We start from the raw sequence: 128,001 nt of genomic DNA, 5'->3' as shown, positions 1-128,001 counted from the left end.
CAGGAGCTCCACTGGTAAACCGTGGTGATGGTCACGAGCCCAGGGGGTGTGGAGGTGACTGACAGGTGTGATTGGATGATCAGTCGATGTGACGGCGTGTGTGGGGATGGGAAGGGTCTCTGATTCTGTGTGGCCGTGACACAGCCATGCAGAGCGCAGGTGTGACGGTGTGGCAGGAGCTCTCAGCTGCTTCCCCTCTTGTAGGGACAGGTGGCGTCTTGAGAGCACGGGCTCGTCCTGGCCTGACAGCGGGCCTCCTGCTCAAGCTGCTCGGGCGGCTGCTGCTCTCGCTGGCCTGAGCTGCTCAGCACGTGAAGGAGGGGGAGAAGAGGACACAGGCAGCCTCTACGACAGGCATGGCGGAGGGTCTCGACACGACGGCGTGTCTGCACCTGGTGCAAAAGCCTTACGCAGTGGACTCCCTGCGGACCGCCCTGTGGATGAAAATCAGCGTACCTGCTACAAAGACATGCTGACTTGTTTCAGTTGTGCGCGATGCATCTTTTGATGCTCAGTATCACGAAATCAGGAATGTTAGCGTAAAGGAGGAAGCGTAAGTGTGAATCTTGTACGATTTTAATTTTCTATTGTAGATGGAGAAGAAGCACTGAGGATATCAACACTGGACACTGAAATGCGAGACATGGCTAATGGCCACTTTCTCAGTGTGTCAGAATGCCTACAGGAGGGAACACCTGTATTGATCCTGACTTTGAAGGATCATCACAGATGGGAGAACCATCATGAAAATGTGGTCATCGTATTTTGTGCTTTAAAGTATATTTTAAAGCTGTACAAACGTGTTCAAAACAAAGGTTACCTATCGCGGAAAAGCAGAGAAGAATGAAGCAGAATGGGATTGGATAGATATCGGCAGACTGCAGCAGTTTAAAGATATCCTGCTTGAAGCCCAGAACAGGTTCATACGTAGAGGAAGTGAATCATAGGACATAGGGGGTAATGGCACACATTACAAAATAAGTTCAGACCAATATAAGAAAACAGCACTAAACCGTTTCAAAAAGAACAGCATCCAGTCAATGAAATAAAGCACAGCAAATTGTGAACTCAGACAAAAAATGTATTAGAACAAGCCCTTATAAATGAATATTTGTACAGGAATACCACAGCGAAAGAGCCACATTAAGGGATGAAGCTTCTCAGAGATGATAATGGCAAACCTTTAGATGATGACAGGTGAGGATAAAGGTATCTTCTCTATATATTGGAGTGGGAGAGATTCATGCCAGCATTGCACATTGTCTCTTCATGGTGAGGTACTGACTAGGTGCAGGTCAGGATTTGGAAACAGAGACAGAAACAGATTGTACAGAGTGGGATTGTCTCAGGCTTCACATGGGTTTGAGAACAGCATGCAATAAAAACAAAGAATAAATTCCAATCACAAATAACTCAGACTTCCATTATTCACAGTAAACAAAAGAAAACTAAATGAAGTGCTGGTAATGACTTATTTATCTGTCTTGGTCTCTGTGGAAGAGTTCATGATATAATACAGTGTTTTGTTTTTCTCTAAAAAAGGCATTTGTAATGCTTTCCTAATCAACAACTTTCAAATTACAATCAAACACAATCTAATATTCATATACATCTGTAACAAGACCTCCTTTTCCTCCTGTCCGTAGGTAATTTAAGGTGACTACATTCTGACTTCTTTCCATTCCTTGGAGAGGCTAATGAGGTTAAAAACAGTTATTTAAGCAGCTGTAATGAGCTACATCAGCATGTACCCCACAGGCCTGTAAGTGTTACTGACACAGAGTTACTGTACATACTAATGAAAATTGCCAGTGTAGCCACATTGAAATGCTTTTTCTTCACGTTCTGTAATTACATGTCCATTATATTATTTTGGTATGTTTTTTCTTTTCACATTTTCCATCAGTCTTGTTCCTAGATAATCAATGGTTAATACTTTGTAATGTATGTCTTATTCAAGTTTGAAACGAGTGACTTGCTTATTCCAGTTTCCAATGTATGTCTTACTTGTTCCAGTTTGTATTGTGTGGCTTACTTAATCCAGTTCAACAAATTGGTGATCCTGGCGTATGCAGTTGTTCTCGCTTGTCCTCCGCTATTGCCTAGAAATAGACTTGGAGGAAATAGGAAAGTTCTCCAGATTCCTATGATGTCTAATATGCAAATAACACCCACATGTGCACAGCATATTTCCACAGTTACATTTTTGGTTGGTTCCAAATAACGGTAGCTTAAAAAAGGACAATTTTAGGAACACCTTGCACAGGCTTTGGAGCTTCTGACAGGGTACTGAAGGAACAACGACTCCCGGCACATATTTTGAAGAGGCAACATCTGGCACAGTTCTGTATTGGTGTACAGTAAGTTCAAAGGTAGTTTTATTCAGGGCTTCTTTCCCGGTGGTAAAAGAGAAACAGAAGTGTCCAAATGAAAAAACGACATGGGGAAGAGAAGAAAAGGAAAGGTATTAAATTTTAAATACATTAAAAAAAGGACGTAATGAAGCCAAGGGAAGTGGTGAATGAAAACGGCTGCAAATATCAAAATTGCTTTCGTCTCCATCGTAGCTTAAAGCATGTGTGAGCCTTGTAGTTTTTTTTCCTTTGTCCCTTTTGAAATGCAGACACGCAACAATAATCAGATCCTGCAGAGTTACAGTGGCTTTTGAACCTTTTGAGAAAGATGTGAAAAGGAAAGCAACATTTTTTATGTAGAAATTTACCAGAACACAGCGAAGTCTACCGGACCACATTGCAGTGCACATCGGAGCTGAAAGACTCAAAGGTTTTCTCAGTACAATTTATCTTTTGCAGTGAAACAGGAAGAGACTTCTCTTGTCGTGTAGTCTGTAATTATCTTGACAGAAATCGTTCAACAGAAATCTGAGTTTTTCTCTTTAAAAAGATTGTACTGTAGCTTTTATACAGCTCACGGCAATGCATTTAGATCCATCATCTTATACCTTTGTACCATCTCAACACCTTTATAGAACAATTTCAGAAAAGAAAACCTCACTCCTGCCTCACCTTTGGGGATATCAGGGAGTTTAGTATTTAGGCATATTTTCAATGAGAACACAAAAATCCAGCAAAAGCAGAAAGAAACAGAACAGGATATTTAGCAATGACACCCTGAATTTTAATATTCCATTTTAGGACGGTCATTTGCATTTTTAGACTAATCACTGAGAATGATTTGTTCCATGCGGGTTGTCCTTTAAAATCAGACTATTGTTCAAGAGAACAGCAAGGATTACAGATGTATGCCTCTATTCACACCACTCCACAGAGCACAATGATTTAATGTTGCCTGTAACTAAGCAGATGGGGGGAAATTATAAGCAATTTAAACCATTCAGCAAAGGCTCATGGAGAGTGGAGGTTGGCCTGCGTAACTAGCTCTTCCCACCCTGCATTGGTCTGAGTGCTTTTGAAATTTCAACAAAGAATCGCACATAATGTGTCCAGTAGAAAATGCATTAATTGTTTGTTTTTTGCAGAAGTTGAAAATGCAATCTAAGTATGTGAGAGTGGAAATTCAAGCTCACTGTTTTCCCAGTGAAAGAAAATCCTTCTTCATTGTCCTTTTAAGGCAGCATAACAGAAAAGAGCACGCCACTATCAGTTCTTATTAGACCAATTAAGACTATCCCACAGGAATTATTCCACTTACATTATGGATGGAACATTTCAGCTTCTTTTGTCCTATAAATATAGGTATGTGCTATAATTCTATCCTTTCAAAATCTGAAATCAAGCTGCTTTGTGTTAAAAAATATTTAAGTCTACTGGAACTGAAGATTTTCTTTGTTTTGTTGCTGAGGATCTGCACCTGTTCGAATCCCGCGGCCAGCAGAGGAATCCTACTCCGTTGGGCCCCTGAGCAAGGCCCTTCACCCCAGTTGCTCTAGGGGCGCCGTATAAATGGCTGACCCTGCGCTCTGACCCCAGGCTCTCTCCCTGTCTGTGTGTCTCATGGAGAGCAAGCTGGGGAATGTGAAAAGACAAGGTGTTGAGAAGGCTGAAGAAGGCTCCAAAGCCGAAATGTTGTGTTTCTTTTCTTCTCTTTTCAGCAGGAAGTAAACCTTTACTTGTTCCTATCTCATAGGATGCAGTTTTCATGTAGTTGTTCTAAGTTGGGTATTTCACCCACATTCATATGTAATAGTTTAAGGCTGGTTTCTCTATAACTCAGAGGCTCCACTCAATTGCCTTTTTCAAGAATGCATATTGCATATTGCATTTGTGATTTAACCTAAGAGCCATGTGAAAAATGCTAGTCAGTGGTTAGTGAAAAGCATTCCACATGCCTTTGAAGACAAGTGGCTAAGTACAATCTGGTCTAGGAGATGTGTTTGCTTGTTACATCCTATGATTTACAGAAATCATTCAGATCTGAGTAATTTGTCTTTTAAGCTCTAGCATGTTAGTAAATTTGTCCTTGATGAGTACCTGTGTAGAAAAACCACTGGTTTCCATTCCTACTTGTTCTGTATAACAGGTTCATTTATTTCCCTTAAACTCAATTTCCTACTTTTATTTGACAATTTTAATATGGGGAAAGGCATGAGTTAGGCATTAGTTTTCTGTTTACATCACATTAGACCCTACACAGTTTTCTCTTTTTCCTGCTTTAAAGCTTGAAGTCATGGCAGTTTGAAGTAGGAGTTAATGTTTGTAATACACACATCCTATTCTTGCGTCTTGACCATTCAGAGTGCTCTGCATGCGCTGCCTCGTCTTGGTGCCTGTTTAAGTGGGATTTCCCAGACAGAGAGGCAGGTGTGTTATTCATTGCACATAAATGGCAAAAGAAAAATCTCAATGATGTTGTAAGTGGGTTCCCAGTCCTGTGAGGCTGCAGGGTTTCTAGGTCTTTTTAAAGCAACAGCACCAAAAGAGCTGTTAAACTGCTCCAATGAATTGCCCATGATAAGCCGATTCAGGAATGTGACTGGGGATACATGATCTAGAGCACATTTTAAACAAGGTAGAGAAACATGTGATATATATCATTAGGAATCACAAGTCCCACATCATCCAAGGGTAGGACACTTCCATGCTTATACACAATGGAGCAATAAGATTTGTTACACAGACATATGTACAACAACAGTACACACTGGAGTGGATTAGCATTGTGAGTATGTGCTACAGGTCAAGCAGTGTGTTCCTAGGGCATAGAATGACCGGAGCACCTGTTAACTTAGCGCCCCCTGGTGTGCACTGCCAGGGAACATGGAGCTCATTGCATTTGTACCTGTGCCTAACGTCACTGTGGTAGCATGCTGTTTTCACACAGTATGAGAGTTTGGATAGTTCATCTGATTTTAACTAGCATATATATGTGCTGTATTTATTCCTGCAGCAAGCTACTTTAAAGACACATTATTTTTATATGATGTACTACCTACATGCAAATAACTATCTTCATTATCATCTCTGTATCTCTATAATAATAATATTTATACAGCGCCTTTCATGACACATCATCTCCAAGAACTTAACAAAAAAACAAGGCAAAGACAAAACCGATAGATGTATAACGATGAGCAGAGACGGAGATCATCATACTGGCAAGAAAAAAAAACAACATAGTGATGAATGAGGTCAGCCTCCTTAATAAGAAGCAATAAAAGACATTTAAGTGTGGAGCAGCTTCATGGGTAGCTTGTTCCATTCTCCCACAGCCCTTTGTGTAAAGAAGTGCTGTCCCTGCAGGAAGGAAGCAATTAAAATGGGCCATCTCTGGATCATATCCAGTGGCAAAAGAAATGACAAAGAGAGAAACTAAAATGGGGAGATTAAATCAAGAATGTTTTAGAAGAAACAGAAGTCCAGTTGGAAGTATTTAGGGAAGTTCTACATCAATTACAACTCTGATCTCAATTATGCAATCAAAGTCAATTATTGCAATAAGAATTAAAATCACATGCTGTATTTGGTTTTATACAGTTGCTAATTGAAAACTGCCTGTGAAAGTCACAGGACCTCAGCCAGCCCTCCAGAACTGGAAATCCCCAGCTCTGATTTATAGTGTTCAGCACTGCATCTCTTTTGTCACCAATAGAGGACGCTTCTTAGTTGCTGTTTAGATGTTCCCTACTGTTCATGCTCGCTATAAGGTTAAGGTGGAGTAAAATGACAGGACAAGACGTAATAAATTGTGAATGCCCGGCCTTTGTAAGCATTATTTGGACATACCTGCCTGGTTCATTGTCCACTAACAACATTTTTCTGTTAAATTGGGCTTGTGAAATATGGAATACCATCTAGTGCACTGATCAGAATTTAGTTTTTTTCCCTCTTATTGTGAAAGAATATTGTTAAACATGAAATTTTATGGAACAGCATCTAAAAACAGACAGAATGAGTATGAAATATTGATTTATCTTCCAAACAGGAAATGAGGGATTATGCTGGCATTTACTGCAACCATGTCTACTGAAGGTCTGCACACACTCAAAGCATCCTGATAGACAAATCTAGTAGTCTATCCCTGCTCTTTCCGGATTTCTTTATTATTATAGATTATATTTATGCTGGGCGCCTTTTTCTTTTTCATTCTCTTATTGAATTTCATCCTGTAACATTTCAACAGAGTGGGGTTCAGGCACCTGGAGAGACCAGTGTGTCCAGTAAACCTGTTGTCTTTTTGATACGAGGGTCATTTAGCAAATATAATAATAATTCTTACATTTATATAGTGCTTTTCTGGACACTCCACTCAAAGCGCTTTACAGGTAATGGGGATCCCCTCCACCCCCACCAGTGTGCAGCCCCTCCTGGTTGATGCGCCAGTCTGCTCCCCACACACCAGCTCTCAGTGGGGAGGAGAGCAGAGTGATGAAGCCAGTTCAGAGAGGGGGATTATTAGGAGGCCATGATTTGGTAAGAGCATTAGAGAATATTTTTAGTATATTGGAAAACAGTGAGAAGTATTTTAATTCCACAATTTTGATTCCTGAACCTTGTTCAGGAACCTTGGTCGAACCTTGTTGTAAACATTGTACATTTTACACAAATATAGCTGGATTCCAGATCTGTGAAAGAGAAACACTGCACACAACTGCTCCTTTGTGCATATACACATATACACAAAATCTGTACATTTATTGAAAATAGTAAAAGTTTAGATTATTTTTATTCAAGAATGAAACTCGCATTACATATATATCCAATATGGCCCTCAATTCACTAAGGCTGAGAACGTTAAAATTGGACACCGGGGTGTTCCAAGTACTTCTCGTGCCAGGGATTGTAGAAATGAACTTTTACTGCACATCCTTTCATAATGCAAGAGCTAGGGTGACATCTTATTTCAGGTAGGGTAGGGAAAACAACATTCAAGCCATGTTCCGAGCAAGACTGCAGGTGACTGTCAAGGAGTGGCAAATTAAGACACCTAATAGAAGCTGAATGATTTTCAGTCATCACCAGCGCAGATTGGCAACAAAGAGCCACTGTACCTTTTGCAAAGGAAGAACATTTTCCCTCAACAATTCCCACTGTGTGCTACTTAGAATAAGGACATTAACCTGCAATTGTGCCCTAATCCGAATCTGAATAAGGGATTTGGTCATGAATCTGATTTGATGAAGGCGCGTTTCAATTTGGAGAGTATCTGAGTCTGGAAAAAGTGATGTGATACTGAATCTAAATCAGAATTTGGATGTGAAATGAAATCCAAATCTATAGTAGGAAGAGCACTCAGAAACTCACAAGTAGGTAAAGTCTTGGTTTCAACGCCTATGTCTCCCACAAAAGACAAGAAAATACTTTAGTTTGAAATTACTGTTGTGCACTTTTCTTTTTTTACCTGCCAGATAATGTAATTCAGATTACTGACTGATAGATTCATTCATAGACTTCGTTCATGACCTCGAATGATTTACACTGGACGAGAATGTTGTTTATATGTTGACAGCCTCTTCATAACAGAAACAAGGCGTACAATGTATCTACTACAGGAAGAGCAGCACATCCTGATTGATATAGCAGTTATCCAATGACGTAGCACCACATACCAAGCATATTTCCCACGCTGCTGAAAACTCAGTGCCAAGATATAGACAGCCTCTTTTAGCATCTTATTAAAATGTTTAAAAATGGTGGGATTAGTAATGTTAACAGTTTACAAATGGAATGAATGATATACAGTACTTGCATGTTGTTTGTGTCAAAAGCTGTAGTAAATGAAAACAACTTTGCCTTTCTCCAGACCTAGCCTAGAGCAGTTTTTCTAAAATGTCCAAGTCCAAGTTCAAGAAAAGATTTCTTTCCTATGCAATAAACAAATTCACAGTCATTTTACTTCCTGCTGGCATTGGTTCTCTGTGTTGTGGAAAATGTTGCGGGACAGAGAAGTTTGTTTCCTTATCGCTGGGATTTCAAATGCATTACATTTTTTTTGTTATATTCTACACCTCAACTTCCAACTGAGACAAATATTCAAGAATCTTTTAGAAAATTAGTTAAAAACAAAAATGGAACTAGCTTGTTTGGATAAGTGTCCACCTCTCTTGCTCCAGTATTCCAGTCGTCATCAGAATCACACACCCAGGCGACTGGCCTTAGCCTGTGTCCAGTCGTAGTGTTCCCAATGATTTCAGGATGAATCCAGCTGTTCCTGCAGGCTCCCTCTGGTGGATAGTGCATTTCACAGCAAGGACCCAACCATGAGCACCAGGCAGATTTCAGAAGAGCTGTGGGACGAAGTTATAGGAAGGCACAGATCAGGGGATGGAGATAAAAAATACTGAAGAACTTGAATACCCCCTGGAGCAATAATCAAGATGATTATTTTATATTTGTTTTTTTACTACCATCTGATATTTTCCATAATCACCTTATGAAAGGAGGACACTGTTGTGTCTATCTTTGCGTACGTATCTTGTGTTTTATAATGTCACTGTTCGTCGGTCAAGAGGATTCTAAAGTGGAAGTGAGAATGTCTCAGTCTCGGCACTGAGACTCTGCCCAGATCACACTGGATGACCAAGCCAGGTGGAGGCTGATGGAGCCTCTCGGATGATAGCAGCTTTCAGAGAGCTACAGGCGTTCATAGCCAAGGCTGGTCAAAGTGTGCGTGTACCAAGCAGGAGGGCAAGGAGGAGGGCTGCACTGGGGAAAACAGCAGCAAAGCACTAAAAGGATTCTGCAATCATGAGGCAAAAGGTTCTGAGGTCTCACAAAATTCAAATTGAACTTTTTTGCCAGGGATTTTGTTCGATCCAAACCCAGCACTGCACATCTCCGAAAGGACAGATCCTGCGAAGCATTGTCGGCAGGGACTGGGGCCCTTGTCAGGGCGGGAGGAAAAATAGACGGAGCCCAGTACAGAAAAGTCCTCGAGGAAAACCTGCTGCCCTCTGCAAGAAAGAGGAAACCGGGATGGAGGTTCGCCTTTCAGCGTGACAGCGCCCCCCCCAGCGGCCAGCCGAAGCAACAGTGGAGCTGCTAGAGAACAAAAAGATGAACGTCCTCCTCTGAGCGGCCCAGTCAGAGCCCTGATCTCAATCAGGGGGGGGTTCTGTGGAGTGACTTGAAGATCCCCGTCCACCAACACTGCTCAAGGACCCCGACGAGAGCTTCAACGGTTCTGTAATGCCGGCGTCACGCTACACGATTTTCCCCAGGATTTTGTCAGGAAACAGTTCTTTCCTGTCCCTATGCAGACGACACGATCCGAAAGGTGAAGAAACAATAGGGAAAAATATCAAGCAGGAGTCGATCAGGAGACAGAGGGGCGTGTCCGAGGTGAGCAGGTGTCCAGGGGAAGTGAGTCCGGGGCAAACAATCCAAGCATAAATCCAAAAAGGGAAATCCAAAACGGGAAGCGAAATCCAAGACCAGGGTATCCATCCAAAATAACTAAAAACCAGAACCGGGTCGAGACCGGTGGGACAGGAAATCAGGAACAGGAAACTAAAACCATAACGGAGCCAGACGCAACACGAAACGGGATTCAATGAGAAACCTCTAGCAATCGCCTGCGTCTGGCTTTAAAGGTGGAACTAAAGAGGGGCTGGAATAAGGAACAGGTGTGGGGAATGGGACAGAACGAGGAAGGGCTGGAGCGCCCTTAAGAGGAGGAGTAACCATCGTGACAGATTTTCAGTCCTAGCCTTCATTTACATAACCGTAAGAAAATGACAGCGAGTCGCAGCGCGCCGTTACCGTCAGTCGTGTAGTGTGACACCCCAGCGACTCAGTCGTAGCGCTCTTTGGGCAGTGAGCCGGATGTGTACTTGTGTGATAATGTGCCCATTATATTACACCTTATAACACTAATTTGTTTGCAAAATTTGTTCTGAAGGTGTTTTATATTTTTAACTGTTTTATTTTGTATTTTTTCTACATTTATAAAGAAGAATGATATTTTTGAAGATGTTTATTTGTGGAAAAGGGAATGCCCGTGTTAAATTTCTCAAGACGTTTACCTGCTCGTTCGTGCGGCGCTCCTCCTCTTATTCTGGTGTGCTCCACGGTGATTGGTTGCCAAAACCTTTCGCGGCGCAGTACGAGATTCTGAACCGCCATGTAAAGTCGTGAGGGAATCGTGTAATAATTTGACGCCCTCTAGGACAGAAAAGGGCAGCGAGATTCAGCAACTGCAGTCGTTCAATTTGACATGCTCTCCGACTAGAAGTCGTGTCGAGTCCTGTAGTGTGACAAAGGCTTAAAGAAGGGTGGCGAAATATCGCCAATATCTTGGTGTGCAGAGCTGGTAGAGACTTGTTCCAGCAAGCTCGCAGCTCAATCCCTATAAATACATATTTCCCTTTAAATATGTGGAGTATGGTGTCTAGCTAAAGGGAGAAAAAAAAAACAAAAGCATCCTCATTTAAATGCACGAGGCTCTGAGGCACTGACACAACACAAAGTGAAAAGGGTGTAAGGTACAGACTTGCTGTAGGCACAGTATGTACAGTATAGCAGCCATATCACCCTGCAGCTCACTGCTGGCAGCCCACTGGAGCTCAGCAGGTGTGAGCCTGGTCAGTACCTGGAGGGGAGACTCCTGGGGAAAACTAAGGCTGCTGCTGGAAGAGGTGTTAGTGGGGCCAGCGGGGGGCGCTCACCCTGTGGTCCATGTGGGTCCTAATGCCCCAGTGACGGGGAAACTATACTGTAAACAGGCTCCGTCCTTCGTTTGAGATGTACAACCGAGTTCTGTGGTCATTAAAAATCCCATGGTGTTTCTTGAAAAGAGTAGGGGTGTAACCCGGTGTCCTGGCCAAATTTCCCATTGGCCCTTACCAATCATGGCCTCCTAATAATCCCCATCTATGAACTGGCTTCATCACTCTGCTCTCCTCCCCACTGAGAGCTGGTGTGTGCAGAGCGTACTGGCGCATCATCCAGGTGGGGCTGCACACTGGTGGTGGTGGAGGGAAATCCATTACCTGTAAAGTGCTTTGAGTGGAGTGTCCAGAAAAGCACTATATAACTTATATTATAAGTATAAGCAATTATTATTGTTATCATAGTATGAAGTAACTAGCCCGTTTCAGGTTCAAAAACACTGACCAGGCTGCTACTGTCCCTTTACGGTCGCTATACATTTCCTGTGCTTGTAGGTCCAAACTGACTCTCAAACAAATGAGAGCTCTTTGGTGTTATAATAAGCTCTTTTTTCATGGAGTCCAGTGTCAATCTCAGCCGTCGAAGGAATCCCTGTCTAACACGTCAGGTACAGAAGGCGGGAACGACGTTTGTGTTTTGTTCTAAAGATTCAGCTCGAGAGCACATTGCCTCCAGGTGAACGCTTTACAATAAACTGGGGATTCCTGTCGACCTCCGAAACAACCCTGCCCTCTTCTGGTGTGAAAAAACAACAGCGGTGTATAGGCCAAATATACCAGTGCACACCGCAGATAACCTATATTTTAAATGATTTTTTTTTTAACTAAAGGAAACCATATAGGTTTTACAGAGCCCCTTTTTTTATTTAAGGAAGTCAATAACGATAAACTACCACTCATACCCCGATTGAGTTAATATTCTGAAATATACGATACTCGAACCGTGACGATACCTAAATTGCCGTGAGGATCTAGGCTCATTGTACTGGAACAGGGAGGGACTCGGTGTGCAGTTTGTACCGACAGTTACTCTGACCCTGTTGTAAAGTAGGCTGTCAGTACGTTGTGTTCAGTGGATAGTGATTGCAGGGCAGGTCTGTGACGCCGCGCTGGAGAGAAGTGTTGGTACAGGGACACGGCTGGGACTCAATGCCATCCCGTATCTCTCCCCCTCCACACGCACGCCCGTCGTGTGTCAGACACCCTAACGTCTAAATCAACGCTGCTGTGCGGCTCGTCCTGAACGATTTCAGCGCGTTCTGTACAGGCGAGGAGTGAGACAGACGAACAGGAAGCACGCAAGTTAATATCGTTCACTACACAATTATAAATCCCAAACTGATCACTTTACATCCACCGCGCACGAACGATGCTGAACGCCACAACAGTGAATCCTGTGCTTCACACTGTTCGGATTGTGGTCTGTGAATTTTTTAAATCAGTTTGTAACAATTCTGCTTCTATTTCGGACACTAATACCACGCCTACGTGTATGGCCAAGAACACATCCGGACTGCCAGCGGCTATAGAAATCGCTGGGATCGTGCAATAGTGGCAGAGTAACTTCTTAACCTCCTTTGGAATTACCGTGATGAGAAAAGAGATTGGGGCTGAATTGCTGTGAGATATCCAGAATCCCAATCCTACTGGGAGAGGGGGGAGGGAACTCAGCTGAACTGGCAGCCCAGTATGTGATCACAGCCTGAGGAACAGTGAGCCTATAATGCTCCATATGTTTACAGTATATGTAAATATTTTATGATATGTTGTAAATGTCTGTAATATGTCTGTAGATTTTTTTTTGTTTTGTTTCATGTTAATTTTATTCTTATTTGCTCTGGCAACACTGATTGTACCCATCGGTCATGCCAGTAAAGCATCTTAAATTGAACTGATGTCCAAACGCAACCCACACAAGGGGAAAAAAAACCACCACACAACGCAACGCAAAATCCAGTGGAGTCGGGCTCCCCCTGTCGCTCTTGACCTGGAAATGCAACTTAAATGGGCCACAACTCCGAGACACATCCCACCAGGATCAAGGTGGTAGGGGGGGGTGTTTCTGGGTTCAGTTTTTAAGACTACCAAGGATTAAAATGAGGCCGCTGGCTAACATCTGGTACAGACCGATCTCTACGAACCTGTCAAAACCTAAAGTTGATCGACCCCTAAGCTGTCTTGCGGGTGGGAATCGATAACGGGGGGGGGGGCTGAGACTCCGCATACCCCCCTCCCCCTGCCCGCGGGGAGGCGGTGAGCTCGCCCGGTGCCCGCAGGTTCGCCGGCCGGGTCTGACTGCGACCCACAGATCGCTCAGCTGCCGCAGCGCGCAGGTCGGGGACGCAGACGGATCCCGGGGCTGCGCTCTCTTTCGGGATTCATTCCGCCGACATTCCCGGCACGACGCTCGCAGCCAGACTCCCCCCCTCCCACCCCCTGCGTCCGGAAAGATGTGAGTCTTTCTCCCGCTCCGGGTTTCACGCGAAAATAAGACGCCGGCTCCGCGCAGAGGGCAGCAGTGGTGGCGCGGCTCCGGTGTTTGCAGGCGGGGTGAGACCCGGCCACCGAGTCGCCGAAATCTGATAACGACGTTGATGGCGGGGGAAAATAGCATTTCTGTTTGTAACGCCGTCCCGAATGATCAGAAATGTGATCAACGCTAGACATCCCCCCCAAAAAAAAGAAATAAACGAGGATGGGAATGTCAGAGTTCAGCCGTGGTCGCGTCTTGGCGCTGGCAGTAATCTGACCTGCTGGCTATGGTGTCGCGGTTGTGTTTACATCGGCGGACCGGACCGGCCCCCCGCCGGGTCTGATCCCTTTCCCCCCGCTGCGCTCCGATCCCAACGCCTCGCACCTCTCAACTCGGGGCTGGAGAGGAGGGAGGCTGGTTTTTTTCTTTAAAAAGAGCTAGAGAGAGAGAGAGAGAGCAGGTAACCGATGCGTCGCTACGCTTTTACATGCGGGGGGGATTTCGCGTTGCCGTCGGCTGGCCGGGCTGTTTTTCTTTTTGAAGTGTGCCTTTCCAAGGTGCAGTAAAAAATAAATAAAAACAGAGGCGGCCTCTTCAGAGACCGGGCTGGGCTACAGTGCCCGAAACACGTCTCTGGAGAGCCGCGGAGGCGAGAGCTGCTCACGGCAACAGTGTAACACTTCATCTGGAGGGGCTGCCGGAGAGACGGCAGCAGCTGCCTCGCCTGCAGCCCCCGGAAAAAAGCCATCGACCTCCGCAGGACGGGCTTGAAATTTACCCCGCTGTCGTGCTGCTGGTATGGGCTTATGTTGCACTTTTTGTTTCTGCGTAAAAGTCGCGATGTTTCCCTGGGTTTTTGAAGATTGGGTTTTATTTTGATAGTTCTTGGGAGTAACTTTCCGTTTTTTTTTTGAGGGGGGTGCTCTCGTTTTTCAGCGTCTTGTTTCACGAGTTTCTTCGTGAGGGGAGGCTTTCCTTTGAACAGTTGATTGGCCCTTGTTGATCCAAACAACAGATTAAAAGCCAGGACCCATTCAATGACAGTAACACCTTCTCAGTATAATAAAAGGATTTTCAGCAGCAGCAGCCGTGAGAGAGACGCATTGTTATACAGGCTGCCGCCCTGTAAGCCACTAGCCGCCGAGCTCCCTCGCCACACCTCGGACCGTGCTGAGGAGGGGAGACCCGCAGCTCTGGAAGTCATGGTACTGGTCCTCTTTGAAAGGTGCAAACCCTTCATAATCAGAGTAGACCGCGCCGAAACCTGCGTGTTTAAAAAAAAAAGACGCGCGATTGATAATTGGTAGCGTGTGTTGCGTTGCGGACGATGATGCTGTTAGTCGCAATAGCATTTTTTGAAGGCAGCGCTTTGGGGACAGAAAGATCTTCCAAGTCCTGTCATCTGATCTTCATTTTGGGGAAAAAAAAACTTTTAGTATTTAGCGTTTTTGTCATGCTCAAACTTTCCTTACCTGAAGTATTGTTTTATAGGTGCCGTAAAGGCAAAATTGTGTTTGGAAAAAGTTGCGTTTATTTTACATAATGTGTTTTCAGTAATGTGAATATATTTTACCTTCCGTTACTTTTGTCTTCTGTACATGATGATTTTCACCATTTCAGAGGACTTAAAAAAATGTGAAGTGAGGTTTGGTTTTTTTACCACAAATGGAGTGCTCAGTCAGTGCCTTAGTGCCTTAAAGACTTTCTTTTTCCTTCTTGCTTTATTGAAATCAGTCGTGTTTAACAGAGGTGATGGAAAGAGACTCCTCAGACTGGAAAAGATGTCTGCAAAAACTTTTACACTCCACAGGTTCTGTGGATAGAAAACATCAGAACTTAGAACAGAGTAGTCCTCCTTTGTCTTTTTTGTATAATCATTGTCCATTAATTCATTATCCCAGAGACAACATGGTTTTATTTAAAAGTGATTCTGTTTATGACAGGTATACCTATATCTCGGTTTTGCAAATGTCAGTGTAAATTGTTAGCTGAAACCCCTGGGGTGTGAGACCTCTATCAAGGCCCTGCCTCTGATGACTACAGCCATATGTAAGCCCTGTTTTAGAGGGGATGTGTCACAGGAAATAAAGTTAACGTTTGTCATCTGAGTGTATCTTTTGCTTCGGATGTTTTGTGCAAATTTAAATGTTTTTAAGCAAGAACTTTAAAAACTCTCAGTCATCTACTGTACTCTGTCTCCTGCCTTATCATTGCGTATGAGTGTTGAAACAGTTTCACATTAGATGAAGAGCCAGATTAAATCAAAGATTTAATAGTGCAATAGCTGGTTTAAATTGGGCTCTGCTAAAAACATGGGTGAATTTGTGAAAGGCAGTCTAGGGTGTTTTTCATTCTGAAACCAAGATATGTCAATTGAGACAGTATGAGAGTGACCACAAGAATAATCTAGCAATGCATTCGCTCATTTATTATGTAATCTCTGTTTATATCTTAAACAGGCAGTGTTATGATGTTTCTGAAATGCATTTATCTTAATAATGACATACTGTGAACAATTTCATGAGACACACAAAAAACAATTTGGTCATGTAAATAATGTGTAATAAGACAGTGTTGCAGACACTGTTTATTAAAAGAATGAATTAATTTCCCTTGGGGGGAGGGAGGAATTTTAGAATTATATCTAACCCAAAGCTGCATAAATTATTCCGAAAATACAGGACAGCCAGTGAGAATTCCTTTAGGAAATCGTATGAACGGCACACTGTAAATATTGGAAAATGCCATGATGATGAATTTGGTAGTAGCACTGGGTATAGTTAGTGTCATCCCTTGCTCTTAGGTGGTGAATGAATGTATCGCTCAGTAAATGTGATGTGAGATTGCAGAGCTCTGCAGAGGGCACGTGGATCTGACTCATCTGAACTGGTGAAGCTCACTCAAAGTTCTTTAGTACCATCATTCTTCAGTGTTTACTGATCAGAGGCACAAGCGACGCGGTTATTAATCCATTGTGATTCTGATGGGTGGCACAGTAGCACAGTGGTAAGCATTGGTGCCTCACCGCTCCGGGGCCCTAGGTTCAATAACAGATCACGGCTTCTGTCTGTGTGGAGTTTGTATGTTCTCCCCGTGTTTGCGTGAGTTTCCCCCGGAAAGCTCTGGTTTCTTTCCACTAGAAGAGTGACATACTGGTAGGTTAATTAGATTTTGGGGAAATCAGCCCTGGTGTGTCTGTGTGCCCTGCGATGGACTGGTGTCCTGTCCAGGGTGTACCCTGCCCTTTGCCTGTTGCTTGCTGGGATGGGCTGTGCTGTATTGAATAAAAAAGTGGATGGATTTTAAGACCTGTGTGCTTAATGTATTAAGTCATATTAGTTAATACTAGTAATTATGACAAAAACTGTTTATATTAGTTTGGTATCCCAAAGCACTGCATGAACAGGAGGAGATATATCTTCCTCCAGTGAAGTGCAGCACCTGCATAATGTGCTGCAGCTCTTATGCGCCAGCAGCCTGTAGGTTAGATGGCAACATTATTCATTTATGCGACACTTTTTATCCCAAAGGATACTAAAGTGCTTCACCTGCAGGAGGGGACACACATCGCCCGATCTGAGCGACTCACTTTAGCCATTATGCGCCAGTTTTCAGCATGAATGAACCGAAATTAGTTTTGGGAGATTCTGTTCTTGAAATGTTTGCAAGAGGGTTAGCATGAATAAAACTGTCTGTTAGATAGCAGTCCTTTATATGCTGCTACCACAGGCTAACCCATACCAGTGTCTCCCTGTCCACCGTGTTCTACTTTTCTTCTGTTCTCTGATCTGATCGGAATTTAAAATGCGACATCGGAAAGAAATGTACTTGATGTTTTTTCTTCATGAACATCCAGGTTTGGTAAGGAGCAGGTTACGGGTTTATTCCAGGCTGAAAAGAGAAGAAAGGAAACATGACGTTTTGGCCGTGGAGCCTTCTTCAGGTGTGAAGTGTGAGCCCAAGGAAGGCTCCAGAGCCGAAACGCTGTTTCCTTTCTTCTCTTTTCAGCCTGGAATAAACCCGTAACCTGCTCCTTTGCAGCCTATGCATGCTGACGCAGCTCCCCGCTGGAACTAATCCAAGCAGGATTTCCAGTGGCACATACACCTGGATTCGTGTTCTGCTGTGGATTCCTGGCTCACTCTGATCAAATAAGATGCACTGTCCCACGTGGGGACTGTGGAAGTCCCTGAAACAAAAGCACGGACAGTATAAAAAGTGTTTTTTTTACACCGGCGTGCTGTCTCGGGGTTGTCTCTGTAAAGGAGAGCTGACTTCCTCCCATCCCTTTTCGAATTGTTTTATCCTATTCAGGGTCACGGGGGTCCGGAGCCTGTCCCCCTGTCCCAGGGCAAGCACCAGATGGGGGCGCACACAAACGCGAGCACAGACACGCACACACTCGTACCCGGGCCAGTAAACCCACCAGCCTGTCTTTGGACTGTGGAGAACACACAAATCCCACTCAGATAGCACCCCAGGACCCCAGCATCACTGTGCCACACTGCTGCCTGAGAGTTTGACTGATCCCGTTAAATAAAATGGATGATTATATATACACACTGTATTTCAGCAATGGTGATGATTTAGATTTCAGAATTCGGTTTTAGAAATTTTTCTTTTTGTCAAAATCGCTTTATGTGATTTTAAGATTTTTCCGGTCTGAATAGTGAAAAAGGGTACCAGGGTAAGGAGAGAAAGTAGATTGGGAAAAGAGAGGGAAGCAGTTCTAGAATCATATGTTAATAATGACATTGTTTGTGAAGACTATATCTGAAAAGCTCTGAACACCCAGACGTTAGTGATGGTCTTTGAACAGGAATGAGGTGAGTTTACCTGTGTTGAATGAGTGTGCTCTCATCCGGCACATCTGAACTGAGCAAGTTGCGAGTCAAAATCCTGCTTTGTTTCTTATTAATATGAATTTCAGTCCGCTGTCTCAGAGCACCGGTTTGAAATGCCCGTATTGCAGAGCTCCGTATTTCGCTATCTGACAGTATTTCAGAATCCAGCAGCACGTAACAGGCTGATGCGCCTTTTAATATCTGTTTTATTGCTGTGGTTTGATTTGCAACCTGGAGGGGCAGGACTGAAGTTCTGTCACTGTCAGTCATTGGAAGTCACCTGTGAATCTATCTGTGGCAGAGCTGCGAGCTCTCGCCTGCTACTTAAAAGAGAAGAAGGCAAGTCCAAACTTTTAATTGGCCATGGCGAAACCAGAGAGCACGTGCCTGTGTTACAGGGTGCAGGTGATGGATTGCTGTGTGAAAGGAAGAAGGCAGGTTTAGTAATGTGAGAGCATATTAGACATCTGCTGCTGTGAATTGGGGTTAGATACTGTGTGCCCTGTATTGAAGGTAAAGGCGTTGCAACAGACTTTCTTCTCTGGATGAGTGATCTGTTGTTTCTCCATGAGCTCTTAGGGGAGTTAGCCTGAAGACACTGGGTGGGCAGCAGATGGGGCAGATGCCTCTCTCTTTTTAAAAAAAAATACTGCTGATGCATAAAGACTGTCTACAGACTAGAAGAGGGAGTATTCATTATTAAAAATAGCCACTTCTTGGTTGTTCCCTGATTTCACACTATTGCTTTATTACAATACAGTTGTTGAAACAACAATTTCATTTAAAAAGAGGATTGTTTGCTGACACCATGTGGTTAATGAACTCATAAAACCAGTTAATTCAATTAATAAGGGCAACTCAAATGTCCTTATCTTGCTTACCATAAAACTTCTTGGTATTTTTTTTTCTTTTTGGTGCATATTCCCCCATGACATGTACTAAACCTTCATCACAATGGATTGATTGTTGGAACTCTGAGCTCTGGGTCTCCCTGCTGCGTGTCCACCAGGTTACAGAGCAGCACCAAGCACGTTTGAAGTTGCCTCTTTTTTCTCTGAGCGCTGTGGGTGGGTGCTAGCAGGCTGTGTTGCCCACATGGCGTCAGATCAAGCCCAGGAGCAGCCTCCTTGCCAGTGGCCGTGCAGGAGCCGGGCCGGGCCGGGCCGGGCCGGCGGGGCGCGGGGAGAGAGGGAGCGTGGGCTGTGTCAGAGAGGTGGGGGGTAAACAGCCAATACTGAAGGTTTTATTTTTAGGATGCACCTCAACCAGTTGTTCCTGTCGAGATTGTTATCTCCACGGTGTGTCGCTTGCCGTTTTGCAGGGTTGTTTCCCCTGAGGTAGGAGGACGCTGTTTTTGGCAGCATTCCTGTGCTTTTCACCCCACACCCGCTGCCCTCCCCACCTTTATCTGGGATCCCTGTGGGACACAGACACGGCGGAGCCAATATGGCTGCCCTCCGCCTCCAGCCAAGTTTGAAGCTACTGACTCAGAAACTTGGCTTTGGGGGCAGTTGTATCTGACCTCCCTGGCTCCTTGAATCCAGCTCAGGCATCGGCCATGTCCGGATCCCCATGACCTGTAAAGCTCTTTGAGTGGAGTGTCCAGAAGAGCGCTATATAAGTGTACCGGATTATTATTATTTCCACTCCTGGATGTTTGACTGGTGTGCAAACAGGAAACATTTCCAGAACCGACAGTTTCTCAGTTTGGACACGTCAGGAATGGACAAAATAGCTGTAATTCGAAATGACCCAGCTTTTCTGGGCAGCATCATACAGCTGTGAGAAAGGTTTCCCTTGGAGGCTGTGTTGGTATGTTTTTACTGCTCCCCTTTGAGGTGCTTACCTGCATTTACCGAGAATTTGATCTAGAAATTCAATCATTGTGTCAGACGTCTTATAGTCTTTAGTTGCTGTTCATACCAGTACCGTGCTTTTTCTTGCTTTTATGTTTTGTTAAATTTAACAGAGTAACAATTCAACGCACAATCTAGCTATTCCTTCAGGCTGCCCTTGAATCATCAGTTTAGGTCTTGGACAGGTGAGTGTTGATCAGTTTGACGAGGTCATTGGTTCAGTCAGCAGTGGCCAGTCAGGGTCCTTGAGAGCTACAGGGTGCTGGTATTCTCAAACTGCTGTCTCTAAAACACTTAGTAGATCAGCTCGCCTGCTCACGTGTGGAGAGCGAGATTGGTGTCGAAAGGTGCCCCATGAATCCTCCGGCACCGTGGCAGCAGTGCAGGACTGGGGCTGGCCTTCCCTGCGGTACAGCTCTGCGGGGCTTTCTTAACGCTCCATACAGACAGGACTGTCAAGCTTTTAATCTTAGAGCGGTTCCATTGGTATCAAACCAAAATAATAAGGGTTTTAAAGTGTCTCAAACTGTTTTATTTTCCTACTTATTTTAGATCACCTTTTGTAAAATCATATTCTTTGAAAAGATTGCATCTTTCTTTCTTTATGCAGCAGGAAGTCTAGTGTTTTTTGAATTCCCTTTAGCTTTTTGTGAGTGGTCAGTTCTGACGAAATGACAGTAGGTTGGGTTCTGCCTCAGTAAAGTTGGTTATAAATTCAGTGTCCGAGACTGAAGCAATGTGCAGAAGAGCCTGAGTGTTCCATTGGAGGAATGTGATTACTGCCAGCCATCTTTTCATTTCACAAGTAGTGAACGTTGCAGGTTATGTTGGACATGCCTTGCTGGTGTAACATCTGCTCTAGTCTCCACATGCTGCAGCATTTTTAATTTCTTTTTTACCTAGTCCTTAAAATATCATTTACAGACGTACTGAAGTACAGATAGACCCCATGCAAAACTCCACCTACGACAGACACCTTGTTTTTGCTGGAACCTACATCGAGTTGGGTTAATATCGGCGCCTTATGGATGTCGATGTACCTTGTTTACTGTGTTTGAATTACAATCCAAGTTCATTAAGGGTGACAAAGGGCACTGCTGGTGGAGTTATGCTGGGCCATGCACACTTGTTTACTCTTTCTTCATTTTTTCACACTCGGTCATGCCGGCCTGTTCTCTGTATGGTCAGGAGTTAAGTTCAGTGTTTCTGGGTGGAGTTACCCTTATCTAGAGCTTGTAAACGGAGAAGGAATCCTAGTCAGAGTTCTAATGTTGAGGGGAGATTAACCTTTGTTTGCTGTTTAGAGTCGGGGGTGTAAGCAGTTGATCTGGTCTCTAGTAAATTATAAGCTAAAAGGCTGGAGAAGTGTTTTTCTTGCTGGTTTAGCATGTTGCAAAATGGGTAAGACCATGTGTGCATCTGCTCTGTTTCCTTCCTGCAGCGCAATCATTCGGCTTGCATCAGCAGGTAAAGTGGAATATACATCTGGCGTCTTGTAAAGCTGGTCAGTCCTAACGGAGTGCTGAAAGGAGGAAATCAGGTCATGTTAAAGATGTTTAATTACATGAAAAGGAGAAGTCTGTTAAAGGTTTAGGGCGACACAGACCAGTTCTCATCCTGCTTTTTCCACTTGTAGGCTTGATGGCTTACATTGACTGTGAACTGTGGACAGGGAACGTTTGTTGATATCATTTTTAAAGAAAATCCTTTATTTGTCCCACCTGTCTGATGGGTTCGCTGTATTTCTTCTTGCCGGTGGGAGTGCCTTGCTGTGCTCAGGGGGTTCAGATACCAGTGTCTATTCTCGGTGCGGAGGGAGTGTTCCTGTGTCTGCAGCTCCAGTGGTGGTCTCTGCGTTGCGGGCAGTGTGTCTTTCAGGCAGGAGGGAGTAAAGCGTGCTGCACTGACCATCTGTCTTTGGGGGGCTTATTTCCTGTGAGGCAACCTTTGTTTCAGGGGGAACAATTGGGAGTTAATCTGGACAGATAAGAGCAGGGCTGGTAACAGTGCTCAGAATTAGTCAGGACAGCCTTGAGGGAGCCCTCTTTCAAGACCAGCTTGACTTTTATCTCCCCTCTTCTTTATTTGCCTCTTTTGTTGTTTAGGCCCGTGTGCCCTCTTCATGAAACTGGGTCCTCCTTGATTTATTTTGTTGTCTTCTTTGCTTTCGGCCACGGGCTGTGTGAGTTTCCGGGGTCTATGAGAGCCGCGGGCTTGTCACCCGGTCCGGGGGGCTCTCCCCTTGTGGGGCGTCGGGGACAGTTTGTGAGGGTCGCCAGTCGTTGGCAGAACCCAGAGCTTTAAGCAGTGTCGTTGGCAGATGTCGCGGCGCTCGGTCGAGCTTCCACTCTGCACTGGGCTAGAACGGGGCCAAGCAGGAAGAGGGTGGAACATTTATGTATCCCTGCTGGTGTTAATAACGACACTTTCCGTAGGTGCTGACCTTCCGGCCAGGCTGGCTCCTTCCTTTGATTGGATTCGTGTCCGAGCTTCTTGTCCGGAGCCCCCAGCAGCACTGTCGGGCCACATGTCGTTGTCACATGGGTCTCATTTTTTTGGGACATTGCGTTTCGTGCCGTTGCTGGAGACGTGCATGATGACCCAGCGGCGCTTTAAAAGTGCGATTCTCTTCCAGAGGCGGTCCTTCCCCGCAGGTGTTTCGGAAGGACGGTGTACAGTACGCCAGACTCTTGGGACTCTCCTGTGTCGGACCCCCACTGCGCAGCTTGTGCGGCAGCGGTATCCCCCACAGCCCGGGGTACTTCTCGCCCAGCCCGGAGTGGCCCCAGTCCTCCCCCGTGCAGTGGTCGGCTGTGGCCCGCGGGCGCCTGGGAAGTCGACACAGTAGAGGGCCATCCTGTTTGTTGTGAATGGGCAGAATTAAAGCTGCCTTGTTCCAGAGCCGCCATTCAGGCTTTGTTTTCGAGGGCTGAAGACCTGCTGGGAGGTACAAAGAGGAGCTGAAAGCCGCCTGCATTTCGACTTGAAACTGCTGAATTTGAAACAGTGCCACTATTGTGAGTTCTTTCTTATTTTAGTCGGTTGCCAGGGAAACCGTTTGATGATAAATGCTTATTCTGCTGGAGCTGCCTATTTTTTTTTTACTGTATTTAATTTTGAACAAATTGGGATTGCTGGCATTTTAAACACTCAGCAGTAGGGCCGATTTTCACAGACCACCCTGTTGATACTGCGGGGCTGATTTTGTCATGCAAAGACATCAGGTCAGCTTTGATTGGGAAAAACTGGAATATGGTCTGAACAGGCAAGCCACGGAACTCGTCTCACTGATGAGTTTTGCATGCATGCAGTTGCTTAAAAATAGTAGGTGAAACGAACATAAACCCACACATGGTCAAAAGAAAGACATTTATTAGAGAAAAGTAGATGGAATCGGCATATTATAATCCATGCATGGCATACCAACCTAGGGAACTGACGGCCCAGAATGTCACTTCCTGAGCAGGCGGTGTGTTTTGTGGTCTGGAGCAGTACATTGTTTTCTCCCAGGGGCTCCGCTGCCTCATGGCAGGGGAACTACAGCTGCACTGCTGGTCGGATTCGCAAGAGGAGTGTTGCCATAGTGCCGCAGGGTGACAGAATACACTCCCCTGGCACACGACACCTGGGGAAAACTCAGGGGCAAAAGGAGCAGAGCATTTTCGAGACAGGACAGACGTTTTCAGAAATCAGATTGCAGATGTTGCGTAATATCGAGACAAACTCTTGCTCAAAACATAAGACTTTAGCTTAACGTATGGAGAAGAAATACAAATGCAATGAAGAGACAGCCAGCGTCTGCCTTTTAAGGTGAAGGAAAACTATCGGCACTGTTGTGTTGGCAATAAAACTTTTTAGTTAATGAGAACAGAGAGCAAAGCCCACATTTTAAGGTCAGGTTTTTGTTTTGCCATCTGTACATGCAATTAAATTGAGTGTTCCTTTCCGAAAGCATTGGGATAATTTGTAATCATCTGGTTCAAGAAGAACACTCTTAATTAACTTACATTATGATCCCTACGTGACTGGCTGTATTAAAAAGTCATTTAGGTGGGGGAACATCATTTTGATGAATCAAGATTTTAGACTAATTTTCACAAATGTCTTCCTGAAAGAGACATGGTAGTAGTAGCTCAAAGCTTTCTGTGGCTTAATGTTTGCAGAATTATGTTAAAGCTTTTTTGCATGAAGCCCCAACCTGCTCGACATTATCTCAGTATCTCATCTCTTTAAATGTGCCCTGTGAACATTATTTCTGCTCCTCCACCAATGTGAGCATCTATTAAAAATGTGCATTTGAAAGCAAAAGCTTGCAAATTTACAGCTGGATTTGTTGTTATTGTTGTTAGGGGACCACGTAGCTTAATTTAAAGGTCCAGCTGGAGCAGGTTCAAAGGAAATAGTTTATTAGTAAGTTGGCCACCATCTTACTTCTAGTCTCGCTGCTGTTTGGGGAGATGTCTGAATCATGCCCACTTGTTCACTGTGTGGGTTCTCCCCCAGAGCAGTGCACAGGCCTCAGAGCACACTGGTGACAGATGGCACTGATAACATCCGGGTGAAGAGGGCCAGACTCAGGCCCTCTTAGTCATGGCTGACACATTGGCGCCCTGCGGTGATGCCACACCAAAGTGTTCATGAAGCGGCGGCACACGGCCAGGTTGCGATCTGTCTAGATATTTCCCGTTTGATGTTGAAAACACGAAAGATATACGCAATACCTCGTTACACGAATCTCTGAATGAATCTATGAAGATGGGCTGGTCATCGCCGGGCCAAATTCAGCCCTTTTCATTTGAAAAGAGCGCATTTCCATGCCCCCTGTTTTTGTTGTGTTTAAATTGTTCTTGGGTGTCTTTGTGTTGAAGGGGGTTGCTGGGGAGTCTGAGGAAGTGTTCTGAAATGAAAGAAGCGGAAGTCTTCATCCATGTAAAAACACTGCTTTTATGATGTGCTTTTCTTGAGTCCATATCTGGCTCATCATTGTTGAACCCGCTCCCTCCCTCCCCCGCCCATGTACAAGCTGTGCGAAAGAGCGTGTCTCCCCCGTCCCCTCTGCCTCTCGTCACTCTCCCTGCCTCCCGCCTCCCTGCTGCGCTCTGGCCTGCGCTGGCGCTTATGGCTGGGTCACTGCAGCAGGCCTCTGCTTTCAGCAGGGTGAGTGATGAGGGCAGGGAGGCGCGCGGCTCAGAGTGAAGGTCAGGTTCACGGCGTGTGCGTGGGCCTGCGCGCGTGGTGGGTGTGTGCGTGGGCGGGCGCGGGCGGTGGGTGTGCTCGCTCGCTCTGGGAGGCCCCAGGGCCCTGCCCTGCTGGCCAGAGCTCGGGGCGGTCAGACTCTGTGAGCATGGGGCCATTCTCCATTCTCCATTCTCCGCGTGCAGGGCTCAGAGCATTTCACCATTTTAACCCGGCACCCGGGGCTCACAATGTACCTTGAGCCTTTGTGCTTCCTCTGATTGAGCGGGCTGTGGGGTGTCCGGACCTGTGCGGGGTGCTCCAGGTGCGCCCGCCTGCTGGCGTCCCGTGGGAGCAGGTGAAGCACTTCTGTGCCTCCCCTACAAGGAGGGTTGGTACCGCTCTCCTGACCGTGGGATTTAAAGACTTTTTTCCTGACGGACCTTTAACGAAGACTGTAAAACAAAATATTGACTAGTCTGCACATGCTCAAATCTTAATTCTCTGAAAAATGCTTAATCCAGGAGGATTAGAGTTCTTTTAAAATTTACGGTTTCAGTTTTTCAAAATGTTGCTCCATTAGGCTCAATATATCAGCATTGGACTGAGAGTAAATTTAGTTCTTGGTGGCCGAGTGCGATCTTCATGACAGTGTTGAGGAAGGCTGTTTTCCCTCTCAAGCTGCTGTGGCTCCAAATGGTCTCTTCTTCCCAGAGATGCTGATGGACGACAGAATCACAGCTTAGCTTGTGCATCTGCTGGGCCTGTTTATCTTCCGCATGACTACTTGTAAACTTTTAACCTGTCTCTTTTTTATTGCGGGACAGGAATGTGTGGAATTTGTGTGCTTTCTTTGTGCTGACTAAAGAGCCAGCAATACTCTTCTATTTTTAAACTGACATAGATTTCCTGCTGGTATCAAAAGGCATTAGATGACCAGGATGAATGTCATTTATGTGCAGTTTCTGACTAAATCCTTAATAGGCTATCTTTGCCATTTTATTTTTAAATCAGAGGGCATTTTCATTACATTTCCCTTTTCCTAGTCAAACATTAAAAAAGGTTGGATTCATTTTTGTAAGGCTTGATGCATTTAATATTGCCCAGTTTAGGGCCTTTCCAACATAACACTAAAAAAATTAACGCTGTGACTAAAGCACACTTTTCTGTTGCTAAGGTTCTTGCTGAAAAATATTGAAACTCTTGATAGAACATAGACTTACATTGCCTTGCAAAAGTATTCAGACCCCGGAAAAATTTGTTGCTGGATTTCAAATGATACTTGCACACCTTTTTCCAATCAGTATTTTTATTGCAAACTCACATACTGAAACAAAATGTTTTTAAGTCAAAATTAGTTATTCTTCAGCAGATAACTTAAAGAAAGTCAGAAACTCTAAAATATGCTGTCTGTATAAGTATTCAAACCCTACACTTTAATGTTTGGTTGAGCCACGTTTTGCCACAAAAACAGCTTTAAGTCTTTTGGAGTTGGTGTGATGCCCATTCTAGTCCCAGTTCATCTTGTCAGATTTTTCTCGTGAGCTGCGATTTTCAAAAAAATTGTTCCACAGGTTCTCGATGGGGTTGAGGTCAGGACTTTGACTGGACCACTCAAGGACATTCACCTTTTTGTTCTTGAACCACTCCAATATCGCTTTGGCCCGGTGCTTGGGATCGTTGTCCTGCTGTCCTGTGTTTACTGAAGTCCTGTGACAGTCTTCCCTTCCCTGAGCTACCAGGAACAGTGGCAAAGGCCAAACAGCACTGCTAGATTTCATCGCAGCAGGAAGGCCAGGCGCTTAGGCCACACAATCAGATGATTTTCTCAAGCAGCTGCTGTTATTGGCTTGAGAAAGGAGTGCTGAGAGAGGGCGGTTGTGTTTATGGCCAAGAGATGCCCTTATACTGTAGGGTCAATTTGTGGATGTCTCAGGAAAAGCACTTTAAGGGGTGGTCACACAATTAATTCTCTAAACAACTTTCATGGCATATCTCTCCCTTTTCCCTGTCCAGACGTTATCATTCTGTGACCTCTTGATTTAGTGTGCGTTGATCTGGTGCCATTTGCTTAAAAGCACCAGATTTTCCTCGTTTGCCTTTTAAAAACATTGCCATTAAGCGGTACAGTAAACCCTTGAACACTGTGAGTTTACCACATGAGAATTTTGAGTTTATCTACTGCAGCCCATTATACTTAAGTAATTCAAACGAACGTGTCTTTAGACATGTTCTCCTTACCTCTCTGAAGCGTATGTTTTCTTTAAGTGCTGCGCATGTTGTATAGTTTACTGCATTATCAGCATATTGTACCACCACGCAGGGATAGTGATTTAAAATATATTATTTCTCAAAATGTATGCACAATGGTTAAAAAAGCAATTCTGAAAGTTCCTAAGCATATGAGAAAGGGTGAAGAATCTGGTGTGGCTAAGTGTGCTGAAGATGAATGCCATCTCTACAGGATCAAATCAAAAGTGCTGTTGCTACATTTGATGTTAATGATTTCTATAATAAAGAAAAACGAGGCTACTATCAGAGTGGAAGTTGCCTGTAATATACCGTTGTCACTTAAAGTTTTATAGTGTGGGACCTGAACATTGGAAAAATGTCTCGAAGTTCACATATATATGTGTCCAGTAAAGATAAGAGCATTTGCAAGCGTCTTGTGGAAGAAGCGCTGCAGCCTGCATGATGTGAAGTTAGCAGGGGAGGCGGCATCCATGTTTCCTGAAGAGCCGAAGGAGCTGACTGATGAAAAGGCTAATTACCTGATCAGGTCTTCAGCACCGATGAGACAGGGCTCTGTTGGAAGAGAATGCCTGGTCGATAAGAATATGGAAAAAGCTCATTTTCAAGCCTCCCTCCATCCGTTTCCTAACCACTTCTGCCAGTTAAGCGTCACAGGGGAGCTGCAGCCTATCCTGGAAGCAACGGGCTCAAGGCAGGCCACACCCTGGGTGAGACGCCAGTCCAGCGCAGGGCACACGCACACACTCGCACCAGGAACCAGTTTTCCCAGAAGCCACTTAACCTGCCAGTACAGTTTTGGATTGTGGGAGGAAACTTGGAGACCTGGCTGTAGATTTGATCCTTTTAACTGCTGGGGAAAGAATACAGCCCGTTGTGGGAAACCAGACGTGACCCTCTCGCGTGTGGGTTTTGAGTTCGGGTCTCCAGACTCAACACGGCCAGGAAGGAGCTTTAGCCAGAGTGAAGCTGGAGCCTGCACTAGGGTTAAGCTGTGCAGCAGCTCTTCCCGATGGCCCAGCGAGCTGTGGGACTGAAACTGGCTAGAGCCCCCGAGGAAGAAGATGGTGTCGCGAGGTTGAAGCGCTTCAGGACAAAGAGCCGCGGAAATGTCCTTTCCTGTGCAGCGCGCAGCTGTAGGCTTCGTGACCAGGCGAGGGGAAAGGGCCGTGCCTGCGGAGCGCTTGGGCCCCTCCAGGTGCTTGAGCAGCGCGGTGGAGCTGGGCTGTCCTGACCCGCAGGCCCGACCTTGACTCTGAGGGCACCGACCCGGTGCAGACCTGGGGCACCGCTGACCCCAGCTGACCTGAACTGGGCTAACATCCAGGCGGTCTCGTCGCCTCTTCCTGGGTACTGATGGTTGTTACCTCATCTGGATTCCGACAGTGTGGCTTTTCCTTGCTTAGGGATTTTTTGTTCACTAGTTTAGGTGCTGTGGCTTTCTTTATACCTTAAATTATTTTTGTAGGGGCGTCCTTCACGTGTTTAAAATGAACTTTCCTCTTGCACAGAGCACGGGGGTGTTTCCAGATCTCAGAATAATCAAGTGGTCAACCCGACAGCGGGAGGGTCAGGGCCGAGCTGCCACGAGTTTGAGGTCTGAACCGCAGACGTTTGGGATTTTCTCCCGGAAGCCAGACCCTGTCCAGCAGCGTGGGGGACAGGGCGGGAGCTGAGCGGCGGCTCCCGCTGGAGCGCTGGATGGCTCTGCCGCCGCGGGTGGCGGTTCATGGCCACTTCCAGGCTCAGGAGACGGCCCAGTGGCTCACTTCAAACAGCACGGCCCTTCCCCTGACGCGGGCTGGCTGAGGACTACAAAGGCTGACCGTGACGTTGGGTTCGGCAGTAATGGCTTTCCACTTACGTGTGAATTTGTGAATGTACTCCCAGCCTGCGGTTTATGACGGCAGGCAGCTAGGTGACCCTTTTGCTCCAGTCTTGAGCTGAGCTGTGACTTACGAAGGCAGCCTGGTTTTCTGATCTGGACAAGGCGGCTGTTCCTAGCGGTTTGCAATGAGTTTGAAATGCCAAACTCAAAAATCTTCTTACTCCAGGCTTTGGGAAGAAAACACAGAAAGGATTTTTTGCATTAGTCAGTTTAACTAAATCCTTGACTTTTGTTTGAAGTCTTCTTTAGCACTGTACGTTTGGTGCAGTTAGCTGTACATCCTGTTATTTCAAAGATTATCTTTAACACTGAGGCTTAAAGGCAGAGAGGCCTTTTTATCTTCAGTTTGAGAATCCACTCATTTTCCACAAAAGAACCCAAATAACTTTCTATAAAGTGATAAAAGTACGTAACCAACAGCCTGTGGCCATCTTACACAATTCACTGTTAAACTTTCAGAGCAAACACTGAAGTTGCAAATTGCTTACAGAAAGATGTTTTAAAGAAAAAAACCATGATCAAGTCAGGGACATCGGTTAGTTTGCAGAATCATTGTCTTTGCCTAGATGCCGAGGCGAAACAGATGTGGTTACAGCCCACAGCTTAGCTGCTAACTTTTGTTTCTTAGTGACAAATGACTCTTGCATAAAAATAACTAACAACAAAAGAAATATAGAGCCTAGAGTCTAGAAAAATGATCTGCTGGCTCTCCATGTCTGGCCAAATATGTTTTAAAAAAAACAATCACACAACCAAAACCTGTATCTCTGTGTCGTGGATAAGTAGTGGGTGATAAGTTCATGACCCAGTAATAATGGCAACAGAGAGCTCATCACAGTTGAGATGTTTTAAGAATGAACTGTAGCAGATTGCTGTAGGTGTCTGTACCTTAAGCCTAATTCAACCTGCTTAACAGTGTTTCTGAATGTTTTGTGTGTTAAGAATGCATGCATTTTAGGGCAGCAATTATAACGAGCTTCTGTCTGCTACAGATCCAAAATAGAAGCATGCACAGTGTGTATCATAGTAAATGTTTACAGGCCATATGAAGTACAATAAACATTTTTGTTGTCAAAAACACATAAAAGACATTATTGTATTGGCTTGTATATATGCCCTATCTTGTGGGGAAAACACAGCAATTCAGTTAGCCAGATACTTAATGGGAAAATTGGTCAGAAGTATTCAGATTAATTTCTATAATGTAGAAGTATTTAAAATAAAGAAGCGTTTGTGATTTTTAACACAAAAAGGTTTCTGATGAACTGTGACATTTTCAGATCAAAATGGACAACTGTGAGATTCAAAGGCTACCCCAAACTAAATCGGATTCGTTTTTAGACGTTCTGGTTTTACTGAGCTGTAAGTCTGTTTTGCACGGTTTCAACAGTTGGATGAAACATTGTGGCCTCATAGCATGAAAGGGCTAGAAATGGGAAGGATGCCATTAGTGTATCCTCCCTGTGCTGAATTTTTTATAAGAATATGTGAAGAATCTTCTCGAAATGACAACAGCACTGACAAGCAGGTTGGTTGCAGTTTCGATCCTCCTAGGTAATTTATTCTTGTTTGAACTAGTGGTGCTTGATGCATGCAGTGTTTCTTTGGATGCCTTTCCCCATTTAGGCTTTGGTCAAGAGTGTCTGACCTTTTGTAAATAACTTACGGAATCTTGAGGAAATAATTAATCTAAGGCAGTCTTGCCTTGTGAATGAGTGCAGTTACACATAGGTTCTCTTTGAAGAAGATGGAAGTACTTTGTGGTTCTGGAAGAAAGACTGAACTGCAAGTTAAAGTGATGTTTGTGTAACTGTCAAGTTTACGAACCATGAACAACTATATCTTCTGAGCTTCAGAAAAATAATTCAGTGTTTAAAACAATGCGTTGAACAGACTGTTCTGTTATTTACTGTACTTGTGCTTATCAAAGTACAAAGACAAATTTCATGCTGTGAACTATACAGAAGATTTTCCACTCATGCCCCACTAAAGACAGAACAAGAATTGTAAACATCTTTATACAACCGAGTTGCTTCCATAGAATCCTAAGCCTAGCCCTCTTCACTCTGCATTGCTGTTTCCTGACTGGGTGAGAGAAGTTTCATCGCCAGCTACACTCCCGCGCTGTGAGGGAGGAGTTCGTAAGCAGGCTTTGGCCTTGCTAGTGTTGCATTATAAATTTAGGGGCAATAAATTGTGACTTTACAAATTTGGTCCTAGTTTAGTTTTGTAAACAAGATGATTACTTTAACGTTTAATGAGACTAGGGTAAGTCCTACAGAGTTCAAAAACTGAACATTTGAAAATTTACAAATCAAGGTAAATGTTGTGCCAAGGTAACAGAACTATAGCAGTTACTGAGAAGAACACATGAAATTCCTATAGACACAGGTGGACAAGGTTTCTAGAAAGACATAAAAAGTCCAAGTCAAGAACATACAGACATAAATGTGCAGGTTTTGGGCCAGCAGTCCAAAAATATAATGGGGAAAAAAAAGCAAGATGATTTTATTAGTGAAACATTATTTCTAAAGCAAAAGAAAATTCGTTTGAAGGCCCAAATGAGGAGCCGACAGTAAAAAGGGTAAAAAGGATACTGTAAAACATGATGGCAAGTCCTCACTGCATTTTTAAGAACGATTCCTGTGCGGCGGTAACGTACTAGAAACAGCTGAGCGCTAGAGGTCAACTCTTACAAAGCGGACTCCCCCTCTCTCTCGCAGCACACAGCTGAACCAGGCCAAGGTCAGCGTGCCATCTCCGCCGGGGCCTGGGACAGGCTGTGTCTGCGGCGCGCGCCCCAGGCCGGTACAGGCTGTGCGAGGGCGAGGTGACCACTACCGGCCTCCGCGCCGGCACACCGGGTTCACGCAGGCCTGCCAGCAAGCTGCCTGCCCTGGCTGTGTGAGGAGCTGGAGGAAGATGCCAAGGGGAAGTTTTTGCAAGACCTCAAAATGGGTTCAGAGCATGTCTCACAACTGAGTCTCCTTAGGGCTGTCAAAGATAAAAGCTTCATCTTGGCGTCCACCCTTACTGTACTTCACCCAAATAGTTCGTCTAGAAAGACAAAGGGGGTGCTATGCTAGTAGGTACTTTTTGCCCTTTTCCATTATTCTAGGTTTAAAAAATGACAGTCATTGTGTTTATAATGGTATTGTTATAATATTTATAACAGGGAAGAGAGGTTAAGTTGACAGCTGGGTAACCTTATTTGCCAGTAATTCTACATTTTTAGATGTATGTGAATTTTTAAGGTTAAAAGCACTGCGCAGTTTCCTTAATGCGGCTTTTTGTTTTAACTGAGTCACAAATGCTCAGACTTTTCCTGCCAAAACACTGGTCCGCAGATATTCCTCCCCCTGTGAACATTTGACATTCATATTCTTTTCATGGAGCATCGGCAACGACCGTGGATGTAATGGGATTCTCAGCTGCAGAGTTTTAGGAAGGCCTTTTTCATCAGTTACACTTTTAAGCAAGCGAACAGTCTTGGGATTTCTGTGCTGGAGTGAGTCCTGGAAACCCCACCGTGGGCAGGAAGACTCCAGAGTCGTTGGGAAAGTCGTGGCCAGTGTGGACGATCGACAGCCTGCCTTTGATGTGGGTAGCGCCCTGCTGTAGAAGATTTGCAGGGTCTGTGTGTTTAGTCTGTGCTCTCCACACTGCAGGAGAGAACCCAGACTCCGAGCAGCCTCTTTTGATAAGAAATAAAGCAAATATTTACCTGTGAAATGCAGGGAGGGAGGGCTACAGTGCTCAAGGTCTGCATACTGACCAATAGGCTAAGCTTTCGGTATCAGCCTGCTGCCTCAGATAGAAGGGCTTTGTGTGGCGGCTTTATGAAGCCTGAGCTCTAGTAGGCTGCTCTTCCTGCTGCTGGTATTTTGTCTCTTGTGTCTTAGTCAGTCCACCTTTTGCACATGCACATGCACAATAAACTGTAGAAAAGCTTATTTAAAAATAAGTAGGATTTTCACTTTTTTATAATGTGAACCTTGCTTTTTCAAATTCTGCAAAGCCACACTGACCCAGTGAGGAAAAAGTTAGCAGTGCCTTTGACTTGAAATGAAAGGGGTCTGTGAAGAGCCCGTCGAATAAAAGCGTGTTTCCACATGTGAGCATGCTGGACGAGACCCGCGACACATTAAACACTCCATCACAGATCCCATATTTAAGTGGGGGAAAAAATGTTTGGATTTCCGTGTTGGAGTTAATCCTGAAAACCCCAGTGTGCAGTACCATTCCAAGGCCATTAAAAAAATAAGCTTTTTTAAATGAAAAAAGACAATGGGCACAAGGGGGTACACTCTGGACGGGACGCCACTCACTCACACCGGAGCCAGTCTGACCCGTCAGCGTGTCTTCGGACTGAGGGAGCAAACTGGGGCACCCGGAGTCTTAAAAAATATCTTTTTAACTGCTGGGGAAAAAGCAGAGCAACCCGTGGGAAACCAAATGTGTCCCTCCCATGTGTCTGACTTTCTGTCCCCACTGTTGTGAAAGGTGAGCGCTTTGAAATGCACTGGCGGGCAATGATTGTGTTTTTGTGTTGTGCGCCTCGCACTGTTTGTGCTTAGAGGTTCACCGGCTCCGAGCGCTCGATCTGCTTCTGTGTTGAACTTGGCAGTGAACAGAGAAACACGAAGCAGAGGGCACAGGTGCAGGCTAAACGGATGCACATTTAAAAGCTGAGAGCAAGAGCTGCTTTTTTACCAAGAAGGTTGTGAGAATATGGACCCAACTACCCCGCTGATCTCCTGGCTCTGTTTGAGAAACTGTTGGATGAGATCCTTGGACCAGTCAGCCACTGGTCTAGATGGGCTGAAAGTCCTGCTCTTGTTGGTAACCTTCCATGTGTTCTTGTGGGGCTCTGAAATAATAGGGTTGGATTTTTGGTGTATTTTTTAAGTTTGTGTTTAGTGCTTTGAATTGTTAATATGGTGGCAGGCAAAGCATTTTTCATGTTTGTTGGTGCTTTCAGAATTGGCTGGCTTGTGTCTGGGCATCTGCAGAGTTGCATTTGTATCCTGGTCTTACAAGATGACTTTTTCACCCTTTTTTTTTTTACGATGAGGTGTGGAATTCCCTGCATGTGCACTGCAGATGCCTGCACGAACAGATTCAGTTTATTGTTCCCATCGAAATCTGGGCCTTGAAAATGAGTTGAGCTGATTTATGATTAACCCCCTTCTCTTGAAAGAAGGCCTACTGTCTTTGTGTACTGCCTTTTGTGCCGAACCTTCCCCGGGGCAGAGATGGTCAATTGCGGAGGTCTGAATGGTTTGAGAGCCAGGCGCGGGGGGGCTCTTATCCATCAGCGAGGACAGCCCCCGCTGCCAGCGTCTTGTCACTGGCTTGTGCTGATGTGGCGGCTGGGGGAGGAAGGGTCAGGAAGAGGGGATGATGGATAAAGACAGCCTCCTGTCTTCGCAGGAAGTGAGAAAGGGATTCTTTTCCTCTGGTCATGAAGGAACGTCTTTGTCAAGGTGTCACTTCATCTGTTAAACTCCATTCAAGTTGGCTTTGTTCCCTTTGGGGAGAGAGCAGAGGGGATCCTCTTAGGCACTGCATGCATAGTTCACATTGAGGGTATTGTCTCAGTGGGAGTTATAATAGAGATGGGAGGACTTGCCAATAAAAAAGAGCAAGCGCGCATGCCTCAGTAAGATACCTACAGTGGAGACCTGCCTCCAGTTTAGAAAATATTTATCACAGAAATTGATTCTATGATTGATTCTATGTAGTTATTAGCCTCTGTTTTGCTGGTCTTTACTGAAGAATAGATGGCTGTTTTCTGAGGAAGATGAGAGTGTGGTCTTCGTTTTCAGTGCTTGCTTTTATTTCATTTCTCCTTAAAACGAATGTACGTCATTCAGTTCCGTTTCCTTCAGTGTTTAACTCTTGTATTATGGCAGTGTATCCTGATGAATAATTAGCATGGCCCCAGTGATCTGCAAACTTGAAAAATTTGTGGTGGTTTCTTTCAAATTAACTGCGGATCCATTAACGGTAATGTGAAGGACAGTGAAGCAAATGTTTTACGTGTCAGTCATTCTCTCGATGTAGGTCGATCAACAATAGATGTTATTCTTTGAAAAACCTCCCTGTAGCGTCTGTTAAGGTCCTAATGTGACTCTCAGGACTGGGCACTTAACATTTAACCTTTCCCTTCCTTCAATCCTCAATTTTAAGATCTGATGATGACCGCTAACAAAAGCCTCCTGTAAACCATACAGCTGATCTTGACCCTGAATTGCACCGGCCATCTGATAAGCATAATGTTGTGATGAGATGCGCGTCGGATGAAACATTGCTTTTGAACTCCCCTTTTACAAACCATGACAAATACGCCTGCCTGAACTGTGCTGCAGTGAGCTCTCCCTCTCTCTCCCCGCTCTGGGGAAGAGTAAATAGAAGGTTTAACTGGCAAACAAAAGGCAGTGTCATCTAATAGAGAGTTTGGGGGGCTCTTAACTCATGTCCTTATGGTCTTCCTGCTTTTGTGTCCAGAGAGATTCTGAGAAGGTAGAACTGCTGAGCAATGTGTTCATTGGTTTCATTTTAGTTCTACCAGTTGTTAATCTCTATTCCAGAGACCTGCCTTGGGTTTGAATGGCTTTGCTGGGCATTTGTTTGTGTTCTACGTAGGAGAGATGATTCTCCCCCTCTGTAACTGCAGAATCTTCCATATCTCAGCCACTGATATTCCCACAGTATTCATTCTGGAAATATTTATTCAGTACCACTGTACATGCAGAAGGGCTCTCGCAGCTCAGTGTCGTTATTTTATCTTCTCCTCGCAGGACGCTGTTAAAGCGTGCTGCAGGTTTAGCTGATTGCAGACAGCAGCTGAGCGTTCAGAACACGACCGCAGTTGACACAGATGGACTTCTGATTCAGCAGATGCGGGATGAGAAGGACGCTTAACGGTTTTCTGCAACAAACCCAAAGCGTCAGCATTTATTATTGAATCCATTTGTCCGAAAAAGAAAGACATTGCTGTAAATAAATTGCAGGCACATGCACGTATTATGACTGAGCTCCGTTACTGTTTTCTTCTCAGGGTTTAGCAAGTCAGTGGTGGGTTTGCCTCTGTCAAGGTTTCACTGACAGACATCCCCTCTGTTTGATGAAGTCAGTGCGAGGAGCTCGTCAGGGCTGACAGCTCCTCGGCGCTGTGACCGGGACTGTGAGTCCTCTCTCGAGAGGCCCATCTCACTGTGCATTCTGCTGATTTTTATGGTGATAATTTGCATGTGCTCTGCTCAGTCTGAGTGTGTCGTCCTCTCACACTTGGGTGTAAGAAATCAGGAACAGGGGTTAAGTGTAGAAGATTGTTAACCCAAATTGGTTGCCTTTGTTTTTTTAGATGAATATTCTCCAGATTGACACTTTGTGTCGAAGTATATTCTTAGACGTTAGGCCTATGTGAATAACAGAAGCCCATTGGTTTTTTGTTGTTGTTCTCAGTAGACGTTTTTGTAAACGGTCTTTGAGATATTCATGATTAACTGTTTATTTTAAATGCTATTAAATATCTGAACAATAAGTGATATGTGAACTCTTTGACTCTTTGGTCTTTTCTGTGGAAACATCAATCATAGAATGACTTTTGGGTTTGCCATGAACATTGTTAAGCCCTTTTAAATGTGTGAATCAGTTGAGAACAAACTCACTGAGAGAGTGACACAGAGGAGACCATTTCATACGGCACTGGCTGGGATCCGAAGCCGTGATTCTCTGGTCTGGGGTTGGGAGTTCTCAACACTTCTCCGGCCGTTGGAGTATAGAAGCGCCACAGAGCAAAGTCAACCACCGCAGAGAAAGTGTCCGATGGGAGACTGCTGAGGCACCGGGACTATTCTTGATTCGGCTGCAGAAGAGCTGGCTTTGGCCCTGGCAATTTACACCCTTCTCCTAGGGCTCCCGGGATGGGCTTGTAACAGGGCTCTGAGTACATACTGCTGGAATGCTGGTGAAGGCAAGGTCGCGCTGACCTCTCTGTTCCTGGTGGCGTGTTCCTGTTGATCAGCCTGTCCGAAAGGTTAAGCTAACACTGGGAGGAGGCACGTATGATAGTAATCAGTCCCGGTAGTGATGGAAAAAGAGCAGAAGTGGTTGCCTTCCCCGTAGCTCAGAGGGGCTGTTTCTATAAGAACACAAGAAAGGCCACGAGAGGAGGGAGGCCTCTTGGCCCGTGTAACTCGCTTGATTGCAAGTTGCTAATTGATCCAAGACCCTCATCCCAGTCATTTCTTGAAAGAAGCCAAGTTGTCTGCCTCAACAATATGGCAGGGTAGCTTGTTCCAGATTCCCATAAAAAAGAGCCGCCTGGACACAGTTTTAAACGTACTTCCCCATAATTCCCTCTTGCGTCCTCTGGTTTCTGTTCCAGTGTTGAGTCTGGAGTCCACTGGGTTCACTATATCTGTGCCCGAGGATTGGTGTAATTGAGTCAGGTGCCCTCACAGTCTTGTCTGCTTAAGGCTAACAAGATTAAGTTCTTCTTGAATGTAGGATCTTCTTTTTAACTGGCAAGCTTATCTGGTTGCTGTTCTCTGTATTGATTCCAGAGCAGCTGTATCTTTTGTAATAATGGTAACCAAAATTGTTTCAATATTCTACATGAGAGTCTCAGTAGCACATTATAAAGAAGTAGAATAAACTAAGTGCACTGTAAATAGTACATTAGCATAACATTCCTTGATTTAAAATCTACATTAGTCACATACCCTGACGATTTTATTGACCGGGTGTAAATGGTTTGTCAGCATAATTCTTCTCCAAGTAATGTTTTCAGGTGCCATGTTTCCTGTTTTATGTTATGAAGAATGCTCATTTGTATAAATGAGTACAAAGGTAATGTGTAATGTCACTTCATCCACCAAATTAATAAGAAATATTTAATGCCCCGGATCCTTGTGGTACTCCACTAACTGCATCGCCCTGATCTGAGTATTGACCCGTTATATTTCCTGTGCTTTCTGTCCATTAACCAGTTCTTAAGCCGGAGGCAAGACAAGCATTTACCCTGAGTGCTTAATACTTGTAATTTGAGAATTTCTCTTCAGAAAACCTAAATCTGCTGTCCCGTGTGTTAGTTCGCTTGCGTCCTTTACAACTCTTGCTTATCCAAAGAACTCTTAAGTTCAGCAATTTCTGTTTTTCCTAAATCCATGTCTCCAGGTTCTCTGGCTCTGTAAGCATAGGATAGATTAAATTATAAAAAGAACTGTATGCATATTTCCAGAGTGCTTTTCATCCCAGAGGATCCTGGAGCACGTTTCCCTGTAGGAGGGGCTCCGTGTCTTCCAGTGCCGTGTTCAGGCATGAGGAAGCAGTGTTGGGAGCTCGTCCTGGAGTTAACGAGACCCGGCGTCCTACCGAGCAGACCTCTGCGGTCTCGTGAGCACCTTCAAGGCCCGTGTGCCCAGGACTTTCAATTCAATTAGAAAAAATAACTTGGTGAATTCCTCCGTAAAATGTACCTTTTACTTGGGGAGAAAGCTCTTGTCCCCGAGCAGCAGTTCTGTCATTTGCGATGTTGTTTATCGAAGTAACGAACCCAGCTGTGTTTCTCCCCACACGACGTGCAGTTCATGTGCTGCTGTGCAACGTGATGGTTTTAAAAGGCAGTGGCAAATCGGACTTATTATGACAGAGGGCAGAAAAGATTTTACAGCATATATTCACATTGGAAACGCATGTAATGGGGGCTATTTAAGAAGCTTTGTTAATAGGTTGTTCTGACCTTTGTTTGAAATCGGGCTTTAGTTTAAGGTTAAATGCCTTGCCCTTAAACCCATCCTGATTACTCCAGAGTGTACTGCGAGGTCACTGTTTAAACCTGCTATGCTGGGGGACAAAGGCTTATGGAGACTTAATGAATTGGCTGCAATACAAGTGTGATATACAGCCCACTATCAGCAACCATTGTCCTGCAAAATTTGATTTTGAAATGAGTTTTATAACTGGACAGTAAACTTCCAGTGGCTTAATGATGATGACTTCTTCATCTGTCCAAATCCCCCTTTTGTCTTCCACAACCCCCCCTTACTCCCCCTCTGCCTCCTTAAACCCTCTGTTACCCCTTTAGAGTCCCACAGCTATTCTCTCTACGCCTATTCACCACCCTGGCGTCTCTGGCGCTGACTCCAGCAATGGCTTTCAGCTGGAATGCTGCCTTTTGTTTTGCTAGCTCGGCAGAAGCCTCTGTAGCTTCAGCGGTCATCTGGTATCCTCACTAGTGTGATCTCCACTTCAGTGCTCAGCAGGTAGTCTCGGGCTTTTATAAGGAAATTAGACCATGGACTGCCACCCTGCTAGCAAATGACCGTGGCTCTTTTCATCCGCCAGTGACTGAGACCCTTAGGGAATGTTAGTTGTTCTCGACACTTGAATTATTGTTTTTTTGGTTGAGTGCGTGATGGTGGCAGGAGAGCACTTTACAGTACATTATACTAAGCTGTGCATTTTTGCACTCTGCTGTCGCAAACCTCCTCCACAGCTGTGCCGGTGTTCGATTAAGCTTAGTAAAAACAAGAGAAAAGTCTTAAATTTCAATTGTATTCATTACCTAGGTTCCGAGGACTGGACTACATGTAAGAATAGTTCATTGTTAGATCAAATCATGAATCCTGAATGATTGCTAGAATTTCTTCATTTTAAAATGTGTTTATCTATTAAGAACATTTAGACTTTAACAAAGCAACTTATTACCCCTTGTAAATATGTCTGTGTCTGTACGACAGTGCTGAAAATGTGTTCCAGCATCATTTAATGAGGCTGAGAAGGAAAGGCTTTGCTGACATTCCTGCAAGTTATTTGGAGGAAATTCCTCCCTGCCTCAGAGGCTCAGGCAGTGCGTGGCTGCTGGGCTTGCAGCGTTTATTTGTGCTTTCTTATCTGTGCGAGAGAGGGAGGGTTTTAATTGCTTTTACATTCTGTCCCTCTGATTTTCAGCATTGAAAAAGAAGTTGACCTTTAGAGTTGTTTTCAAGCTCTTTAAAAAGAAGCTCCGTTTCAGAGTCTAGCTGCGTGCCCCCCGACTTCTCCGGTCTGTTATCCGGTTCTCTCTGGGGCTTGAGTTGTCCTCGGGATTTAGGGTCACCCTTCGTATTTGCAGTCCTCCCGGACTCTGGGATTCCAGGGAACTCAAGGGTAGCTCCCATGGCAGAGCTGAGCTCAGGAAAAGCCCTATCCACCCTATGGTACCTTTCTCCCTCTCTAGCTTTCCTTAACTTCTGGTTGTTGTACTCCTTATTACATGCGCAGTCCATTCTCTCCTCCAGCTGCTGCCCATGACCTGTCTTTCATTTTATTCCCCCAGCTTGTCCTCAGATTTCCCTTTTCATGTCTGTAATCAAATGCAAAAGTGCCTGCTTGACGTACCCCTCAATAAATTCTTAGCATTTTTCTCTGATTTATTGACTGTCCAGTTGTTACACGTAGAGAGAGCACTTTGAGATCTCAGGACATCCATCTGATTTTTTTTTAAAGAGACTCAGACTGCCTGGGTAAGATTTTTATCCTCCGATCAGGATTTTATACCAATTTCAGATTTAACTGATGAACAAGTTCTCCCCTTGCTTGTCGCCTGCCTATTGGAGATAAGGTCTGAGCAGGCACAGTGTTTGGTTCCTGCTCCTATCTGGAGCAGTCATGTGGGGTTCCAGTTTCTTTATCTGTTAGCGTGGAACTGCTTTGATCTTCCTCTAGAACATTCTCAGCTGGGAGGCCAAAGAGTCACTCCGCAGTCTTGTACAGTTGATAAAACAGGCTGTGGACAATGTATGCAAAGTCAGCAATGTGTACTGCCAACATTGTATAAGTTAAACATTTCCGTCAAATGTTAATCTCTTGCTTTGTTGATTGCACTGAAAGCACCAGTGTTGGTTATTGTAACTTTTATCTGCTTTGTGTCCCTAAAAGAGGAAAGAGAAAATGGGTTCAAAACTAAGTTCTTCACTCAAAGCCTTGGACTCGGTTCACAACACCAGGCTTCGATGTGCACGTGGATGATAAGAGCACCATTCATTTAAAAAACCTAATAAGGCTTTGACTGAGCATTTTAAATGACCTCCCATTGTTCAGAGAGAACTGAATGTGCTTTATTGAGTTCTTAAAGACAACTCAGTGGCAACTCAGTCCATGATCTTTCCAGGAGAACAAATTAACAATATGATGACACTTTACTGTGTGTTTTCTTCTGAATCACACGACACTGATCGCAAAGAAAAAAAGCATGCATGAGGCAGTTTTGGCTAGAGATGTCCGTGCCTGTTACATCTATCTAGAGCTTTAAAACTGGTCACAGTATAAAAGATAAATCCTTTTGTTTCTGAATGCAAAAGGCCTGGCTTGTTATTGTGGTGAATGACTAGGAGGTGGAGTCTTACATTCAAGCCAGTTCTATTGTGTTGCAGGGAGCTGGTGGTATTTCCCAATTCTTTCCGAGGAAAGAGTTTTATGTTGCAGTGTCAATGTCATGGGTTTTGTGCCCTTCAAAAATAAATTAAGCTGTCTGAGTGTGGTAATATTGCAAATGTTTTATCTTCTTGAAATGCTTGTTGTTTACATGTTTCCATTTTCTTTGATTAGGCCTTTGTTTCTCTTTTGATAACGTAGCCAAAGATTTAAAAGATGACTCTAGTCTATTGTTACTTGAAAACAGTTGCAGTGAACTAGTCAGAATATTTAATCTTAACTGTGTGGCTGATTAATTCATAGTATTAAGTGGAAACGCTTCTTAAGACAAATCTGAGAAAGGAATTGATATTTTTAGTCATAAAGATTTCAGAGTTTCAGTTGTTATATCTACTATACATTTCTTGTGATATTCTTTTATTTTAGCTAATGTTAACCAAACACTTTATTCTTTACTGATTAAAGTGGTAATTTCTTTAAAGACCCAACCCAAAAAAGCACACTATTCATTTTGTAACGAAACAGATTTTTATTGAAGTATAATAAATAGCCTGTAGCTGCCATTTCTAAGTAAACCTTATATAAGTCTTATATAACACTTATATTTTTAAAACTTTTTTACTCTTCAAGAATCATTTATTCATTTTAGTCTCTCTTGAGATATTGAGAGAAGAATTTGCCATTTGCCATGGCAGTCCCTTCTCAACAGACCCCAAGAGCAGTTAACAGGCTTGTGAGAGTGTATGTCCTAGTATCTGAGATGGGTGAGTGACATTATGTGCCGAGTGTGAATGCTGCTCTGGCTTATGTTGTCTCTGATTTTCCGCTGTTTGCAAGGGAGATTCTTGGAGGAATTATCCCACCAGGTGTGTGGTAGCACCACTGGATTTCATTTGAATAATCTCAAACAGAACGTGCAAATCAGCCCCTGTCAAGCATTCTGCTGAAGAGTCCTTGCACTTGAAGAGCATGGGAAAGAGAAGAGGCCAGTTAGCGTGTTGGGCAGTTCATGGCTAGTTGACCAGAGGACCCCTCCCGCTGCTTCTTGAAAAGAGCCAGGTTATCAGATTATCAGCTTCAACATCATGGCTGGGCCGCTTGTTCCACACTCTCGCCACCCTTTGTGTAAAGAAACACCTCCTGTTCACGACTGTCTGCTGCCTGGCAAGGTGTTTTTGCGTGGTGAAGTCAGACGTCCCCGAGTAATTTCCAGCTTCGGCATTTTCAGTTCAAGCTCCTTGGGGAGAAAGTGGAGCTCGAAGTGGAATGCCTGCCCCGTTCACTCATTTCTTTTTTGAAACGCCGGGAGGGGATGTTGCAGTCTGGACCCTCGTCAGTCTGGACTTGGAGACACCCGAAGAAGGCTCAGCAGCTGAAACTGTCTTTCTTGCTCTTTTCCTTTCACCCCTCTGGGAGTTATTACCTTCTGAAAACCACATTATTAGCACTGAAATAGTGTTCGGGTTGTCAGTGGAGAAGCCATTGGCATTGTCCCTCTTGCCTTTTTTCTCCACGGAAAACCTCGGACGCCCTTGAAGAAAAGGTTCAGGCCAGATAGCTTGTCTCGCTGTCTGTCTTTCTGCGGGGGCTTCTCTGATACGTCCCAACAGTGCGACCCTCACAAGTTCCTGGACCAGATGGGCCATTGAGAAACTTCTCAGAGCGCAGGCAGCATTTGTTTGTGGAATGGTGCAAGTCCATGAGACAAGGTGCAAGTTTTGACTCTGCATTCCTCTGATAGCACTCATAATATCGCCTGGGATGCCGGCTTAAATTGGCCCCATAAAAAGAAATGAGGATATGGGGGAGGTTGGGGATGAAGATTTATGGTCCCGCAATCTGTCAGGAGCCGTGTTCTTTCTGCTGATGTTGTGGGGTCGCCTTCTGTGTTTGTGCCTGTTGCTCGCTGGGGTGGCTGAAGGAGATGTGCTCCTTTGTTCACTCAGCAGGATGGTCCTCTAAGAGCATCTGTCACTGCGGGGGGCGGAGCCTGGCAAGATGGATGAGTCCCAAGTGAACTCCTCTTTGGAGCAAATGGTGGAAATGAGGAAGGACAAGAGGGAGGGGGGATGTGTGTGTCGTGAGAGAGGGACAGAGAGCAGGCGGTGTGGTGGATTGATGAGTGGAGGTTTCCTCCTGCTTGCATCACGGACGAGAACTCTCCATCACAAACTGAGGAGGATCCCGAGCCGGGCTGGGTGAGAGCAGGCCAGAAGAGCTCTTGTAACAAGAACCGCAGTTTGTTTTTTATTTGGTGCTTGCCACAATGGATGTGAGCGCTTGAGAGTGGCACTTGGGATTTTCTCTTTCTCTTGTTGGAGGGCTTGTTTCTCTGGCTGGCGAGAGCTGACAGGAAGAGTCTGGACTGTTGCATGGCATGGAAGGTACAGTAGAGGTGCTGAGTGCTGAGGCTTTCAAGCTCCTGTTTTTATAAGGAGGTGCTAATGGCTCTGAGACCTGAGTGAGACCTGTTTTTGGCATGCAACACCAGAGATTTCAGGTTTTGGAGGGCATGCTGGTTTTCGCCCTCCCCGAGCTTGTCACCACTGATGTAAAACAAAGTAACAGTGTGAGGATTTTACCTGGATTCGTATCTTTCAAGTCCTGCAATCCGAGGTTTCACAGTAGAGATTTGTTGCAGGTGATAGAATGGCTCAGTCATCCTTTACTTTGCAGGGTGGCTTTTCAAGATTTTTTCTCCTGTGTGCTCCGTGTGTGTCGTATGTGATGTGTAATAGTGTCAGAGCATGATATTAAAAGTAAAGTAAAATGAATCCGGAGAGAAATTCTCCCTGGAAAGGTATGAAATTTCATTTTTGTCTTTTCTGGACCCAAGCAATTATTCAAATGGAGGGGCAAACAAAAGAAGGAGAAGCCAGGATAGAAGGAGGGAGAATGTGTGGTTTCTTCTGCCTGGAGCCGTAGTCGTTTGCCTGCAGAGTAATGACACTAAAAGACACCCAAAATGTCATTATTAGTAGGCAGCGCGTGAGTGTGAGGCAAGCAGATACTTGAGGCTGGGGCAGAGGAGCCATTGAGATTGGGTTACCGCGTCTTTATCAAGGCCTCTGTGGTCTTTAGAGGGGCACTGAGGCTTGACCTCCCTGGCCATCTGCATCAGCCGGGCCCTGCTGTGTTTCTGAGCTCCTGCCGGCTCTGAGCAAGAGGAGGGCGAGAACCTTCCGAGCTGCTGGCCTAGGAAGGCTCTTTTTCGGGGGGGGCTTGAAGAGGTTTCTTTCCTTTCCTCTGACTCTGTGAACTTGGTACAACCACTCAAACGTGTTCTAAAGCTGGTGGAGGAATTTAAACTGAGCAGAATTAGATTGTCAAAAATGCGCTTTTGATTCTCGATTAAATCTGCTCATGTGAATTTTTTCATTCCTTTTAAGATTGATATGCATTTAATGGAACAAATGCCTGATTATCCCCCCCTCCTCTTTCCTGTTTTGTGCTTAACAGATGCTGTCCCTCAGAAGATTAAGATGTTGAATGGTACCTCTTGGGAGATAATAGGGAGCAGACACCTCACAGTGGCTGTAATGAGCTTTTCCCATCAGTTTCTACTCTTTCAAATCTTGGGGGCTACTCATTTTGGGGGATTTGTGATTAAGCCTCCAATCTCCAACTGAAACTTTGGAATGCATTTTAATAAAACAAAACTACAGTAGTTTGGCAAAAAAGATGCTCTTCCCTTTGGAGCATGATTTGATTGTATGTTTGCAAGTTGTGGAAAATCGTTACGGTATCAGGTGTGGGCTCCTGGTTATAGTGATAGTTCCTCCACTGGAAACAGGCTAGCCTGTCAGATATCAAGTTAAAATGTAAACATTTATAAAAGCATGTTTGTTTTACAATGATAGTCCCCACCTTAATCTGTCTTTTCAGGCCCTTGTTTTTCCTTGTCAGTAGTTTTTGAAAAAGCATCCTACTACAATGTAGAATATTAAAACATCTTCATGCATTTTACTGGCATTTAAGGTATCTTCTCTGATTACTCATCTGTAAGTACATTTGGCAGTATGCTGTCAGTGTGTAAACTATGCATTGTATTATGCAGGCTAATAGTGTAGGTTAATTAAATTCACTCAGCAGTATTTAAACAGCCAAGATTAATGCTTGTAACTGCAATCTTGTTTACTGTAAGTTGTCTGGATCGCATTGCTTGTTTGATGCCTAGCCAATGAGATGAAATCTTCAATCGGCCCTTAAAATGCGTAGAGAGAACTTGACATTTCAGATTGTCAGAATAAGCGCTAAAAGCAGCCCAGGGATCTTGTCGAGAGGTTGACAGGCTCTTTCTGGCCTGAAGTGATGGCGCTCAGCAGGAGAATATTCGGAACCCCCTTTTCTTTCCAAGTCTCTGTAAGCTGCTGCTGGTGTTCTGTGAATGTGTGGAGCTGAATCCTATTGGGATGGCTTTGCATTTTTGTGAAGAGTGTTGATAGTGTTAGTGCACTTGGATTGTACAGTTGTGCAATTGTACAGTTAGATTTTCTTGGCATTTTGTGAATTGTGACATTTTAAAAGACTTACCCGAAATGTGATTGGGAAGCTGATCACACCGTGAGGTTCATATTACTGGTGACATCATATTGTTTTATTGACTTTGTGAAGTAGTACGGGATAACAGCAGTGAAAATGCATGAGTTTTTGTTGTGGGTTGTGCCGAGTCTTTGTAAAACTGTTCTGCAGGTGTGCTGTGAACTAAAGTGTAGGTTGCATGTTTTTTCCGAGGTGAGCTGTGGCTTCCCCATGATGTGGTGATGACTGATCAGTTAATGATCATCTTATTAATGCATAGGCAGGCAGACACCTCAACATTTTTAATTGTAAAATGGGAATATGTACAGTATATTACCTTTCCAGTTTCTGTGAAAGTGCATTTAAAATGGAGCAGATGAAGCATTTCTTTGCCCACAGTGTTGTGGGGGTGTGGGACAAGCTGCCCAGCCATGTTGTGGAAGCAGCTATCCTGGCTTCTTTCAGGAAATGGCTGGATGAGACCCTTAGATCAATTAGCTACTACCTGCCAGATGAACTGGATGGGCCAAGTCACCTCCTCTCATCTGTAATTGTTCCTGTGTACCTGCAGGTGTAATCTGCTTTTTTAGTCCTCCAAAAGTATTCATTTGCAGAAAAGATCTATTATGTCCACATGGAAAACATATTTAACCAAAAATATAACATGCACTGTGTTGACAGTTTTTTTTACATCTAAGGTTAAAGTAACTTCAAAGAAAAGCGGACAGATATTAAACTGTTCTATGTGAGCATTAAGTGACGTTTAAAGCAGTATTCTTTTGCCGAATCTTATACAACACTGTTATTACACTGTTCTTTATTACGATCTTTTCATTTGATCATTTTTTCATTTTCGTTGTGCCAGATGTGTATATGTATTAAGCAGTGACCTCTTCTATACATTGATTTATTTTTAAAAGACAGTGCGAAAGAATCTGGAGATGGCAGTGGGTAGGGCCTTTTCTCTGGGCTGGAGCTGGACCTGAGCTGGATGGGTTCAGCCCCACCAGCAGACTGGCTTTGCTCATGAGCTCTGTTCTCTCTCTCTCTGCAGGCGCTAAGGTTCTGTTAACAAAGAGGACAGCACTACCGCGCACTATGGGCAGGAGGTGAATATGTTCCAAGAAGGCTAAGATCAACACGTAAGGTAAGACTCTGAGGGGATGCAAGTCTTTGTGAAGGAACAGACAGACTGAAGAAACCAGTATAGCGATAGGGCTTGCTGTGTCGGTGGCGTTGGCTGCAAGGGAACGAATAGAAATTAATGACACACTGTAAAGCAGATAGAAGACGCGCTTCTATTTTCCCCATTCTTCTACTTTTCATCGTGGAACCTCTTGTTCCCAGATAAGTGTGTCTGAGTTTCAGGAGGTTTTCTGGGGTGGCAGGAATTAATTCAGAAGAACTTTGAGGGGAAATTCCTAAAATGGTGTTTTAATTTGCGGTGCTATGGGATCTCTTCATTTTTTACATTTTAAACCTTTTAAACAATAGACTCTTTATATACGAGTGTACATTAGAATCATGAGAAGCATTACAGAGTACTCCAGAAATATGTGGAAAAGAATACTTAGAAATTAAATACCCTACGTAATTAAGACAATGTGAATATAGTTATTAGGGTTAGAAGAGAGAACTTGCCTTCTTTCAGAAGACATCAGGGAATAACTAATCTTTCTACTTTTTTATTGAATTAGAGTCAAAGAAGAGCAAAATACCCAACAGCCCTGTTTAACGACTTATTGTTTATTATTATGACTTGCAAAATAATGACTTTTTATATAATGACTTACAATGGCTTCTTTTTGTAAGATTGTGAGTGTAATTCGTAAGAGTTGGAAGTATTTTTTGAGTTCAAAGCACTGGAAGCAAAGCAGTTCAGAAAGGTCTCAGAGATCTTTATGAAGACCTTCTCCATCGGTCATCTGGAAGTAGGAGACGTGCTGCCGATACCGTGGTGAATCGGGCTTTTTTCTTTTATGAAAGAGGGCAGAGCAGGAGTTTCCTGTTAAAGCAGAGTTCTGGCCGCAGCCCCGGTTCAGTTTACCGCTACTGAGTCATGCCGCCCACAGCTTTTCAGGGACCCTTTTGTTGAAATCACCTGGAGCATGGAGCCGGCGAGGGAGAAGGAGACCTTGAGGGTTCTGGAGACCTCTCTGTAGTTTGAGGCCAGGTGGTGCGAGGGAGAAACCGCAGTTTTTCTTCGTTTTGGGGTCTAGTAACAGCTCTCCGAAGTCAGTGCACAACAATTGGAGGAGGGTGAATGTTACTTCAAGTGGCTCAGCACAGAGGCTCACGGCGCTTTTGTGCTTTGAGGCCGTCACAAAAGAGAAGCAGGCCCTCAGAGCTCCCGGGAGTTTCTTTTCTTTCTTTCCACATTGAAAAAGGACTGCAGTCTCTTTGTGTAAAGCAGCTTATCTTGGTCAAAGCACCAGTAGTGACAGCTAATCTGTTCTTTTCTCTGGAGGAAGATATGCCTTTTTTTTCCGCAAGTCTTTCACAGATTTTGCAGGCTTCCAAATAAAACCTCCGTTTCTTCCATATATCTCCTGCCGCTGATGGTAAACATATTAGGATTAGAAACGACCTTCAGGAGTTATTTCAGATGCACTGCTCTTTTAGATTAGAATTTAAAAATAATGAAGCACTGCATCCGTTTACTGTTGACTGCTCCGTGGCTTAAGTCTAAAATAGCATAAAACACTGTTGCAGCGTAAAATTCCTGTGTAGAAACTTTAAACAACGTAGTAGGTACAGGATTCTCAAGGGGACAACCGTGTATTTTATTTTAAAAACCCCAATGGTTATGCATGCCTCATTCTGTGAATGTCAGCTGTAGATGGCAGATGAGGATGAGTACAATTGTATTGCCAGTTGCGTCTGTCTTAATAGGAGCGGGTAGTCCTTCAGGCCTACAGTTGACTCGCTCTGAAGGGAAGCTCCCCTTCCCGCCTGCCTGCCCCTCTCCAGCACACGCCTGCGGTTAATTGCCGTTCGGAATGAGAATGGGGCTCTGCCTGGGGCCCTGCCCTTCCCAGGGAGAGCTGCCAAAGGTCAGGCGCCCAGGGAGGCGGCGCGTGCCGGAGAGCAGCGTCCCGCTCCAGAGCACACGCTCCGGCCCCCCTCCTCCCTGTTCCCGCCTGAGCCGTGCCGGGGAGCGCCGCGCCCGCCGGCCGCCGCCGAGCCGGACGTGATTGAGACAGCCGAGCCCCCCAGAAAAAACCCCACCTTGGCTGCTCTGCTCAGTCCTGTTGCTGTTCCCGCTGTCTTCCTGGAGTATGGTGCTGCACGGAAGCACAGCCCTTTTAACCTTGAAAGACACGTAAAATTCCTGGTGTATTTTTCGCCCTGCGGGGAAGCTGGAGGAGCTCATGGTTTGGGCTGTGGGCGTTGCGAGAGGAAGAGGAGCCTTTTTTGTTTCTGTTACTATAGCATCAGTCTGCACTTGCCAGTGTTCCTGTAGGTGCCAAGGACACACATAGGAAACCCCCTACGGGAGACAGCAGAAACAGGCCTAAGGGGAGTTCTGATGTGAAATCCTTTCTGCTGAAACCGAGTAGATGAACACACCAAGTTAAATTTTATCGGAAACAGGGCAAGATGTTCTAGATGGATCAGAGAAACTCCGTTTTAACGGTAAAGGTTCACATCCTGAAATTAGTTAGTGTTTTTTTTAACTTCTCAGACATGTTATTTGCATGTCTTTGTTACTAGGAAATTAAATATCAACCAGTATGTAACTTTTTTTTTTGGTCTGGACTGAGGTGCTTTAAGGCAGACAAGTTTAGGTCTTAGCTCTATGTGGTCATTTTTCAAACTTGCAAAGAATGTGGCTTTGTTCGATTGGTACAGCATGTACTGATTGTAAATGTGATTAAACTGTACTCTTAATGGATCGTGGTGACTTGCTAGTGTCACATTCTGTTAGCAGACAGTTGGTATTAGCAATGGATTTTGTGTGAAAACTGTACACTGTTAACTGAAAGTGTGATTAAAACTGAGAGGAAGGGGGCACCTTTTTTACACAGAGGGTTGTGGGACTCTGGAACAAGCTGTCAAAGTTGATACCCTGTCTTCTATTAAGAAACTGGAGCTGGGAGGGAGGGTGATGGAAGTGTTCCTTGGGTCATTCAGACAGCCAAACCAGGTTGATGGCCTCTTCTCAATGAAAGTGCACCTGACATCCAGCCACTGCTGTTGTGCACTGGAGCAAAGTGCTTCCCCACAATTGCTCTGCTAAAATATGCAGCTGTATGGGTTCAAATGTAAGTCACTTTGGATAAAAGCATCAAGCAAAATATATTGGGAAATACGAAACTGATTCCTCATGAAGGAGTGCTTATTACCGATGGAGAAAATCGAGAGGAATGAATTTTGAGTGCAGCTGGTGGTAGAGGTTATTGTGCAGCTCGTCTCTGTCTGCTGCTTGCTGTCTGATACTGAGCAGCAGTGGAAACGTCACGGCCTGCAGGTCCGGCAGCAGCAGCTTGTTCACCCCTCCTGTGTTTGTACAGGAGCTCCCCCTGCCTGTCCTCGCTGCAGGAGTCCAGACAACCCGCACACACTCACCCTCCCTGCACACACACACACACGTTCACCCCCCCCTCCTGCGCGCACACACACACACACACCCCCCGCCCTCCTGCGCGCACACACACAAACTCACCCCCCCCCCCCTCCTGCGCGCACACACACACACACACACACACACCCCCCCCCCTCCTACGCGCGCACACACACACACTCACCCTCCCCCTCCTGCGCGCACGCACACACGTTCACCCCCCGCCCTCCTGCGCACACACACACACACACCCCCCGCCCTCCTGCGCGCACACACACACACTCAACCCCCCCTCCTGCGCACACACACACACACACCCCCCGCCCTCCTGCGCGCACACACACACACTCACCCCCCCCTCCTGCGCACACACACACACACACCCCCCCCCCTCCTACGCGCGCACACACACACACACCCCCCCCTCCTGCGCGCACGCACACACGTTCACCCCCCGCCCTCCTGCGCACACACACACACACACCCCCCGCCCTCCTGCGCGCACACACACACACACTCACCCCCCGCCCTCCTGCGCACACACACACACACACCCCCCGCCCTCCTGCGCACACACACACACACACCCCCCGCCCTCCTGCGCGCACACACACACACACTCACCCCCCCCCCTCCTGCGCACACACACACACACCCCCCGCCCTCCTGCGCGCACACACACACACTCACCCCCCCCTCCTGCGCACACACACACACACCCCCCCCCCCCTCCTACGCGCGCACACACACACACACACCCCCCCCCCTCCTACGCGCGCACACACACACACTCACCCCCCCCTCCTGCGCACACACACACACACTCACCCCCCCCTCCTACGCGCGCACACACACACACTCACCCCCCCCTCCTGCGCGCACGCACACACGTTCACCCCCCGCCCTCCTGCGCACACACACACACACACCCCCCGCCCTCCTGCGCACACACACACACACACACCCCCCGCCCTCCTGCGCGCACACACACACACACACACCCCCCCCTCCTACGCGCGCACACACACACACTCACCCCCCCCTCCTGCGCGCACACACGTTCACCCCCCCTGCACGCACCCACGCACACTCACTCACCCCTCAGACGCGCACACACACACACACACTCACCCCGATCAATTGCCCAAGGGTGTTTCTCTGGCTCTGAGTGTGTGGCTGGTCAGTGAGCTGCTCCTGTGGTGTCCCTCATGCAGACAATGGGGAATTCGTATGCTGGGCAGCTGAAGTCCGCACGCTTTGAGGAGGCTCTTCACAACTCCATCGAGGCGTCTTTGCGCTCCAACAACCCGGCTCCGCGGCCGGTCTTCTCGCAGCTCTACCTGGAGCCCGAGCCCTACGCCAGCAGTCTGGAAGGTATGTCCCCCCTCCTGAGCTTCCCAGGGCCCCTGAACACTCAACTGGAAGACCTCCCAATCGTTCGCTTTCATGGGTTTCCTTGATTTTGCAGAACAAAATGGGTCTTCTTTTTAAAACAAAATGAAAAGTGTTCTGAAACGTTCCCCAGGGGCTTTAGTCCAGAGTGTGGAAGTGTTCATGAAAGGGGTTTTAAAATGTTTATTTTTTGCGAGTTGGGGGGACAAAAACCCCACTACCGCCCGGTTAACCGTCTCGGCATCATCCTTTCCAACCGGCTGAGAGTCGCTTTCTCCGAACAGATGTGAAGCCGAAGGTGGAGGGCCTAGAGAAGGAAATCGCCCTGCACCCCCCCGAGAGGGCGAGCCAGGAGCTGGCGAATGGACAGGCCTCCAACAGCACGGAGAATGAAGAGGACATGGAGGACGAGGACATGTCTGACACGAGCAGCCCTCCCATTCCCTACTTGCAAAGGCCTGCCCCAGAGGGCTCCTGCACGCTGGACGGTAATCCAGGAGCATCGCTCTAGCCAGGCCCCATTTCCCAGTCCCGCGCGTCCTGGGACTTGTTCCGATGCTCCAGCTCTGCATGCCTGCTGGGTGACTCCAGTGCAAACACCGCCGTTCCAGCATTATAGTGTGTGTGGAAAGGGTCCCTGATACCAGTTCAGCGCTTTGTTTCATGCACGGTTCCCTGCGGAGCGATAATGCTTCGTGGCCTTTCTTGGCCACATGTAAATAACAGGCCAGGCCATTTTTTCATTCTTAGTGATTTGGATAAGATGTATCCATGGCTTTGAGCCAGGCCGCTGTCCTGTAGTTAACATCCTGAAGGGGCGACCCCTTTGAACTTCACATGTAGCTCAAGCAAAGCTCGCGTCTCTTGTGCTCAGGCGTGTTTAACGACGCCGGGTGGTGTTTTGCCTGTCTGGCCCTTGTGCGGACCTCTTCCCCGTGGTGTACGACTGAGAGGAGAGAGAGGGTGTAATTGATCAAGGTGAGGAGTTACTTAGGAGTCCCCTTCTGACGGGTAACCAGGTGGCATTTCCGTCTCCTCAGGCTTCTGCCAGGCAGGCAAGGACCTGCGCCTGGTCTCTGTGGCGATGGAGCAGATCGAGGTCCCGCCCGGGTTCGAGCTGGTCGGGGCCAAATCGCCCAGCATCCCTGAGCACATCCTGGTCTGTGCCGTGGACAAAAGGTTCCTACCCGACGACAGTGGGAAAAACGCACTATTAGGTGGGTCTGCAGAGTACTAAAGGAGTAAGATCGTGCCTGTACTTAGAAAAAGCTTTTCCGAGGATGTGGGTTTTCGGTTAAATATTCCCTATTCGGAATAATGAGGCTGAACAGAAGCCATTAGTTAACTCTATTTTTGTATGTATGAATTACGTTTATACTTAATTTGTAATACACTCAGGATAGCTGGAACATTTTGTCCTTTATTTTCCGAGCTATGAAATTATTTTCAAGAGCTGTGTTAGATTTATTGAATCTTTTCTTGTAGTTGATTAAATCTTAAGTATGTAGGTCAAGGACTTATCAGCAGAGCTTTTTAATGAAGGAAAATGGCTATATTCACATAGAATAGAACAAACTGCAGTTGGTAACGTTTCTTGTAAATGGGAAATTTAAACAAGTGTTTTGTCTCTGCTTGTTCATTTTCTTCAAGCAAACCCCTTATTAAAAGACCAAACATGACTGTGTTGTTCTTCAAATGTAGGTTTGTTTACAGTAATCATGAAAAATAAAGTAATGACAAGCATCTCAGCTGGCACAATGTGAAAGCTTTAATTCAACAAGCTCAACACCCTCCCTTTATTCCTGATGAGGCAGCAGTGCTGTGGGTTTTATTTAACTGTTTGAGGTCTGCAACATCTTAATTCCATCCATGTTTAATAATATATTTTGTTGTATATTAATATCATGCCATATGTTGAAAGGCAGATATTTCCTTATATGAATGTTACAAAAATGTGCCACAGAAACGTGAATTAAATTTAGAACGCAGAATTGTTTTATGCTCGTAGATGGGAACATGCAATACCTTTTGATCTGTCACTCCCCCTCGCTTTTTATACGCTGCGACAAAGAAGTCAGACTGTGCTTTTGTCTCGTAGGGTTTTCGGGAAACTGTGTAGGCTGTGGGGAGAAGGGGTTTCGCTACTTCACGGAGTTCTCGAACCACATCAACCTGAAGCTGGCTACGCAGCCCAAGAAGCAGAAGCACTTAAAGTACTACCTGGTGAAGAGCCCCCAGGGGGCTCTGTGTAAGGGCCCCCCCATCTGCTGGAAAGGTGACCTGACGTCTTGACACGCCTACGTGCACCTGCTACTGTCCTCGCCTCTCTCCAGGACTGAGACTTCTCGTCCTGTCTGCATTAAAAAAAGCTTGCTGAGAATCAGTGTATTTTATGTTGCTGTTTGTTACTTAGGAATTATTGCTGTAGGAATTATTTAGATAATTCCTAATCCCAGAAATTGTAAAGGGTTAATAAAGTTATGTTATAACTCTGTTGGTTACTGGGGAAAAGGGAGCCCAGATTTGCTCGGTATAAAGACAGGGTCAGTTTGGTTCATGGTAATCCAGTGACTGTGATAGCCACTGCTCCACTGGTGGAGGCAACAAAGTAACGATTGTGGCGTAGCTTTTGAAATAAGAAGGTAGGAACCATTAAAATAATCTGTGTTCACTTTGAATAAACGAGATATTCCCCTTATACCTTTACTGATATCATCAGTGCCATCTTCTCGAGGGTTTTTAAGCTGTTCAGAAAGATTATTAAAGTGCAGCTCTCAAAACAATTCACGGACTAAGGGTGAGAAAACTGCGTGGTGTGGAAACGAGGGCTCGTATGGGGGGCTCTCCTGAAGGGAGTGGATTTGACTTTCTGATGGGGAAGAATCTTTGATACCTGGAGGAAAACTGTTGTGTGCATTAAACAATGGACAATTGTGAAAGTATTTTGTGTAGCAATTCAGATATGTGGGCAACACACTGGTGCAGTGGTCAGTGTTCCTGGGGCCCTGGACACAGTGCTGGACCTGGGGTGCTGTCTGTGTGGAGTTTGCATGTTCTCTCCACATTTATGTAGGTTTCCTCAGTCCCGAAACATGCTGGTACGTTAATTGGCCTCTGGGAAAAATGGCCCTGGTGTGTGTGGGTCTGTGTGTGCCCTGTGATGGACTGGTGTCCTATCCAGGGTGTACCCTGCCTTGTGCCCGTTGCTTGCTGGGATAGACTCCAGCTCCCCTGCGAGCCCGAATCACATGAAGCAGTTAGAAGATGGATGGAGAAGATGGGTGAAGTTCAGATATGTGTTGGCATCACATCTTGCAGCTTGCGTCTTACAAGGCTGTTCACAGAGGTCATTGGAGTCCCCCTTCCCTTTCTAGAATGTAAGACAAGACAGCCGTCCAGCAGTGTGTCTTCTGCCAAGCCGAGTTCTTCTACGTCCCAGACTGCCAAGCCAGACAGCGGCGCGAGCAACGGCCCCAGCTCCCCGCCTTGTCTTCACTCAGGTGTGTGCAGACCTCCCGCCCCCTCCCCCCAGAGGTTCGACTGGCTCGCCGTGCGCGTCGGAAACCAGCCCCGCAAGACCGTCATCATGTCACTAACGGCGGACTTGTCTCTATTAATGCGCAAAGATGCAAATCACACCTCTCGTCTAATCCCAAAGGCGTGGTGCTTTTTTTCTTTCTGTGTCCATTGTGGTAACGGTGCAAGCAGAAGTTAGTAGCACATTGAAAAGTCAAAAGAAAGAAGAAAATGGAAGAAGGTCCCGCAGGTGAAAGGCTGTTTTTTTTATGTTCGTGAAAAACTTTTTCTTTCTACTTTTCAGCCTAACGTTTACCACTGCTTATTCCTGTTCTAGGTCACACTCCAACCTCATTGTGGTAATGGACAGATCAGGACATTGGCCTATTCAAATGCAGATGGATGAATAAATTATTTAAACCTTTTTTATTCATAATGCCGGTGCAATATTGACAGACTGTACTACTGTGACAGTGTGAGAAGGACATCCTGTCTGTGTGGTTATGCAGTACATAGCCCTTGTCCTTGGAAGTACACAAATAAAGACATACAGCAGGCGAAAAGTGACAATGTCTGCTGTTATGAATCTGTTTTAATAATCTAGAAATATTTCATGCTATTTTGAATATGCATTTCAATGCATTATGTAGTGTACATGAAATATATTAATATTTATTAGCCATGACAGTTTTTACAACACTAGAAGCTGCTTTATCTAAGACTTCTGATTCTGCTTTGTGTATATTAGGTCCTGCTTCCTAGCGTTTTGAAATGGCCATGGCCGGTTTGTATTCATATATCCTCACAATGGACAGTTTTCAATTCAACCTAGCACCTCCCCAACCTATTTCTTATTAACATTAACATATTTATGTGTGTGTGTTTTGGATTTTTAAGAATGAACGTGCTAATCAGTGCGAAGTCTGTAATAATGTTTGTTCTGCGGCAGATTCTCCACCCAGTCAGACGCAGGCTTCTTCAGCCATGAGCGTGTTCGGAGGTCAGGACCTGTCGAGGGATCTCAGCTATGCGAAGCCCCTGGCCTTGACCTTGCCTCAGGGGAGCAGGAACCCACCTACAGGTTCATGTCTTCACTTGTCTCGTCTCTGGCCTTGCTGTGCGCCAGCTGGGCTCTTCCATCTGTGTCTTATTCTACACTGCTGCCAGCATAAGCAGCTGTAGACTGAAAAACTGTTTTTATGTCTTGGTAATGTAGATTGTAGTCTGGTGCAACAGTTTCTTCAGGTCAACCGTATTATACGGCAAACAAAAAAAAAAGGCTTTTTTTCCCCAACAACAGAGCCACAGAGTGTTGTGAGAGTCTGGGACCAAAGCCCACCGCTACATTGCTGAAGCTGACTCTGTGATTTCAAACTGATTTCAACTACTAGTCAACTGTACAAACAAGATGCTTCCTCTCACTTGCAGCCTTTTCAAATGATCTTCATGATCGCTATTCGGTTGTCCTGTTTAGCATACCTGGGTCAATAGTCCTGCTGGGGTCCGTTTTTCAGGTTTTTCCGCTGTTTTAATGAATTCAGCAGTGACTAGATTCTCCGTGAAACAGAGGCAGCAGCTGTTTTCGGGGGATGATTTGGAGATCATTAGGAATTTCTGTTTCCTTTGCCTGGCAACCAGATGAGGTATCGATAGAAAGGAAATGGAGTATAATGAGCTTGCTCGGTTTAATTTTTCCTAACTGGGATAGCTCATTTGCAAGGTGCCTCTATTGACAAGTAATGTCATCAATACAGATAGTCACGTTACAGGCCTTGATCAATATGCCATGTAAAAGCACTAGGGCAATCAATATTTGATAGTGTTTCATGAAAAAAAATCAATTGCTCACTTTTCACAAAGGTTGTTTTGCAGTCATTTTTTTCTTCATCTCTCCATCCACCAACAGAAACGTCCAGATGTGTTTGACATTTTTCATGATCGATCTCCAGCTGTTTGGGGTTTTTTACATTTATAAGTACTAGACAGATATTTACTTATTATTAAAATGTAATCCTACGGACAGGGCAAAGTGGATTTTTTTTTTTAATCTGCAGTATTTTTCTTGCCAGTGTAATGTCAACGGGACAAGATGTAACAGTCTCCCACCCCCGATTATAGGAAGACGTCCTGTTTGGTGGACGGATTGGCTGCGTGTGTACCGGGGGGATGCGGGGGTGTGCAGGGAGCCCTGGCCTGCTGCGATGGAGGCTCTTAACCGTGCGTTTAACATACCCACCCCCTCACATCGGCAGGCCAGAGCCAGCCTGCACACGCACACGGTGCTCCGCCGGGAGGAATAAATCGCTCCTCCCCTCTTCCGTCCCGGAATCGAGACGGGCCCGTTCCGGGTTTGGAGCTCTAGGCGTAGGATGTCTGACGCGTGTGTCCTGTTCCAGCTCCCGCGGCTCCCCGAGCGGGCGGCTCCGCTCACGGGACGAGCAGCGGAGGCCGGCCGCCCCCGAGCCCCTCGCAGCCCCCGACATCGGGAGCACAGCCGCTGTGCCCCAGCCTCGGACAGCGCGCCCCCGACGCAGGTGACCCCTCCTCCCGCGCGGCGCAGGGATCCGCTGCTGCTCCGTCGCATCCTTTACCCTGCCTCCCCCTGTCGGTTTCTGCAGTCCTTCCGCAGCTTTGTGCGAGATTCGCTGTGCCGGGCTGTGGCTGTTCTGCTCATTTGTTTTAACGGACGAAAGCCCCTGTTCTTCTGCCTGCTTTGTGAACTAAACGTCTTGTTTCGAAGTTGATTGGGGAGGAAGACGCTGACTGGGGAACACCCAGGTCCCCGATTCTCCTTCAGTTGCCCCCCGGGGATGAATCAAGTGTTTTTGACTGAATAGAGACAAACGCGAAAGGGACCACGTTTTCACTCAGTAAAGGGAAACTTGGAATGTGAGGACTAAATGAACGAAGTCAAGTTCTGTATTTCAGAAAACAACTCCTGTTCATTTTTGTATAACATGAGAACAGAATGTAAACTGCCCATCTTGCGCCCCCTGTCCCTCGAAGGTTGTCGTCCTGCGACCTTCGCTAGACCCTCTCTCGTCATGCCTGGGGTGGCGATCTGTCTGCTGGCCCTGCCCGCTGTAGTGTGGGGTGAGGGTTTTGCCCTGGCCTTGCCGCCAGCGCTCAGGAGTTTGAAAGCAGCGCTGTCCTCTCAGCCCCGCCGGCAGGCCTGCTCTCGGGCAGAAGCCCTAACTCCTCCGATCTCCTCCTCAGCCTCCATGAGCTCCGGCCCCCCCAAGAAGCGGCACCGCAGCTGGTACCCTGGGTCCCCCGTGCCTGCGCCCCCCACTGCAGTCCCGGTGCCAGCGGTCCGACCCGCCGTCCACCCCTCCGGTAAGGCACGGCTCTAAAATACCGCTCTCCCCCGAGGAGGAGCGAGAGCTCCGCAGCTGTGTGCTCCACTTCTCACGAGCTGCCGTTTCGTGAGGCTCACAAATATTCAGGGTCCCTGTGCCCTGCTTTTCAGACAAGGGCTCCCAACATACACATACACACACATCTGTGCGCGTGTGTGTCTCAATCCAGAGGTTACCCACGCCAACACCTGGGCGAGCGAGCCTGCTCTTCTCAGCTGCGGCACGGCCAAGAGGTCATGGTTTGTTTCTTATCCTCCCTTTCTTTCCTCCCACTCAAGGCCTGCTTGGCCACGTGATCTCTATAGCGACCAGGTGCCGCTGTGCAGTGACACTTAAGCCATGTTTCCCAAGGAGATTTCAGTCCGATGGAAGAAGCCACTTCAGTTGCAGCAATTAATAAAAATAAGAGAAGGGAAGGGAGGCTCTCTCCTGTGGGCATGATGAACATTTTTTTGTGTTAATTTAAAGCCTTCCTTGCATTGTCAGTTACTGAAGAAGATCTCAGATGGTGTTAACACCTTCATGTGATTTTTTTTTTTCCCTTGGGAAAAGCCTTGTGGAACGATATGTTGGCAGGTCATTTTTTACCGTTTGCCTGAGGGGAGGTGGAGGGTGATATGTGTTTAAAACACACACAACCCTAGTTCTTTCAGTACCGGGGTAAACATTCCCTTTCTCCTGCTTCTTGGTTTTTTTTCTTCCAGTCCTAGTAAGGTTTCCTCGAGGAGTGAAACTGCGCTGTTTTAACCCTGAATTCCTCACGTGGCCAGGGAGGAGTGATAGCGTGTGAGCCCTTGGGGAGCTGCAGTCTCGTTCAAGGACAGGAAAGCTCTGTGATTGCTCTGTGACGCAGCTGTCCTTGGCCTCTGAAGATCTTTCTCTAGCCCGGCGGATGTGTCGTGCTAACCGGTGTGTGCTCTGCTCTCAGAGGCCCTGCTGCCCCTGGTGTCTGGAGTGCTGCAGCCCCAGGCCCTGCCTGCAGGAGACACTGTCATTGTCCCCGACAACCTGCTCAACGCCTCCTCAGTCAGGCCTGTCATCCTCATCGGTAAGCTCCTGCGTTGTGTACCGCTTGCGATGCGTCACGGCAGTTTGTGACACACCTCTACCACAAGGTTTGCCATCCCTTTGAAGCGTCTGCTTTTGTTCTGGCATCTCAGTTCTCAAGTCAATCATATAAAATGTTTCCATTTTTTTTCTTTTTGTGGATGATACTGCATTGAGACTTTCACATTACTCCATTCTGTTCTGTATATTACAGTGTTTATTTTTTTTCTCGGTCTGTCTTAAAAATGTTAATGTCAGGGTGTTTCCAGCATCTTTTTATGTATTACCCAGCTTCTTCCATGCACTCTAGAGATTTTTAAAAGGCACCTTCTCCATTGTCATTATATCTGACTGACCATGTGTCCTGTGAAGTGGGCAAGGACTGACGAAGGAGAAAAAGGCCGAAGAGGAGTATGCGGGGTGTGCTGTCTATTGCAGCTGTGTTCTGTTTAATTTCAGGTTATGGCACTTTACCTTATTTCTATGGCAACGTGGGGGATGTCGTGGTCAGTCCCCTGCTTGTGAGCTGCTACAAGAACCCCCCAGTGAGCTACAAGACTCTGGAGAGCGTGGGGGTGTCGGTCAGCCAGCTCCTGAGTGTGGAGGACATGATTTTGCTCACTGTGCAGTATCTGGTTCGATTAGGTAAGACAGACAAGCTGCATCGCTCCGCAGATACACCTTCTTTCACACAGTGTTTCCAGTGTCACTCTTGCCGTTCAAGCTCCTGTGCCACTTTCTCGTTGCCCAGACTTGGGATTAAGACGTCTGGGCAACTGTATGAAAGAGCTGTCACTTTCGTTTTTTGGGGTTTTGGGCCTAAAAAGTCTTATACAGGATTAAAAGGTCTTGTTCTGCCTTTAGGTTCTTTACATTTCTGATACGGCTTCTCTTTGTGCTCCAACAGCACGTCTTTCCTTCTCACAGTTGTTATTCCATTCCCCGGTTTGTGTGCTGAGCCTAATGGCCTGGGTTATGTAGTGTAACATATATATACTGTAGAATATATGCTTCATTCACTTTGGTCCTTCAAAATGTCACGTTTTTGCCCTTTGAAGTTAAAATGGAAATTTGCTCGGCTGGTGGGCTGGTTTTTGCAGAACATGGTTCTGCTAAAAGTGTAAAAAAAAAAACATTTGCCATTTTGGGGAAAAAAAACTATACGATTAATCTTGCAGGAATTTTACCTCCATATGAGCTTTTGTGCTGCTGATTAAAAAGGCTGATGCAGTGCTGAATGTTCGGATTTCACTCTTGTGTTTAGAAAAGAAGAGTCTTTCTTTCGTCCTCTAGAAACTAAAACCAATCATACCAGCAGAAGATGAATAATCGGGTTGATGTGTTGTCCCCTTATTGCCTTGCGAAGATGCACTTTGGTCATCGTCTCTTGTGGGAGCTGCACTTGCCAGCACGTCGGCGTTTATTCCCTCACAGTGTGGTTATCTCTAGCAACCATTAACTCAAAGAGCGCGTGGCTCTGCCTGAGCTGAGTGGTCACTGTGCTTGTAATCGGCAGTGGGCCTTGATGCAGCTCGCTGTGTGTCTGTCTTCAGGCCCGGACCAGATTCCCCTGCGGGAGGAGTTCGAGCAGATCGCCCTGAAGGCTATGCAGGGCGAGCGGCCTCTGCAGGAGCAGGGGGTCCCGCAGCCCGGCCCCGGCGCAGCCTCGATCGCCCCCGCGCAGCTGCCCTGGCTCGCCCGTCTCGCCGCCAGTGTCTCTCAGGACTCGGTGCAGGTGCTTGTCACCCACAGCTCCCTGGGGGAGGGCATCTCGGAGTCTCTGCGCTCCCTCAGCGAGGTGCCGCCCCAGCAGCGCCTGCCTGACTACGTTGTGGTCATCTGTGCCTCCAAGATGCGCGGCAGTGAGTTCTGTGTGCTGGTCTTAGGTGAGTGCCTCTCTCCTGGCTGGAATGCACGCACGCACACTCGTGCTCGCGCACGCACACTCGTGCTCGCGCACGCAGGCACGCACACTCGTGCTCACGCACGCAGGCACGCACACACACACTCGTGCTCACGCACACAGAAACGCACGTGTGCACACGCACACAGAATCATGTGTTCAAGGAGATCAGACCTGTACTAAAGGAAGCTGGATGTAAGAATTTGACCAGAGCCGCAGTCTGGAGATAGGTGTTATCTGTCCACTGAGGAGTGGGGTTAAGGTTAAACTTTTTCCAGACACTGATTTTTAAAGGAGTCGTACTGGTCTGTGTGTGCAGCATGAACAGGATGAGGGTGAAGGACAGACAGATTAAACTGACATGGAATCTGGACGGAAGAGGTGGCTCAGTGGAAAACAATCGCCCCCAGTCTTCCCTGGGGCTCCGTCTCTTGTTACTGCAAGTTCTCGACGAGCAGGGTTTTGTCCTGAAGCCCAAGTGTCACTGGCGGGAAACACTCAAGTTTCCACTGGCTTTTTGAAAGATAATAGCAATCTGTGACTTTTGAAAAGGAGTAAGAAAAGCAAGTCTGAATTGAGATTGTCTAAATAGAATATGGTCATATTGGCACCAGCTTTGGTTTGTTTCTGGGGGAGGGGGCTTAGTGGCGTTCCGGGGGGGTAAGATGGGTCCCCCTTTAGAAAGGGGGGCTCTTCTTGATGCTTGATGCTGTGTTTTCCCAAAGGGGGAGTGTGGTTGACGCACGATGCAGAACTGTGGTACAGAGGCTCGAGAGGTTTTCTTTTGTGCAATCTTTTAAACTGCACCGTCTGCTGTCTCTTTAACAGCGGCAGGAACAAAAAATTAAAAAATAAACTAGGATTGGCCTTTTAAGATGTGGATAAAAAGTGAAATAAGTACATTTGAATCCTTTTTTAAAACTAAATTATTCATAGATAGTAAAATTATTAAATAAAGTATATTATATTGATTTGGCACATAAAAAGAAATATAGATGTGGTAGAAGAAGTGGAGTTTTAATGTTTCGAGGATTCTAATATGAAAGCGTCGCTGAACTGTATGTGTGTTTTCTACTCGTGCAGGAAAATATCAGTCCAGAGCTCTTGCTGAGAGCATGCTGACCACCAACGAGTTCCTGAAGGAGATCAGCTATGAGCTCATCACGGGCAAAGTCAGCATCCTCGCCTCTCACTTCCGAGCCACCTCTCTCGGTAGGAGCTCTCTGAGCGTCGTGATGTGACTACGTGTTGCCGAGGCTGGACGGGGCAGGAGACCTGGGCAGCGATGCCATTGTAGCAGAGTGTCACGGGGCAAGAGGGCCGATCAGATGGGTGCTGTGGCCTGCTGGGTTGGGGGTCTCTCTGGGCCGTGTGGATCGACCTCTTGAAGGTGTCAGAGGGGCTGAGGTTTCAGTCTACATACTGAGCTGGCGCTCCCCGACATACATGTTGGGGTTAGGGACCTGAAAGTTGCAACGTGTAGCATGTATATATGTATACTATATACTGTGTATATAGGAGAATTTTTCCCATTAAGTATGTAGGTTCGGGGCTGTAAAAGCTTAGAAATGTTGCCCATGCACATTGAAGCGAGAGGTTTGCCCACAAGAATTAATGGAGTAGAGTCAATCAGGGGCCGTAAGTTAGAGAGAGTGTGTGTTTCACTTAGAGCTACCAAGTACAGTGCCCTGAGTCCCACTATTAATCCAGTTTACATCCATAAATAATATTACTTCTAGCAACATGACCTGTAAAGGGGTGTTAGTACCTGTAAGGAATAGTGTACTCGGCTTGCGATACGTGCCTCGTGCTGGGACATAACGATTCATGTTCTGAGTCATGTGCAACAGCATTTTCTCGAAGAAGAAGTTATAATGCCTTGAAAACCTGCTTGGGGGGGGGGATTTTTAATACAACATGTCGCAGGGCTTCTTCGACCGCGGACCGGCGGCACGATACAGGAAACGGCGCTTTGGTTCCTCCCGTGTGAGAAGGGTGAGCTGAGCGTGGCGGTGCTTGTGCTCTCTCCAGGAGACAATCTGGACAGGCAGCTGGCGAGGTTCCAGAAGAGGAGAGGCGACCGGGTCACTCCGCCTTTCCAGGGGGACGTGGGGGACTGCGTGGAGTCGCAGGAAGCCGCCGCGATGCTGCCGGACGGCGACACGGGTGAGGCCCAGCTCTCCCCCCCCCCCGCCGCCCCGCTCCCGCGGCGAATCCGTAGGGAAGAGTAACCTTCTCCTTCCTCAGGCCCCGTGGGCGACGTGTTCCAGATCTACCCCCCCCAGCTGGTGGCGGCCCGCAGGCTGCTGTCCCAGGTGTGCTCCATCGCCGACTCAGGTAGCCAGAGCCTGGACCTGGGCCGCTTCTCGAAGGTGGACTTCCTGGTCCTGGTGCCGCCCTCCGAGGTCCTGGTGCATCAGACTGCGCAGCGCATCCAACAGTCAGGTGTGTGCGAAACCTGGGGCGAGGGGGTGTGAAGAGGCGGTCTTCGTGTTTCGATGCGACGACACGACGGTGTTCTTTACTTTCAAGTTCAGTAAATGACAGATTCCACCGCCTTTCGAAATGGTAACCCGCTTCTTCCTGCTTCCGTTTTACCTTGCTTTCCCCGCGCAGGGGTTCTCCTGGACTTGGGTCTGGAGGATGCGTCTTCCGCCACTCAGAAGTCCGACAAATACGTCGTCCGCCTGGACGGTGACGTCCACAGCAAATTCGAGGCCTTCATGAGGAAGGTCAAGCAGAACCCCTACACCCTGTTTGTCCTCATTCATGACAACTCACACGTGGATCTGACCAGGTAGACGTCAACAGGCGAGGCAAATGACTTGTTAAAACGTTTAGCAGAAGTCTGTCCCTGATCACTGAATTGCACTGACACACCTCCTCTGTCATGTGAAAATTGCGGAGCTAAATTCAGCCGTTAATCTGATGACTCTTGGAGCTGTTTCACGGCCCACCAGGAAGTGGAGGGGGAGGATTGGTGAGGATTTTTCTTCACTAACAAAGGGACAGAATGGAGCAGAAAGGAGACAGGAGACAATATAACACTCTTATTTCCTGTTGCAGTTGAATTAGATTGGTCAGAGTGTTTAGTTTAAAAGTGCAGTTGATGTTGCAGTAAACCCAGATCTGTTTGCTAAGATGTTTAAGAGCGAATCCTGGGCGAGAGCTATGCGGTGCAGTGGCTCTGTGGCTCAGGATCTGTTCCTGTGGCTGGAAGGTTGCCGGTTCGTATCCCGCGGCCGCAGAGGAATCCTACTCCACTGGGCTCCTGAGCAAAGCCCTTCACCCCAGCTGCTCCAGGGGCGCTGTATAAATGGCTGACCCTGTGCTCTGACCCCCAGCTTCTCTCCTTGTCTGTGTGTCTCATGGAGAGCAAGCTGGGGTATGCAAAAAAAAAAGGAATTCCCTATACAAGAAATTGTATATGACCAATAAAGTGATCTTATCTCGTGTGTTTTTCCTGCAGCCTGATGGCGGGCTCGGTGTCTCACGGGGAGCTGCAGGGGCTGGCGGACAGGGTGATCAACTGCAGGGAGGTCCTGAGCACCACCAACCTGCTGGTGCTGCAGGTCAGCTCCTTCCCCTTCACGCTGCAGACGCAGCAGTCCAGGATCGGCATCTACAACGAGGTGCACTGGCCAGCGCCGGAGAGCCTGGTGAGTGCCCCTGCTCACGGCCAGGAAACGGGACACGAGCCTCTCGACTCGTCACCTCAGAGGAAGCTTCCCAACCCCCCCACCCCCCGGCAGTTTCAGCCTTGCGGCACGTCAGCACAAGCGAGCTGGCCCCAGCACGGTGAAGCGCCGGTGAGAGCCTGGGCCCCACTCCGCCTTGTCACGCTGGTGGGAGACGGCGGGGCTGGGGTCCGCGCGGGATGCCATTCACCCCCTGCTGTCGTTGTTCCTCCCCAGGAGGAGTGCGGCCCCGAGGAGCAGGTCTACTTCGGCCTCGGGGACTACAGCCGCTCCCTGCAGTGGGGGATGGCCAGCCCCATCCTGAGGTGTGACGATGCCTTCGAAAAAATGGTCAACACCCTGCTGGAGAGGTACCTTGTCAGCCTTATTGATATTAACCTCTTTATTTTGACATTAGGGAGTTAACTGTGTTCTTGACTTTTTTGTTATCATTTGTAAGGTATTTAATTTGGGTTTTGCTGATTTAATATCCGTTTATTTTTTTACAGATACTCATGTTTTGATAGGTTAAAGTGTTTTCTGGTCACTTTCTTATTCAGTACTCTGCGTGGGTGAACAATTTCACCTAAGTCACAGAGCAGGAATATCGTTCTCTTAAGCGTGCGCTGCCTAGCTCTTCTTCAGAGAGCAGATAATTACACGCAGAAAGTAGAAACAGCTTGATGAAACCTGGGATGGAAATGAAAATCTCTGGGTACATAAAGGAAGATTTGCAAAACAAGTCTGTGATCATTCTTTCTGCCCCTTCAAGATGCTGTATAGAATCAAAGAAAGTCAAGACAATATCACAGTGTAGCTCACAATCTCTGTAATTGTAGGGCATACTTAATCAGAGAAAATATTTCCTTAATCCTCTTCAGGCAATCAGCTCTTCAGACCAAAAGCAGATAATGATGTATTAATTGCTGCTGTTGCTGTCACTTAGAGCACAATTCTCCCCAGTTTAACAGATGTTATTAAACTGGGGAGGAACGCCGTGCTGTCTGAATTGGGTACTTGGGGTATTTGGTATACGGCTAGAACTAATGTGTGAATATTAGCTGTATATAGAGCTGTAACAATGTGCTGGACTGCACACAGTGTGCTAGGGTGACAATTACAGCAAGGGTTATTTAGACAAGTGCCCTGGTGTAAGAGATCCACCATTTTATCTCCTGCGATTCTCTGTTGTCCTAGCCCTTGTACTTGATTTTTTTTGTTTTGTGGTTTGAGTAGAGAGCATTATTTTAAACAATGTTACAGCGCTTTTAAAAGCCACAGTCTGTGTTGCTCTCATGGAAAAAGTAATTAAAAGGAGCTCATTTCACTAAAAGGTGATGCATTGAAGTGTCCATTAAATGAAGACTGACAGGTTCATTATTGTTCTTGCAGTGCACTTTAAATTTATTTAATTTTTTATTATTATATTATATTTTATTATATATAAATGATGTGGGATGTCGCCCCCAGTCCCTCATGTTGACTGGAGTTGAGTGGTGCAGCCGTGTTGCTGTTGTCTGCTCAGGGCAGAGCACAGGAGAAGCAGGCGGAAGGGAAATTAATTGTTTTTGTTGCAAAGAAAATGCTCTTCCCCCGGGGTGACCCGCCTGCGGGGAGACATTTTTGCACAGCGTGCTCTGCTGCTGCCCGGGAGCAGAATGGCTCTGCTAGCGAGGCGAAGCGCCTCGGGGTGGCTGCTGCACGGGGCGAGCCTGTCCGAGCCAGCGCGGCTGCAGGCGCCGCAGTCTTTTCTAACGGAGATCTGTCCCCGGCTGCTGGTCTAAAGCATGTTGTGTCCTCACGTGACAGGTACCCTCGCTTGCACAGCATGGTAATCCGGAGTTACCTTCTGATCCAGCAGTACACCGAGGCCATGATGGCGCTGGTCGCCGTCTCCTCCCTGCGGGACCACGCCACCCCCGAGACCCTGGGCATCGTGGACGACCTCATCAGCGCCCCGGGCCGGGACAAGAGCGGGCGCGGCCACATGCTGCTGATCCGCGTGCCCTCGCTGCAGCTGGCCATGCTGGCGCGCGAGCGGCTGGAGGAGGTGCGGGACAAGCTGGGCCTGCAGTTCCGCTTCGAGGTCATGCTGGGCAGCCCCTCCGCCGAGCTCAGCCTGGCCAAGCACTTCGTCGCCCGGCTCAAGGTGAGGGCCCCCAGCCCCGCGCGCGCGTGTGACCGCGCGGCTCTTCTCGCGCGGAGCGGGGCCTCGCGCCGGGCTCGGTGAATTCAGCTTGGCCGTGACGGGGAGAATGGGGAAGTGTAGGCGTCCGTTCTGCTCTTGTAGAGGGGGTCCGGCTGTAGGCTGTTCTCCAGGCCAGGTATTCGCTCGGCAGCGGCCGGGGGCGGCGGAAATGCAGCCGTAACGTCAGAGAAGCCCCAGAGAACGATCTGATCGCTGCCTGCCCCCCCCGCCCGCTGAGCGCTGCCCCTCTCTAATGAAAACGCGCTGTCTGTCTCAGACCTGGAGGGGCTGTGAAAACGAAGACTGGGTGCCCCACACCTACGAAGAGCTGGAGGGGCTGCCGTGCATCGTGATCCTGACCGGGAAAGACCCCCTGGGGGAAACGTTCCCAAGGTAGGCCTCCCAGCGTGCGGCAGGGCTTCACTGCTCAGTGTGTCCGAGCTGCGGCGGGGAAAACCGGCGTTTCGGGGTGCCTTCAGGTTAATTATTGCGGAAAAGATCTGAACAAGAGCTTGTTGAGGAAGTAACGTATACGCAGTCATCCTGTTCATGGAGGAAGTAAGGACATAGAGGGTTATTTTACCATACAATTTAACACTCACATCTAAGGATTAATTTGGAGTATTTGTAGAGCCATCTGGTAGAGAGAAAAAGCTTGAAACCAGCTCATCCCAAGGAGTGCTGCTTGAATGTTAGTGTTTGTAACATGTCGGGATCACAGTGATCACAGATTGAACCAGCCAGTGGTGTATGAGCAGAAAACAAGCAGAAGGTTTGCATGAGCACTCATCACAAAGCTGCCTCATCTCCAGAGAAAATTAAAAATGGAAAGAGACGGGTAATTCCCCAGAAATTTTTTGTTTTCTTAGCCCCGTCTTTCCCACACAAAGGTGAGCGCACCCGCCCTGTCTGAAAGAGTGTGACGAGATCTTTACCACAGATGTACATGGACACAGTTTGGGTTTCTCATGCTGCTTAGCCTGTCAACATGGGACTCCAGTGTGTGGAGGGAAGGGTGCCACCTAGTGGTCCGTCTGACCAGCACCACTGGTCTGCATCTCGTTCTCCGCCCTTCCCAATGACTAGCCAGGCCCTCGGGTGCCGTGAGCCTGGGGTCCCATGTGGCCTGCTCATGCGATTGCCTTTCCTGGCTTCTCAGGTCTCTCAAGTACTGTGACCTGAGGCTGATCGACTCCAGCTACCTGACGCGCACCGCCCTGGAGCAGGAAGTAGGGCTGGCCTGTACCCATGTGTCGCGTGGGGCGGTGCAGGAGCCGCTGGGGACCATGGGGCTGTCCGAGCAGGAGCTGGACAAGGCGGCCTGCAGCGAGCACGACCCCGATGAGCTGCACATTGACCTGGAGAGGCCCCAGAGTAACGGCAGTGCTGTCACAGGCACCTCAGGTGGGGTAACTGCGGGCTCAGGGCACAACTGTGACAACTCAGTGAAAACATTTGTTTTACTTAATGAATTGTTTCTTTGCTTTACTTTTAATTATTTTGATAATTTATAGAATTGCTTTTCAAAAATCAGACATATGAAGAAGGAGAAACAGCTTGACTTGGTGTCATTGTGAATGTCACTCCAACATTTGAAAGGCTCACAAAGGTCCAGAATATCTAAAAATCCGTGCACAAGAATCTCCGAGTAAGCACATCTGCCGTGCAAATTTCCTGTTAAAAAATTTCCTCTTTTAGACTGTCGTTTAGAATAAACATTGTATTACACCTGTGTCTGTGTGTGTTGGTGCACGTCGGCCTGTGATTGTTCTCCCTTCCGAAAACGAGTCATTGTCCGGGGGGAGCGACCGGCCCTGCGGGGTGCAGCGCTGCCGCCTTCTGGAGCCTCTCTTGCCCTGGCTGTCCCGCAGGCTCCATCGCGGAGAACGGGGTGAGCTCCTCCAGCGTGGCAGACTCCTCCCAGAGGCCGGCCGGCTCCGGCTCCGGCTCCGGCTTCCAGAAGGTGGGCAGCAGCCTGGAGGACGAGGGGCTGAAGCAGGAGTGCGACTCGCAGGAGAGCCAGCTGGCCAGCAACGGCACTGCCGCCGCCCCCCAGCCGTCCTCGTCCAGCACGGCTTCCTCCTCCTCCTCCTCCTCCTCCTCCTCCTCCTCGCAGAGGCCTAGCCAGTCCACCGGAGGGGGACGCAGCAGCCCGGCCGCCCAGCCGCGCGTGGTCATCCTCTCGCGGGCCGCCTACAAGCTGTTTGTGGGGGAGAGGGCCGGCCAGATGCACTCCTTCTCCCTCCTGCCCCACGCGGACGTGAGCTGGAGCAGCCCCCTGCGGCCCCTCTTCCACGGGGAGCTCGGCAGCGCGCAGCAGTCCCTCTACTACCGCCAGTGGACCACGGCCCGCCAGCACCACGCCGACTACAGCGCCCAGCCCGGCCAGGAGGGGGCGAGCTTGCACCCCCGGCGCCTGCTGCTCACCGGCCCTCCCCAGGCAAGGCCCGCCGCCCGCGCCCGCGCCCGGACACGGGCAGGGAGCCCAGGAAAACGCCACGCAGAAAAGTCAAAGTACAGGAGAACTTTTCAGAGCTGCGGGCTGCCTTCACACACCTGAAGCAGGCCAAAACCCTTCTCTTCTTTTTACTTTTCTGCTGGGTCCAGTTTCCTGGTCTGTTTTTTCGATGAGAGGGGGAGCTGAGATCAGAATCGAGAAACGGAAACATCTGCCGACACTGGGCTTTTCTAAAAATGTGTTGTTGTTTTTTCCAGTCCTGTTTGAAATAGCCTATTGTTAACCTCATGTTACCTGTGGGAAAAGTTCTCCTTCCTGTTGGCCGGCAGAGCGGCTGGCCTGTCTTTGAAGCGCAACCTGTCTGTCTGCCTGCCCAGGTGGGGAAGACGGGAGCCTACCTGCAGTTCCTGAGGATCCTGTTCCGCATGCTGATCCGCCTGCTGGAGGTGGACGTGTACGACGAGGAGGAGCTGGAGGAGGGTGAGTGGAGCTCCTTGTGGTATGACTGGTGCTGGGCTGCACCACAGGAACACATTCAGGCTTTTCTCGCTGGTCTGGTTGGGAATTGATCAGCTATTGGTTTTGACAGATTCCCCGGAGCTCGAGAAACGGTATCTCGTTCGGCTCGAGCTCCACAATGCGCAGAACACATTCTCGGCCTCCTGCTCTCCGTTTTAATAATAATAATAACATCACTTTATTAACCCTTTACAATTTCTTGCATTAGGAATTGTCTTTCACATTCCCCAGCTTGCTCTCCATGAGACACACAGACAGGGAGAGAAGCTGGGGGTCAGAGTGCAGGGTCTGCCATTGTACAGCGCCCCTGGAGCAGTTGGGGTGAAGGGCCTTGCTCAGGGGCCCAACAGAGTAGGATTCCTCTGCCGGCTGTGGGATTTGAACCGGCAGCCTTCCGGCCACAGGCACAGACCCTGAGCCACAGAGCCACCGCTCCACCCCAAAGATCCATGCAGGAGAAAAGCTCAGTTGCACATTTCCAGAACTCAAGCTGTTTCTGGTGAAAACCCACTTTGATTTGTGAGATTTACAATGAAGTGTTGCAGCCTTCCTCCTAATGGACGGTTGTGTGGCAAGAAACAGCTTGGAACATTGAGAACAGTGGGAACTTGACTGCAAACACAGTTATAACTGCAGTGGCTGTTCATTCGACGAGGTATAAAAAAAAACACTTACCCATAAATTCTCCACTTTGAATATTTGCATCTTCACTAAGGTATACAGTAAAACCCCGGTATTTGTCAGTTCTATGCTTACGCAAAACTATTATTTATTGTTATCTTTGCCTGCTGCCTAGCAGGAGAGTAAATAGAGGCCCTCACCTGCACATCGTCATCTCGCAGGTCTGCTTCACCCGGCCTGTACAGTATGGGCACAGCTTGGCGTTTTTCTGTGCCTTCAGTTCTTCAGTTTCCTTCAGGAAAGCGTTAGGTGTGTGGTGCGTTGTGTGGAGACCTGTTACCAGAGTTCTGTGCTGAATAACACACACCCTCTTGGTCCCCTGGGCTGTCGCAGTTTCAGGTCTCACGTGTCTCGTGGAAACGGGCAACAGAGTGAGCAAACTGAATTTATTTATTGTATTACTGTGCTGTTAAAAACTTTATGACAGGATATTAGTGCTGCATTTATAATAGTAATGAAAATGAGATGTAGAAAAGTAAAGAAAATGCTCGACTGAGAATAAAAAAACAAACTTTAATACAGGGAGAACTCACAGCAGTGCCCTCATTTGTTTGCATGTGCAATAATGTTAATTATACGGAGAAAACAATGCTTTTAGTTTACAGTATTCCTTTTTTAAAACCACTTTCTACCAATAAACACTATCTACCAGCACAGTCTGCCTCATCGCTGCTCTGAGCTTCTTCAGTGCTAAATGCGACGCCTTGCTAAGTCATGCTAATCACTGTTCAAGTCTGCCTCTGATATCAAGCTTGAATGCTTGCAGAAGTGCCGGACGTCTCCGAGTCCACCCAGCCCGCGACTGACCAGTGGCCAGATGTTGAAGCTATCCGAAAGATGCCCTTTGACCTCCTTCCCCGGGATCCCAAGTTTCGCCACAGCAGTCCTGTCTACACAGACAAGCCGAACAAGTCCTTGCAAGGTAATTAATATAATTCCTTTTTGACACGAACATGCAGGAGCAGGAACAAGTGAGAAATTCACCTGCAGAATTAAGGGGGAGATGTGGGGAGGCCATATTGTGCAAACCCAGAACGAGCTTTAGCCATGACACCGGGTGTAAGATTCATACTCTTCCGTGTGAATACGTAATGGCCTCGTTGTCAGGATGCTTGTTTAATGTTTCATCTGAAGGGCGACAGGGTCTTGTACCTGGTATCCCTGAGGAGGTCTGAAGCGGACCTGGAAATTCTGGCCCAGAGGCTGATTTCTTGTCTGTCCTTTGCTGTAATCACATTCTGCTGCGGTTAATGAGATGCCGTCAAAGAGCTGCGGTCTCACAGATCCAATTACACTGTTCCTCACACTGTGTACCTGTGGGTTTTAGATTAGAGCACAGTGACATGAATCCACAGCCTACAGTCGTATTTATTGATACATTTCGCTTTTCCCAGGCTATCACAAGGAGGTCAAGCAAGAAGTGCCTGCCAAGCGAGAGACTGTGTCAATAATGTTAACCAAGTATGCTGCCTACAATACCTTTCATCGCTGTGAACAGTGCCAACATTATACAGAAGCCACCCCAGCCACTCAGGTCAGTCTGCTTCCCAGTGACGTTATTCTGCCAATCTGCCCCTGGAGTATCACCCTCACCAGGAAAGAGGGCTTGAAAATACTGTGCAGTGAATATGTTACTGTTCCCTTCCAAGAGAAGCATGTCTGTTGTTTCGTTTGCCCACGTTTCAACTCTGTGTCTCGTGGTTGGAGGTCAGCCTGCTCTGTTGAGGAAACGAGATGAATAGTTAACTTGTTCCATAAATGTGCAGAGGCAGCAGCAAAATGGGCTAGTACACACACAAAGATAGCATGTCTTCAAAACAAACATTTCCTTTGGAAAGTTGTATTGCAATGGAAAAATATTGTGCCAGATGTGTGGCTGGTGTCATGGACGCCTGTATCAATGAGCAGGGCGAGTGGCTGTGGCACTAATCTGTACTCTGTGTGTGTGCTCTGTGTGCCCAGCTGTCCGACTGCACCTTCCACACCTTCACCTTCTCCTCCTCCATGCTGGGTGAGGAGGTCCAGCTGCATTTCGTCATCCCCAAGTCCAAGGAGCGGTTCTTCATCTTCAGCCAGCAGGGCAGCCACCTGGAGAGCATGGTGCTGCCCTTGGTGTCCGACAAGGTGAGCGCTTCACAGCCAGGAGAGCACTCCGGTCACAGGGAGACCCCTGGTGGCACCCATGACATTCAAGAGCCAAGACAGGCCTGTGCATGAAGAGGGGTAGATGAAGGGTCTGATAATGATAAATGAGATCAGCTATTTGAAAGTACACAAAGCCTATTGATTTGTAATCATATTTTCTGGCATGCATCCCTTTTTGAACTGATCCTGTGGCAGATGGTTAAGAGGTCAAACGGGCGATTTGAATGGGATTTTCAAGTGCTTTTTTGCAAGGGAGTGAGAGGTGGTGTGTTCCCCAGGATCCGAGCTTGCTGAAGAGCCCCATCTTCACTCCCACCACTGGGCGCCACGAGCACGGGCTCCTCAACATCTTCCACGCACTAGAGGGCGCTGCCCACCTCCACATCCTGGTGGTGAAGGAGTACGAGATGCCCCTGTACCGCAAGTACTGGCCCAACCACATCCTGCTCGTCCTGCCCGCCATGTTCAACAGCGCCGGAGTGGGTGAGTGCTCCTGGGCCAGGCCCTTCCCTCGGTGCTGCTGAAGGCGCTGCTGCTTCTCTGTGCTCATGCACGCACCTGGCCTTCAGCTGTGTGGTAGGCAGCTGCTTCCATACTCACAACCCACAAAGAAGTGCCTCCTGATGTTAGTTTTAAATGTACGCCCATGAAGTGTCCACTTGTGCCCCATGGTTCATGAAGTAGTCCACTGTGCTCAGTTTTTGAGGATTTTGAATACTTGTAAGCTCATATCTGGTTGCTCTTTGCTGGAAGGATTCAAAGGCAGCAGTATTTTTTCCTTTACACAACGACTTGTGATTTGTACACAGTGCCTGAAATGAGACCTTTCTATATGTCCTACCATTTTGTTTCTCCTTTAGATTTGCCTCCCTGCATTGTCTAGAAAATGTGAAGATGTGACAAAATAAATGCCCAAGGCTTCTTCATAAGTAGTATTTGTGTTTTCGATTTGTCTCAAGTGCTGCCTTCTTTGATGTTGAATTATGATGACACTATCATGTAACAACTGGTAGGCCCTGAAGTTTTTCTCGCATTAACTGTGGCCACACTTTGCAGGAGCCACCAGGTTTATGATCAAGGAGCTGTCCTACCACAACCTGGAGCTGGAGAGGAACCGCCTGGAGGAGCAGGGGGTGAAGAGGCAAGATGTCTGGCCATTCGTCATCATGATGGACGACTCCTGCGTCCTTTGGAATTCGCACAGTCCCCAGGACACTGGCAGGTAAAGAGCAGCCACCCCCACGATGGACACGGCAGGGCAAACAGAGAGCACTCGTTTGGGATACAATTTAATTTTCCAAATCAGCACGGTCTGACGTGGGGACCTGACCACGTGTTCCTCCCACGCCAACAAAGAAGGCATTGTGAAAGAGCTTCTGCCACAGGAGGGCACTTGGGTGATTCCGTTCTTGATGTCTGACACGCCCTCAGTAGAAACACCGCGTCCCCGGGGATAATACGCTCCCCGGTCAGGGCCTTTCCCTCTGGTTGATTGTTTCCGACTTGAGAAGAAACGTGCCGCGTTCCACTGTCCGCCTGCGGAGAGCGTGAGGTCGTGGGCGACTGTGATCTGACCTGCCTCTCCCCCGCAGCGAGGCAGCCGACGCAGGTCCCGGTTTCAGGAACGTGTCCCTGAAGTCGGTGATCCAGCACGCGGAGGCCACGCCCAAGGTCACTCTGTACGCCATGTGCGGCGTGCGCAAGTGGAGCAGCCGCCTGCGCAGACGGGGGCCCGGCACCGGCTTCTCTCGCTGCCACGTCCACGACTTCGTGCTCCTCAACGTGGACCTCACCCAGAACGTGCAGTACGACCTCAACAGGTGGGCAGGGGGGCTGGGGCCGGGGCCGGGGCGGAGCTTCCTTCGGCTCGGAGCGCTTTCTTGTATGTGAACATGCACGGGACCCAGAAGACGTTTGTGACTCCCCAGTATAATTGGGGGAACTACAGATTCTCACCTCGACACTCTTGATTCATCGAAAGCGACCTTTTCTCAAGTGTCTGAAAGGGTTTGTACGTAACGGTGTACCGTGTTTTGAGACGCAGTGGTGTACGGATTAGAAAACAACAATGAATAATTAGGAATTCGCTAGGAATAACACCCAAGAATCCAGTGTATTATATTGTAGAGCATTTCAGTCGCAATAACTTTGGCTAAACCCATGTGGGCTGAGGGGCAGCTGTAAAGGGGGAGATGGGGTGCAGGTGGGATGCCGGAGATGTAAATGAGGGAGGGAAGGTGATTGCATAGGGTATAGTGTTTGTGTGAGGAAGTAACATCAAGTGAGATTACAAATTAGCGACAGCTGATGCTGATTAATTATAATAACAGTAAGATCACTTGATTAACCCTTTACAGTTTCTTGCATTAGGAAATTGTCTTTTCACATACTCCAGCTTGCTCTCCATGAGACACACAGACAGGGAGAGAAGCTGGGGGTCAGAGCGCAGGGTCAGCCATTGTACAGCACCCCTGGAGCAGTTTGGGTGAAGGGCCTTGCTCAGGGGCCCTACGGAGTAGGATTCCTCTGCCGGCTGCAGGATTTGAACCGGCAACCTCCCAGCCACAGGCGCAGATCCTCAGCCACAGAGCCACCGCTCCGCCCAAATTGATTGATCTTGGCAGCAAGTCCTTCCTGCCCGAACTCTCTTTCTTGTGTTACCAACTCGTTTGAGCTTGTCGTCTCGTGGCTGTTCCCATGCTCAGGTACGTCTGTGAGGAGGTGGACTTCAACCTGCGGGTGAACAGCAGCGACCTCCTGATCTGCCGCTTCAACAACTTCAGCCTCATGAAGAAGCACATCCCCTTCGGCGGACACAAGGATCTGGTCATTAAGCCCAAGCTGCTGGTGAGGAATCGGCAGGGGGTTGTGCGGACCTTTTGTCCGTTTCCTCCTGTGCCAGCGGTCCGTGTGACGCGCGCGCGCGCGTGTGTGTGCATTGTTGCAGGTGTCCGAGAAGCTGGCCTCCATCAGCCCCTCTCAGTATGTCTGCGCTCCAGACAGCGAGCACATGGCCCTGAGTGCCCCGGCGCAGTTCCTGCTCGAGAAGTTCCTGCAGCACAGCAGCTACAAGCTCTTCCCCAAGGCTATCTACAACAGCAAGAACCCCGTCCTGTCCATCGACAGCTACCTCAACATAGGTGCAGAGGTGAGGACACGAGACGCTTCTTCTGCAGGTCATGCTAGAGCATCTTGGAAGCCCTGGGAGAACTGGGAAACCAGCAGTCTGCCATTTCTAAATCTTTTATTCCACGGGCTGCTGGAAACATTCTGTGGCTCAGCCGACAGAATTGTCAGAATGGGTTTTTGAATAAGGAGTTCCTGTTTTACGTGAGTACCAAGACCATATTAGTTCAGGTGGGTAGCTGCCTAGGCTGCAAAGGAACAAGTAATAGGTTTATTCATGCTGAAAAAAAGAAACGTTGTTTTCTTTCTTCTTTTTTTCAGCATGGAATAAACCTATTACTTGTTCCCTTCCAAGACGGTATTATTGACTATCACAAGAACTTCTAATTTCTCTGTGTTAATAAAGCACCTTGGCTTTTTTAAATGGGAAAGAATGTGCAGTGTTGATGTCTTGAAACATGGCCCTGTGGCTGCTGCTGTGTGAACTGGTCTCTGTGGCGTCCCTCAGGTGTCGGTGTTTTACGTGAGCTCCCGGCCACACTCTGTTAACCTGGACCACGAAGGGCTGGTGTTCAGCGGGCTGTTCCTCTACCTCTGTGACTCCTTCGTGGTGGCCGACCTGCTGAAGAAATTCAAGTTCCTCAAAGGTGAGGAGCGCCGCCGCGCCCCCGGGGTGCGCGGAGCCCCGCGGCCCCCCCCCCGCCCTGCCGGCGCGCGGTAACGCTGGCGGCCTCTCCTGTCTGTCCCCCGCAGGCGCCACGCTGTGTGTGATCTGCCAGGACCGCAGCTCCCTGCGCCAGACCATCGTGCGCCTGGAGCTGGAGGACGAGTGGCAGTTCCGCCTGCGGGACGAGTTCCGGACGGCCAACGGCAGCAACGAGCGGCCCCTCTACTTCCTCACGGGGCGCCACATCTGAGCGCGCCCGCCCGCCCGCCCTCGCCTCGCCGCCCGAGATGATAATCAATATGCGGAGAATGTAACCCAGCGCTCGCTGGCCACAATCAGTTCTGGACAAAACCCGAGCCGTGCCGCCCAGAGCTGTAGGCCTCTGACCACATCTGGCACCTACTCGCGCTCTTGCTTTCAGTACAAGATGGCTGCCTGCCTGCCCCACACACCTTAAACTGCACTACTTTCGCACCAGAGGCCTCTCTAAATCTCCGCTTCAGTCAGGCACGTGGGGACGTGCAGATGCCTCACGGCCCAGGTGACTGAGGATGCTCACGTGGGAGGGGCTTGTCCGGCGATGCCCAAAGCGGGACGCCTGCTGATCCGATGTTGCGTGCGCAGCTCGTGGGAGCTGGCTCGGGTGTTCTTCTGAGGGGCTCGCGCCCCCTGGCGTGTGAAACGTCAAAGATTGCCGACCAAGGGACAAGCCTGTGGTTCGCATGCTTACTGTACTAGATGTACAGTACATCTCAGGGGTTTAAAAAAAGCTTAATACTTTAAAGAAGAAATAATTAGTCTTGTTCTCTGAATGTGAAGTGTTCCTGTTTCATATTGTATCATGTGTTTAAGCAGCGCAGAGCTGAGGATGAGCAGGTGCTGACACGCAGACTTTGTTGGTCTGTGTCTCCCTCCTCCTGTCCCTCCCTACATTCCTCCTTTCTTATAAACAGTGCAGATCGACTCCAGAATGTGAGAGCAGCCCAGGGAAAGTTCCCAACTGGGGAAGCTGAAAGCGCAATTTTGCTGTTGAACAGGGATAGAAAACACCAGTCTATTTTCATGAAACTTGTTCTAGCCCGCCTATCGCCTGCAGCAGAGGCAGGGCAAGCCAAAGAACGGCGTTGACATGGCTGCTATTGGACTGTGACTTGTTGCCAGCCATGTGATGTGCCTTGTTAGTGGTGAACTGTTATCCACAACCTGAATGTGACATTTCGTAGAGTTGAGTGAGGCAGCCCCGCCATTCAGGTTTTTTACACAGGTATAAACACAATCTTGTGCAGTGTTGCAATGCAGGGGAAAGGCAGGCTTCAGTGTCTGTGTGACAAGGTTGTGTCGGCGCTGTCCTAGAACAGCAATGCTCGAGCAGCCTGCAGCTGTGAGAGAGCGGCACAGCGCATGTGGCCTATACGTACACCAGTTGCTGCGACTGAAAGATGAGCTTTATCTGACGCGTTGCACAGATGAAGGTGAATCGTGCCGTTATCTTCACTTAGACGGGATGTCCTCTTGACTTATGGAATGTACTAAAGGCACTAACCACCAGAGCCCGAGGGGGCTAGGGGACTGGCAGGTGAGTGCTGTAGTGTGCTCCCTGCTCTTCCCCTCCCCATCACCAGGGGCTGCAGACTCCTGTCTGCCGCTCGCTCGGCGGGGGCTGTGGGGGTGTGCCTCGTGCCTGGTACCCTGGTTCTTAAAGGCCCGGAAAGGCTGAGCAAGACTGAAAAGAGTCTGTTTTTTCACCCACGTTTGCTATTTCTCCTAACACTAATGCCTTTGCGCCGTGCCTCATGACGTAGTGGAAGCCCCGTGCGTCGCTGGCGTGTCGGTGCTCTAGGTCGAGGTCACAGCGCGATGCCCGCAACACTGACGCGTTGTTTTACACGGTCGAGAATACCTGACCTTCAGTTTTTAACAACACGCAGCGTTTGTGTGTTTGTGAGACTATATAGTAAGAATGTAAACGCAACACAGTTTTCAGCTTTCATAGACCAAAGTAAACAGTTCTATTTCAATAAATACAGTAAGTGGTCAGATTTTTTTCTAACATTTAATATTAACTGCACAGAGTAGTACAAAGAATATGCCTTACATATAAAACTTTGATTTTTATCAATCAGGGTTGCCAATCATGCTATTGTCTTGATACTTACTGATGGAGAGACCTGAATTGCAGAGACCTGTTTTTTACTCCACATTTTCATTAACTGACCCCATAAAAATGAAAACGTGCACCCCTGTTTCCCCGGGCCCTCTGGCCTTCTGGTCTTACGGAGCTATGGTGATTGACTACAGTTCCCAAGGCTTATTTATCCAGAAGGTCTTTTTGCTTTGATCCTGTTGGGTGGACAGCTGAGCTTTTAAAAGTTATTTTGGGCTGAAATGTTTTAGACGTTGAAGTGAGAACAACTGACAATAGGATAAAGAAATTGTGCATTTTTACTTTTATTTTCCTAACATGCTTCGTATCATTTTGCCTTGCTTGGCTTGGACACTGGGCTGGACAATTGGCTGCAAATGGATTTGGATCCGAGCTGCGATCCTACAGGCTATAGAGGGGAACTCTAGAATTACGTTTCTACAGCAGGGGCCTGTTAAAGCCATTCTTTTAGGGAAGGCAAAAATATCAGGAAAGATAGCATGGATTAGCATTAATTTATATGACTCGCGTTGGCATGAGTTGATGGGAAAGGGGCACTTTTATTGAAAATGAGTACACATTTTGATTTGATCCGAACTCACAGCTTTGTGTTTACTCAGGGCCGTTGTCCTTGTGTACACAGTTAACATTTGAGCCTTTCTTACTGACTATAAAATGAGGTGGTTGGTCACCCTGATGTACATTCGGCACCAGCGGTCCAGTCCACCATGCTGGGATCGCTGGGGTCAGGGCTCTCTACTCTAAACGTGGAGCACAGACCAATTTGGATGAAGGCACCTGCTACTCCTGCATCTGTACAGAGGGAAGGATGTGTTTTAGTGTTAGGTCTGTCTTAAAATGAGACAAGCAGTGTTTACAAAATCTAGTATAATATATTAAATCAACCCTACCAGCAATTAGGGTTTCATATTTTGTAATCAGCAGTCACTTTGTCAGTGCTTTAATATATTTCTGTAAATGTGGTCGCCTAGGCACAAAGAATCTACCTAAATTTCTTTACCACTTGTGTATGTCTAGCATTTCTACTTTGAAAAATATATTTAAAACAAAAAGGAAAATCCTTTTTTGAGAAGGATCATTATTTATTGAAAGAGGGTTTTGAGCGGATAATCATTTTAGTTTGTAGGTGACCACGTGCAGAAGGTTTCGGCTATGTTTTTATATCGTGAGAAGGCGCATTAAAACTTCACACAAGACCACTTTGCACAGCATCACTGAAATCTACTTTGTACTGTTCTGTATGTTAGTGTGGGCTGAGAAACGTCTATGCCTAGAGAAAGCAGAAACTTGCACTACAAGCTGAAACTGGTAGCCAGTTCTGAGTAGTCTTAATCTTATACTAAATCCATTAGGTAATAAAGAAAAACTACTGAAATTCAACAGTGGATGTGAAGTATTTTGTTCTTGGTTGTAGAAAATTAGTTGTGCACATAACTTATGCAATTTGCTTATGGAAATTTCCAGAGATGCATTGTTTGAATTGCTGCTTTAAAATTCAATACTTTTCTTTTTCTATATATGTGTAAAGAAAGATAAGCCTAGTGGCGTCCTTGTCGCCTGTGTGATCTACCTCATATTTACCATTTTTTTGGACCTGTGAATACATTGTTGGAAATGTGCTTTTTGGTTAACTTGATGAATGTAATAAACTGACGTTTAAACACAGCCTAGCATTTTGTATTTTGATGATCCCAAAATCACATCTGTCACATTTAACAAAATCATTTACAATCGCCCCCCACAAAGCCGGTTTTTAAAATATTAAATCCTTTTTTAATCATTTGAGGGTCCTGACCAGTAAAGATATTTAATATTCTATAGAAAGTTGTATCTGAACCCTTTAAGACTTCTCATTAGTTCCAGGGTAGGGCTTTATGTATTACCTTGCAATATGAACACATGAGAGTTACCCTACAGCTCAACTGTAAGAGAGGTTTCTGCTCCAGTTAAGATGATTTAAAAATGAGCTAAAAGAATGTGTGAATAAGGTATTGAACATCCAATACCTCCATCCTTTGCTTCATTGGAATATATATAAACCAAGAAATTACTCTTTACAGTGGTCTGTGTTTTATGTTATCCTTTTTATCATTTCTCCTGATTGGGCATGCTCTTATACCTCTGCATAACCAATTCATCTACCTGCAAAGGCGGGGTTGTTCTCAAACAGGAACACATTGCATCCAACACAATCAACAGCAAGCAATTGGAATAATAGAGTAGTGTAGGCATAAACTGAGCTTTGAAAGTCCAAACATCTTTTTAACCTTTTTTTAATTAAATAACACTATATACATTACAGGTAAAATTACAAATTAGTTTAAAACTTCTTATATATTTCTAAGGTGTTTTTTTTTTTGCACACATAAAAAAAAACAACAAATCCACACGGCAGGGCGCCGAGTTGAAAATGCGGCCCTGTCTTGGTGTCACACTGAGATTAACCTCCACGCTCTCAAGGTGACTTCGCTTCATGCATTTTTGGGAGGTGCTCCCAGGCCTAGTGTTCTGCCTAATAAACCTCCCAGTTGATACACACTGCTGTGCCAAACCATGTGTACCCACCAGCGGCTTACGGTACCACCTTGTTTCACCAGTCTTCAGAGCGGTACTCCAGCCAGCCTTTCTGTCCAGAGAATTACATGTACCGCAATATGAGGGCAAGCGCTTCTTTTCCTGCAACACGCAAAATGAACTTGTGAAGTACCCCTCCTTCCATAACGTCATTAAGAGCAACTCTGCATTTCAGAAAGCCTCTCACACTGGTGCCTATAGCTCTACGTCAGCCCTCAGATGGGATTCGGGCTGCTTGACTGTGCCGATGGTGGGGGGTCCAGCCAGGATGACCCCCTCATCAGCCCTGAGTGTATTCCCACTGAAAAGCAACTGCCCACTCGGATGCAGCCTCAGGTCCCGTGTGCAGGTGAGGGGCGGCACAGATGAGCTACAGAACCAGCAATTCCGAAGGAGGTTTGGAAAAATCATGGGATTACAAACTCAAGCCAAAACTTCAGACAAACTGTCCCTATAGCCGAAACTTATAAATACGCATCATAATTTTCTGTCTGAGCCTTTTCAAGAAACGGAAAAAAAAAAACCTAGCTGCTGAATTTAGATTAAAAGTGTTGGTAAGTAAGGTTGGGATTTTTCAGACCATCTAGCCTATTCTGTAAAAAAAAAAGTAGTTTGCCCTCCAAAACAAGTCTAAACAACTTTTCAGTCTTGACGAGCTCAGAAAATGGAAAAAGAAATGAACTTCTTAAAAGATTCTTCCAGGCTTTCAACTTTAATTGTAGAATTTGCAGTAAATCGCAATGACAATGTAAATTTTACTGAACTGTAGTTGAGTCGTGGCACATCTTATTGTATTAGGTTCATTAAAGCCAACTTTGCTCGTGTCGGAATACTCGTTTGAAATGAGAAGCCTCACAAAATAAAGAGGATAAACAGTACTACTATTACTAAAATAAAATAACAAATACTACCTTTGTCAGCATCTATACTGGCCTTTACTTGTCATATCAAAGAGGCAGGTTCTTGGACATGAGGGCATAAGTGGTCCTCATGGGCCACTTGCCAGGCAAATTTCAAACTAGGGCCTACCAGCACAGGAGGAGGTCATATGATAAACATAAAAGAACAGGCGTGTTTCTCCTGGCACCTTGGCTACCCAAAAAAACACGCTATGAACTTTGGCCATTTTGAAGCCCTATCACCATCATCAAATCAACACTTTCCCCACCCCCGCATATCTCTTACAAAAAAAACATCAGGGAGAATAAAAACAAGAGGCCATTCATCTCAGCCAGCTGGTTCTGCAGTTAGCAACTTAACTCATATGGGCATCTCAGCCAGCGGCTTCTCGAAAGAAGCCCGGGTCTCGGCTTCAACAACACAGCTGGGAAGCTTGCTCCAGTCTCCAGCCAGTCTTTGTGTAAAACAGAAACGGAGAATGGTGAAATAACTCCAGAAGCTGCAGTCTGTGAGCCTTGAAACAGTGAAATCACATTGCCTGTCTAGCCCCTGATGATCCAGTAGCATACAAAAAGTTCAGGCTAGTTAAATTGCATGTTTCAGTGATTCTCTACAACAGAAGGTGACAACCTCCACATGGTACAAAGTTAAACCCAACATCTATCTGTAAATTATAAAATTACAGTTTATTTCCTGACATTAACAGATTGAAAAAATAAAAAGGTGAATATGGCATGCGCAGAAGTTTGGGCTGCCTTCCAATTGATTCATTAGAACATTTTAATTTATTTTTTCCCCCAAAGGCCGCAAAACTTGATTACTTCGTCAGGTGAACAAATTCTCTGAGTCTGCTAACCCCTCAGGTTCAACTGAAACTCTTCTGAAAAGACACTGCAAGAAAAAGATCTGAAACATACTTTAAGATCAACCATGAAGTACTTACAGGAAGGAAAGATTAAGGGTTTGGAAAGGCCCTCACAGCCCCCAGACTTGAATATTATAGAAAATCTGTGGGGAGATCTCAGACATGCAGGGCAAGCAAGAAGACCTACAGTATAAGAATACTTCTGAGCTGGAAGAGTGAGGAAAAACTCCTAAAGCAAGAACAGAAGGACTAAAAATGTTTGGAAGTACTTCTTGCCATTGGAGGAGTCCTGGATTGACAGGGTGCCCAAACATTTGCACATGCCACATTCACTGTTTTATTATTTTGAACAGCTACAAAACTGTCAATAAATACTAATTGTGCATTTAAATGAGCAGAAAATGACACGTTTAAGTTTGTACCACACAGAGGTTGTCAGAGATTCACCGAAGTATACTATTCGACAAGCGGTGCCTAAACATTTGCACACAACTGTACTTACAGCTCCTGCACCTTTAGAAGGTTTTGAACCTCACACACAGACTAATGCAGCTCACATGCATCAGTGAAATCTGCACATGTACTTCATCCCTTTTAAAAACTTGGCAGTCACTTCTCGGGACACAGCTCATTATTGCTTATTTCTTTGGTGAAAACACAAGTATGCAAATTTAGTATTTTACTAGAACTGTAGCTGCGAATACTGGTGTAGTTGAATTGAAACAAAATGGCACTAATTGTACACGAGAGTGCAGCTGACAACTACGTTTTACTTTTAACAGCCACAGAGCAACGGCTACTGTCACAGGCTCTGTCCAGGCCACCCTCTACGGGAAGACCGATACCTAGAGGATCATTTCAACTAAGGACCTTCAAACTAGGCTCTTTAAGCATATTAGCTGTGTTGAAAGCAAACTAAAATGCCTCAGTATTGTTACCATCCATATTTAATACCACACTCAAGGCTATATCAAGCAACAGTCTGAAGTGTGCTTCTGGAGTTGAGTGCACCAGTTAGTGAGGTTCTCAGAAATGCAGAAACAGCAATACTGATTGACACTACTTTGTTTATCCTGAAAGTTCCCAGCACTCACAGCAAGAGGCATCTGAGAGCTCTCGCTGGAACGCCAACATGGAAAGCATGTGCAATAAAGGAGTGACAGAAACAGAAGTCAAGGCACTTAGCAAGGATGAAAATGAAACATGAAGGAACGCTTGAAACATTTATACACATCTGCCTAAGGTACTTCACCACCAGGTACAGTTCCTAATTTCAAAATATGGCACTAAACCCCAGTTATCATTCACATGCACTTAGTTTTACCTTCTTCTGAATCCTTTTTCATGGGATTTTAAGACACTAGGGGCAGCCAGATGTTCCTGTCACATCCATTGTTGCTCAGCTTAAGGATTCCTAACTTTATTACAAGCAGTGTCAGATGATAGAGCACAAAAACGTAACACATTCTAAGATTAAAATATTTTTCGGTGGACAGCATCTGGAATTGATACATTCCCGATTCCCTAATCCTATTTATTCCTCCTCTCCAAGGGACACAAGCCTTTAAATACTCATTTAAATTAACTTAATGACAGGCAAGCAGATCATTTGGATCATTTGCACAGTTATATTGAAAGGAACAAATAAATGGCTTACTTTCATGGCTACCAAGTGATAAACCAGCACAGTGAGGCAGAACCACAAAAACAAGGATAAAATGCAAATATTGGGAGATTTCATGAAAAAACAAGGCTTGTCTTGATTACATAAGTAAAAAATACCCTAATAGTTCAGGTGGGGAGCTGCGTCAGCATGCATAGGCTGCAAAGGAACAAGTAACAGGTTTATTCCCTGCTGAAAAAAAGGGAGAAAGAAAACAGAACGTTTCGGCCGTGGAGCCTTTCTTTACTGCCCTGTATTTCTCATACCTGAAGAAGGCTTCATGGCCGAAACATTGTGTTTTCTTCTCTTTTTTTAAGCCGGGAATAAACCTATTACTTGTTCCTTTGCAAAAATACCCTAATGCTTCAAAGAGTGCTTAGTTCTCCGATGTTTCTGTAGTTCAGCTCTTAGATGCTGGAGAGGATCAAACTGAAACTCAAACACGTCGTCTTCCATTTGAATTGGGCACAGATGTCTGCAGCTGTTTCATTAACACATGGGACAAATGATGGAGTATAAGAACGAACATGAACTATAACTAAACTATTTAAAGCCAAACTAAATACGCCTTGGCGCTTCTGTGCGGACAGTAGGAGCAGAGTTCAATACAAGCATCTTCAACTGCCATTCTCAAGCCTGGTTATGTGGACATGCCCTGAAGTACGTGTTGTTTAATTCCCCTCCTCTCTTTCACAATCCGAGTCCAATTTACCCGCTGCCTGGGTCTCCAGAAGGTGTCGTGCACCATTATTGGACAAAGTGGCGCACACAGAGCGAGCAAACGTGAGCGGAGAGCCACTGTGCCAGGACTCGGCCCACATTGTAGAGGCAAAAATGTTTTGTTTTTTTTTACCAAGAACAAAACAGCACATCACATGTCACGACATAGAAACAGGTGCAGAAAAGTCCCACTGGTTCAAAACGAAATGAAAATATTGCTCTTCATACACACACTGAAACTAGATAGATTTGTCCCTGCAGTATGTTCAACCAACCACAAAAAAAGAAAATTGCATAGAACTCAAAACAATTTCCTTCCCATGTTTTTCTCCTTCCAGATCAAGCGCTGATCCTCAAAAGGGACTGATGTTAAGCTGAAATGTCGGGGAGCTGGAAAGGAGTGTTCGGGCTCTTGGCTGATAAAGGGTAAAACAGGCTTGGTTTGTACTTTATACCCACTAAGACCAGTCACAGAGCAGCACATCCTCATACTAGCCTGTTCCTTGACTAAAAGCACAGAATTGAAGAACTACAAACAACTTGGTGCCTTGCCGAGATTCCGTATCGCTTCAAATCAACGCCACCACAGAATGTACACTGTTCAAAATTAAACATTTTTAATAAAAAAAATATCTTTTGTTTCAACATTTAATATACTTGAAATATATAATTTTAGCATTTAAGCCATAATTATAACACATTCTCTGTATGTGACAGGGCTATGTATTAAAAGTGTTGAAGTTTAAGAGCTCTTGCTGTTTATCTAAAGAAGGCAAAGTCTTCGGCACAATGCAGGGATTCTCACGTACTGAATTTACCCAACACAGGCAAAAACTGAAACAACAAAAATCCTTTTCACTACTCTTACAGCCTCTTTTAAAGCAGTGACACACATAGCCCTGATCATCCAGTGTTTGTGTACCAGAAAATACAAGTTCTAAACGTTTTTATATGAGTCATATTTGGGCCAACCAATCAGGAAACTGCAACTGTTGCTGTCCTGGAGCCCTCGATTTCCCTGGGAGAACGAGGGTGACAGACCAGCTCCTCAGGCCCAGCTTCTGCACCGCAGGGGGATCCAGGGGGGATCAACGGCGTGCCGCAGGGGGATCCAGGGGAGATCAGCGGCGTGCCGCAGGGGGATCCAGGGGGGATCAGCGGCGTGCCGCAGGGGGATCCAGGGGGGATCAGCGGCGTGCCGCAGGGGGATCCAGGGGGGATCAGCGGCGTGCCGCAGGGGGATCCAGGGGGGATCAACGGCGTGCCGCAGGGGGATCCAGGGGAGATCAGCGGCGTGCCGCAGGGGGATCCAGGGGGGATCAGCGGATCAGCGGCGTGCCGCAGGGGGATCCAGGGGGGATCAGCGGCGTGCCGCAGGGGGATCAGCGGCGTGCCGCAGGGGGATCCAGGGGGGATCAGCGGCGTGCCGCAGGGGGATCCAGGGGGGATCAACGGCGTGCCGCAGGGGGATCCAGGGGGGATCAACGGCGTGCCGCAGGGGGATCCAGGGGGGATCAGCGGCGTGCCGCAGGGGGATCCAGGGGGGATCAGCGCGAGCTGTATGGACATTGCGTCCCTCTTCTACGCTTCGCTCTACGCCTGCTGGTGATCTTCCAACTGTGTGCAAGGTCCTGCATCGGGTCGGCTGGGCAATAAATTAAGTATCACTGGGTCCTGGTTTCAAATCACACACATACAGGACTCTCAGTTTTGCTCTACCGCTTGGCGGTATCCTGGTCAGGGTCAGGTCAGAGCTGGCAATGCCTGAGCCACAGAGCAAGACCCTTGAAAGCACGAGCCACTGGGGAGGCTGAAAGTTACCCTTCTGAATCTGTCATCCAACTTCTAAAACAGGATCCTTGCCCAACTTCACTTTTTACAACATCAGTGCCTATCCTATTTTCTTCTCCACTTTTTCACAGAAACAGGGTATTCACACTCAGCTTGGACTAGGTTTTTGCTTCAAATTCATCCACCAAACGTGCGTCTTCCTAATAAGATTAACAATTTCAGAGGTGTGATTAGCTTTTAAGATAGTTAACAGTTAAAAAAGGGAAGTAAACGCCATGGAAGGTGATACATCTATATCTGCTTTACAGAGAGTGGTGGGTGTAATACAGATCCAAATAAGCACTTCTCTTGAGTGAGGGTCACAAGCCGTTGTGCATAATGTAAGGTCTACTTTGTGACGTTAATCCTAAGTAACAAGGCACAAGACATAAAAAGGTGGGGAACTCCCATCCGTGCTAATATTACTTTATACTCATGCCCCTTCCAGAATAAATATTTCAAGACCAACTCAGCATCGCACTGTTAAAGACCTACCATACGTCATAAGTGGGGCATTAGGCATCTCAACCAATTCCCTTTTACATTAAACCCAAACAAAATGCCAAGGTGTTTTTCCTGAATCGCAAACATTTTAGGAACTACTGCCAGCCCGAAAATGGCCTTAGTAAAATTACAGCATATGAAAAGTGCCTTAGAAACTGTCAACAGAATGAGTTACAGAATAAACCAAAATGTGTTTGAGCTGGCCTATTAAGCAGCAAGAATCCTGGCATTACAGTACACATCTTTTGACAACCACAGCCAGCAACATTTCAACATTTCTCTTCTACAACACAGATGCCTTAAGTGCGAGACTCTTACACGTCTGCCTTCTCTCTTGGGCCAGAAGTGCATAGAGGGACAGTGAAGGAAACTTCTCTCATTATTACCTACCGGTTAAAGCTTTTGGAATTTAACGTTTCATCTCAAAAGATTTCGTGCATGTAAACATTGTTGAAACACTTTCAATAAAATACATTATCTTCTCTTTAAAAAAATGCATTAATAAAATATTTTTTTGTCCCAAAATACTGAACAGCTATGGGGAGAAAAGAAAAAAAATAAAAACGTATTTTTGACGCCATTATTTTAAACAACCACCTGGCTGTTTCTAGACCTGAGTATTTGAAACGGAGAAACCTTAAATTCCTCTCTCATGCTTTATCAGAAGAAGTGTTGTTTCAACACCTATGAGGCAAAGCTCAATTTTATTGACTTTGCAAACCAATGAATGAACTAGAAAGTTCATCTTCTGCAAGAATGCCCTCCGAGTTGCGTCCTGGTGGCTACTTGTCACAGCACATAAGCCGTGACGCCAGTAGAAAACATCCCCGGCGATGCCTCCGCGCCGTCTCTGGAAGGCTCCAGACACAGCTGCAACTCAGACGTCAGCTGTGGCCCTAGGCAGCGGAGACCGGCTCCCGCTGACGAAGTTGTAGACCAGGAACTGCGAAGTCCCGAAGTAACGCGTGGCAAAGAGCTTCCCGTCAGGAGTGGGGTCCGAGAAGGCGATTTCTTCTTTGCTCAGGTAAGACCCGTAGATAAAGGTGCTCCTGCGGGAGACAGCGAAAAGTGGCTGTGACGAGCGGCCCGCGGTGTGGAAAAGGCCCATTCTGAGCTGTGCCAGGTGCATTTTAAGAGATCACTTTATTGGCCACATACAATTTCTTACATTAGGAACATATCTTTTCACATACCCCAGCTTGCTCTCCATGAGACACAGGCACACAGACAGGGAGAAAGAAGCTCGGGGTCAGAGCTCAGGGTCGGCCTGGAGCAGTTGGGGTTTAGAGCCATGCTCAGGATTCCTCTGCCGGCTGCAGGATTTGAACCAGCAACCTTCCAGCCACAGGCGCAGATCCTGAGCCACAGTGCCGTGGAGTGGGCGGAGTGGTGGACGCGGCTATTGTTTGCACTGCTCGGTGGACCTGTACTGCGGCTTAAGAGGAGCCCGGCTCAGATCAGGCAAAGGGCGTACCTCAGGCAGTCGATCATCCTGGAGGCGATGCCCTTCCTCCTCATCATGCTGAAGACCCAGATGCGGCTGATGCCACAGACGGCGGGCTCGGGGGTGGTGGAGCAGCACCAGGCCCTCTGCCGCTCGAACATCACCTTCTCGCCCTCCGAGCCCTCGGGCGCCTGCTCCTCGATCACCCGGAAGCCCTGCACACACACCCACAGGTCAGGCCCCCAGCACACAGCGCCCCCCCGCAGGCGGAGGGCAGCGGAGCCCGGCCCTGCCCGGGAGAGGTGCCGTGGGATCTGCCGCCTCGTGACCCTGCTGCCTGCTGCGGCGCTGGTGATGGCCAGGACCCCACTGCTGGTCTGCTCCTGGCCACGCCCTGCGGCACCTCCGGCAGTACCACACATCGTCAGGAGGAGGAGGAAAATCAGAGGGCGAGTTTTTGAATCGACACCGCGTTTTGTTACGCGTCACTCACAAGGGCACATGGTCTAGGGTGGGTACCGACCAGAACAAAGTCAGATCAACATGGTTTGAAGGACCCAAACATCTGAGGTCCTTCATAAATAGCCCTCAATCAATTGTCTCAGCTTCAGGGTCGTCGTCAGTCCCGGTCCAGCCAGAAGTCCAGGTTTTCGTCTCGTGGGCACTCTCGCAGTCCAAAGACGCTGCGTTCACCACAGGCAGGTGGAAGGGCTGAATGGCGAATTCTGGTCACTGGAATGGAACCAGCATGACACCTACAGGCCGCTTTTGGTAACGCAGTGATCCCATTGTGCCCCCGTCACCCCTGCCCCCCCCACTGGCAACTCCTCCCACAGCAAAAGGCCGAAAAGCCTTGCTAGTTGAGAGAAGTCAACTGAGGAATTCTTAACCCTTTTAAGCCAAAGCCGCCCGCAGAAAACGGGCTTGACATACTGACCTCCTGGATGTGCTCGGCGATGAGACAGCCAGCTACTTTCTTGTCATTAGAGATGAAGAGGAAGGTCTTGGTCTGGGAGGGGCACTTGGTCTCCACTTGCTGGAAACCCAGGTCATTATCCACCATTTCTCGAATCTCTTCGACCTGAGGCAGGAAGGAGAAGGTCTCTGGGACATTAGTGACTGAAAAAGGACACAGGGCACCCTTCACAACAGTAAAGGATCTTGGAACAAAAACAACCACCAGCTGAAGGAAAGCGCAAATACCTTTCCAGAGCTGCCCATGACCGGTAGTGTCACCGGGCCTTTCAACACACTGCAGAAAACGTAACTGCTACCGGTTCAGTGGATATACCTGAAGTGAGCACCTCACGCCACACCTTAGACAAACCGTAACCACCACAACCTGAAACCAGGACGTAAAGACCCAGCTGGCCGTTTCAAATCAAATGAGTATAAGAAGAAATAATGGTTTGCGTGCAGAGTGCCCTCCGTGAAGTCAATCAAGGCACTGTACAATACAATAAAGCCACAGTCAATTACATCAGAAACGCATACGTACACAAGTAACAACGTGCATGTAAAAGCTAGCGGGATTCAAAGATGTAATACAGGGTGGGAGATCACTTCAAAGCACTGGTGTAACGGAGCAAAAAGCACTGACACCCAAAGCATGAAGAAAGGCCAGAGTCCAGAAACAGCAAATGACGTGCAGCTGTATGAGGTTAAAAGTTCACCGATATCCTCACCCAAGCCCTTAGCGGTGAGCGGGCCCGTACAAGGAGGCTGAAAGAGTGGTGTCCTCATGTACTCCTAACAGCTGAGCTCTGGTCACACCCGAACACAAAGTACCCAGCAATTCTAAAAAACACTTAACTGTCCACAACTGTGGGAATCTGTCTTGAGCCTCTCCCAGAAAAACAAACACGCACAAAGCAAAACATAAAATCACTTATGTCCCATAAAATCACATCCAAGTGCATTAAAATCATAACAACATTACATGGCAGATAAGGAAAAAAATTGGAAGCAGCTTTATTGCACAAGGACTTGGTATAAATGTTTTTACTTGACTTTGGCGACCTACACCATCTCTCTGATGGGAGGATTACACTGAGGAAAGAGGGCATGAGTGGGATTGTCTGTGATGCTCCTCACCATTCTGAGAGCTGACAAGGAGCTCGCGTTTTGGTGACATTTATTTATAATGCGCTGGACAGGCACCAGTTTTCAAAGGCACTGATGTGCTCAAGGCAGGTCTGCTCACCTGAAAGCTGGTCCTTTAAACAGAGTCCCACTGGAGTAATATCATTTGCATACTTGAACAGACTGATGGTACCGCTCATTGGTGTATACCGAGAACATCAGAGGTGACAGCACACAACACAGGAGTGCACCTGAACGTGCTCTCAGACGAGCCGACTAACATGCGGGCGACTCTCTGAGGACGATCGGCGAGGAAGTCCCTACTGCAGCGTGTGGGCATCAACTCGCCAGCAAACCCAGGAGACAATGGCGCCCATAACAAATGGATGCTGCTGCAGCATTAGTTTGCACTTCCTCTTAGGAGGGTAACACACGAGGGAATGCAGAGACTTTACACGAGGAGAGAAACCTACCTTTTTCAGGGCGTATTTAGGGTCATCCGGCAGAACCAGGATAATTTTGCCATCTGGATATTCATTGAGAATCCTCTCCTTTTTCCACCCCTAGGAGTTGGAAAAGGCTGACATTCAGCATATGAAGCATCTGAAAGTCCCACTCAGGCAGCAGCAGCGTTCAGCACTAAGAGGAGCCAAGCCGGCGGGGCCGGCGGGCGGCCGCTCACCACGTATCGGACGGCGCTGATGAACTGGTTGTGGAAGAGCAGGTGCTGGGTCTCGTCCTCAGGGTTGGCGGCGGAGTACAGCATCCCGCACACGCTGCAGGTGACGGCCCCGAAGCGCTTCTGGCCCGCGTCCTGTCCACACACAACACCCAGAGGGGCTCAGGCTGCGGCCCGGCCAGCGGCAGCCACGCTGACGGGGGCCAGCTGGGTGAAACAAGGCGCCGCCGGCCGAAACCGCTACCTCGGAGAACAACGACTGTGACGTTTACTTACGATGATGGTTTGCTGAGGACCGTCTTTCTCCGCTTCCTTTAACCTCTGGATCTCCTTGTGCAGCCTGGCGTCTGACAAGGGGCTCTCGCCCCCCGGAGCAGAGGACTGGCTGCTCAGCAGGGCCCTGACGCAGGAACACAGAGAGAACAGCAGCTGCGTCTCTCCGTCAGGCGTTTTAAAACGTCCAGAAGACAAATTCACATCACAATGCTCACCGTGTTCTTCCTTACCTTCCTCAGAAACAGCGAGGGGCCCCGGGCAGGTGGACAAAACAGTTTTGTCACATCAGTCATTACCTGCAATTCCTTAGTGTTTCTCTTGAGCATAGGGACTGAGCCTCCCTGTTCTGCTTTTTATTATAATGACATCACCTACAGTCACCTATCAGGAGAACTCTTGAAAACGAGCATCCGTGACAACGTACAGAGTTCCGGACTGCATGCTGTACCAAACACATGAAACTGCAATACACAAGTCTACAGCCTGTGGTGTCCAATTTTCATTTCAGTTAGTGGAAGACCACAGAAGTGAGTCAAGGGGCTGCGAGTAGGCTGTGCTCTCCACATCTGCTCACACAAACATATTAACGGTCATTAAGGCCATTCAGCCCACACAGCTTGCTTGCACGCTAGTAGCCAACTGATCCAAGAATCTCGCTCAGCTGTTTCTTGAAAGAACCCAGAGTATCGGCTTCAGCCACATGGGTGGGCAGCTGGTTCGACAGCCCTCATTACTTGTGAGGCCTGAAGTCCACATGCAGAACACATTTTGGGATGCAGGCAGTTCTTCTGCAATATGAGCTTCATTTTAACCCATTTTCCTAGCATTACTTGACCCATTTGTGTTGGGTCACACACATTTCACTATTTCTCAGTGACAGCTCCGACAGTAAACACTTCACCAGGGCCCCTTTTAATATCCTTTCACAGAAATATTTTCCAAAAAACGACAGGACAGAGACGACAAGGGCGTGAGGCACTGATATATTCACTCAAGTTACACACTTATTGATAAAGATTGAAAAAATGGAAGCATGAGTTTGTAAACTCACTTGTTTGAGTTTTCTCCTGAAGAACTCTTGTTGAAGAGGCTGTTTAGCCCCGGAAGTTTAAGCTCTGTCCCTGCAGGTGAAATAGAGAGGTTAGTTACCAGATGTGCGGCTACTATTTTTAAAAAATAAAGAGATGCAAATTACTGCACAAGATAACATCAGCAGATTAATATTTTTTTCACTGAAGACATCAAAACAAAGTGACACAGTCTAGAATGGCCAGCAGCCATATCACCCTGCAGCTCACCACTGGCAGCCCACTGAACAGGTGTGAGCCTGGTCAGTACCTGGATGGGAGACTCCTGGGAAAGCTAAGGCTGCTCTTGGAAGAGGTGTTAGTGGGGCCAGCAGGGGTTGCTCACCCTGCGGTCTGTGTGGATCTTAATGCCCCAGTATAGTGATGGGGACATTAAAAATCCCAGGGCATTTCTCGAAAAGAGTAAGGGTGTAACCTCGGCGTCCTGGCCAAATTTCCCAATGGCCCTTACCAGTCATGGCCTCCTAATAATCCCCATCTATGAAAATTGGCTTCATTACTCTGCTCTCCTCCCCACTAAGAGCTGGTGTGTGTTGAGCGTACTGGTGCATCATCCAGGTGGGTCTGCACACTGGTGGTGGTTGAGGGGATCCCCATGACCTGTAAAGCGCTTTGAGTGGAGTGTCTAGAAAAGCGCTATATAAGTGTAAGCAATTATTATAATTATTATTAGAACACTACTCTAGATCTATAACACTATTCATGCATCTCCGATTAGGATTCTTGCTCCATTCAGTCAGATCTTAATTTACATAATTCGATTCCTGGAACCATTCCTTAAACTGATTTTTTTATAGGTCATATTTCACTCTTGAGCCATATGCACATGTATTACTTTATACTTTGATAGTATTAGGTTCCTCTCCAATGTACTCTGTAGCTCGCATGAGCAGATTTTGCAATACGATGAATACTTGGTAATACATTAAAACATGATTGAAACAGCAGGGCGACACGGTGGTACGCTGGAGCCCTGGGTTCAATTCCAGACCGGGACCCGGGGTGCTGTCTGTGTGGAGTTTGGATGTTCTCCACACGTCTGTGTGGGTTTCCTCCTACAATCCAGAAACATGCTGGCAGGTGAAATGGCTTTTGGTAAAACTGGCCCTAGTGTGAGTATGGGTGTCCGGGTGCATCACCTTTATTAAATATACTCATTACATTGCACATGCTGAACTATTTTTAAGCACAGTGTAGATGTCTATTGCCCTCCTGCTATATCCTGGAATTTTGCTGTATGTGAACTAAATATACTCCAGAAGATCTTCAACCTAGTTTGTTACCCTTTAATCCTATTGGGGGAAAACAATCTAAGTCATTACAATCAGAACAAAAACACACAAGCTTTATGTACAGCAACTCACAAGGGGCAATGTTTTGGCTGTTAAGTCTTCAGGCTTCAAGCCCCAGCTCACATATTGGCATCAGAACCTTTATAGACTGCACCACCAGCAATCAGAGCTGCTCAACCCCTAGTGACCCTTTAATAAGATATACCCTAAACTCAAATTACTGGCTGCCTGGCTTTAGGGGAAGTGTACTGGACCTACCCTCAGTTAGTGGCATTGTGAGGCTTTGAACAACTTTTATATTCTGTAAAAACAGGGTTTCATCTGCAGTATAGGGATGAACTTCCATGACAAATTCTAAGAATTATCTCTGTGTCTTATACATGAACTCTATGTGAAATACAGCATGTTGAAAAGCTGGATATAATTCAAAATAATGAGCTGCTCCTGGAATTACAAATAGAACACACTACCTGTGCCTCAGATAGGGCAACACCTTCAAGAGTTTCTTCGTCTCACTCTGTTCCCTTGGCTTTCTTAATATCCCCAGTTTCTAAGTACTGCTGCCCATGATAAATTACTCATCCTAACGACTATATGACAGCCTTGTCGGTGCTTCTGGGAGTCACCCTGTTTATTACTCTTGTCAGTCTTAAAGGATGTTGATGAAGAATGGCCACTAGGGAAATGGTATGCCTTGGTAAACATCACCTGCAAAACTCTGTGCTGATCTGTGATTAAAAACCAGTTTCATGCAGTTTAATTCCAATATCAGGGCTGCTGAAACAACCTTCACGGGCATTTTGGGGGAACATCTCAATGGAAGCCCTCTATGATAGCACATGACACTTAATTTTAGAGAACACTAGGTCATTAATTCAGAAACAGAACTGGGAATGCAATCACAAGTGTGTTTTGTGAGGCGTCCCCTGTTTTTTTAATATTCAATGTTCAGTGAATGCTCATCTGAATGTTTTACACATAGTGACAAATCTCCTGTGTCAGAAGGAAGACGGCCTTCATGACTACACCCTTACAGACTTCACGTCGAGGACCAGAGGGGAGATTTGCCACGATGGGTCCGGACGAGTTGAAGAGGTGAAACGGCAGGAGAAGGGTCCCAGAGGTAGAGGCAAAGCGAACCACTGCCACACGTGGTGCCAAAGGACTCTCCCACAAACGACCGTGAGCAAAAGTCTCGAACTCACCAGCTGTTTCCTGGCTGTTTTGCAGCTTCTCTAGTATCACCGGAGGCAGCTCCCCGGTGCCCGGAGAGCCGGCTGGTCTGGAGTCCACAGCAGGCGCTGATGCCTGAGAGAGAGAGAGCCAGTTTCAGAGTCACTTGTCTTTGCAGAGACTCTATTCGGCCGCCAGCGTAAGCCACATAGGTCAGGAAGTACTCACTTATACTTAAATTAACAACCTTTAAAGAGGAAGGCAATAAGCAAACAAAAAGATTCTAAAGGGACAAACTGGACTTTAGCACAATGATCATGCTGAATACAGAACTATTATCAGAACACAATTTTTCTGGTTCATATCATCATTAAAATATTCCTCTTGGTAAAGAAGGCATTCAAACTGATGGTCTGTACACCAGTCGGAGCATAAGAAACTGTTCTGGTTTGTCTGAATGATCTTGATATCTGCGCTTATCAATGTCTTTTATCATGTGTAACTTAGGAGCCAATTTATTTTTGCGTAATAGCGCTTACAGGTTGTGTATAGACTTTTTACAGTGTGTGTATGTAGTGTCCTGCACATAGTCTCCCTGCTTACCCTTTTGTTTTTGTTTTCTGACCGAGAGAAACTGTGTAAGATTTCCAATGCACTGTTCATGCAAATGTCAATAAAGGAAATTAAACTAGAACTTATGCTGCTTAACTGCTATTTTCCAATTTCTTACCCTTGCTGTGAACACACATTTAAATTCTCCCAGTGGTTTATTTCTTTTGCGAAAAATTACGCTGAATCATTTTTCAATGAATGTATAATTCAGTAACTTGAAACCACAGTGGGGAAAAAAAATAAGTGAAAAATAATAGCAGAAATTTAAAGTGCTACGTTTTGAAAAGGAAAGATCCTCAAGAGACGTGCGTAAAGAGATTTAGATCTTTGGTGAAGTGTGTTGCGTTACGTTATTCTCAGTTTGATTTTTTTTTTTAAAGGTTCATCCGGGACACCAGTGCTGCCCTTACCTCAGCTCTGATGTCTTGAAGGCCGAGCGAAGGGTCTTCTTTCTGCAGGGCGACAGTGCCAGCTGCTCTGCGAGACTCCTCCTCCTCCACCCCGTCCAGCTCAAAGTCGTCAGCGGAGTACCGGGCGCGAGGCTGGCACAACGCGGGTCCCACAGGCTTCAGGCGGTTGCTGGCAGCACCGTTGCACAGCGGCGCCGTGAAGGCAGCCTTCGGCTTCCGGTCCGCAGCGTGCGACTGCTCCGGTGTGGCTGTGGCGGGCTGGGAGGGGGCCGAGGCAGCAGCGGCGGGGGACGGGTCCTGGGCCGGACCGCCGTCCGGATGGCTCCTCTGAGCCGCCTGCTCCGTTTTCAGCTTCTTGACGCGGGTCCAGCTGAGCTGCTCGCGCTTGAGCTCGGCCTGCCTCAGCTTCTGGAAGCGGGACGGCTTCCTCCTCTCGGCGTTCTTCAGCGGCACCAGGACCTGGCTCAAGAAGAAGCGCCTCTTGGGTTCCGGCTGCGGCGCGGCAGGGGAGGACGGGCAGGCCACCCCGGGGGCGGCACCCTCGCCAGCGGGGCAGGCCTCCGCGCCCCCCGGCACTGCCACGGGGGCCTCTTCCTCCCTCCGGACCTCCACCGTGTCCGAGGCAATGTCTTCAGCGATCTCCTCACACAGGGCCAGCAGGTTCAGCTGCCTGGCGGCCTTCTTCGAGGCTGCGGCCTGCTCTTCAGCCTGGGCGGCCAGCCGCGCCTTGGTCCTGGCCTGAGGGTTCATCTCTTGCTTTCGTGGAGGAGCAGGGCTGCTTCTCAGCTTTCCGCTGCCTTTCTTCCCTGCATTGTGCAAACCAGCTCCACCGCAGGTACGGACTTCCCGAGACTGCAAAGGCTTAGGATCCGCATCCAATTTCCCCTCGCCTTCTGGCCGATCTGGAGCGCTGCCGTCTTTGTCCTCACTTCTAACGTCACTGCTGTCTTCGGGCAGCTCAGGAACGAGAAGACTCTCTTCCTTGACAGTCTGGGTTTCCGCAGTGTCGGGAGCCATCATTGTTCTTGCCTCGCCTCCCGCTGGTTTCTGGCCTGCTTCACCTTGCTGGCACCCAAACTCTGCAGATCCGTCCGTGTCCCTCCTGCACTTCTCCAGAGGTTCAGAGTCGGTTTTTACGGAACTACAGCATTTGTTTATTCCCTGTTTGTCAGCCACAATGCACGAGTCACTTTTAGCCACTGGGGGGGTCTTGTAAAGATTTGACTCCTTGATGACTTTCAAAAGTGCGACCAGAGGAGGAGAGGCTTTTCCCACGCACGCCTGGTTCGACTTCTCCTTCCTGCCGGGGGACACTTCTCCAGGCACGCCCGGCGGGGTTCTGCAGGTCTGTCCCGGGGAGTTCTGAGGCAGTGCCGAGTGCTCCTCCGGACATCTGGTCCCGCCATCGGTCTTGCCGGCCTCCGCGGCGCCCTGCTCCCTGGCCACGCCCCCCTTCTTCTCCCCCCGCGCTTCCGAGCGGTGGGGCGCCGGCAGATCGCAGCCCCTGCTCCCGGCTCCACGACAATCAGCTCCTCTGGACTTTCCTTTAGGCGCGGCACAGTCTTTCTTTTTCTTTAGGTCAGCCGCAGGGTCCGCGTCCAGCCCGCTTCTCTCCCCCGCTGGCCTCCCATGTGAGGGACCCCCTGTTTGCTCTTTGTTGCGCAGGGTCATCTTTGGCTGCTCTCTGACCCTTGACCTCAAGGATCCCCTTAGGTTCCCATCCTTCCTCAGCGAGGGACTGGCTCTTGTGCTCCTTCCCCGCGGTGCAGCCTGTGCCTTCCCAGCCCTGGCGCGTGACGAGGACACGTCCCTTTCCTTCATCGCGCTCCCGCCTCCTGGTCTCGAAGCTGCCGCCTGGCCTCTCGACTTCTGAAGAAGGATGTCCCGTGCTCGTTTCACCGAGCTGTGTGCGCTGTGGACCGGCTGGGGCCGGCCAGCCCTCCGCACACGCCCGGCTGACGCTGCCCTTGGAGCCGCAGCCTCCTTTCTCTCTGGGGAGCTGGGGACCCGGGGCGCAGCGTTCAGGCGAGCCCTCGAGCTTGGCCTCTCCGCGCCCGTCACTCGGACGGGCTTCTGCTTGCCCCCGGCAGCTGCCTTCTGGGAGCCCGTACCCCTGGAGGGCCGGCAGAGGGGCTCCCTGCGACCCCCCGCTGCCAGTGGCCTGCTCTTGGCTCGAGGATGGCCTGAAGCCCCCCTCGGGGGCCTGGCTGACGGCACCGAGCCCTGTGCGTTTCTCTTGGCCCTCTGCTCCACTTTGCTTTTCTTGGCTTGAGGTTCCAGGGAGACGGACTTTCGTTTCTGCGTTGGCATCCTGGAGAGGGACAATCAGAGAAGAGGTGTGTCACACCAATAGCCGACAATGAAAAATCGGGAATGTAAACACCAGGGGGTCCTTAACACAGTCCTGGGGCCGTGGAATCAGCAGGGTTTCTACAGTATGTCACTTTGGGTATTCTTTATCTGGAAGAAGTGTTAATTGGTCCAATTAGGACATTAAGACCACTAAGACCAATCAACCCCTTCCTTCAAATTTAACATGTTGCCAGTTTAAGCAAACAATTTAAATAAACATGGAGAACCACCAGATTACAGATCCTGAGGGCAGGAGCTGGCAACACATTAGTTTTCTTATAAAGAAACGTCATTAGAACTCACGTGGAACTAGACTTCATTTTGTTTAATTATGTCAACTAAAATGAACTCCTGCTCACTGTGTGGTGCATTTATCTATAACCCCAACCACTGTTTAGTTATAAAACAAAATTCTAACCAATGTTTTCAGTTCTGTTGATTTAGGTTCACACTTCGCATTTGTCGAACTGTTCATGGGTTTTTAAATTGCACCGCACTCATTCTGTTCATCGTAAAGACCACTTTCAGTTCAATGTCGATTTTCACTTCTCCACGCTATCTACTCGATATGTTCTGCATCTGTTCCGAGCTCTCAGATCTGTGTCTCTGAGGAGCAACCTCGGCTTCAGCGCAGTGGTAGCCCGCCAGCTAATGTGCCATTAACATACAGGAACTTTTTTCAAAAGGGCGAACGGCTTTAATAACAGGTTTCACTCCCACCACTGTAGTCAGTATGTGATTTAAGTGTGATCATCTCTCCCGGCGCCGATGGTTGAATGTTAATACCGTGCTCTGCATGCAGGCGCACGTCCGAGTTCACACACAGCAATGCATGCTGCCCTGCCGTTCCGCAGCGACCGTAATGACATCTTCATCTCTCTCGAACCCGTCACTCCCGCTGTCACAAAAAGCTTCATGACCCCTCCCCCCCCGAAACAGCGGTCAAGATGTTTTGCGCTACAGCACATGACACAACTTTGCAAGACACTCAGTCCAAGTTATGTCTCTAAGAAGATGAAAATGCACGACAATGTGCTAGTCCGGACGTTTTAAAAAAGATAATTCATGCTGGGGGGTCTACACCATAGCCCCTGCTATGGAGAGACTGATAAAACAGCCAGGCCCAGCCACTTGGTGACTCAACTGTGAGACATGTCTCGATAGCGTGTTCTGAATGTCACCTGTGGCCTCTGTTTACACGTACAACAAAACAGATTTAGCAGACATACTGTATAATTAAAGGAACAGCACTTTTGCTGTCTTCCCATCAACTGATCAGAGCCGACGTCCTGAACAAGACATTATACCCATTAGCTAAGGGAATTCACTGTATCTGGAAACCTGCATCCGTGTAACAACTGTACAGAGACAGCTTTCAATACCGCACGTTTAGCTACACGGGATATCTCAAACTAAATCTCAAGCACACGAACAAACATGCACAAAAGAAAAAAAGTCGAAATATTTAATATCGAAATAGCGCCCTTGTGTCGTGCAAGAGTACAGACCTTGCTTCCGTGTCTTCAGAAACATCCACGATGTCGATTAAAGAAAACCCCGATATGTCAGCCCCGGTGCACACAGTAGCAAAGTTTTACTATGTAATCAACTCATTATTTCGGTTCAGGTGATACATCTCTGCCGAAGGACGCAAAAGCTCTCGGTAGCTAACCGGGAGGGAAGAGAAAAAAAATAGACAAAAAAAATAAAACTGTGGCTGAGCATTAAAAAAAATTAAAATTGCTTAAATTTTCAGAGATGTGTAATTTTTAACCTTTGCTGTTAAAACAGCAGACTCGTCGTTATTGGCCCCCAGAAAAAAAAAACTCTTTCCAGTCTGTGTTTCTCAATCGCAGCTGTTTCATCTGCACACCGAAAGTTTGGCTTCACTTCCGGAGCCACCAGGCCGGAAGTCGAGAGGCGGAAGCTGGAGGCCGAGACGGTGCGTCGCGGTGGCGGGTCCGGGTCTCTTCGCGTCAAAGCGCCCTCGATTTATTTTAATATTTTTCTGAGCGCAAAACCGGTAGTTTGGACTGACATCGTGCGTTTGTCGACGTGTTCAGAATTAACTGCGTTACAATACGTTTCTTCGTGTATTTTTGCGAGTTCGTTTTGGATGTGCGAAAAGTACGAAACCCTGTCTTTCACTGAAGATAAAGTTGTGACGGGATTCCGATGTTTCTGTTACACCTTTTTTCAATGTACAGCACAGATGTATTACTGGCGATCTGATATAGGTCCAGTCTTGTCCCATGTTCATTCTTTAAATAATTTATACAGGGATCAAACTAACTGAGTTCAGAGGTGACTACGCGGAAGACAGTGTCTTCTTTTTGTTTTGCTTGTGTTTTGGGCCATTCTTCACATATTATTAATTGGTATTCACTGCATGACTAATTAAGTATTCAGTGTCTTTAATTAATGCCCCAGGAATATTAACCACCCTGTCAGGGTGATTAAATGTCCATTGGGTGATTATATTTATACTGTGCAGTACATCTTCTTGAGTACTGTTCATTGTTTGTTTTTGTATCTTCTGTACTGTGAGCAATTCTGTATACTGTACTGACTGTATTGTATTGTTGTTTTATTGCATCATTTCGTTACACTGTGCTGAGTTGACTGTGCCAGGTCATACATGCGAAAAAGCATTTCATTGCACTTGTGCATATGACAGATAAACTGAACTGCGCTCTTGGCCTGTCCAGTTATAGAATCCTACCTTGTCAACTGGAAACTCAGCTGAAAGAGTCTCTGTGGAGAGTAGCAGTCTTGCGTCAACTGCAATTATTACTATCTGCTGTGACTCAAAGACAGTATTCATACAACATTTTAATCATATTTGAAAATCAATGCTTTTGAACAAACACGATATACAACTTCTTTTCACGCATGTACTGTACTTGTAGTTCATTAAAAATCAGAATTCACAGGATAGTAATTATTCCACCACAAGATGTCTCTACTCCATATATAATCAGGTAACTGAAACCATTACTTAAAATTCTGGGATCAAATTTAGTCACAGTACAGAATGTGACTAGATTAAGCTCACGGACAGAATGTGTACACTCCCATCATTAAGTTCCTGTAAAATGTAAATGCAGTAGATGAAAACGGTAATTCTATTTCATTCTTGATGCCTAGCAATGTAGGTGATATTTTTGAACTGGTATCCTTTTGCTATATAAAGCCATTCTTTGTGATATTAGAATCCTTATTTGGTCTTGAAAATCCCATTCAGAGAACAATAAAAGCAACCTAATGGTCTAAATTCAGTGCTAAGATGAAGCCCCAAATCGTGTGCTGGCCAAACTGACCACAAACTAGGGGTGTCCAACTTCAATCCTGGAAGGCTTCGAATTTTCAGGTTTCATAGTTGTTTTGAAATCTGAAAGCTGGGTAAAGATGATAAAACAACTCATTTGGACCAATATGTAGTCCAATATGTAGACCCAAGCTAGTATGCAAAGCTGCGGAGAGTGTGCCCCCTTTTTCGCACTCCGTGTTCAGTGTCCAGACCTAAAATGACAGCTGCTCCAGGAGAAACAGTGGCACCAGACAGTTTGTGCTTTTATCAACAGTTGAAAGAAAGGGGGAATTTGTTAGACATTACGCTTCAAAAGATTTTGTGGATTAAGCTGTGCTTGGTTTCATAATACCAAGAAAGCAGGACATACCTGAAAATGCGAAAAATGTCACATTTGTCACACAAATTGGTACGTGACACGCAAACATTTTACGTCGCCGTCAAACACCATTTGACAATCTAATAACATCTGAATATTCAGCAAAGATTTAGAGACACTTGTCGAACTCTTTTCTGCCCTAAAACAATATTCCAGGCCATCATGGGACAAGAAATCTACATAAGACAAGTGTAATACTTGGCAAAATGAATCAATGAATGAGAGCTTATTGCTGAGCTTATTTTATTTAAGTGTATGCAGTTACAATGTATCTGAGTATATATTCATATTTTTAAATTAAAATTATATTGCTGCATGAGAACTACATACTATAAGATACAGTAAATTGATAAATATAAGTAGATTGAGCAGTATAAAAGAAGCCAAACATTGTGCTACTTCTTGCAATACAATACTTGCTATTTGTCATGTTCAGGACAGTTACACAAACTTCACAAAGCAAATTATGCAAATTAAACCAAAACAGACATGTCTCCAAGTGCATTTATTTGAGAAATTATCTAAACTGAAGAAGTGCAATTTCACATTCCTTGTCATTTTTAAATCAAGATACACTTCTGTCATACAGCTTGAATATATCTGAACTATTTGGTATGTGCAGTGCTATAATGTGTGAAAAAATACATGCGTAACACTACAGTTCAATAGGAAACCAAACACCTGTTGTGATCTTTTTCTGTGACATTAAAAATATTATCTGTAAAAAAAATAAAATATTTAAAGAAATTGTGTACGCAATTAAACAAAATCCCTGAGGACTAATACCTACCGTTAAGTAAATCATTTGTTTAAAATAAGAGGTAATTAGTAAAGTAACATACAATGTAAGGATGGTATTAAACTTATGAGTTGCACTTCCAAAATCAAGTTTCACACTGCAGTAACTGTGTAGACAAAACTGAGATGGTGCTAAACATGTTGATAACTTTTATCTGGCATCTTTGTTTTAACTGAATGAACTTCGATTTTGTGTGCTGAAAGTGATGTGCCCTTAAGAGATTACTGTTCCATGTTTTTGGGTGGTGAAACTGGACAAAGTGCTGGATTCGAGGTGTCAGAGGCTCTGAAGTGTGCTTCCTTGCTCAAAGATGGCCTTAATGAACTGCCTGAAGACGCGGTCCATGTAGGTGCTGTGTCGGGGCCACAGGCCCTCCAGGAACCCAATGTGGCCCCCATGAGCAGTGACGAGCATGGCCAGGTTGGGGTTCTGCCTCACAGCTTCCACTGGAATAGCTACGAAAAACAAGAGTGCAGTCAGCACTGTGAATAGGTGTGTTGGGCCATAAGCCTTTCAAAGGGTTTACAGCACAGCGTACTGTGAACTGCATGCAGTCTTGGGAGTATTTGGTGGGTTCAATTCCACTCACACAACACAAATTCCATTTTCTTTCATAAGAGGCTACATTTGTGCAACAAGACCAATAATATATATATATATTTAGGAGCTTCAATGCCATTATTGATAGTGAAAACCTGTGTTCCTCACACATTGATCTTGTAACAGGGCCAGAAATAAATAAAATATAGATTAAACCAATACTCTGCATAAAACTGGAACTGTTTGATTAATAATTTATAATGTTGCTGTGAGGGGAAAACACATTCACAGAAAAACTCGCAAAGCTGTTGACATGTTTTGTAATACTTTTCTGGTCAATGTTAACCAGGGGTAATGTTATACTGGGTGCACAAATGTCAATAAATCATCTAACAGGAGTAGACCAATTGGTAGTCCACACATCCAGGATTCCTTGAATGATGTGATTCTGTTTCCAAAGCTGAACAATTACAGAAATACCACGAACGGTACATGACTATATGTCATATACCCTTACAGTGCTTTTTAACAGCAAGCAGCTACTGGGAGTCAACACGAAGGAGCTCTTTCTACTGCACGGGGGAGAAAGGCAGAAACAGACTTCTGCTTTGCAGGTGTGAAGTCAGCGGGAGTGCGAATGGCCCCTGTATTTACCGCCGCCCGGGGAGAAGACGTCATCGGCAGCGTTCAGACACAGCGTGGGGACCTGCACGGACTTGAGCTTGTGGCAGGGGCTGGCGTCCCGATAGTAGTCATCGTTGGACGGGTATCCGAACATGATCGAAGTGAAGCGCTCGTCAAACTCCCGGATGGTGTTCGCCTGCAACATCCACAACCTCGGCAAGTCACGCGAACAGTCTCCAGCACAGGCTCTCTCTTCCATTTGTCATTTTCACTTCTCCCGGCTGCTGTCTCAGCTGTATCTACAGGCATGGTACGGGTATTATCCTAACCATTTGCAGGTTTGGCTTTTTTCTGCACTCGGTCCTTGATTTCACAAATCCCTTACTGCAGTGGTTCTTAAACCATAAAAAAATGTGCCTTTGTCATCGGGTTGTCTGGAACCAGCAATCATAGCTAAATCTATTTCATGTTTCAAAACCAGCAGACATCAGTTTTCTAAAACGTGCACACCTCGCACACAAAACTGCACCCACCTTCATTATAGAGTCAATATCGAAAAGCTTCTCCAAAATTTGCCTGTGTCTGTAGGAAAAAAAACAACCAGTTATCTTAAGATTAAAAGGTTCTTATCTCAACCACAATGTACAGCCCACACACGCAACCTGCACCATTTACAGGTGTCTGCTGTCCCAGTCCCCCTACAGATATGGGCTCTCAAGCTGAACTAAAAAACAGAATCCATGCCTTACGGTTATTATCCAACTAATCTTGTTGTATTTATTGTTTACCTGTGTAGAGGTAGATCAAATTTATATAAAACATTGCAGGATATTATCAGTTTGCATGATCACGGTATTGGCACTCAATATATTAAAATAATCTAAATATGGAATATAGTAGTATACGATTATCAGTTTAATTAGGAAATGAACTGGGAGTGTGGGTTTGACGGTTGCGTTTTAAATGGGTGGTAGGGTGGGCTAACACTATAAAAACAAGAGAAGCATGACCTGGAGAGTTTGAGAAAAAACTCTCCCAAAGCAAAAAAAAAAGCTGCATGTTTTTCATCTGCACATTTCTTTAATTTCCTGCGTACGGTATGAAAGACGCTCCACACAGTACAGTGCACTGTCTCGTTGCCCTGCTCTCGCACCTGTAAACCACGACAGAACACCAGTGTGCTGCAGTGAAGAACTGCTGGCTCAGGCGCTTGTGAGCTTGAGAGACGCCAGGCTCTGTTCCCCAGGCCTGCCAAACAAAGGCACATGGAAACAGAGTCTAGTATGTTTGACCTACTAGATTATGCAGATTAGCGTGAGGCGTGAAGCAAAGTGATCAAGTGCGGAATCCAATCCTGATGCCTTTGACAGTGTCTCAGTATAACTAGCTGGGCCTGATAATGGCCATTATCTTCATGAGTAACTTTCATCCCGGAGGATAAAAAGGCAAACAATATTTGCCATTTACTTGTTTTTTATTTTATACTCTTCAATCCAGAAGCACCAACTATTAAGGAACTTGGCTTTTGATCTGCAACCCCTGCAGCAGCTCTGGAGGGATGAGAATCACAATAAGAACCGCCCCGGCCTCATCTGCAGGGGGGTGTAGCTGCATGGATCCCATGTCTGTCTGCCACAACCCCATGTGCCTCTTGCCGATGGACTTGCTCAGACTGAACCCAGCTGTATAGGAACTCAACAGGTCCTTTTTTAAAGCAAACAACAACTTTTAAAAGGTTAAAAATTAATTGCAAAGAGGTACTGCCTTATGTTAAGGACAAACATGATCATCCGTTGAGAATTAGACACCCTAGTTTAAATGACATTCACCTACTTCAGGTCAAGACTCATTCAAACTGTTAACCTCACACTGCTGAGGGGCCAGTTTTTTTTTTTTTTTTTTTTTTTTAGTGGGCTGATATATAAGGTAGGGCCCATAGCAGCTGTTTCAGAAGCTTTTTGGGAGTGATCGTTTTGGGACTGTGCAGGACTAGCCAGCAGCCATGTCACCCTGCAGCTCACAACTGGAAGCCCACTGAAGCCCAGCAGGTGTGAGCCTGGTCAGTATCTGGATGGGAGACCTCCTGGGAAAAACTAAGGCTGCTGCTGGAAGAGGTGGTAGTGGGGCCAGTAGGGGGCGCTCACCCTGAGGTCCATGTGGGTCCTAATGCCCCAGTATAGTGACGGGGACACTATACTATAAACAGGCGCCGTCTTTCGGATGAGATGTAAAACCGAGGTCCTGACTCTCTGTGGTCATTTAAAACCCCAGGGCGTTTCTTGAAAAGAGTAGGGATGTTACCCCGGTGTCCTGGCCAAATTTCCCATTGGCCCTTACCAATCATGGCCTCCTAATAATCCCCATCTCTGAACTGGCTTCATCACTCTGCTCTCCTCCCCACTGAGAGCTGGTGTGTGGGGAGCGTACTGGAGCATCATCCAGGTGGGGCTGCACACTGGTGGTGGTGGTGGTGGAGGGGATTATAGTCACTTGGGCAGGAAGAGCTCGTTAATACTGACCTCTGGACAGAGGCCTGCAAGCAGCTGGTCAGATAGGAATTGAACAGCAGGCGGTTCAGTGGCTTCTCCAGAGACGCGGTGCACTCAAACACATCCCACCCGGCCGAGAACACAGCCGCGGCTCTCAGGCACGTCTCCCTGCCTTTCTGGCCCAGGTAGTTGGCGAGCATCATCCTGCGGAGGAAGACAAACCGCCGGTTTGTGGGCGTGTAGAATTTCACTGGCTGTTGGCGACAGGTTTTTTAAACTGAAGCATTTCTATTTCTATGACTGGCCCCACAAAACTTACAAAGATTCTACTGGTCAGTTCAGGAGGCTTTACTGTGTTATAATCTCCCCAGACACATACAAAATCTGTTATTCTAAAGCTCAACCTCTAACTAAAATAATTTATATAGCAAACACCTCATCATACCCCTAAGAGAATGTGTCTAAGTCCATCACCAAATATCCAACTAATAAGTATTCACCTGGTGTGTCTATTTACAGTGATTAGAAGTCTTTAAGGGAAATGTGAAGAAATAATCCCATCTACACTATTAATGGGAGGTGTTTAGCACTTCCTTATGACCTCTACATATTAAGTCTGTGCAAAACCAAGCATGCCCAGCTCAGGTTCAAGAGCACTGTCATTCTGGTTCAGATTCGATCGATCCCACTGAACCCATCATTGCCTGAATATAGGCAGCTAAACAGCTAGAAAACTCTGGCAGACAGCTCCAACTGAAAGCTTCTGGGCCACAGCAAGTCAACCAAAGTGGAACAAAGAATAGGTGACCAATAATACTGCCTATACTGAGTACCAAAATATAGTGAGCACACTACTTTTTAAACAACAAAAACAAATAAAGAATGCAGATATTTTGATAGGGTTTTCGTAACATTTTTATGAATCATTCATAACTAACTGTGAAACAGCTGGGCTGTTCAATAAAGCCATAAAGCACTAAATCACCTATTCGCTCAGACTAATTCAGAATCCAAATCACACCAGACTTTTTTTCATGCTTCTGACGGAGCACGACACCTGTGAAGAGGAAATATGAATGGGGCATCCAGCAGGTGACTCCACTCGCTATCAGAGAACGTGCTATTCCTAAGGCAGCTGGGACAAACAAAAAACAAATCCTCTTGCGGTTGACCACAGAAGTGCAATCCCAGGGCACCGTGCTGCCAAGACACATGGAACACCATGGTCCGGCCGGAGCAAAGTGCCCTTGACATTGGCAGGAGGGCATGCACTCCAGGGCTGCAGAAACGAGCCTGTGTGTGAAGGGACACAGGAAGGCAATGACTCTGGTAGCAGCTCTGGCGCAGCCTACAGCAGGCACGGTCACAGGGTACCAGTCCAATCACGCTGCAGAACGATGGCAGGCGCGCTACATTAAAAAGCTCCTTCTGCTTGTCGTACGTGAAGCGGATATGTACAAAAGCAGCTCTGCAAGGGCTGATATCAACCAGTGGAGTCAGTAGAAACGAGACCAGGAAAAACAATCGGGTGCAACTTAGAGATAGAAACGCTTGCATACACACCCCCCCATGGAGACCCCGGCCGCCACCAGCGGAGCAGCTGAGGTTATACTCTGGATGTGCGCAATAGCGGCCTCCAGGTCTTCGGTGTTGGCAGCACAGTAGGTCCGAGGGGTCTGAAAAATGCAGACGTTTCAGTCACAAGGCCACCAACCTCCCACCCGTCACTGGAGCCCAGCGCGCAGCCGCCAGCAGGAGGAGCATGGAGCACAGAAGCCCTTCCTGCTGAACCGAGACGCCAACGGGCCAGGCGGGAAACGAAAGCAACGCCTGACCGTACTACCTTACTGTCCTGTTTGCACATGTAGAGTATGCATATAAGGGCTAATCCCCTTTTCCAATTCTGGTCAGAGGGAGGCCCTCTTATCAGAGCTTTGCGATGCCACCACTGAACTAACAGAACTCAGATGGGAAGGTCTGCATTTCTGATCTGTGTTAAATGGGCCTTTTACTTTCCAAGAGTTACAAGCGACTCTGAATTAATTGGCCTATCACAGATCCAACCCCAGCTGGATCTGAGGGTGCAGGCAGATGTGCGAGGAGACAGACCGGGTGTTGTAAGGCTTTCTCCAGTCAAGAACAACAACATCAGCAGTAATGAGCGACTGTCATGCCACACAAATAAAAGGACAATGCTGTACTTCAGAAACAGAGCTGGTGGAGGAGTATAAAAATGTAAGGGCATCCACACACTCAAAGTTAACCCAATATAAGAAAAAATAACATTTCAAAGGGAAGCACTGGATGACTGAAATTGAATTCATACTTTCATTAATGTCTTGAAGTACGAAAAAAAACAAGTCCTACATTTATTGAAAACGTTTTGCTGCCATTGTTTGACATTTTCCAATCCCTTGGGCTATATATTTCCGGGTCTTGCACTCTGTCCTGGCTCAGCATTGACGTTCGGATGTCCTGAGACCCGCCTAGCACCAGGGCGCCCCACGTCCGCTCCCTGAGGGCATAGGTTTCTATACGGCATTCCTGAACTCTTTGCACTAATGAGCCCGGGCCTTTTTCCCGTCTCGCCGCTACGGATATGGGTCTTTTTCCGCTCTCCTGCTCCCCACGGTTAGTCCCTTTGGACGTCCGTGACACTTCTAGTGGACTTGTACATTGCTCACAGGCTGTCCATCCCAAGACACAAACATAACACTTCCTTCGACAGCGAACTTGAGCTGACACTATAAAAGACCACAGTTTCAAACGAGGAAGTGTAATTAGTCTGGGTTATGTATCATTAGAATCAGTGTGCATCCTGTGAGAGTGAAAATGTTTGAAATGAATTTTTAACTGCAGTGTTAATGATTTTAAGTAGAGCATGCAGGCACCATCCACAGTTCCTCATGGTGTTTCAATGTCTATTAATAGAGTCTGCCAAGGCCCAAGGCCACACAGGGCCTCTTAAGAGTGGGACATAGATGGCATTGCCTGTATACGACAGGGGGAGAGGGAAAACATGCCTCCTCCCACGGGTGCTCAGGCGAATCCTGAATAAGGAGTGAAAAAAAAATCCCATGACCTACGAGTTCTGGATTTGTGACTTTTCTTCGTGAAGCAACGCTGGAACACAAGTGTAAACAACAATATACGATTTTTTGTGACGTGCAGTAGATGAGTAATCAAAACTCAACTTTCACAGGAGGTTGACGGACCCCTCAGAAAGGGAGAGGATTTTATCCAATGTTAATTTTTATTTTTCTCAGGACTTCTGAAATATACAAGGTGAATCAATGTTTAAATCCAAAGAAAGGAACACTTTCACAGCTACAATGCATCTTCTAAAACAGCAGGGAGCAAACAAATCAGCATTTTTCCGCAGCAATAAAATGCACTTACAGGGAAGCTATCCACAGGACAAAAAAAAAGACAAAACAGAACCTGACAAAAGATCTTTTCACTTACTGAATCAGTAAGACTTCTGTTTGGCATTACACTGCTCGGCAGACCCAAACCCATGATGGTGCAGACAATGGAGAGACAAAATCTACACCCGTGGCTCAGGCTCACACTGAACCTTTGGGCGGGTGAAGGAGACACATCGGCCCTCCTTCACTGGGACTGCCGTAGCTTGTCAATGGTGACAATTTCACCACAACACCGATGCAAGACAAAACTCAAGAACCAATTTGCAATGTTTTTTAAGCACAACTCAATGCAGGACCAAAAAGCAGGTCTTCTGCATATATTTGTACATTTCTTGGTATTTTAGTGATTTGATAGTGAGAGTAAGAAGTTTTATACTTTACTTTGGCAACGGATAAGAGGTATGGTACCATTCTGTGAACTGCACAGTCATTTACTCCATGAAGCCACAGTGGCATTCTCATTACCTCCCTATTGCACCACAATAAAACACTTTTAAAGGAATTTTTGAGCAAAATCGGTCCTTTGGAATTCACAAATCCATGGAAGGTTTACTGGAGGATCTGAGGATGTACCATTCATGACGTGAAGGTTGTGCCACAATCAAGCCACATGTGACACACCTTTCGATTTCTTAAAGAAAGCACTGATGTGGGGATATAAATCACAAACTCTGCTCTACACAATTTCAGACAGCCTTTAGAGAATCAGCGATTGGGACCACCTGCCTACACTAGCCTTTCACCTTTCAAGGTAGCACAGAGGACAGAGCTTTTCTTTTTCTTTTTGCAATAACCTCATCTGCCATAGCGCTGAAGCAAAAGTGCATCAGAGGATCTGCACAGGAGGGGATTTCCTGTAGTGGCTAGCAGCAGGAGGAGGGGACTTTACAGAGCAGCTGCATTTGTTTCTGGAATCAAATTTAGAACCCTTATGCAAAGCTGTCAGCCGGCTTGATTCACAGTCGTCTACTTAGGAGAGGTCACTGTCCATCCAGCCTGTTTGAGTAGTTAAATTCTTCTTTTCAGCTTCAATTCAATCCACGAAAGAACAATTCACCCACATTCAAAATCTTCACTCTTTCAAAAGTTCACCACCACGTACAGCACAATAGGGAACATTCAAATATTCCATTAGGGCAGGCAAAAGGAATTTTCCTGTTGCTTCAAGTGTTTTTGAACAGAAGCATTAATTCAAAATGCGGCTTTCATCAGCAAAAGCCACCTATATTACCAGCAATCAAATAATTATTTTAAACTTTATAGGTACAGAGTTTCTTACCAAAAGTCTCTCATTGGACACCCCTCTGTTATTGAATACGACACACCTGAAAGTAGAAACAGACACATCGTTTTCATTCTTGTAATGAAACCCGAGTCCTGCAGAAACATGCAAGCCAGGTGTGTGCCTTCATCGCACTCCCTCCCTTTCTCTTAAACCTGCTGCAGAAGCACAAAGGGAGACAGTGAAAAATCCTCTGCTTCACATTGCTGACAGCGTCTTCTATCCACAAGAGGCATCGCAAGCAACTTCCCCCTCCTCTGTCCCCCTGTGGAACTGAATGACCTCAAAGTACCCCTTTCCCTGCACATTCAGTTAGCATCAGTGCTCTACTTTTCTCCAAAAAGTCTTACACTAGCATGTGGGCATCAGCTGTGAGGCAGCTAAGCATGTAGACTAAGCCTTAAAACTGCTAGGTGTAAGCTATAATTCACTAATCTACAAAGACTCAAGCAAATGTAATAAGGTGCTGAGTTGCCCTTAACGTCTTACGCAATCAGTTTGAAAGAATGAGTTCAACTGTTCTAATAAATTGCACTCCTGGAAAGTCTTTAATACAGTTCTGCAGAGTCAGCAGCTCCTCGTGTTCCAACAATGCGCACATGATCTTCCAGACTCAGAGAGCAGAGACAAAGCAGCACGAGCCCCCATTCAGGGTGCTTTAATCCTGAAGCAGTCCCAGAAAACACTGAGCCTCTTATGCCAAGCATTTCTCAAGCCGCTGCTAAAGCTCTGGACTCATGCCTGGTGGGTTGTGGGTTCAAGTCCCTGCAGCACAGTGCTGTTGGACCTTGAGTGAGGTACTTCACCCCAGTTGCTCCAGTCCACCTAATTGTACAACTTCCTGGGGGTATTTTGGCTTGAACACGTAAATTAACTGCTTACATTCCTTTTTTCAAGTGAGGGACAAAATCGCTTCTTTCTGAAATGTACTCAGGTTTATTCTGCGTTATTTTATTTGAAGTCTCCAAGTGATTAACAGCAAGCACATCTAGAGGCAGGTTCCAGTGAACTACTTCTTTAACAAATATCCAGTAAAGTTCACAAGTCATGTGATGTATTGTATTCAGTAGTTCCTCCACACTAACACCTGTACTTTGTCAAAGGTCTATTTGTCATATTCCATTTTTTTTTGGAAGCTGACAGCCTCAGCAGACAACAGGAGAAACGCTGTCCAGTGTCAAGGCGGGACAATAAAATAAAATCCCTGGCTGTGTGGACCGCTGCCTCTCGAAGGAGGGCTCGTCTTCCCCCGGAGCAGGCTCGGTTCTCCGGTCCATGCGGCCCGGCAGCACGTACCTGTAGCCCAGCTCCCGGCTCTGCTGGACCATGTGGAGGATGTAGGACTCCCGGCTGGTTCCCGTGAGGCCCGGCAGCAGGAGCACCGTGGGCCTCGTGGCTGCGTCAGGGTGGCGCTCGCTGTCGTCGTTGTCAAACCAGTCCAGGGAAATCTGCCCGCCGTCTGCCATCTTGAGGAGCTCACTGGAACATCCAGGGCAGGAAGAAAAAGCACAAACTTTGCAAGACTGACAAAAAGGTTTAGATGCCTCTAAGTTTAGAAGAGACTTTTGTCCTCGCTGTTATGCTATAATCAGCCCTTGCTCATACACTCTGCATTTTTCTCCTCCATATCCATTTTTTATATAGAACATAACAGCATTTCACCAGATCCATTTTAAAAGCTTGATACTTCACACGACTTGACTTAAATTAACCAGCTCTTAACATACAGACTTACGTCATGCGTTTTCACACTGCATCTGTATTTACTTTATTTGTGTACGTTTTGAATAATGCTTTTTGTTCCACTTCAGAATAAAACTGATCGTGTTCAATTACAGACATTTAAGTTAAATGAGAAAACTGGTTCTGTTGCCACATGTGGAAAAATACTAACAAATGCTCTGAAGTCTTACACAACTGTCCAGATACATCCTAACCAAGAGTGTGGTGTGGTATGGTGGAGCCACAGTACAGCACAGAAATACAGGATTGTGAGGTCCGCTCAGAAAATCACTGGGACCGAGCTACCCTCCATCGACCGGATATATCTCGACCGCTGCCACAACCGGGCTCGAGCTATACTTCGGGACCCAATTCACCCTGGCCTTGATCTGTTTTCACCCCTGGGTTCTGGCAGGAGGTATCGCAGTATCGGAACACTGACCCATAGATTCAAAAACAGTTTCTTCCCCCAAGCAGTCCACATCTTAAACAGCTCAAATTAGCACCTGCTCTTTAAGGTACTGTACTGTTTGCACTATGTCCTGTCCTGGCTGTATTGTCCATGTCTGTTTATCACTTGTGCCTATTTTTTTCCTCTTATGTTCCTGGGTACAGCTGAAAGAGTAAGCATTCCAATACACTTGTTGTATATGGCAAATAAAGAAATCTTGAATCTTGAATCATACCGGGCACACTTCTGGTGTAGGGAATGCTATTAAACGTGCATCTTTATCTCAAGCTACAGTAACACTGTAAGCGGAATGCTCAAATGAGTGACAGATTATGCAAGGTCTCAAACTCATCTGAAGGTACTTGCACAAATCTGCACATCCAAAAAGCCCCCAAATACATTGGTTTTGTATGCAGTTGATTCACAATTGTGTAAAGACTAAAGACCTTACTGTACTTCTGAAACAGAGAACATCCACAACAGGGCTTGTGCAAAGAGCCTCTCTGCAGGGGCTCCCCAGTCCCAGCAAGAGATCAATAAACTGCAATACCATCTGACTGGTATTCCTTGATTAGCAACGTAGTGCTATTAATCAAATGGAATGACTGGATGCTGGGAGTAGCAGATCTGCTAGGATACCAGACTACAGAACGCAATGACAGGACCAGAATTAGCAAGGCACAGTACTTCAGGAAAGGAAACATTGAATTCTAAGATATCCTAGCATTTATCTCAGAGAACAGACACAATTATAAGACATCTCCGAGTTGCCATCATCATATACTCTGCTTCAGACATCAATACATGCTTAAGAACTGTTTGTTCTTAAGGACAGCAGAGTTGGTGTCCTAATTGATAACCACTTACTCAGACAATCAAGCCACATGTGACACACCTTTCGATTTCTTAAAGAAAGCACTGAGGTGGGGATAAAAATCACAAACTCTGCTCTACACAATTTCAGACAGCTGAAGCCTTTAGAGAATCAGCGATTGGGACCACCTGCCTACACTAGCCTTTAACAAGGAATCCATGAGCATTAGCTTCCCTCTGCTGCAATATAAACTGTCAGAATTATGTTTAAGTGTTCTACAAGGACAAATGTCACATCCTAGATAAGAACTCTGTTTTGAAAAAAAAATAATTTTGCCTCTTTCTTGCTTAATACACAGTTTGCAGATTCTCTGATAATTCACATTGACATACTTAGATGCCTGTAGGTGTTTCACACTGTCAGTCCAATTCCTCTGGTGCAGGAGAACCTTAACATCTCAGCATTGAATGAGACTTACTGTATAACCATTTATATACACTTTATCTTTCACAAACCAATTTAACAGATATTGGATCCTGATTAAATTTTTGTGGAGTTCTTGTGATCGATCTGTGACTTGAGGGAGCTTAAGTGCAGCATCAGCACTAAAGAGGGAGAGCTGATCGGGCACAGGTGAGGGGGTGGTTTATCCTGTTGGCCAAAGGAAAAAAGGCAGAAAGGAAGCAAGATGCCATGCTTACAAGGAGAACAACACTCTCATGGCATCGCTATGTTGGGGACTGGACTAAATCAGCTCAGGTGGACCTCCTAGCAGTAGAGCCATTACTAAAGGGGATTTAAGGTTTTGTGACAGACTACAGTGGGTGTTGCACATTTTCAGAACGGTACACTTTTAGGGTAAAACCAACCTTCCCGTCCTCAGTCTTGGAAAGATGGTCTGGGTCGTAGTGCATACTGGCTACAGAGCTCCACTTGCAGTGACCACTAGTGGCTTGACCGCACTATATGCATCGGGTCCTTTGACCACACCTGCCGCCCTCTTCCTGCCTGGGTGACTGTCTCTCCTGCAGGATGAGTTATGCAGTAGACGCCCGGCTGTTCAGACGTGAGCCCCACCGAACAGCTGTGAGTGGGACCGGGACAAGGTGGGGCACCTAGGGCTCGGACAGCAGCGAGCAAATGTGTGTGCAGTGTGTGAGAGAGAGCAAGGGGACAACCCCCCCCCAGAGAACACCTGTCGATAGAACCTGGTGCAATACAAGTTGCACAGATGTGTCAGATAATACTATCCTGCATTACTTGAAGTAGAACCCCTACAGATCAACCGGTTGATGACAACTGCGAACCAGCATAACAAATTTACTTCCATCAAATCTATAAAACTGTCAGTGCACCTGCTATAAAAGATTGTCATCTATGGTACATGATAACTCTAAGAACTGCTTGCACAAGTGACATGTTTATATGTTTCCTGCGATACTCTGTACACTAATGACGCCCAATCTGCCTGAACTCTCACCCAGTTATACTGCCAGCCAAGTCCACGAAGACGTGGAGGCAAACCTGACGCTAAAACACCCGTTGCACCCATTACACTCAGGAAAGGTCAGGCAGCGCAACATCATGCCATAATACAAAGTCTAATAACTTCCACTGCTCATAAACAAAGCTGGCAATGGAGGTAGAGCACATGACCCCAGTGACATCTGCCACGCTGTCTGCTTGAAATATTGAGGAAAGCTGCCAGATTCCAGCCATAAAACGAATTAAACATCACTGCCTTGAATGTAACATAACTGGAATCCCCAAACTACAGCTACTACTGTAGTTTCACTTGCATTTATCAAACCTATTTTCTTAACAGCAGAAGTCTCCACCCCTGTTCCTGGAGAGCCCCAGTCCAGCAGGTCATAGACGTAAAGACTGATTTCTAAAGCTCTCAATTTGTGCTCAAATAAGGTGACTGAAGTAATTCAGAGACCGTTTGACACAAAACTCTAAGAGATAGTATGTTAAGATGTTAATATTATACACAATGAGGGAGAGGTCAAAAATGATAAAAATATTAGCATAGAAATAAGAGGAGTGTTATGTAACAGATGTACAAGAACTAGTAAGTCCTCATTAATAACAGTGTGCAAGATTAAGAATTTTTGGCCACCACATTACAAAGACTTCTGTGCTGGATCAGCCCACAAAAAGAGCAGCCAGATCTATGCCTGAGCTTACAGAAATGTCCTATACTGGCAAGCTAAAAACTAAATGATTAGGGGCACTGAATCAAATACTTGAAAAATGGGGTGAAGCACGAGACAGAAAGAACATATTATTTAATTAAAGGTTTGTGGGAGTTTGGAGGAAGTTACCCAGCCCTGCTGTTGAAGCTGATATACTAGCTGGATGAGATTCTTGGATCAATTAGATATCAGCAACCAAACATGTTGTGGTGTGACTGGCCTCCTTGTTTGTAACTCTACGCTAGTACATTTCATTAACCAGCAATTTTCAAGTGTCCCATTAGAAAAACACAGGACTGATGAAGAATGGCTGGATTGCAACCCTTCAGGAGTAGGGTGGGTGACCTCTTCTTTACTTCATCTTTCATAACCATTTTCCTTTTAATGAGCCTGACCTGCCAAAAATTAAATTCAAGTTTAATTCACATCTATTGGAAATAGCCCCATTGAAGCATTTGACTAATTCTGGTCCATGTTGTGAAAATGTTATTTTCTAAACTTTTTAAAACCCCTCTTGTTACATGAACTTAAATGTCTGCACCTTCTCACTAAACAGTTTTAAACCCTTGTTTTCACATGCACAACAATGTGGGGTAATCCATTTGACATCTCTTCCATTCCTCTGGATTAACACAAACACAAAATCAGAATATAGAAGTTCAACCTTCAATTAATTCAAATCTCAGGGAAATGTTGTATAACCAGCTTTCCACCAATCTAGAAAAACTGTTTACTGCATCCTTGTGGGGGAATTTCTACTCTAAATCTCATTTTAAAGCAACTGAAAAAATAACCTCACAAATGCAAGGGCTTTTCCCTCTCCAGTGTAACTCTCAAGAAGGCCAACACCAAAAACATTATGACCTTTTCAAAGCTGACAGTCTGAGGAACCTTCCATTCATGCTTCCAAACTACCTGTTGAAATATTCCACACTAACATGAAATAGCTAGATGTACCACTGTTCTATAACCCTTCCAACAATATTCCTGTGTAGTTCTATATGCCTGTTAAATGATAAATGATAAATGTTAAATGATAAAATGAACCTTTTAATTGTCTTAAAGCTTTAAGAGAATGTGGATCAAAGATCTGCTTCCAACATTAAAAGTGAACTTGGTTGTAAAGAATTAAAGGGGAGCTGCAGTCCAATTTCTCAGGCCGGTAATTAAATTCTCAGTAACAAAATAAATTGACATTCAATGACATTATATAATAAAAACAAATAATATAATTTACAAATTTCAATTTAAGCACAAAATCTTTGTGAACTTTGTGGAAGGACTAAGTCACCAGGTTGTTACAAACTCACATTTGAGTTCCCAGGAGTTGTCATGTGATGTGGCCCTTCCTGCTCACTAGTCTCCATACTGACTGATGTAATGAGATATAGGAGAGAATAAGTACAGTTGAGCAGCTGATATTTAATTGCAGAAATGTTCCAATGTAATCTGCATGCACAAACAAGTTTGTATTTGTCAGTGAAACTGTCACAAAATTGAGAGCAATATTTGTGTTGGATTAACGAGTATTGTATTCACAAGCCTGAGTGTTTACAGTATAATAGAGCCACTTCACCTCACTGGAAGTTTTGTTGCCTTGTTCTGAATTGCAGAACATGGCGCTGTGCATACCTGGAAATTGTCTATTTTGTGATGTAAACTGGAGGTTTTACAAGTTATTGTGCAAATGTTACCAAGTATACACTCCCCAATGCTGGTTCTTCCTAACCCCGAAATAGGAGAACAGTCACAGTTCCCCTCTAAAACTATATGAGCAGCACAGAACAGCTGCACAGACTAGAGGCCCATACAGGGTAACCCCCCACCATAAGATTACTTCAGCTGCACTTCATGTCCAGACACTGTCACAGAGCTCTGCAGCGCAGGCTGCTGAATATTGTTCCAGTTGAGCTGGGGTGACCTTACAGCTTCTGGCTGTGTTACAGTGTAACTGAGTCATGCACGTGCCTCTATGACGCGACATTATGTTTAAACAATAAACCAGTAACCAGTAAGGGGTTACTCCCACTCCACACCTGTGAACACCAGGTGACTCGTGACTGCACGACAGCATCGCTCGATTATGGCCGAGATGACGCTGTTCTCACGGAGCAGTGGGCAAAGCCACTCCGGAGGACGGCTGTGCTGGGGAAGAGGCTGTGAACCTCCATTCCTTACTTCCTATATTCCACCCAGGGCTTCGCCGTGATGAACGGCCGGAGCAGCGTCTGGATCCTGCCTTCCCAGCACCAGAAGGTGGGGTAGTACGTCTCCGAGACCACCGGGCAGTGCTCCTGGAGGAACTGGCAGAAGGTCTCCCCCCCGGAGACAAGCTGAGGCTTCTGGAAGATCAAAATAAAATCGGAACAGCACACGTTTGTCTCCTTTCAAGGTCGCACAACAGCACGTTGGAGGTCTGTCAACCTGTAATCAAGCTCCGTGGCACACAGCACACCCAAACTCCAATTTTTATTAATCACGCTTGTTGGTCCCCTTCCCCACCCCCAACTACACGTCCCATTTTTTGTATGCAGTCGGTTCTCCTTCATGCCTTAAAAAGCATCTGCAGCGATAAGAGGGTGTTATACTTGCTCGGTTTACACATCTTGGTCTTCTTTGTGGTGCACTGAACAGAATAATATCACGTCCATACTACAAAGTTTCTGAGCTTCAGCCAAAGGCCGCACAGAAAAATAAGTGGACTCCTACTGGCTCACTGACTTCGAAGGCGTCGGACTTGTCACACGGCAGCACGGTATGCCTCAGCTACTGTACCTCGTTAGAAGAGGGCAGTCCTCTCTTTTTTTTTTACAAGAGCTTCATACCGTAAATGGGGAGAAAAAATTACAGTCAAGTATTTAAGGAAGGCCTTTTCCTTCAGCGGGGCCGTGTTCTGTAACGTTGCAAGACACGGATGGAGTTTCTTTCGTCCAAAAATGAATGTTATTTTGACTCAAAAGTATGGGCGAGACGAAGTCCCGACCTTCAGAGCACCCCGATAAAAAACAAACCCTTTCATGGTTTCAGTCCTGGGTTTTATAGCACTTCAACACATCGCAGAGAACAGATTTACGTCGCAGAAAGGTCTCGGCGCCGCTAGGTCACAGTCAGGTCGCAAACGTTCTGTAGCCTGAAAACTCTTCAGTCAGGTGTAAATATCCGTCAATCCGGCAACGCAAAAATCAGCTCAGATTGAATCTTCAGATACTTTGACGTTCAGATACTATGCCGTTTAAGTGTATAAGTAAGAATAAAGAGACAGAAAGAGCCATCTCCTAGCAGTCTGCAGTCACAAGTAATTATTTAACTCCACTACTTGGAATAGAGCCTCATGCCTATTAAAGATCCGTACTCGGGTTTATTCGCTACTGCATAAAGTGTCTGAACAAAGGGGTTGTATATGCACGGGAAGAGCAAAAAAATCGATTAAATGCGTTCTTTTATCGTTGCTCCTGGAGTATGCCTTTTTTTTTACTGTTTTTGCTCCTGGAGTGCTACTGCAGGCATGCTACCTGTTTTATGTCACTAGTTATAGTAAACGAATATCTACACACTGAAGCAAGAAAACACGGGTAGGAAGAACGACCGAACTAAACGAGCTCATTATTGGTATTATTTGGGGATAAAGGCAACTCCAAGACTGCAGTTCCGCCGTATTCTCTCTGCACAGGGGACACAAGCTGTACAGGAGGGGCTTTGTGGTCAGGTGTGCCGAAATCCAGCAGCACCGCCTCCTCGGGTGACCTGCGACTCGCGTAACGGGCCAGCGCGAAGGGCTATTATCAATTACAGGAGAGAGGAAATTAAATCTCGCCGGGGGATACAACATACCGTCTCGGGTTTTCTTCTAAGGGTTACCCGGGCAGCGCCAAGCTTGTGATGTACTGTATAAACAGTGGCGTGGAGCGAAGCAAAAATGGGTTTTGCCCATCAGATAGCTCGCACAAAACTGCTCAGACACAACAGTAAATAGCATTATACGCAAGCAATCCCGCGTAATTTATATTAGTGCCACAATAACGGTCAAATGAATCCAACACCGACCTTTGAAGGGTGAACGCTAGGAGATACAGCGATGCTAAATTACTGAAACAGACCATAGGCTATTAAGTTTTTTTTTTAATCCGTTCTCAGACTTTAGGAATAATTAACTATGAAGTACATGCACGACGCCCGTAGTGTCTTAATCGTAAAAGCGTTTTTGTACATAATTTTAAAACATCCAGGTGCAATATCACTCGTAGATTTTCCCCTTTCACACAATGGAAGTCACAATACTAGCTACCACCGCAGTAGGACAGCCTGAACGACCGAGTTATTTCCTGTCACTGTAACAGGACATACCCATCGATACGCGCTACGCTAATACAGAAAATGTGAAAATAGAGAAAACCCGATTCTTCTCTGACCGGTGCGGACTGGGTCCAAATGAAACGAAGCGACAGAACTAGTCTAACCAAGTTTCTCGTACCTTGGCCACCGAGCTCAGGTAGTAGTAGGCGTACGCGGCGCTGAAGCCCAGGACCAGCGACAGCCCCACTCCCGAGCCGAAGAGCCCCACTTTGACCTGGTTCTCCAGATACAGGGAGATGTCCCTGGTCAGCACGTTGAGACTGAACTCCGGGGCGGTCATCGCCTCGCCACCAGGCTGCCGGACACCCACACGCAGTGCAGGGGAGCTGGACGGGACAGAACGGGACGGCTGAGCCAACCTGCAGCCTCAGCACCAGCAGCGCGCCCTCTGTCTCCCTCAGCCGCCGACTCTGACTGAGCCGAGCGACACCTGCAGTAAGAACATCCCAGGGCAGAGACAGCGCCGGGGGTGTGCGCGTTGCCATCGGACGCCCGACCAAAAAAAAAAAACAGCTGAAGCCGGCAGGCGTCATGGTCATTTACGTCAACTCTCAAATAGCTGATTGATACAGCTTAAGGGTCTAGAGGGAGAAAAGAGAGCGAAAGTAGAGAATGGATTGTGCAGAAGTGTCTGCCCAGGAGGATTCTGGACAATGTAGTGCTCCACCATCAGCGCCGTGCAGTGAGCGGGGTTTTCCGCTAGAGGGACAGGAGAGAGAGAGAGGGAGAGAGAGAGAGAAAAGGGACTCGGCTTACTAAGCAATAAGAAGAAGGCTCTTCAACATCACCCCACCAACAAGAATCTGGCTCCAAATATTTGAAAGTGTAATCCAACCCATTGCCCTATACGGCAGTGAAGTGTGGGGTCCCCTCACAGACCAGGAGTACACTCAATGGGACAAACACCCCACAGAAACTCTGCACATGGAGATCTGTAGAAGCATCCTCTGTGTGCAGAGAAAAACACCTAACAACGGGTCCAGGGCCAAATAAGGCCAATACCCACTATTAATAAAAATACAGAAGAGAGTATTAAAGTATTGGCTACACCTAAAAAACAGTGACCAAAATTCCTACCACCACAAAGCCCTGCTGAGCCGAAACAGAGCCCCCTGACCCAGCTGGTCCTGAGGCTCACTGACCTGAGCCACACCGACACCAGCCAGCCTCAGGACAGAACTGCTAGAGCACCACAACCCAAGCACATCACAGCACAGATCAAACAGCAATATCTCACACACTGGGACACACACACAAACACAACATAAACTCGAATGCTGCAGAACCCTAAACAGACAATACACATTAGCCGAATATTTGACCAAGATGAGAAACAGCAAATAGAAACAGACCCTGACAAAGTACCGGCTCAGTTACCACAGCCTGGCCATAGAAACTGGGCGACACAGGCAGACCTGGCTGCCCAGAGAGGTAGGCTGTGCTCCTACTGCCAGCGGGGAGAAATAGAGACAGAGGTGCACTTCCTACTGCACTGTGACAGATACTCTGGGATTAGAGAAACATTCTTCCCTAAATTCAGGAATCTAATCCCAGAGTTCCCACACCTGCCAGAATCACAACGGGTCCCAATCCTACTGGGAGAGGGAGGAGGGAACTCAGTTGAACTGGCAGCCCAGTATGTGATCTCCTGTCACCGCCTGAGGAACAGTGAGTCTGTTTCCCAGTACTGCTCAATATGTTTACAGTATATGTAAATATTTCATTATATGTCTTTGTTGTAAATGTCTGTAGATTGTATGTTATTTTTTGTTTCATGTTAATCTTATGTGCTTTTGCAACACTGATTGTACCCATCGGTCATGCTAATAAAGCACGAGAGAGAGAGAAGTCAGGTGTCCACAGGCGAGCAAGGAGACAACCAGCAGGACCCCCGTCTCTCCATTGGCGAGCCCAATCCAAAGGACACTTGCGTGGCCTCGCATCTGTTGCGCCAAGTCGATGGTTATCACGTCAGTACAGCCGACAAAGCCCATCGGGATTAGAGAGGGAATCAACTCCCGATAAATTCATCGACACACTCGATAGAAGTTTATAAATGTGACTTACTTTCACATAAAAAAAAATCACTGCCCCACATCTACGGAACATTCGTTAAATCACTGGAAATGTAATTCACGCACGAGTTAATCCATGAAGCCGTTTAACTTGAACTTGAACTTTATTGCCATATGTAACCGGTACTGGTACAATGGAATTCTTACTTACAGAAAGTCTCTCGATTGTAAAACAAGTGTAAAAAACAAAACAAAGTGCAAACAGTGCATCAAGACAATGTACAAACGAACAATAGACAATGTGCAAGTAATAGACAATGTGCAAGTGCAAGTAAGCTACCGACAGACAACGCTTGTAATCAAGTTATAGTTATCTACAGCCACTACAGATGTCAAATACTACAGATACAACCGCTAGTTTAACACAATATAAATCCTCGCTTTAATACAGTAGTGCGCCAATTAGTGCTCTAGGGAACTAGAGTCTGCGCAGAGAGCAGGCGACAGAAGAGCCAGGACAGCCTTTCGCGCTGACTCAGTTGACTCAGCGCGCAGAGACATTGGAAGTTAAACTCGCACACCGTGTCAAGCGTCAGACACGCCTGTGCAGGTTAATCTGCAATCCATAACGGTAGGTGTAGATGGTTTTGCTTTTGCGCCTTTAAAGGATACTTTCACAGGTTTTAACAAGGCAGTACGCTAAGAAAAGTAGCTAGTCCGGCACATCTAAACAATTTTGGTAGGTAACCGATACAAAGATTATGACATCTAATCGCTGGACTACTTGTCCCATACCTGAGGGTAAAGGAAATAACAACCACTCTTTGTTTCTCAGACCTCCTCTCCCTTGTTAACCCCATTTATACACTAAACACTACTAATTAAACCCACGTATAAATGTGGACGCAAACCCTTCAGACCAATCTATTAACTAATTACCACCCAGTCAGCCACTTTAGAATCGTTAGCGCTGTTTGACGACGGGTTTGGGCGGCGGGACAACTGGGCCGAGGGGTACTGAACTGGACCAGACCCTGTCAGCCCTGGAACCAGCTGGACCTCAGGAGAGAGCGAGTTCGGTGACACGTGACTGTTGGCCTACACACAGAGGAGCCGCGTTTTCTTCACTGGCGTCACATCAAAAGTTGAAGTCACATCTAAAACTGTCCTTTTACTCCATTTTTACACAACGGAAAGGAGAGAAGGAACAACAACAACAACAACAACAACAACAACAACAACAACAACAACAACAACAACAACAAGAAAAGATCAGTAAAAACCGACACCACACGTGGAAAGTTTCTGCTACATCTGGTCTAATCACAAAACGTATATTTTTGTGTCCACCCTTTCACACGGTGCATCACCGTTACCACGTTTTTTACAGCATTCAAACACCATCTAATCTATAACCTGTATCGTCAGCTGTGCAGGATGAGATACAGTATAGTCTATGCACTGACTAATCCCACAGCAGGTAATTAAATTAGTTTGCAAACCCAAGGACGAGGGAGAACATTCCATTAAATGCCTCACAATATGAGCAAAGAGGATGTCTCCAGAATTTGACACACGCTACGAGGCTCTCCGTGCATTAGTTGGGTATTTTCCCACATATGTCAAGTGGTAAAAGTATTTCTCAGCTCTGCTGCAGTGAGCTGAAATTATCTGCCTTTGCACCCGAGGGTGTTTTCAGTATTACGATTAAAGTATTTTCTTCCCTGCTCTTGAACGTGTTTACTGTGCCCGGTCCAGAAATGCAATGAATTTAAATGTAACTGTTCCTTTCCCTTCACTCTCACGTCCCTTTCTCTCAATAGATCTGATTTGATGGAAAACTAAGGGTCAATCTGTCAAATGTCGGTTTAAATTATTTATTTGTATTAGGAACTGAAATCCTGAAGTACTAACAGATCCAGTGGCTGCTCAGGCGAGACCTTGTAGCTAAGGACAGGATGAGAATTCAATATAGATTCAGACGACAACTCGTATATTTTCAATATCCTCGCAATATACCGCTTCTTTTCTTCCGCAAGGAAAACACAACTTTCATTTAATGTAAAAGTACCCTAAAGGTACAAAATCTCACTTGAAACTATAAATTGCAGTTAGGGCATACTTTAGATAAGCTCGCGTGACGTCAAGCAACAGTGAAAAAAGCCGTAATACACGAAGCAAACATCGATACAGTCTCCATAATGTAAAGGTTACAGACACTTCAATTAATGCATGATTAGATAAATCCAGCCTTTTGTCATTTATATTTACTTTATTTCATGGTTAATTCGATGTAAACGCGATTTGTTTAATCATTTCAACGTGTGATCGTAACCCCGATAATTTTTACTCTATAATTTATAATGGTCAAATGAATTTTAGAAGTTTGATGATGCTGCCACCTTGAGGATATAAATACAGAGTGTACTTTCTCTTGTATAAACCACAATCTTAAAAGTACACAGACTTTAAAAAGCAAATTCCAACACGTTATTTACATTTTGATCTTGAAAAGCATCTTTAAAGACTGAGAATTTTCAGGGGATATTTGACTAAAATACAAAGCACAAGAAAAGATACCATTGTTCATGCCTGTTTTTTTAAGGAGCCACGTATAACTCTCATGAACACCTACTAAGAACAGAAAACTACATTGGGAGTATTCTCTTCTACAAAAGTTAAACTGAATTTTGAAAAGAAAATATAACAGTGAATTTATGGGAGTCAGGACCTCGGTTTTACATCTCGTCCGAAAGACGGCGCCTTTTTACAGTCTAGTGTCCCCGTCACTATACTGCGGCATTAGGATCCACACAAACCACAGGGTGAGCGCCCTCTGCTGGCCCCACTGACACCTCTTCCAGCAGCAGCCTTAGCTTTCCCAGGAGTCTCCCCTCCAGGTAGATAGATCGATCAATTTATTGCCCATATATAATTTCTTGCATTAGTAATTCGTCTTTTTCGATGACCAGGCTCACACTGCTGAGCTTCAGTGGGCTGCCAGCGTTGAGCTGCAGGGTGATATCACATCAAAATTAATTACAAGTTCCGTATATCATTTTTCTTCAACTGAGCTTTTTTTATTCAGAAATGCAACAATCATTGCTGAATACTGTTACATCCAATGGAAGTTGAATGAAGGCAAAACCTGCAAAGAAGATACTCAAATTGAAATTTACTGATTGAATATCCAATGTGGAGTTTGGCA

At 46.4% G+C, this 128,001-nt stretch overlaps 3 protein-coding genes across 8 annotated transcripts; 1 reads left to right on the top strand and 2 right to left on the bottom strand.

The window, feature by feature from the left end:
* Positions 1-12,225: 12,225 nt before the first annotated feature.
* On the top strand, positions 12,226-81,590 carry greb1l (GREB1 like retinoic acid receptor coactivator). Of its 6 annotated transcripts, none has more exons than XM_088642049.1 (34): positions 12,226-12,388; positions 47,574-47,666; positions 52,298-52,457; positions 52,760-52,963; positions 53,516-53,692; positions 54,574-54,750; positions 55,850-55,975; positions 56,941-57,072; positions 58,388-58,525; positions 59,208-59,327; positions 60,279-60,398; positions 60,857-61,042; positions 61,951-62,283; positions 63,384-63,512; positions 64,332-64,466; positions 64,548-64,745; positions 64,917-65,097; positions 65,770-65,959; positions 66,215-66,352; positions 67,791-68,126; positions 68,443-68,558; positions 69,325-69,569; positions 70,037-70,605; positions 71,001-71,103; positions 72,590-72,745; positions 73,218-73,357; positions 73,786-73,947; positions 74,247-74,451; positions 75,025-75,190; positions 75,561-75,788; positions 76,674-76,815; positions 76,916-77,116; positions 77,603-77,741; positions 77,848-81,590. In XM_088642049.1, exons 3-34 carry the CDS (start codon positions 52,301-52,303, stop codon positions 78,009-78,011), a joined length of 5,913 nt encoding a protein of 1,970 aa, XP_088498175.1. In that variant the 5' UTR covers positions 12,226-12,388; positions 47,574-47,666; positions 52,298-52,300; the 3' UTR covers positions 78,012-81,590. The 6 variants fall into 6 exon arrangements, with proteins under 6 accessions (XP_088498175.1, XP_088498173.1, XP_088498178.1 ...); XM_088642047.1 differs by lacking the exon at positions 12,226-12,388 and adding an exon at positions 13,176-13,538; XM_088642048.1 differs by lacking the exon at positions 12,226-12,388 and adding an exon at positions 13,570-14,355.
* An 8,076-nt stretch (positions 81,591-89,666) lies between these two features.
* Positions 89,667-102,282, bottom strand: esco1 (establishment of sister chromatid cohesion N-acetyltransferase 1). Its single transcript, XM_088642046.1, has 10 exons — positions 101,898-102,282; positions 98,038-100,348; positions 97,048-97,150; positions 94,514-94,583; positions 93,463-93,586; positions 93,190-93,321; positions 92,981-93,070; positions 91,363-91,506; positions 90,456-90,640; positions 89,667-90,030 (listed from the first exon to the last, which is right to left on the bottom strand). Exons 2-10 carry the CDS (start codon positions 100,345-100,347, stop codon positions 89,859-89,861), a joined length of 3,330 nt encoding a protein of 1,109 aa, XP_088498172.1. The 5' UTR covers position 100,348; positions 101,898-102,282; the 3' UTR covers positions 89,667-89,858.
* Positions 102,283-104,304: 2,022 nt separating this feature from the next.
* On the bottom strand, positions 104,305-123,223 carry abhd3 (abhydrolase domain containing 3, phospholipase). Its single transcript, XM_088642045.1, has 9 exons — positions 122,897-123,223; positions 120,604-120,767; positions 114,537-114,719; positions 113,238-113,283; positions 110,094-110,206; positions 108,561-108,734; positions 106,575-106,623; positions 106,072-106,237; positions 104,305-105,332 (listed from the first exon to the last, which is right to left on the bottom strand). Exons 1-9 carry the CDS (start codon positions 123,056-123,058, stop codon positions 105,154-105,156), a joined length of 1,236 nt encoding a protein of 411 aa, XP_088498171.1. The 5' UTR covers positions 123,059-123,223; the 3' UTR covers positions 104,305-105,153.
* Positions 123,224-128,001: the final 4,778 nt, after the last annotated feature.

This window comes from Lepisosteus platostomus, chromosome 8 (assembly GCF_059453375.1).
Source record: "Lepisosteus platostomus isolate fLepPlt1 chromosome 8, fLepPlt1.hap1, whole genome shotgun sequence".
NCBI classification, from domain to species: Eukaryota; Metazoa; Chordata; class Actinopteri; order Semionotiformes; family Lepisosteidae; genus Lepisosteus; species Lepisosteus platostomus.
This window is presented reverse-complemented; position numbering and strand designations above follow the sequence as displayed.

Bases quoted from the DNA above. Each gene is read 5' to 3' on its own strand.
- esco1 (XM_088642046.1), bottom strand. From the start codon at position 100,347: ATGCCAACGCAGAAACGAAAGTCCGTCTCCCTGGAACCTCAAGCCAAG. The intron at 93,587-94,513 runs GTGAGTTTACAA...TTCCTGCGTCAG, and splicing joins TCAGGAGAAAACTCAAACAA to GGCCCTGCTGAGCAGCCAGT. The intron at 93,322-93,462 runs GTAAGTAAACGT...GTGTGTGGACAG, and splicing joins GTCCTCAGCAAACCATCATC to GACGCGGGCCAGAAGCGCTT.
- greb1l (XM_088642049.1), top strand. From the start codon at position 52,301: ATGGGGAATTCGTATGCTGGGCAGCTGAAGTCCGCACGCTTTGAGGAG. The intron at 58,526-59,207 runs GTGACCCCTCCT...TCTCCTCCTCAG, and splicing joins ACAGCGCGCCCCCGACGCAG to CCTCCATGAGCTCCGGCCCC. The intron at 74,452-75,024 runs GTGAGTGCTCCT...CACACTTTGCAG, and splicing joins GTTCAACAGCGCCGGAGTGG to GAGCCACCAGGTTTATGATC.
- abhd3 (XM_088642045.1), bottom strand. From the start codon at position 123,058: ATGACCGCCCCGGAGTTCAGTCTCAACGTGCTGACCAGGGACATCTCC. The intron at 114,720-120,603 runs GTAAGGAATGGA...TGGATGTTCCAG, and splicing joins CCCTGGGTGGAATATAGGAA to TGAGCTCCTCAAGATGGCAG. The intron at 106,624-108,560 runs GTCAGTATTAAC...TTTTTCCTACAG, and splicing joins TTGCAGGCCTCTGTCCAGAG to ACACAGGCAAATTTTGGAGA.